At 39.7% G+C, this 109,362-nt stretch overlaps 1 protein-coding gene across 6 annotated transcripts; it reads left to right on the plus strand.

The window, feature by feature from the left end:
* Positions 1-17,696: 17,696 nt before the first annotated feature.
* On the plus strand, positions 17,697-90,774 carry SLC44A1 (solute carrier family 44 member 1). 6 transcript variants are annotated; one of them, XR_009276282.1, is made up of 17 exons: positions 17,697-17,944; positions 33,973-34,062; positions 36,153-36,295; positions 43,759-43,895; positions 57,830-57,923; positions 62,756-62,925; positions 64,736-64,825; positions 66,960-67,087; positions 68,103-68,289; positions 69,509-69,674; positions 73,977-74,133; positions 74,576-74,659; positions 75,726-75,863; positions 77,558-77,794; positions 79,477-79,557; positions 81,760-85,251; positions 88,059-88,507. XR_009276282.1 is itself a non-coding variant. In XM_058828232.1 (17 exons), the coding sequence occupies exons 1-17, from the start codon at positions 17,918-17,920 to the stop codon at positions 90,069-90,071; spliced, it is 2,100 nt and encodes a 699-aa protein (XP_058684215.1). In that variant the 5' UTR covers positions 17,697-17,917; the 3' UTR covers positions 90,072-90,774. The 6 variants fall into 6 exon arrangements, 2 of the variants coding, with proteins under 2 accessions (XP_058684215.1, XP_058684214.1); XR_009276283.1 differs by having other exon boundaries at positions 88,183-88,507; XR_009276284.1 differs by having other exon boundaries at positions 85,184-85,251.
* The last annotated feature ends 18,588 nt before the right edge of the window (positions 90,775-109,362 follow it).

Here is a 109,362-nt window from a genome sequence, read left to right on the forward strand (position 1 = left end):
AAAGTTTCTTAAATCACTGGGTGAAAAAAATAGTTTAGAGAACAGGAGACAAGATGGAGGATTTAGGGTGTTGTCCCTTGTCCTTTCTTCTTTCTTCTTCATGTTCTTCTCCTGGAGGTTTTTGGGTAATAGTTAGTGATTGGATAGAAAATGCCGCAGTGCATCATAGAGGTGATGGGTCATTGGGTCATTAAGAAAAATAATATACGTGTCTATTGTTAATTGGGTAAAAATAGGTATAAAGATAAAAGAACTGCGTAGTTTGGGGCCATTCTGTGTATCAGACACAGAGTGTGCCACAAGGCCTTGTTTGTACCATCAGAAGAAAGAAATGTGCCAAATTGCAAAGATTAACCTTGTAACCAGCCTGGAGAGACCTGTTAAGTTTTGTAAGGATCCTTCAATAAACACGAAAAACAAGATTCTAACGAGCTCGAGAGTTTACTTCGAATCAATAAAGACTGAGATAAGTGGAACTCCCCACGAGGGAGGATCCCAGAAGAATTCAGCCCAAAGAAGGCTGAGAGACTAGAAAAAAGTTGTATCCACAGAGAATTGAGCCCAAAGGAAGCTACAAAAGAAAGAGAAATTACAGCCTGAGGCCACAGTCTAACAGGAGCACCACAAGTGTGCATTTCTGCTCTGCATAGAAACAGTGACACTCTGAGAAGAGCACACCCTGCCCACAGCATCTCCTGCAGAAGGAAATAACAAAAAGACAAGGTGTCTTGGGATTCCTCTTTTTCACACAGTCTGTTCTCAATACCTCTGACCATTCCTGGAATAGGTAAATGTTACATGTATTGTGAAACAGGAGAATTTGGCCAAAAAAATATCTGCAAGTTCTCTACACAAATATCTCCTGACATCGGTGGAGATAGCTTCCAGATAGTTTCCAGAGTGGCTTTGTCCCCACTTAAAAAGCAAAAATAAGGAGAGTTTGTTGTGAATTAACACAATGTATTTCTTCATCAGTCTTGTCTGTTGACAATAATTCAGCCAATTTTTTATGGGTAGCATCTTGTCTGTTATCTGAAAATAATTCATGAGTGTGTCTGTATAAATGGAAGAATTTAGCAAACTTATCCTTAAAAGATTGATTTGCCTTTGAAGTATGACCTTTCTTTCACATTTCTGCAGCCATTACTGCTTGAATATTATTCAGGCTTTTTGAAAGTGTACACATTTGCTTTCAAATGGAACAACTTCCATCCACACCAAATTATGCTTTGAGATAGAAAGACAGAGCTTACTAAAGGAAATGGGTTACAAATTTTAAAGCAAAGAAGTTACTGTTTATTATATTCTAAGGAACTCCTTTTACAGCATTTGTCATACAATGGGAAGCCTTCACAAATACTCAATATTTCTATTTTCAAATTTTGAAAAATTAATTTGCTTCAAATATCATGGCACTTTAAAAATGTTGGTTCTACTTGTCTAGCCTGTAGTTTTAAGTTTCTTTTAAGAAAAAGGTGTTTTCTTTTTCTCCAGTTAGGGTCAGTACTTCTACTTTTAAACCAAAGTTATTTGTCCCAGAAAGTCCTTTCTCAACACCTACAGGGACCATACACTAGTTTGAAGGAGTGTATGTAGTGTGTGCGTGTGTGCTCTCTGTGCGTGCGTGTGTGTGTCCGTATCTGTGTGTGTGTGTGTGTCCATGTGTGTGTGTGCGCTCTGTGCGTGTGTGTGTGTGTCTGTGTGTGTGTGTGTGTGTCTGTGTGTGTCTGTGTGTGTGTGTGTGTCTGTGTGTCTGTGTGTGTGTGTGTCTGTGTGTGTGTGTGTGTGTGTTCAGTCCCAAGAGCAGTAGTCTCCTGTCTTTCCTTGAAACACACATAGTCATAACTTCATCTTTTTCTTCTCTCTGGTAGGATGAAATAAAAACTGTAAGCTGGCTCTGTCTAGCAACAGAAATAACTTAGGCTATGGAGAAAACACAGAATAGTTAAAGATCTGTAGGAGAAAAATTCCAATGGCCACATGCAGTTCTCTTAGCAGAATCTGGGGGAGAATTTAAAGATTTCGCTTTTCCTGACATCCTTGCTTGTTCCTAAACTTCTCCCTAAACATTGTTGTAACAACAATTGGCTAATGTTGAAAACATAAACCTAGGGTCTGACCCTTCTTCTGTTCTTACAGAAAAGGGCAGAGAGAAGAGAAATGCTGTGGTCCATCTTTGAAAAAAGGCAGATCACTGGCTCAAAATACCCACTTCTTGACCTACTTGCACACTTTGGTGTATTCATACAGGGGTATGGAATGCTGCTTTCTCCTGCTTTAATGCCTTGCATGCCTGTATCCTTTCTTTAGGTCTCTGTGTTTACATGCTTTAGCCTGTAGCTCAGCAATGCCAGCACTGCAGATAAGAGACTGCTTGGACAGGAGAAGATCCTCTTCATTACTAACCCTCATGGGAGCTTGCCCATCAAGCACTGCTCACTTAACTAAACACATGCAAAGGCTATCTACATGCTGACTTGCAAAAGCATTGCAAAATACAGGAAAGAGAGGAAAGGCACTGCCATTTTGCTGACTGGACAGAAGACAGAGACATCAGTCCTGTCTGTGAGAGCTACACCAATACACATTGCTACTGAATATTTTCAGTGCAGTAAAACCACATGTACTGAACTGCTCTGCAAGTTCTGTCATTATTTTCAGATAAAATGATGGCAAGTAGCAAGAAGCAGCAGTTCTGACAAAGAGTTCAGTCGTACTGCAATAGGGAACGTCCAAAGAAATTCCCTCCTCAGAGAAGAGAGGCTTGAGTCACCTTTTTCACTGATACTCAAAATGTCCCACAAGGTATCAACACTACTCGTGTATTCTGAGTTTATCTATTTGATAGGATGTTCCAACTAAAAACAACCACTGGGCTCAAAAGCCTGGAGTGAGACCTTAGGTCTTTTGGCTGTTCTTGAAGCATCAGGTTAACAGTACACCAAGCAGACAGTTAACATTACACATGTGCTTGAAGTCCATCATCGTTCAGCCAAGCATTCAAGCACATGGTTGAAATTAACTACCTGTGTAAAGTGTTTTGCTGCATCACAGCCTTCCATCCATCAAGGTCTCAGACCAACAAGACACTACTAAGACAGTTCTGCAGGAATGTATAGTGTGAAAACCTCCTATAATTATTTCATTACTTACTAAAAGTAAAGGTAAAATCACAACTTGTGGAGAGCAAAAAACCCAAAAATTTGCGGTCAATGATTTTTGAGAATGACCACCTCTGAGAAGTCATCAAAAGTTCTGAAACATGGTCTTCAAAACCCATCAAGCAAACAAAGTTGTGTGTCACTCTAAGCTGAAAAGCCTCCTGTCCTGCAAGTACAGACATAATATTGGGATATTAAAACTTTGCCATGAAAAACTATTTTTAATACAGTAGCTAGCAACATTTCTGCTGACACCCAAATGCTGGATACTAAAAATACCTCCTGTCTATTTCAGAGCAGAATTTTGTATGCATAAAGAAATAGCTGCTGTCTTCAAACACAGAACAGGTCTGACTTCTAAGGCTATAGAGTAACAAAAAAAGCAGAGTCCCAAGCCTGTGAGCTTACTCTTTTATACTAAATTAGACACACTGTTACTGCAGCTGTGTGGCAAATCAGGTCTTTGGATGTACAAAATGGAGAGACGACCACGCCACTTCAAATTTTGAACTAGGGTAAACAATATTTTTACCATCTGTGTATATACATTGATCACAACGTTGTAAGGTACCCTTCCATCTTAATGAGAAAAAGATATCATAAAATTTGAATCCTGAAATGAGACTCCGAAGTATTTTCTCATATTAAGCAACAATGTTTAAAAAAGGCATTTTTTCCTCTAGCCAGCAGAAATGGAACAATTGACTACTACTGTATTTCAGTCAAATTCTCTCCAGCAGCTTCCATATATGTGACAGCCAAAAAAAAAACCCTTTTTACTATTTCAAATGTAGAAGGAGATGCTGTTTCTGATTCCTAATGACAGGAACAATCACAGTATAACTTGAAGCACAAAGATTCTTGCCGATCTCAATGGACAAAAAAGCAAACTTACTATCCAACAACAAGGGTCCTTCGTGCCTCCCTGCCTTCCTGCCTTCCTTCCTTCCCTCCCTCCCCCCACTTAAGTGATGGGCTAGGAACATAATACAGGTGCTTTGCCGTGGGTTCCTTGATCAGAACAAGTGGAAGTCTGACTGTAGGGACACAATGCAAGCATCCGTTTATTGAAGCCAAGGAAAGCTGGCGTCCAATGTTTTGAATTTGGGGAAGGACATTTTGAATTTGGGGAAGGACAAAGTCAAGTTTTCATGTGAATTTTCTTAATATATATCAAAGATGATACTTCCATGAATGTTAGGAGCATTTAACTTGAAAAAGACTCTTACGATCATGAAGTTCAACCATAAACCTAACAATGCTAAGTCCACCACTAAACCATATCCCTAAGTGCCCCATTTTAAATGTCCTTTTAATATCTCCAAGGATGGACAAATACTGTCCTGGGAAGTCTGTCCCAATGCTTCACAACCCTTTCTGTGAAGAAAATTTTCCCAATATCAGATCTAAACATCCCCTGGTGCAACCTGATGTGATTTCTTCTCATCATATTCCTTGTTACCTGTGACTGGCTACCAACTGGATTTACCTGCATTCATGGCTTGACCATCCAGTCAGTTTTCAACCCAGAAAAAAGTGCACCTGTCCAAGCCATGAGCAGACAGCTTCTCCAGAAGAATTCAGTGTCAAAAGCTTAACTAACACCAAGTAAAAAACATCCATACTCCCTTCTCCACTAAGTGGGTCACCCTGTTGCAGAGGATGATCAGGTTGGTCAAGCAGCACCTGACTTTCTTAAACCTCTGCTGGCTGGGCCTCATCACCTGCTTGTTCTGTACATGTCACATGATGGCACAGAAGCTGATTGCCATCTCAAGATGAGTGCTGTCACCACTCCATAATCATCCCTGGCACTGAGCTCAGGCTGATAGGCTAGAAGTTCTCTGGATTGTCCTTCCTGCCCTTCTTGTAGATGGGTGTAACACCGTAGCCTCCAATCACCTTGGGACCTCCGAGGTTAGCCAAAAAGGCTGTTAAATGATTGAAAGTGACTCAGTAAGCACTCCCCCCAAAATAAGTGATCTTACTATTAAAGGCTGCAGCCATGAAGGCATTAAATAACTCAGTAATATACTTTCACATGTAAGAAATCCCCTTTCTTCTTGCTATGACAAATTAGAAAAAACTCAGAGAAGAATAGTTACAATACATTTAAGTACAAAGACCCAAAGGTAGCAGAAAGCAAATACAAAATCACTTGAAACACCATAGCAAAACAGTTTCCTTCAGGGCCCTCAATACTCTAAGCTAGGGGGAATACAGCTGATGAAGGTTAAGGTGCATGCAGAACAATTTTCTGTGGGCTCAAGATACTGAGTTGGAATCAGGTTTCATGTCTGAAGACACTGAGATCTGGAAACATGGAGCAGAAGATTATGCATGTGTAATAAAAAAAAAAAAAGGCTGCTAGGTAATACCCAGAACTTTTTGTTGCAGTTGAATTCTCTGCCAGAATCAAAAGATTTTGTTTCAAAGTCTTGAAATCTCACTCACCTTTGTGAACACTTGAAAAGAATTTTCATACCAGCAAGCTCTCCTCAAATGCTAATTTGATGTCTGAATATTTGAAAAAAAAAATAAACAAAAAGGGTAAACAAACCTTCATAGGTCCATATACTGGAATATTATACAGATCCATGTATTGGAATGTTATACTTCCTTGTGGACGAGCAGAAACTTCAGTGAATGGATGAATTGTGCTCCTTCCTGTTTCATTCTGTTTGGAGAATTATGCAAGACACTGTTTCCAAAGTATGTAGGACAAAATATGCCAATTACAGGATTAAAGAAAGTGGCAGGAATGTTTTTTTTTTCTCTATGCTGCATGAAAGCCCTGGTGCAGAGAAGTTATTTACCCTGTCCTTCAGACATTTCAGTATTTCCCAGTCTACCAAGATAGGAAACAGCAGTCTTATTCAATAGTTCTTTTTCTCATCATTTGCTCCTTCAACACACACTATGGTCAAACACAGAAGATAGAGCAACTTGAACATAAATTTATCAAACTAGAAACTAATTTGATCATGATCTGCTTCATATTATGCAGTTTTCTAGGTTTAAAATTTCTCTGTAAAATCAGTCTTGTTAACATATTCCCTGGACATTCTTCATTTATCAGAGAGTGCTTGGAACAAGAAACATTATTTAAATATTCTCTCCTTTTGTGACCTAAAGATTCAAACCAAAGTAAAGCACGTTGACAGAAAGAGGTTACAATTTAAAAAGTTCACCAAACCTGAATTTTCCAAATGTTTTAGCTTAGCTCAAAAAATATATTCCTTATGATCCCCTTGTGATGTAGTGTGAGCTTTGATTTCCAATAGCGTTAACCAAAACCCCTACGTGACATGCCTCAGAGGTAGATTCCAATTGATATAAAGAGCAAATATTATTCAGCATAAAAAAACCTCTGGGATTTAGGCCTAAACTTCCACTGACACTGGCAAATCAAAGCCTGAAAGACTGCATTAACAGGAGAATGTGTCAAATTTTCCCATGTCTTGAATCCAGCAAAAATGCAATTGATCCGCCCATCAGCGGCAGGACAGATCATGTCCCTGAGAGGAAGTCCTGCTTGCTCCTCCACACAGCTCCCCCTACCAGGACTTAGAAACTGATTTACAGGAACAGAACTTAAGTTTGCAAGCATTAAAAAAAAAAAAAAAAAAAAAAAAAAAAATCCTGCATGGTTTGACAACGCAAATTCTGCCACCTACTGACGACAAAAATGAACCTGCAGTTCACGAACAGGCTGAGAAAGGCCTGGCGGGTTGGCACTGCCTTAACTCCACTGGCACTCGTGGTTTACCCAGGCACCCTGCCGGCATGCTCAGAGCATAAGAGGATGAGTGTGTGCAGCGCAGCAGTGAATGAGAAGGATGACCAAGCCAGCATATACAAACCCAATTCACTCATCAGCACACACTGGAACTGCTGCTGCCTCTGGATTTTGTCTTCAGAGAGCTCAATGAGTAGATTCAGCTTGGTTGCACAGAAGCACAGTATGAGAAGAGGGAAAGGCAGCAGACACTGATGTTCTTTCACAGTCCTTTGGCTTACTGGAGATCAATCAGCACTCTCTATCTTTAAAGTGTCAGCCACACAGTGATTCAATGAGATTTTGCAATTTCCTAATCTCAGCTGAACCATACACAAAAAAGACATCATCTGCATCAATGAAAATTATCATCCAGTAAAAATGTATGTACTTGTCTCTCCCCAAAATCTTCTCACCTTATTTTCATTGTCCTGTGTCTTGTGCACAGGTTCTAGGAGGAGACAAAACATTTAGAGTAAAGGTTGCTGTGTCTGATGTTACAAAGGGAAATAGCAAATTGTGTGGTGTTCAGAAATATGATTTCAGAGCAAAATCATATGGGTTAAAACATTAGCTTCTACATATCTGCCCTAGAAGCATTCCCAAGCTAAAAAAGTGTAAAGTATAAACTCATTGCTACCTGCCACAATTCTTAGTGCTCACCTACAGCGAAATTGCTCTTCAAGCTTTTGTAAAGGGGGTGGCAAATGCATAGAAAACTACAGCTGAAATAACAAAGAGACAAAAAGCTATGCTGCTTAGAGGATGTGTTACTATTTAACAAAGTCTGCAATTAATCATAAAAGTCTTAGCAAGGGCGGACTGAAACAAAAGCCAGGCTTGCCACCTCCATCTTCCTTATTCTAATGATTTGAAAACCCTTTGTCCTTGACACAGACAATCAACTTGACAATTTGATTACTTGACTCTGTATCATCAGTACCACAGTTGAAACATTTGTAGTGCCTCTCATGTTGTAAGAGTCACTAGGCCACAATTCAGACCCGGGTATAACTTTCCTGCTCCAGAAGAGGCACACAAACACGTTAACAATAAAAAACAACCATAATCCTAGTGAAATATTGCTAATGATTGATCTAGAAACTCACAGGGAGGAATAAATGCTGCAAGAGATATTCAGTGAGATATAGGAAAGGAAAAAACAAAACTAGCATGAGACAGTATCTTCTCTACTTAGAGTGAGGGTAGCTCATCTGCCTCATCTTTACCAATGTATTACACACACTGTTTGACATCTGCTTAATCACTTCCATGATGACTTATAGATCAAATCTTTCTCACAACAGAACGGATCTGCACTATAAACCAAACACTCTTCCTCCTGCAAGCTCACTAGCTGAGATGGAGATAATCTATTTATCCAAGAAATTTCACAGGAATATACAGTATCCCAAATCCACTACCACAGAAGACTTAGTCTAAAGAAGGGTGAAATGCAGTCAGATCTCCTAATTCTTTCATAAGTCAGCCTAATCCCCTGAAAAAGGTAGATGCACTGATTAGAGACGTGGAAGAAGTCCCCTCTTCTCTGTACCATGCCATCAGTGTTAAGCAGCAGAATGTGTCCTTTGGAGATTTTGTGGAATTGGTGTCTCTGATGAAAGAAAATGTTAGAATAGGAAGACACTTTTTCAGGAAAGTCTCTGTAGTTGACCTGTTTGGCAAATGTGATGGGATAGCAACTGAAAAAGAGGACAGGTCTCTCAATGCTACCTGAAGCTATTTGAGACAATTAGTTTACCATCACTTTTATTGCAATTGAGTTATCTTGTTGTTTTAAGAAATATTTTGACTAAGCAGTTCCTCATTGAAAAATATAATTTTCTTGAAACTGAAACTTCTTAGCAATGCAGAAATCTTTTCCTAAATCTGTCAGAAATTAATTTTGATATCTGAAGGACAATGTCTGATCTATATCAGAGTCTCTCCTTGGTTATTAATCCAAACAGAACTAACTGTTCGAGGAGTGAGGCATTCATTTGAAAAACAAGTGAACAGCAGTGCACTATTTCCAACAGCATTTACATTATCTCAGTAATTAGATGATTAACTAAAAAAGCAAGGAGGTTCCTCTTTTTAGAAGAAAAACCATGAAATAACTTTTTTCCCTGTTGCAGAACAAGCAGCTACTGAAAGTCCTGAGGTTGCGGACTTTGTGGCATGGTACGGTTTATCACTGTTGAGGTTTTGTTATGCAAAGTACAATGTCTAATGTAAATTGTCTGAGAACCTGTGTTTTCTCTATCTACTCATAAATCTTCCTGCCTTTCACTGTATTCCTTCATTTGGTGCTCCTATTTTGCAAGCACAGACTTGCCATACCCTCCAGCTGTCTCAAATGCACAGCATATTTGGAAACAGCAAGGGAGGTGGACTGTAGCCAGGAGCCTTATTATGGCTCCTGTGAGTGAGGACTTCACCAACAAGGAGCTGAGATGCAGAATGGCAAGTCTTAGTCAGGATCAGGGACAGAAACAGTGACCAGGTTGAACAGAGCATCTCCCAAGGGAGAGGAGGGGCAGGCCTTCACCTCTGTGTGGGGACATGCCTCCAGGAAGACAAAGAGTTACCTTGCCCCACCCCAAACCTCTTGTGAAGGACGGCCCAAGAGTTCTGATTGGGTTTGAGTCCCTGGGGGTTTCTCCCTTGCTGTGTTTCTAGTGATCCCTGACCCTGAACTCCACCCTCAAGGATGGAGACCCTCAAGAGTTCTGTCCCTCAAAAACCCCTGCTTGGCTTCTGTTCGGGGCTCTCTGTTCTGGACCTGAGTTTGTTCCCATGCTGAATAAATGGATTCATGAACCGGGAGCCCGTCTCGTTGGTGTTTCATGCTGGTCCCCAGAACCCTGCAGCTTCCTGGACAAGATCCTGAGGTTGCGGACTGCAACACCTCTGGCCTTCTCTACAACAGTTTTTACTGGGGAAGTAGCTGACCTTGGGTTCAGACAGCTAAACTTAACTCAGCCAACTAAACTTCTGGAATGTGGATGTGGGCTGGACCCTACCTACTGATACAAGAAGGGAGAAGATTCCTCATCTATCTCTAAAAAACAAGAGGCTTCCTGGTAATGAGCAATTGCAAGCATCCATGTCAATAGACTTGGTGGATAGATGACCTCTCTAAAATGTACAGTGTTTCCTCAGCACTGCTAAAAACCAGTTTTCCACATTTAAATTTTTTCCTTCTTTCAGCTTAAAAACTGTCTCATGAAACCTTTTGAATTTCAAAGTGACACACTTCTCACTCTTCCACAATCTTTCGTATCAGAAATAGCTACAAAAGTGTCTGCACTTTTGTAGACACTGCATCCTGCCCCAGAATTTTTCCAGTGCCATGAAAATTGATAAAACTGCACTTTTCTACCCAGGGTCTGTCAGGGACTCCGTGATCTAGGCCTAGCTAGCTGCCTTTGTCAGGTTTCTGGAACCTGGTCAGTGAGATAACAGGGGCAGTGACAGGACAAATAACAAAAATCTCTTCAGTCAGTTATTAGCACTCTTTCCACATTACTTCACCTCCTGAGCCTATTACCTGTGTCCCTTCACCCCAACGTCTTAGTTCTGCATCATTAATCACACACTCATTAGTCCTGCAGCAGAAGTTAAACACTGCTGCTTGTCTGCCACAACTGTGAAGACACCACAGCCAAAGAGCTATTTCTCAGTGTCACCTGCTCAAGAGTGATGTACCTTCAAGTGAAACAACATGTTTGGCTTGTCAGACTAATACCTACAAGCAGACTGTTTCTGCTTTTATTAGGAACTTACACCAACTGTCAACAAAAGCATTAATAACAGGAAAAACTGGTGCAGGTGACTAGAGGCTGGAGTTAAAATGTTATCCTGTAGAAGCAAAGAGCAATAAAGAACATTCTGGAATATTGTTGAATAAATATTTTTGGGAAAGGCAGGGAAATAAAATTCCTGCTGACAGATCCTACCTGTTACAGAACAACTTACTTGGTGGACATTATTACAGTATCTAGGGAGATATTTTGTCAAATGTAGAAGATATAGTCAAAATGAAACAAACCTAAAAATAACATTGGCTAATTGTGTTCCTGTAAAATACTTTCTGAGTTTGAATGAACAAACAGAAGCAACTGTATCTTGTTGTAAACTAAGTTCTTCAGGTGAGCCACAGCCTCTAGTTAATCAAAGATTTGCTAATAAAATATTAAGTGCTGACAAGAAAAAAAAATGCTTGAAGAAGTTATTAGAACTTGGTCTTCTCAAGAATACTGTCAGTGAATGTTTTTTCTTTGGTGTTTATACTACAGTGGCTATTGCAGATGGGCAAGAATTCTTTTCCCCCGTCCAATTTTTTTGTGGCCTTAGACCCCAGAACTAGTAGTATGAGACTGCATCGACTAACACATGCCTGATTCAAAGGACATGGGCAGCCTGACAGCTGATACTGCTCAGCAGATGGAACCTACATCCACTGGAGAACGTACACCATTCACAGTACCATCCTGGTCTCCAGGACCAACAAGGATGGAAACCTTCCAACTAGGCCCACAAGGTCACACAAGCTCTGTTACTTGCAATTACTTTCTTAAATAAAGCAATGTGCTTTTTCTTTCTTTTTCAAAAGAAACTCAATATTAACAGGAGCTGATGAATGCGTAGAGCTTCTTAAAGTCCCCATATTTTCTGTAAGCCAGAAAAATTAATATAACACCAGATTTTTCAAACATTATTTTAATCACTTACAGGCTTTCACTAAGGAAAGTACTTGCTATGAATTTAAAGATAAGCATGTCTATATATATGCAGGAAAAGTGCAGGCTGAGATTGTCAATTTCAAATACGTCTCTCAATGCCTGTTTAAACATATATATGTACTTGTTTTTGTAATTGGAGTGGTGGTCATTGTATTAAAATAAATTGCTTTTCAAATTTTTACTACCCTAATTTTAAAGGTAAATATGAGTTACTCAAAGAACAAACAGGCATTGAGGCTGGGACCCTTAGAACCCAGCACAGAAGGAAAAAATACAGTGAAATTAAACATGAAGGCCCTATTACCTTCTTTTGTTAGCTGTCACTGCCAGCTGTATTGTCTGTATATATACTGTCAGCTGCAGTACAGAGCTGAATTACGCAGACTCCCTGACAGCCCCATATCTCTATCCACCTTTCTGGTTTGACTCAGCCTGAAAGTCTCAAAAGACTATTTTCAAGGACTCACACACAGGACATACCTATATTTTGAGCTCTATCAGTGTCTATTCACCTACAAATGAGGTGAATGAATGTCATTCACCTATGTATGAGTGTTTGTGTCCATGGTAAAGCACTCTTTGGTCTTAAGCCTGAACCTGAGTTGAATGCCACTTCTGAGCACACTGCAAATATTCAGCACAACCAATAGTGCACACCTGTGCCAATCTATCAATCATTAGCTGGCAATTACTACAACTAAGCTAAAAAATTCAGCCTCTGGAGAGGGATTTCTACTCCTCTCTCATACAAAATACAATGCAGCCTGAGTATTACAACACTATAGCTGTGTCTCCTTTCTTCTCTCACTCTGAGAAAGAGCTGAACCTTCCCTGATGAGTGATAGCTTGCATAACATTAAAGAGTGCAGAATGGAAGAGTACCTCCTTCTATAGCCCCTCTTTCCATCTTCCCTAAGAAAATAAATGGCATAGTCCCCTTAGCATAGTTTTTTTAAGGCAATGACTCTCCTCCAAGAGATTTACAGCAGCAGCCTTGTAAGAGATTTGTTGCAGGCAGTCCTCCATCTGTAGTCTTACATCCTCACTATGGGAGCCATAACTCTCCTGGATTGAAATGACAGGAGATTGTAATAGCTCATCATGTATTATGATGGTACAGTCTCGACAGGAAGGATTGTACTTGGTTTTGTATGCCTCCTTTGGGTAACACAAAACTTTCTCAAAAGGTTGAAATAAATTCTATGGTTTTGATTGCTACCATGTCATCATTGCATACCCCATCCCCACCTCCATGCACACACAACAGCACCTAGGTATTTAAAAGAATATTTTTTGAAAAGTGGATTTTTTGGGGGCTTGGATATTGATTGGGATATGGAACATTTCAGCTACAAATTGCTAACATGATTCTGGCTCAGGTTGGTAACGATGTAAATGTGTGACAGGTGTTTTGCTTGCATGAAATGGTCTATTCTTACAGTTTTTCGTGCACAGGTGATCTGACATTAGAATGAAGTCCAACATGTACTAAATGAGGAAAAAACCCCATGCTTTGATTTACAAAGAATATCCATTTTACTTTCATTATGGCTTGAATGTACTACCATAGATACAAAGCAGTACCTAAACTATATGTTTAGAAAGCCATTTTCCTAACACACTAAAATTATAATCTCCTAATGAAACCTGAATATATTTGATAGCCTTCTACAGACAGGATCTCCACTGTACACCTCTATCCTCTCACCAGAAAGTTACATCTCTAAGAGTATAATGGACCTAAATTTTGTTTCAGGCCTGGAAAAAGAAAATGCCACCATCCTGATCATTCTAAAAGCCCTATGCACTTTCTCTTTCCTTGGAGTCTCCAGTTTTATATTGAAACATACCTAGTATGACTCATTTCTGGGGCTCCAGTACAAAGTAGGATCACAATAGATTTTCTGACTTTCTCAGAGAGTTTACTGAATTGACCTATTCTTCTGTGGTCAGACATGCAGCAAGAAGAAAATCCTTGCCTTAACTGGTGAAAGCTCAGATTTATTGAGGACTGTGCATCTTTTCTTAGTCAGCAACCAAAAAGTCTGCAAGAATCCTAATATTCTAATTCCAAAGAAGTATGCCTTGAATGTTTTTACTTTGTCTGACAAAAATTCACAACTGAATGGATTTTCAGTATACAAGCTGGAGTTTGTACCATATAGCTTCAGTTTTCTGCTTTTTTACTGGTGGTGTCCTGTGTGATTTGACACAAGCCTCTATGCTTTAGTCCCACAGCACTTAAAAATGTGCAGTGGCATGGTTTAACTTTTCAGAAAGATGATCAGCTTCACATAGGTTCTGAGATATATAAGACCACAGGGGTCTGAATAAGTCAGTGGGCTTTATCCCCTGCTCATAGAGACAGGCTGTCAGCCTATTTGTCATTGCTGCAATTCCTTCTCATTAATATTTTGCTGAAATCAGCAGAATCACCCCTAATCCTACATCAATACATGCATATGAGAACTAAGTCCATTCACTGGGCACATTATGGAGTAAATATCTGCGGTATTGTATTAAAATAAATTTTTAAAATTGTAAAACCAAAACAACCAAAAAAGCCAAAATCAAATAAAAACCACCTCAGAAATATGGAGGTCAAGCACACAGGATGAGATTTTTAAAAATTCAGAGTGGTTGCCAAGCACACATAGATGCAGATTTATTGGTAGGTGGAAGAAGTCAGCAGAATGCTAATAAGCAGAATTTGTCAATTAGAAGAAAGAGGCAAACACACAGACCGCAACAACACCTTGCTGGTTCAATATTCAATTTTTAGTCTCAACAATGCTTTGCTTCCCATTTCATTAATGGCAAGGCCAAGTTTTGACTACCTCTGGGTTGAGCAATTAGTTCAGAACTGAGCCTGTTTAAAGATTCCCTCCCAAAATTCACACTCAAGAACATATCAAAAAGGACAAAATTTTATCTAATACAATTTTAAAGGTATTTCTCTCATTAATGTGGAACAAGATATAAATTATATTGTACTTTGTAAAATCCTTACGTTTTTAAATATGGCTGAGTAAGGTCAACACCCTGCACCTGGTGAGAAATGAAAGGTAAATATTACTATAAAATTAATGCTTTCTTCTCAGAATAGAAGAAGTTTGGACATAACCTACAATTTTCTCAAGCACTAAAGGTATTTCTGTCATTCTAGGGCCTTCTCTCTGTTGTTGTCTCTCTTTCTCAGTATCAGATGGTACTTAAAATATTCTTACCTGTCATTTTGAGTCTAGCAATGAAACAAAAATATAGATAAAGCTCTTGGCCAGGGCAGAAGGCCAGACTCAAATCTGTTATGGAAAAATAGGGTTAACAGTAAATTTGGGCAGTCAGATTTGCTCTTTAGCAGCTTGTGATGTAACCATGACTTACAGCCTATTACATTCAGATTCAGAAGGGTATCCAAAAAGCACAATTTTAAAAGTGCACTTAGACATATGCTTAAAGTTCAACTTCTGCATTACTGAACTAAAATTCAGCAAGTCTCATTTCAGTTCCTTCATGAAATGCTAATCTAAATAAATAAAAAAGCTCATATAATTATGAAGAAGCCAGAATCTTTTAACTTTTCCTCTCCTTTGTGTGACTGAATGAAGTACAGTAAAACTGGTGAGAGTCAGGCAACTACTGCTGTTGCTATTACTGCATCCCTACTGAAAACATAGCTAATCTCCTTAGTCCAGAGGCAAAGATTCAGATGATTATTTCTAACACTTGTATCTGTTCAAATAATTTCTACAGATGTCACGTATCTGCACCAAATCCCAGTAACCTATGCTTCAGCTGGTATATCTTTACAAGCTTTTTCATAAAGGCCCACCTCGCCAATTAAGGAGTGGCATTTTTTTATCACTATAAAGTCACTATTGCCTCTTTGCAGCTGCACAAAGATTTTCATTATTGGCTGGAATGTTTGTGGGTTTTTTAAGAGTCCACAAATTTGGGAGGCAGACACTATGTTTTAATGCATTACTCTCTTCTGATAATCATGCTGAACATGTTTAGTCTACATGCAAAAAGGTAGGAAACAGAATTTAATTTTCATGACAACATTTTGGTGTATCAAATGAAACTATTGAAGCAAAAGTACTAAATGAATAGACTATTCAAAAAAATCGAATTTGGTTTGTTTTAAGAGACTGACTAAATAACATCTATGGCACAGACCTAATGCTTTTGGTGCCCAAGCAAACAGAAAAAAGAAACACTGGGACAAAAGTCAATTTTATAAATGGCAAAATGGAGGAACAGAGATTCTGATGGCTGCAAAGTAACATAAGAGTTGGCTACAAATTTCTTGTTATCAATTACTGTGTCAATCACAAAACAATTTTTTCCTAGAGATTGTTCCTGCAAAACAGCTCTTTGATGGCCACAACTTTCAACAGCACAGAAGTATTTGCATAGAATGAGGTGGAACAATGAAAATAATAGCAATATATATGTAAATGGTGAAACACTATTTTAAACAGATACTATAAAATGTGAAAATCATAATGTTACTAATGAGTCACCAACCTTGGAGGATATGTGGCACTAAGGGACGTGTTTTTGCAGCGGACTTTGCAGTGCTGGGTTATGGTTAGACTCAATGATCTTAGAGGTCTTTTCCAACTGAAATGATTCCATGATTCTACTTGCCATTAAACTGACAAGAACTAAAAAAACCCCAGTGTGATTCACAACTCACCCACGTCAGTTTCTGGGTTTTTTTGGAAGCCTAACAAAACTCCTTCTCTAGTCACAAGGTCTCTTTTGCCTCATTCTGCCTGTCAAAGGATCATTTTATATTTAAGTCATTGCAATGCTATTTCTTATCATGGATATTCTACTATATTGATAGAATAGGAGATAACTCTGATACTGACTTAAGATTAAAAAAAATAAATAAATAAATTATGCAGAGTATTCCTTCATATATTTAGTTTGTGCTCAAACACAACTGCTGGGCCAGTAAACATACCTTAAAAGAGACTGAGGTTAGCCAATGTAGAAAGAGCTTCAACAAGGCCAAGTACCAGGTCCTGCACTTGGATCACAATAACCCCAGGCAGTGCTACAAGCTAGGGGAAAAGTGGCTGAAAGCTGCATGGTGGAAGAGGGCCCAGGGACATGAACAGAGCCTGAACATGATCCAGCAGCATGCCCAGGTGGACAAGAAGACTAATGGCATCCTGGCCTGTATCAGCAACAGTGTGGCCAGCAGGACCATGGATTGTCCCTTTATACTCGGCACTGGTGAGGCCACACGTCAAGCTGTGTCCAGCTCTGGCACTGCAGAAAAAGGACACTGAGGTGCTGCAGCGCATCCAGAAGAGGGCAGTGGAGATGGTGAAGGGTCTGTAACATAAGTCTTATGAGGAGTGGCTGAAGGAAGCTGGGGTTGTTTAACGTGGAGAAAAAGAGGCTCAGGGGTGACCTTATCACTGTCTACAACTGCTTGAAAGGAGGCTGCACCCCGGTGGGGGTCGGCCTCTTTTCCCAGTTAACAAGTACTGGCCTCAGGCTGCACCAAGGGATACTACGGAACATTCTTCCACCGTAAGGCTGGTCAAGCATTGGAACAGACTGCCCAGGAAAGTGGATGAGTCACCATGCCTGGAAGCGTCAAAAGAAGTGTAGAAATGCTCCTTGATTCTACTACAAATTCTTGGCTGCAAATGTGTATGTACTACGAGGTCATATGAGCGTCTCTTTTCTTCCTCTCAGCGGGCGGGCTCTCAGACTCTTGGGAAGCCCCGCTGAGAAGAGCTTGGTTTCCACACGCAGCTGCCCCCGTCCCGGCGTGCACGTTGCCGTCGGGCGACTGGTGAGCGAAGGATGAGATCTGAGCTCGACCACCACCGCAGTCACGGCACCACCGCCGCCATTACCGCACCGGAAGCGGCCGCCGCGCGCGCGGGGCGGGGCGAGGGCGGAGCCGCCGGCAGGACAGGTACCCCCTGCGCCGCAGTGCACTGGCCCCGCCCCCAGGCCCGCCCCCCGCCGGCCCCGCCCCTTCCCGAGTGGCCTCGGGGGAGGAGGATGAGGGGGCGCCGCGACGGCGTTTGTGGTGCTGCCGCTCTCAACTGACCGGGCCCCGCGCTCTCCGCCGCTTAGCCGGCGTTTCCCTCCGTGCCTCTCTTCGTGCGCCCCGCACCGCGCCGCCGCCCGGGGCGGGGGAGTCGCGGAGAGTGGATGCCTAGCGGGCACCGCCGGGGCAGAGACCCGCGGACGCCATGGGCTGCTGCAGCTCCGCTTCGCAGGTGAGTGGCCCGTGTCCCCCTCCTTTTTCCGACCTCGCTGTCCTCCGCTGCAGGGACCTGTCACACCCGCGCCGCGGCTGTGGCCCCCCTGGCCCCGGGTCTGTCCCTGTCGCTGTCCTGTGGCTGCGCAGCCGCTTGTCCCCTCCACAGCCGCGCTCTCTGGCGGCCGTGCATCTCCTTGTGCCCCTCGCAGCACAGCTTCCACCAGTCTAAGCACCGCTTTGCTGCCTCCCTCCACGGAGCCCCGCTTTCCCGTGGCAGTACATCCCCCTCGCTACACCTGTAGCGCCGTTCTCCCGTTGCTGCGCACTCTCCTGCGTCCCAGTCTGTAAGCACACTCTGTCATGGCTGGGAACCCATTGCTTTCCCTCCCCACTTCACACTCCTCCACCAACAGCTCTGGCCTCCCATGACTGAGACCACCTTGCTTTCCCCTCCCGTAGCCTTGCTGTTTCGTGGCTGGATACAACACCCTTACATCCCCTCGCCCCAAGCCTTCATGCACATGAGCTGTGCACCTTTTTGCTCCCTCTGTAGCTGTGCTTTTTCCCGCTCGTGGTTGTGCATCCCCGTGTTCACCAACATCACTCCCCTCCACCCCCCCAGAAGCCTTGCTCCTTACCATCTACGCACTTCCACCCTCTGCATACTGTTCTGTGTGCTGTTTTTCCTGTGGATCATCTTCACCTTGCCCCTTGTTCCCCAGCTGTGCTTTTGCTTTGCAATCTGTAGCATACCCTGCTCCACTTCCCTGCTATGGCTGCAGCTGCAGACGTCCAGTTCTCACCTGCCATCCTTCTAGTGCCTTGCCACTGTCCTGTGATTCCCACCTCCCCCCCGCCATGCCTCAGTACATCTCCCCAGATAGCTCTGCATGCCCTGCCCTTCCTGCAGCATGTTCTTTGGGGTCCCTACTGCCCCACCCGACAGAGAGAAGCTATTCCGTGGGAGGAAAGTCATCAGGCCCAGGGCATCCCTGAAGTCCACTGTCTCTGGAAAGAGAGACAGTCTTAATCCCAGCCTCCTTCTTCACTCTATGTCCAAGGGTTCAGGTGCCTCCCTATATCCATTTCCCTGTATGTGATTGGTTCCGTGCAGATCTCTTGTTTCCGAGGTCGGTTTTTCTTTCTTCCCCCTCCCCCTTCGCTCTGCTTTGCCCTTACTGACTCCTTTTTTTCCCCCAGAGTGGTGCTGCCAGGCAAGGCACAATCGGGAGCTCCACCCAACGCTCCAGTTTGCGGCTCTGCTTCCCATTTTAACTTTGCCTTTGAACAACACGGCCAAAGCTGTGCTGGTTTTTTGCATGGCTCTTTTCTGAAGGCTGTAGTATGAACGATCACGACTGATGCCTTGGCTGTGCTTTGCTCGCTTGTAAATGTTAGTTTCCTTTGGCTGTATCACTTGCAGTGGCTGAATCCAGCTTCCAGCAGACTGCTTATGTGGGAAAGTCCGTCTCTGCTGTCCCAGATGACTCATCACAGAGATGAGTTTTTGTAGCTCATCCGTTCAGGCAGACTTTTTTTTTTTATGTAAGAGCTCTGTCCTTCCAATGCAGAACACTGCGGAGAACTGTCCAGTTGCAATAGGAAACATCCTTTCAGTATAGCAAATATGCTGCAAGGAGGAAGGCAAACAGCTTTGTGGTGCACAAACAAATGGTTTGAATTACGAGAGTGAGATATATGCTAAATGTTAGGGGTGAATTTTGAATTTGTTCAGTCACTGCAGTAGACTGCCAAAGCATATTCTGAAGTCTGTATTGTCTGAGGTTTGCTAAAAAAAAAAACCCAACCCATGTTAGATAAACATCTGTCAGGAGTGGCTTAAGGAAAGCTGATACAGACTTGGAGCACTGAGTGAAGTTGATGTTTTGAAGTAATGTTTTGAAGTATTTTCCAACCTTATTTCTGTGATTTCTGAGAAATTGCTTTTCTCAAGTGTTTTATAGGCCCTTTCTAGCTCTTCTAGAGCTAGAAAATTTGAATTGCAGTTCACGGTTCTTTTCTTAAAGGAAAACGCAGACTTACTTGTGGATAATGTTAGCGAATGAGTTGGTTTGCATATCTGGCATATGCATATCTGGGTTTCAGCTGACTGATTTTGGATTTTAGTGCAATTTGTGTTCTGCTGCCAGGTTATATGACATTAATAGTATTCTGCTAAACTTTTCATTTGCTTTCCTTATGCGTGGCAAGATACGGTACAACAACTGACCTTTGTACGCCATATGACTGAAGTTTAAGAATGGCCGTATATGTAATTTCCTAACCGTAAGTAATGGTGTGTCTGCTCAGGAAACCCAAATCAAAGGCTAGTTGCTGAATATTTTATCAGCAGTTTTGTCTGGTATATGGATTACAAAAACCTTACTGCATACTATGTAGCACTACAATAGGTTCTAATGTCTGTCCTATCATCCCTTTTATCATTAAAAATAAATGTATTCCTCATCTACCATGGTCTTTGTATTTCCCTCTCTCATGTTTCCTGGGCAGGGGTCCATCAGAAATTCCTTCACGTTTCCTCACCTACATTTTGCTTCTCCCTTTCTAGCTTCATATTGGTCTTTGACATAATCTCTTCTCTTATCATGAAAATCCTCATTCCTTCTGACTTTGTTTTTCAAGTAGATTTCTCATTAAGTTTATTTTTCAGCTCTCTAGCCTATTTGATCTTCATCTGCTAATCCCTGTTTCTGTTTCTGACAGAAATGATTACTTCTGTTTTGATTCTGCTAGCCATCTTATCTGATTACTGCATCTCCAAGTCCCTTTCTCATGACTGCCACCTTCTCCTCTTACTTCTGATAATGCATCTACCTGTGACTGATTGTTGAACTGGATTGATTTCTTTGTAGTTTTATTCATAGCTTTTGTTTCACACTCAGTTATTCATTTTTCCCCCTAGCTATGTTTCCCAGTTCCTTTGCTTTGTAGACGATCTAAAGGCCTTTATCTTAGGCCTTTTTCTGTGCCTCTTTCCCAGCAGAATCTAAAGGTTTCCAGAGAAGAACTGATTAGAATTTACATGTTTACTTTTATTCAGCAGTATTGATTGCTGCTTACAGAGATGAATTCTTTTGTTTCTTTTCTGATTTTTCTGCCTTTTTAATTACTCAAAGCCTCATTCATTCAGTTTTTCTCTTTTAATTTCAAACTTCAGGTTTTTACCTCCTGCTGCCATCTTATTCGCTTCCTAATTTTATTCTGATTTGCTATTCTCCATCCTTAAAAATAACAGCACTCTAATCTGTTTCTCTTCTTTTTCCAAATTTCTGAGCAGAGGAATGTATATTTTTTGTCACACATTCTTTCCTCTTTCTTCATACTGAATTAATTCCAGTCCAGATTCTGTGTTGTGCTGAAATTGTCTTCAGTTAATATATCTGCACGCTTCTTGTGCCCAAGTTGCAAGGATTCCATGTCTTACCCTCCTTGGTCTCGGTTGCTTTCAACAGCATATGTAATCCTCTGCTACATGGTGTCTTATTCTCCCTGACATGTCTGTAGTACCACAGAATTTTCTGAGGTGGAATGAACCCACGAGAATCATTGAATCCAATTCTTAAGTGCATGGTCCATATGGGGATAGTACTGTTGTTTTTTAATTACTCACTGCCTTCTACTTGCTGATTATTGTTTATTTGCCACTAGTTCTGTCTGTGGTTATACTTCCAGCCTTTCTCCCCCTTTTGTTAACTTCCTATTTTACCAGAGTTTTCAGCTTTATTTGTTAAGAGTCATGTTAAATTAAACTTAATGCAACCATACCAGACTTTCTTCCAGATGAGCTAATTCTTCCTGTTGCTCCACTGCTGTTTTGCCTGCTGAGGTGATTAGAACCAGAGTACTTCTTTTCCAGTTTCTTTCTTATTTTCATTTTGGTTTTCCATGTTTGCACAAAGTTCTTTCACTTCCCCTGGTGTAGCATTTTCTGTGATATCCACTGTTTCTTTATCATCACAACTAGAATTCTTATTTACTTCTTGTTCCTTTTCAGTGTTACCTGTTCTTTCTCCTTGGTGTTACAAGAGTGTTTTCATATTTTTTTGTCTTTAGAATTGCTTGTGTGATTCTGTACTTATTTAGGATCACTAAGCTGTCATTTTTTAGTGCTTGCTGTCTCTTTACTTATCACCAGCTTGAACCTTGAGTGAGTAGAGAAAAGCTTTTGCAATGTCAACTACATCTTAGCAGTTGTCTTAAAGCAGTCTTGTTTACTTATTTTTAGTTATCATGAACAGATCTTCCTAACATTTCTTTGAATTGTAGTTCAGCCAAATGTGCTGTCCTATATGAGATGAAAACCTGTAAAGGAAGGGACAAATACTGAGGTGGGATTTCTGTCTTCTGTCTGGTACTGCTGTTACTTGTCAGTACCTTCCTGTTGCTTCAGCCCACTGTCCTCTCTTGGCCATATCTTTAGCATGAAATGGGTGTTTTCACAAGAAGGGTGCTTCTGTCTGGATACATCTTTTTTGTCATGGATCTGCTGTGCAACAAAGCTGAAGTTTCGTCTTACTTTTTATGGAGGTAACTCTAGTTTCAGTTTATGGGGTTTTTTAATATGTTTGTGTTGTTTTGGAAATTATCTTCTCTACCTAAATGTAGGGATCTTTTGAGCAAATGGTACAGAAGTTTTGAGTTGTTAAAATAATTGCATTTCTTTCAAGTCTTTCATTTTACTGAGGAAGAAAAATGGAGTTGAGTACTGGTATTCTCTTCCCTTGCTTTTCATTCTTCTCCTTTTCCAGTGATATTTTTTATTATGTTACACCATCAATCTGTTTTAAAACTGGATCTTCAGGAAGTAACTGTTGGAGTTCATCGCTCCTATGTTGCCACAACTGTTACGCTGTGCTGTAAATCTGTTTGTTTGAACTAATCTGTATAGGGTTTTTGTTAGTTTGTTTTTAAGCAAGAAAACTTACTTTGCAGTATAACTCAAATTGCTCCATTGATCTAGTTTATACCACAGTTCTGTGAAGATTGCATTGTTACATCTGAGGGGACAAATTCATAGATAGTGAATGAGGTGTGGGGCAAGATAGAACTTAAACTGCTTTCTCATGGAACAGTTGTAATACATAACCTGTTCTCCCTTACTTATACAATGGAAGTAGCTGATAGTAGTTAAAAGGTGTTTGCTTTGGTAGCATGTTATAGGAAACAAGGCAATTTATTGAAGTCTTAGTGTTTGTGTTGCAATTGGGAAATACTGTGTGTGTTTGTTTTAAATTTACAGCTTTTTACATTAGTGACTTAATCTATGGTATGTGTGAGAGAAGCTTGAAATATTGGAAACTGGAGACATGACTGGGAAGAACAAAGCGCATGTTATTCTTGGTGGTTTTAGTGGTGGCCTTGGTTTTTGAAAGACTGTAAGAACTTTCCGTTATAAGAGGAGATGAAGACAGATCATCCTTTAGCTTTCCCTTGAGCATCTGCTGTCGAAACAACACTGAATAAGTCTGAAGTTTCTAACTTTTGGAAAAAAATGAGTAGCTGTGATGGAATATATCTTCCTGCCATTATGGGCAATACAGATTACTAATTGTACATCAGCTGTATATCTTCAGTAGTCAGAGGTTACTGCAGTCAAATGAGTTTAAGGAGTATCAAAACATGCCAGTTTCATTTTAGACATGGGTACTGTCGTGTAAGAAGACCAAACAAATAATGGTGTTGATGAAGGGAAATCGAATGAGCCGTGAATTCTCCTTCTAGGAGATAGGAAGCTTGATTTCCCTTTCAATATTTTTACAATAGATGAGGCTTCTGTTCTAGCCTTTGATATGTGTGTATATCTATATCTATCTATCTGTCTATCTATATGTATAAGTACACACACAGATCTATCTATCTCTCTATCTATCTATCTGATACATAGTATGAAGGATGAATTTTATAAGCATCCAAGAACATGGTAATGATAAGGCATCTCATGGAACTGCTTCTGTATTTCTGGTCTGTAAGCTCTGTTAGGTTCCTGTGAAGCATGAGATGTCCTTTTATAAATGCTGTCACAAGCAGCTGCACAACCTGTGCAAATAATTCCTTTTGATCTTAACACAGAAATATTTCAGCTATGTAGATACTTGTGAGTACTCTATAAAATTCATTGAGATTTTCCTACTGAGGACTAGTGGATCTGGGGCTCAGACTACCCTTCTTCAGTTGTATCACTTAAAATTTGTAGGTAGCAAGTTATTTCCTTTACTTTGTCAGGTAATTAAAACATCAACACTTTAAGAGCTTCAGGAAGTGATAGTTTGTACTGGGAACCAGCATGGCACATAGCATCCTTACAAAATTATTTTTTGATAAAGTGAGAACAGTTTTTGAGAAGACTGGTTATCTTGTCACCATTGTTAATAGTGAATGCTAAATCCAAAGCTTATGTTATTGTAATCTATTTGGCATCAAGATTGCTGCCAGCCATCGGAGTTTTACGTTAATAATTGCAAGAATTTGTTAAGTATCAACCAACTGGTGGATTTTATTTGTCATTATGAAGAAATGAGAATGTTAAGTAGTAAAGTTGTCAACCGTCTTTATGCTGCTTACTCTGAAGGCAAGCTTTGGCTGTAACTGTGCATGCCTTTTCTGTATTTGGGCTGACTATAATTTTTGTTCCTATGAACTTAGCTCAGTGGTTTCTTTTGTGAAAAGTAGAACTTGCAAACCAATTTAACAGAAACTGTGTCTTTGATATTTGTATCTTTCCCCCTTTGAAGCGTCTTTTGGAAAATCATGTACATTTTATGCTTACCTTCTAAAAAATGGTTATGCAGTGTTGTCAGGTTATTTCCATCTGTTGACTAAACTGATTGCTAATTTTTATCTTTGTTTTATGAAACTGAGAAGCTTGGTTATAATTTTTAGAGAAAGAGTTTGTGTTGGTGAATATCGAATAACATTCTTTTAGGTCATTCAATCACTTTGACGTTTCCCAGACTTAAGCAGTAAATAAATGTCATTGCATTCATTGGCCCTTCTTTTTTGTTGTTGGTGGTGGTTTAGTGGTTTTTTTTGTTTGGTTTTTTTTGGTTTTTTTTCCTGTGTTTGTTTTATTTGTTTTGTTTTTTTTTATTTTTTTTGTTTTGTTTTGTTCTTTTAAATCTTCTAGGTAAGTAATTACCTAATGTGGAATAGAAATGTATAATTGTATGACAACAGCCTCAAGAGGGTTTGTATGTACGTTTAAGAAGAGAGTGTCAACTTTATTTTGAAGTTCAGCTATACAGTCCAAAAATTTAGTTTTCTCTACTTTAATATGATTTCAACACCCAGTATGCAATGTACTATAAGAATATAAGATGATTGCTGGTATATTAGAAAGCTGATTCCATATTGCATTTTTACGTGCTAGTTTCTAGCAGCTGCTATTTTTATCAGTAGTGTTGCTAGACTATGGTGGAGAGCATGATGAGCAGAACATGGTGACTTGTATCTGATAATACATATTAATACCTGCTCTTTATTAATATAGTTAGACAGCTGTCTACAGCAGAAATGAGCACTGGCCTGTTTTTTTGTTTGGTTTTGTTTTAAATTGAAACCAGTCTTGCTGCTCTCTAGATATATTATTTGACTGAGGAAGAGACTTCTGAATGCTGTATATAGAACTACAGAAACAAAACAGGAAACCCATTTTAGTACTTAGTTCAAGGTCATGATAACCATGTCCTGTGAATGCTTTGTAAGACTTCCCATAGTTTGCAGTGTAATACTGCAAAACTATTGCCCAGTTATAAGGAAGTATGCTTATGTAATAAGCTAAGGGCTTGACATTTTATTTCCTTTTCCATTCTCCTCCCACTTTTTCTTACATAATTCAGATAGAGCTTTCTTAGTATTAGTTCCTGTTAATCTAATACAGTTTCAGTGTCCTCAAGTGCTGCCCTCTTATTGTAATCCTGAATGTTTTTCTTTCTTGTCACCAGAATTTTGAACCTGTAAGTCAGGAGTTTGTATTTAAGCAGCAGTGCTTTTCACTGTGGGAAACAAATTTAAATATAGGACACATTTTGAAGGAATGCATATCAAACTGCTGTGAATGTCCCTGTAAAGTGGCAACACTGTTAGTTCCCACAGCAGTGCTGTGCAGGCCCTGAATTCCTAATGAGCTGTGATGTCTTTGGTCTTGGAAATTACATTAAGACAATGACAAGAACAGGGGCAGCATCTTCTATGGAATGTGTCCTCCACATCTCATGTGGACACCAGTAACTGGGGAGTTCTAGTATTTCTGGTAGGTCTTTTGAATGCATCTCAATGTCCTGTGATAAAGCTAACATTTGAAAGTAAAGTGTGTTTTTAATTCTATGTTTTACTAGTCTTGAATTAGAAAATATTTTGTTATTTGGGATTTCAATCTGTAGAAGTGGTAAAATTTGAAATTCTGTGAAACAGGTTGATCAACAAGTAGAAAATTCAAATGTAGTTCAGTAACTTGGTATGTGCAAAAGTCTTCAGAGTCTTGATTTTTTGGTTTTGTGGTTTTTTTTTGGGGGGGTGTTATATGTTTTTTGGGGGGGTTGTGGTTTGTTTTGTTGCTTTGGGTTTTTATTATTGTTTTGGTTTTGTTTGCATGACGGTTTATTAATTATTAAGAACCATGAAAGTACCAAAATTGCACTGAAATGGATATTTTAACCCCTGAAAAATATTACTGTGATACTTGTAAAGTATCCTTATTTATTACTCATTTGAAATAAACACTAAATAATGAATAATGAAGGAAGAAACAATAAATATTTTTGAGACTTAAAAACAGGGCTTTTGTCTGCAGATGGCCTGATTTCTAAACTACAAAGCTACAGCAGGTGTGTTGATCATGTCATCTTTATTTAATCAGCTGTGTTATGTTTCAAGATAAATATTTAAGTTGTTGATTGAGGTAGAGGTATGTAATCAAGGAGTTTTGAAGCAGTGTTTAATATGAGTTGACTGTAAAGATGAATGGAAGATGATCTACAACACAACATATGCTACGTTCAAGAGTGAAGTCCCCATGTATGAGTTTTCAGGGTAAGCATCCTTATATTACACCACTAGTAATACCATGATACCTTATGTGAATTGGTAATATTCTTAATATCTGAAGTGAAGTGAAGTATAAGTTCATTAGCTTGTGGTGGATAAAGCAGTATTGCACCATCAGAAAACTTTTCCTAGTATTATTTCTGAGTTTCATACTTATAACAGACCAGTGCATCTTTTCAGTGGACAGGGCATTGGAGAACAAGCAGTGAAATGTGAAGTCAGTAGGAAAATAAGGATATGGTGCCTGTATGTAAAATACTGTTATATGGCTCTAGGTCTGAAATGTGACTAGTGTCTGCTTTGTTATAATCTGAAAAATACACTGTTTTGTAATGAGATTGAAGCAGAAATTCCACAAAATGAACATTAGACTCCACTGTGAGCTGCATGCCCTCTTATGCAGTCTCTTTTGAAATAGCCCCTAGGTGTTTTGGCTTCTTTCTGGAGATGTCTGGGACATGCTGCACCCATCCAGCAAAGCTCTTTTGTCCTGTAAGTGGGAAACATTGCTTCAGTTTTCTAAGTCTGTGGCAACTCAAGCTTCTGCCTCCCATGAGAATGCAACCATTAGCAAGCTCTTTGATGTTGGAGAAATACTACTCCTCCCCAGAGGTAGATCCAGGCCAAGCCTACACTTAGAATTATTTTAGTGTGTTTATGGAGGTATTTTAATTGACACAGTGTAGTTCATTCTTCCAGGGAACTGGTATAATTAGTAAAGTTTGCACTTGCTGCTGTGTGTTCCTGCTCTAGTAGTAATGGAGGTGTACCAATAATATGCTGTACAATGATCAAGTTTTATTGTGAACCTGAGAGGTTGTCTGAACTCATGATAGAGTGCTTTAAGCTATTTAGTGCTTTGTCTGGACACCATATAGGTCATGGACAGGAAGTCTGTAGGTAATGGTGAACATTTTAACTCAATCAGCTGTGTACAGTGTTCTGAGACTTCTTGGTGGAGTAAGCTAAGAGTTTTCTGTGAAAATGTAACATGGCTGGTAATGTCACAAGCTGAAAATAGGTTTCCTTCTTTAAGACTTTGTTCTGCATACTTACACAGTGGATTTGCCACATGGAAGTTTTATAGAGAGAACTAGTTTACTTGAGTTTTACTTTTGCTATCAGAAGTGTACTTGTGTGGAGTATTGAGTGTGTATGCTTGGCATCAGGACTTGTCTCCTCTTTGGGCTCTAGGACTGAAGTCTGTTCAGAGGTGGAGGAAGTTTGATTAGGAAACTAGTATGCAGCTGCTGCTAGTTCTTCTTTTAAACAGCTGTATAGTTTAGAAAAGCCTACCATGTCTTGGACAGAAAAATGCCATATGTGTTAAACCTGGAGAATTACTCTCTTGCATTGGAAATAGTTTGGTAAACTAGTAAATTATGGCTCATCAAGGTCAACGTGTGATTAGTACTGTTCTTTAGCTTGTAAAGATGTAAAATGGGTAAAATTCCATCTCCTTAAATGGCTGTTGGGAAACACTGATAAATGTTTCAAGAACTGTCATTTTGGTCTGTGTCAGTATGTTTCAATAGCATTTGAAGGTGCTGGATTAAACTTGGCTTCTGAACTGGATGGCTTCCTGGTCATCACCTCTTAAACCTGGCTTGCCCATTTCCCAAGGAGCCATGCTCTTCCATGCCATTTGGTGGTATGCACAGTATTGCAAATGGACTCTCCAATTTTGGAGGGTTCAACTTGCATTGTAGGTGTAAAATTTATGTGTTCTATACTCACAGTGTTAGCGGAATAAACCAAATGCTGTTTATGTGATCAGTTGAATCTCTGGCACTTTATCAGAATCAGTCTGCCTTCTAGGAAACGTAGATGTTTCAGGACTCCAGTGGTTTCCATAAAAGATGCCAATCAGAATGAGAATCCCTTTTTGCCTCTAAAAGCCATTTATTAATGCTGTGTGCACACTGTGGCTGTCTTCTATGAAGATAGTTAGCTACACAATAATTTCTGAATTCTAGTTTAAATAAAGAGCAGTAATGTCTATTTACTCTTCTGTATTGAATTACAGTTGTATGTATTCTGAGTCAGGATGTTATATCAAGGTGATGAAACGAGAGAATTTAAAGATGTAGTTAGATCAATATGGTTCCTGGGATAGGGTTTTGTAACAAATTATCTTAATGTTAATGCATTTAACTAATATGAATGAAGTTGTGACTTTATTCTTACAACCTTTGTGGCCATGTGCAAATTAGAGTAGTCCTGTACTCTCCAGCAGCTAACTAGCGGAAATGGAGCCTAGAGTCTAACCTCTAGGCTCTGACCTGCAACTCTTTTTCATCCATTGGTTGTAACTCATGCCATTTATTCACTGGGTTGTCCTTAATTCAGCCCACCTGCCTCACTAGCACCTGAGTTCTCTTCCACTTGAAATGTGTCATCTGACCACCACAAGACTTTTTCTTTCTGCTTCCTGTACCATCATGATGTTGCAACATCATCAGTTGATGGCAGATTCCATCTTTATCCTTACATTATTCACATCTTTGGTACTTGCCCACAGCTCAATTTTCTGTATATGTAGTGCTGCAGATGTTCTTGAATAGCTTCTTGCTTCAGTCTCATCATTCCCAAATTTTACATTGCATGAGATATGTTGTGTTCAAACTAAATTCTCTATAGTTCCCTGAATCTGTAGTCTCCCTTTGAAATGCTTTGTTTTTTTATCTTTTTATGCTCTTAAATGGCTTTCCCTCTGGTAATGGCACAAGAGTGCTTGTATGGCAGCATCCAGTACTGCTATTACAGTTAACAGTGAAAGTGGTCTTGGCTATGCTTATGTGCAGGAATTCTTGCAATTCCTGTGCAGAAGTATATTGCAGTATGCAGAGGAGACCTACTCTTTGTGTTGCAAAGGTATATTTTGGAAGTGATAGCAAGAAAGAAATATGGAAGAGGGATTTCTATTTTTGTTTTGGAGTGATTGAAGAAAATAACCTCTATTTTGTATTTATATGCAAGTACTTTTAGTCTTGAGAATGTGTAGCTCTGAATTCAACTAGGAAAAAACAGTAGTTAGTGTCCTGACATTCTTCCCACTTCCTTTTCTACAAGAGAATTCTTAATTGTAGACATCCAGTCTTCTAGGTGTGTAGTACTAAAACATGACTGTAAAACTGCAGCACCCAAGAGTTTTGATCTGATTGTGCAAAATGGACAGATGTAAACTTCTTAACACACTCATTTGGGTTCTTGAGTAAATAACTCATAAAATCAGCACAGAAAAGCTGTTATGAGCAGAAAATGTTCCCAGCCTGCAAATTTGTCTTGGAGAGAAAGACTGGTTTGCCAGCCTTCCACTTCTGAATGAGTGTTCCAGATTATCCGTGATTTCATGACAGTACATGCTTTGTTAATGGCAAGAATATCCTTAGAGAACATTGTGTAAATTATGAAATTTTTATTTCATAATTGAAATAAAATAATTCCCTCTGTTTCAAGGGAAAACTTGAAATTAATCTAGTAATTTCCAGTTGCTTTTTTCTTTCTTTAGCTTTCTTGCATAAGCAAATACTGCAGGCTCCTAATCTATCTGGAAGAGTAGAAGTGCTGATTTAGGATTTCAGGCAAAGCATGTTTTCTAAAATGTTATGGTGATTTCAATCACAATGGAGACAAGCATAGTTTACAGATTGCAGAACAAACAACATTTGTTAGACCTTATGTTGACCATGGATTAACAATTTATGTTGCCAAAGCATGAAAATTGCAGTCTGAGTAAATGCCTAAGGGTGTAGAATAGACAGGGAGCAATCGCTGGAGAAAGAGACACTGATATCAAAGACAAGGACAAAAGACTATGAAGTGGTGGAAAGGGATTCATTGGGAATCCGGAATACAAGGAAGCAACTGGGAATAAAATAGTAGGCAGAAAATGGTAGCTAGCTTGGGTTTTATTGGGGTCTGAGACAATAAAGATTGGACAGGCTGCAGAAGAGGGGTGCTGTTTTATAAAAATATATATATATATATAAAATTTCTTACCTCATTACCATGCTAGATGGTTAAATTATAAGTTAGTAAGTATCTACTACTTAATGAGTTTCATCCAAGGATACTTTGTTTAGAATAACTTCCTGGTTTGGTGGGGTTTTTTGGTGTTCTTGTTGGCATGTGGGTTTTTTGTTTTGTTTTGTTTGGGTTTTTTGTTTGCTTTTCACAGAGTAAGAACCACAGACAGAGAATTAGTTTATCTGTGTAACTTTCCAACAATGTTCCATGTTATGGCATTTCAAGTTTCTTTTTGACATAAAAATTGCAGTCCACTTAGTAAGTAAAATGGATTACTTATGGTAACTGTGACTAGTCAGACAACCAAAATCCTTGCCAGAGCTATTCTAGAGGCTTTTAAAAATCCTATTAAAAGATTTTGGATGCAGATGGTAGAAAGGATAAAAAAACCCCAACAAAACAAACAAAGCACACCCTGCAGTACATTTTGCTGCTCCCTCTTTTGCCAAGGGCAGTTTGCTCTTAAGACAGCAGCTGTAGCTGAATTTTTTCTCTGCTGTTTGTAAATAAAAGTAAATTTCTAAATAATCTAGAGTTCTTGGAGTGAATTTAGGAATAGGAAGCATGAAGCCTTACATAATTTATGCAGTTATGATTACACTAATTATAACAACACGAATGTCATAATCTTGTTGTAAATGTTAAGTTCAAAGAGTGTGCTAGTTTTAAGTGTGAACTGCCAGTATCAGAAAATTCAGTTTTGTTGAATGTGCATTGTAGAGTGCATAATGTGACCTTTTAGCACCTCTAACTACTGATTATTAAGTAAAATCTAAAGTTTGACTTCCAGAACCTACAATGAATTTGCAGCTTGAATTAAAACAGTGCTTATCACATCTGTAAAACTACATTTATCACACCTGTAAATGGAACTTCCTTAGTAAACATTGCAAAATTAGCATGGAATTCTCTAATGCCAAGTTGGACTACTTAGAAAACCACGTTTTTGTGATGCATGCAAGATTTAATTTGTTTATCCAGTTTTTAGTTTTATTTGTTTATCCAATTTCTAATGGGAGTATTTGAAAAAGTTGTTTTGTGCTTGTGAACAAAAAAAAAGCCACCCCACGTTTAACGCCAATGAATGTGTTTGTCTTGGTTTAGGGCAAATTTAGGAGAAAACCTCCAGTGGGGCTTCCCCCCGGGAAGCAAACTCACGTGGCTCTTTTCCCCCACCCCCCAACCGGTTCGGGAAGAGATTTCTCTGAGAGAAGTGGAAAAAACCTGTTTATTTCACAGGTACAGCACTACCCAGCACAAAAATGAATGATATCAAGTTACAAAACCTCTCGCCCTTCAGAAAAGATGACAAACTTCAGAGAGTCTCTTTCCTGTGGGTGTTCGCTCTGTTATCAGTCTCTCTGGCGCTGGAAAATGCCGCTGCCCAGGCTGGGCTCCCGGTAGTCCACGGGTGCAAGCTCCCGGTGCTCCCCCGAGTCCCCGGTCCAGAGCAGGTTCGATTCGTTTCAGAAAAAGGGAAAGAAAACAGTCCAGGAAGACCTCTCTGCTCCGGCTAGCTGGAAAACCAAGGCGATCTGTGTCTTGTCTGTCTGTGCTGTAGTCAAAACTCCGGATGCGGGGGGAGCAAGTACAGTCTCTGATAACAGACTCGGTGCTTCTTTTCCACTCACTTTTAGTCTCAGATGGAATTTTAAGAATATAAAACCTGTCTCTGGGTTAGGTGGACGAATGGGGATACAATTTAACATCATAATCAACACAGGACAGTCATGAACACCGAAAAAAATCACCTTGCTAATATCATGCTATTGTTTTTTTGGGGTTTTTTATTGAAAATATGCAAAATACATACTGGTGGTAGAAGATGTTGACATTTCATCCAACCATTCTGTTTTAATTCAGCAGTGACATTTGCTACCTGTTTGGAAAAATCTTGAAGATTCCTCAGAGTATTAAGAGAAAAAAATAAATTTAAAATTTGAATAGGTTATCCTCTTTACTCTCTCTCTAGAGAGAAGAGTTGTGTATGTAGTCTCCTTACATCAACGTCCTTTTCTTCCTGAATGAAAGATTAAAACAGTGTCTGCAGTTTATGGGTCTCAGTCAATATATCTGAAGATTCAGTATTTGGGAGCTTGTTGAAAGAACTTCTCTTTGTAACTGTGTATTTTTAAAAGTAGCTGTAATCAGTATTTTTGTTACAACAAATTCTGATTAGGTGGTTAGTTTTATATTAGAACTAGTGCTTATTCTTTTCCCTTTTCCTGGAACCTTTTTGCCTGACTGTTTATAAGACTCTAATTATCTTAGCAATGTATGTATACTTGAGAATTTTTACCTCATGAAGGGGAAACTATCTAAATTGCTTACAACTGCCTCAATCATTGAGTGTTCTAACCTTTAATTATACAATTTACCTTTCTGGCGCCATAACAATACAGATGAAGGATTTCTTCACTGAAGTGTTAATCTCAGCTGCCTTATGGCAGGTAGAAAACTGTTCCTTAAACAGCAGTTTATTGCCTCCTTTCTACATACATAGCTCTTGTTCAGCCTGCCAATTGTATTTGAAAACTTAGGGGTTTTTGAAAAGTTTAATATTTATCCTTCCTGGAAATCAGATTACTGAAAGGTAGCTGTGAAAGACTGCAATAGGAGATATTGTCAATTTCATGCCATTCATTTCTGTTTTCTGGTAATAAAAAGACAAGTGAAAACAACCTGTTTTGTGGATAAATATTTGTAAATTTCTGGATAAATCAGCTATTTTTTGGTAAACAACTATTTGATGGTCTAGCTCCTGTGGAGGCACTTCTTTTGAAATCTTACATGAGCCTTACTCTAAAAGTCTTTCAACCAAGGTTCTTCAGCTATCTTGGCATTTGAAGATGGCTCTTGCTGTATGTAGATTACCTGTATTATAATTTTCTACCTTTTTCTATTATGGACAGACCAAGTGTTTTTAACCTTGTGTCTCTCTTCTCACACAAGAGTTCCAAGCGAGAGTGGAAGCCTCTGGAAGACCACAGCTGCACAGATGTACCATGGCTGCTCTTATTCATTGTCTTCTGCATAGGAATGGTGAGTAAAACTCAGCAGATTTTGTAAATGTTACAGTTGAAGAGTTTGCATTCATAAAGAAGGAGTTTTAAAACCTATCAGTAGCTTAATCACCAGCAAAGATCGGGATATATTTGCATGGGAACTATCAGCTATAGAACAGAAATGGGTAGTGTGTACATACTTTGGTAGGCCTTTGGTAGGGATCCATAACTTATTGTTGGTGTCAGGTCTTTCTCTAGCTTCTCTTCCCCTGAAACTGCAGTCTCAGTGGTAAGTGATTTTTTCAGCATGGCAAATTATCAGTTGACTCATGTACTTTATGGGACTCTGCATGTCCCAGAATGGTAGCTGAAAGTCTGGTAAACAATTCTGTGAATCACAGTAAAGTTTTTTTGTGAGAAAAAAAGATTCTGACTATCAAGGAGCTAACTGGGTTTTTGTTTATTTAATTTATTTATTTTTATTGTATACTTAGTAGTAACAGCTATTGTTAACAACTATATTACTAATGATAAGATCTTTTTTCAAAGTTTGAACAGTTCTGTCCTCTGTGATGAACCCATCACCCTTTTCAAATTAGCCTCACATCACTCTATACTTTCTATTAAAAGACCAAACCTCTGAAAGCTGCAGATTAATGAAAATGAGAAGTACACTTCTTTCCATCTGATTTTGTTTCATGATCCTGTGTTTGCTACTCTTCTTAAACAGAGAGTGTCCATTGCTGCCTTGTATGGCTGTACTGCAAGCAGGTCCTTAGGGGGAGTAAGTGCTCTCAGCCTTCTTTTCTGCACTTCCTCAGTCTAGTTTTTGGAATAATTCCATTGAAAAGTTTATTCTGCTTTCCCCAGAGTATTTTTCAATGGTTGGGCTTCAAATGTAAAAATCATAATGATTATTTAAATTCATATGTATTACAGTATCACTATAATGTGAATATCTTAAAATTGCAAAAAGCACAGCGCTTCCTGAGGCAAGTAGCTGTCTTTTGCGTTTGTTTTTTTTTCTGGTTTGTTGATGTTCCCTGATTATTTGATTATTTACATGTTCTTCCAATAATAAATTAGTTTTCTGTGCATGAATGTCCCAAATTTTCCTGTCTAAGCAATGTAATACACAGAGAAATCATCCGACTAGGTCACGCAGTTACCGTTCTAGGAGACTTCACTTGCAGGGTGCACCACCCACATTTTCACTGTTCCATGCCAACGTCATTACCTGTTATCATCATTTCATCTGATCCTGACACTGCCATCTGTTGCTCCATACACTTGTCTCAGCTGTTTATTCTGCTTCCACTTCTCAAATCTTAGCCTGTCTCACATGTAAAATCAGTTCCTTGGTGGTAGTGGAGTGAGCTGATGGTTCATTTCTCCCTGAAAGTGGTTTGCTAATGAAGCTTTTGGGTCAGTGTCTTGTTTGCACAATCATTACCTTAATCTTGGTTTTGCTTGTAAACTACCTCTGGAAGTTCACAGCAAGACTTGCCTACTAAGGGCGTTTTCCATATTACTTGGTCTGAACCATCTTGCTTTGCATCTGTTTCTTTCCTGCATTTAAAACCAGCATTTGAAACCACAGTGGCCTTGACCTGGTCACTTGCTTTAAGAGGATTTCCTTAAAAGAAACTTGTGTTAGATAGGCCTCTTAATTCTAGCTCATCTTTGAAAGTACTTAATTTAAAGGAAAGAAAAAAAAATCTGAAAGCAAGAAAATCTGGATTGGGAGAAATTGTCTAAGATGCATAGCGATCCTTGAAAACTCCATCTCTTTGCTTGTAGCTCTCCTTCACTGCCTGCTGTTGCCCACTTACTGACTTCTCCCTTCTGCTTCATGCCCACTTGCTGACAATATGACTTTCAAATAGACCACATACAGGAGTCTTAACTATGCTTGTATAATATCCAGTGTTACATATCTGAATCGTCTCTTAGCTTGCATTCAGTTTTATTACTGCACAGCAGTTCTCTGTGATAATCCTTGTCTTTCCTTTTCCAGTCTGAAAGAATTTCTAGACAACCTCTGCTTAGAAATAAGTTAATAAAACTGACTTTTCCCAGATGTGAAACAGAGTATCGTTAAACTGTGGGATTTTTTTATTCCTCCAGGGGTTTATCTGTGGCTTTTCAATAGCTACAGGAGCAGCTGCAAGACTGCTTTCGGGATATGACAGTTACGGAAATATTTGTGGACAGAAAAATGTCAAAGTGGAGGGAATAGTCAACAGTGGTCTGGACCTCACACACAAGAAGTAAGTATGTGACACATTTTTTGCATTCTGTAAATCAGGAAAGGCAAAAACTTTCTTTCTTTGGGAGTGGTTTTAAATAAAATGGGAAAAGGGACATGCTAACTCATGTACTTGTCCTTTGACACTTTTCTCACTTGGAGGACAGCAATCTTTTGTAACAACCACCAACATTAGACTATATGTTGGCAGATATGCAGTATGAATACTGCTCAGACATTGAGGAATTACTTTTTCTGTGTATCGATTTTACGTAGGACATTGTACTAGGCCACTGAAAAGTCTTGTTTGTTAGATTTTTAGGTGTGACAAGTATTCTCAGATTTGGGAGCAGGCTTTGATACCAATGTTTGCTTTTGATGTTGTATGCTCAGTTTCTGCCACTAGGAGTAGGGGGAGATGAGATGTATCTGGTGCATTAGAGTAAGACTTTAAAATTTAAACTATAGACAGAATGTACATATGTGACTTGTGGAGAAAATGCACAAAACTTTAGAAGTGCACAAAGCTTTGATTAAGCAGTGTCCTGTTAAAACAAAGTTCAGGTACTTCCTATCTGTTGTACAGGAAGACATCACAGTAATAGTAGCAGTACTGGAACTGTGGGAAGAGCTCTGGACTGACAGGTTGAATACCTGTGAATGTCTGTTGAGGTCTGTCTTGTCAGTCAGACAAGCTCAGAGTCCTGTACAGCTTGGGTGACTTCAGAAAGTAAACTGTTTAGTGTAGTACAGTAATATTAACTGACAAAAAACCCTGGCTTTTTCACCATCAATTACTTCAAGGAGCTGAAAAGTTACTGATTTCTGAGTATGACAGCCTTTTGCTTCACATATTCAGACTAACAGAAAATTGGTGATTTTTATAAGTTATTTTGGAAGCATGCTTTCCTGAGATCAGCTAATTTTGAGCTGTTATTCCAAAGACTTATAAATACCCATTTAAGATTTATTGTGTAGATAAATAATTGGTGGTAACCAGTAAGATTTGAGGTAAGTAAAATGTCTGTAACTTTTTACAGTTACCTTTTGTCAGAAAAATAATTTCTTAATCTAATACCATCTTTCAAGAGGGTTGAAAGGCTTAAAGCTTATGCAGCATAATTTTCTTATATTTTTACATAAACACTTTAGTACTTTTTAAACCCATGAATTTAAAGTACAAAATTGTGATTCTAGTGTTCTGAGAAAAAATGCAAATTTAAAAATCATAATTTTAAGTTTACCTTTAGAAAGAAATGGTGTCTGAGATCATGTGAAGGTAGAGAAATTCAGACACCTTATTGAAATGTAATAATTAATGTTGTAATAGTCTTCTATGTGTGACATAAGTCAGAGCATCATGTGGGGAAACGTCTACCACTAGGTAAATTCCTCTTGTAAATGCAAGCTCAAAAGACAGCAGATAGACTGTTTTCAATACAGCTAATTGAGAGAGCCTGTAGTTTGTCAAGAAGTCTTAAAGAGGTTCAAAAGATTTATGCTTTTCTAACAAAGATGTCATGGCTTGACGCATGATCTAAGCAAATTAATAGATACACACATATGAGTTATAATAATTTCTATTTGGTTAAGAGAAAATCCTCTGTTAAGGCAAATTATTCTTTAACTGTTCACATAAAGTGCCTTGTATAGTCCAGGGTATCCAGTTTAGGAAAGGATTGGTTCTTATATAAGTGAGTGATCCTTCCTTCTCTCACACTTCATAGTTTCTTCTGAAAAATTGCCAAGCAAATTTAAAAAGCTATCTGCTTTGCATCTGTCTCTAGCAGATGGAGTTCCTACAGTGTCTGAGGTGGGGTTCATGGGAGTATTTAATGCTATTTTTATAGGAGCATTTTGCAGACAGACTGTAAAAATAAACTCTTCTTCATGTCTGTACATTACAGTTTGTGTAGAGAAAGAAAAGACTTCTAAGCTCCACAAATGGGGCTTTGAAAACATGAAGTTATTCTCATTTCATTTTGCTTGCAGGGTAAATCCAAGGGCTGAAAAGCTAAATCATCTGTAAAAATAACATTTTCTTCCTTGTATGTGACAGCAACCCATAGGCACTGTCAGGTGGAAGTGAAATTGATGTTGTCTATGTGGATATGGAAATCTGGGTGGTAGGGGTGAAAAGCAGAGTTCTCACAGGCATATGATTTGCTCTCTGTGTACATCAGATACGCTGAAACCAGTAAGATGAAATATTGGGAAGGAGGATTTTACAACCTGGTCTCATGAACAAAGAGTGGATCAGACATCCTTTTATTTTTACAAAGTAACCACAAACCACTTTAATAGTCTGTTTTCCAGAGTCAGACATAGGATTATACTCTAGATCTGGCAGTGATTTCTAATTAAATCTATCTCCTTCAAGTAAGCTTCTTGCTTTACAAATTCTGGTAGTTATAAGGGGTTAAAAATGACCTTTTATTTGCAAATAAAGGATAATCACAGCAGCCAGGTGAAATGCTAGTTCAGGCTGGTTTTCCATCACCAATAAGTTGTTATTTGGACAGAATTCAGTTTTGTGCTGTCTACTCAAATACTAGATGATGCTATGCAGAGTAGTTAGGGTGGCATTCTGCCTGAGTGCATGCCTTTGACCCCAGGAAATGTTTGAAGTTTAGGTAATGGGAAGACCCAAGGATGGTTTGCAGCATGTACACAGAGAATTTGATTGAGTGAAACTGTATATGCCCTACTGTTGAAGAAATTTTTGAGACTAGACTCTCATCTCCATTAGATGGTCCAGATCAGTTATGGTATCTGGTAGCTCTGTTGATGTGCCTTGAAAAAAGAGAACCTGAACAAAGAAATACCTGGGGAATTATTTCTCTTGCAGTGTAAATTCCCTATCTCTTGCATGACAGCCTGGACCAAGAGCACTATTAGGGCCTGGGGTGGTCTTGCTTTTCATTGGTTTTTTGTTGTGTTACCAAGTGGTTGCAATGTGGTCATCTTCATACCATCTTAGGCTGGTTTTTGTGGGGGTTTCGCTTGGTTCTATAGTCCATGTTGCAATGTGGTCATTTCAGGTCCTGTAAAATGCCATATAGGCTGTACACTCTAGCTGTTAATTTTTAGATAATATTTAAAATGCTAGTTTTGTCTAGGTATTATTAATTATTAATTATTACTAGCTCTTGATTTCATCTTATTGCTCTACAGCTGCCTGAAAGGATGGGGAAATCAGTCTCCTCTCCCAGGTAACAAGTGACAGTTTAAGAGAAGAGGGTCTCAGACTGTGCAAGGGGACATTTAGTTTGGACATTATGACAATTCTTTTTTTGCCAAAAAGGTTATCAAGCCCAGGGAAGTGGTGGAATCATCATTCCTGGAGGTATTTAAAAAATATGTAGATTTGGTGCTTAGGGACATGGTTTAGCGGTGGTCTTGGCAGTGCATTTACAGTTAGAGTAGATGATGTGAAGGGTCTTTTTCTGATGATTCTGTCATTCTAATTCTGCCTTCTTCTGGTTTAAAGCCATTCCCCCTTGTCCTTTAACTATTTATTTGCCAGTGAAAAGTCACTTTGTCTTTTACAGAAGCCCCTTATAAGTACTGGAAAGCTGCCAAAAGATATTTCCACAGCTTTCTCTTCTCCAGGATGAACAGCCCCAGCTCTCTTAGCACATCTTCATATGCTCCAGCCCTCTCATCGTTTTCATGGGTCTCCTCTGCACTTGTAATGGGTTCATGTCTTTCCTGTTCTGGGCATCCCAGAGCTGGTTGCACTATAACAGCTGGGGGATCCCCCTCAGGGTGGAGTAAAACTTCATTTGTTAGTTATGCTTCTTTTTATGAAGCCTTAGATACAGTTGGCTTTCTGGGCTGCAGGTGTACATTGCCAGGTTATGTCCAATTTTTCATGCACCAGTACCTCCTTCTCTACAGGGCTGATACTGCATAAAAATGCATAAATGTGCATATGCTGTAAATCTACTATATTGATTTTCAAATAGCAAACATATTTTCATTTGCAGTGTTGAAGCATCTCTAACAATATGATTACTTTGTTTACATCAGTCTTTGTATTGCTGATATAAGTTCTTTATTAGAAAATTAGTCTATTGCTGATTGTAAATAACTGAAATTACAGCACAAAGCATGTAATGACATTATTCTAGAGAGAAACAAATTCTGTCCTATGGTGACACAGTATGACATTTTCTGCAATAAAATCACTTATTTTCTACACGTACGCTTTATAAACAAAAATAAATTAACTTCTGTTATTCTGGTTCCTAGAATTTTAGTTCTTGTTTTAGCTGCGATGAAGAATAATGTTAATTATCTTGTATCTTCCAAGGCCACAGATTGAAGCCACAGATTTGATAGCCTGGAGTTTTCTGTGCAACTCCCTTATTGCTGTCAGAACTGTCTCTGTACCATACAATGCAGTGTTTGAATTACATGTGCTGTTTAAGCCTATGCCCACACTTCTGTCAAAACTGTGTATGATGCTGTAATTGCATTGTATTTGTAAACTTCCAGATTTGAGTTAGAATTGCAGCATGTATTTTAGAAAATATTCTGGTGATTAAAATGATAGTTTGACCCTTGAATTGAAATCACTGTAAAAGTTGGATGAGTTCTAGCTTGCTAATGGTGACATTCCAGATTTGGTTTCCTTAGGGAAATTCAGAGGGCACTCCCATCCAGGAGCTGGAGTCCAGTCCTACAGCTCCCAGAACCCAGGGTCTCTGTCTAGGCTGAGAGATGTGGATGGACAGTACCATATGGGACATTGACATAGCTGGTTACACAGACTGACAGTGACAAGGTGCTGCCTTCAACAGTGGTACTCATGAGCACAGCCAATCATGTTCCCTTGTCCTCACAGGCTGACAGTGGCAGAAGGTCACTTGTGTAGGAACACGCATGACACTTCACAGGTTCACAAGCTCACACACATTTGCGGATTCTCCAAGAGCCAGCACAGCGCCTTATCCACCTTATGAGTTCCCCCTACTCAGAAACTGATCTAGTTTGGTGCTAAGTGTCAAACACTCATGCATTCATTCCACAAGCACCCACAGAAACCCTCAGTTTCCCCCCAGTAACACCACAGACCCTCTGCTGACACAAAACTTCTCACCTAGACCTCCCTTCTCGTTGTCTGATATGGCTTGGAGTTTGCTAGTGAGTTATACCAGGAGCTGGACACAGTGATCCTTGTGGGTCCCTTCCAACTTAGTATTTTCTATGATTCTATAATTGGCATAGATCTGTTCTGGAGAAGGCACAGGTGTTCATCCCCATCAGTAGCCAGCACTACAAGGGCTGTGACCACCTATGCTGAGTCTATCAACTCTGGCTGCTTTTTTTTGTGGGCACAAATTGTTCCCACCCCAGCAGCTCATTGCCAAGATCCCTCCCTGCCAATGGCACTGAGACCCCACCCACTTTGGTTGCTGACACCACAGTCCTGTGGCACCAAACCCCCTGGTCTGATTCCAGTTGCTGACACCAAATTCTTCACACCCCTGTCAGTCCCCGCAGTAGCTGGTGCTTAATCCCTGCAGCACTTGCAGCATCCATGCACATGGGATAGAGATTAGATTTACGCGGAGAGTTAAAACCTTTAGTAATAGGACAAGATAGACTGCAGTAATCAGGTGCTGAGGTCAAATAATGTACTGACCAACATCAGCTTGCATGTAACTGTTACTTTTACATCCCTGTCTGCTACCTTGTCCCATGCATGTTGCCTCTGCTGACAGGGTCCCACTGACCCCTACTACATTCTGCACTCAGGAGTTTGCATCTCTATCAATTGCAAAGTCCCTGTGCAATTTTTTGATAGTCCATCAATTACTGTCATTGACTGGGCTTGTTTCTGATTATTGTTTTTATTAAGTGGACAAGTTTTATGTCTGAGTGTCTCTCTCCTTTATCTCAATATGGCAAGGTCCTTAACCAGATAGTCTTAATGAAAAATAACCATTTTCATAATCCACATATCCTTACCAATTAGTGAGATTGGCCAGGTTTGTTCCTATCCTAGCCTCCCTTGCCGTATCAGTCAGGTTTGACTCTGTAGGTTCTTTTTGTAGCTCCTTTGACCAAATACCCTCAAAGAAGTAGACACTGTCCTGCCATGTACACTTACTGTATGGGATAACAACTGGAGGAAACTTCAATTAATACAGCTTTTGTATGTCTTGGTACCAATTCAAGAGTATTTTCTTTGAAAAAAGGGAAAACTGTGGCTTATTGCTTGCATGCAGTAACTTTTACTGTGTCTGCATGACAGAATTTTCGTGTTTACACTTGTTCGTCAGATTTCAGTGGTCTTTCTATAAAGTCCCAAGGTGTGGAGTGTGTAATAAGTAGAGGGGAAATAGGGGTGGGTGATTTCACTGAGAACTTGAAGAGGAAAGGAATATTATGAGAATGGAAGTAACCTATTACCGTGTTACAGTTGATTTAAATAATATGGGTTTTGATGGACTTTCAAGGAAGACTGTACTCTGCAAGAATAGTCATCATTCTTGTACATTGACACTGGGTAATAGAACAGTAGACAGCAATTAGCGTATAGACTGAAGGTGTTCAGAGAGGACCTAAATGCTTTTTGGGAGTGAAAGGGATTTTACTGGTTACAGAATGAATTCCCATTGTGAGGACTGCAAAAATAGAAATAGCATTTTATATGGCAGATTTCTGGATTTTCATATGATGATGTTAGGTAATATGAAGAGAATATTTCAATGCTTAGTACATCATTAGAACTGTAGGCATTTAAGAATTGTTCAACTTCCAAAGAGAAAAGCATCTCCATTATACCATCAGTGGAAATTCTGTAGGGTTACTGCTTGTCATAAATATAGCCAGGAGATGTTAGTTAAGAATCTATAATATGTACTTCATATATTAGATTTTCAAATGGCATTCATTGCGAAAAGTTAGCAAGTTGAATCTCTTTAAAATACTGCCCTTAAACATTAGATAATTTTATGTGAAATATCTGAAGGAACTTTTATTTCTAAGTAAATACTAAAGTAATTGGTTCAGACATGGCATGGAAAATCAATCTATACTAAAAAGCTGTTCTTAATTACTGGTACTATGTGTATTCAATAATATAGCTGTGGACCTTTTCTTTTTTGCAGAATAAGAATGACTTTATTTGGTTTGTTGGGTTTTTTGTAAAAAAATTGGAATTTTCTAAGTCAAGTTTAAAGTTGGAGTAAAGGTTTGTGAATGTTTGGACTCATATCTGTGAAGAGGCTACTGTTTTTATGAGTAGCACCATTTTAATGGACTTGAATCAGGTAGAGTTAAATACCCATATGTTTGTTGTGCATATGTTGGGTACAAAAATTCTTTTGATCCACACATTTACAATAATATCAAATTTCATGTGTTTCTGGGTAAACTGAATCACTCAGTCTTGATTGAATCCCATAGTCTGAAATTTCATTCAGTGTAATTGTTAATTAAAATAAAAGTAATTTACCATTTTTCTTTCCATAGATATGTATTCTTCTTGGATCCATGCAACATTGATCTAGTACATCAGAAGATTAAGTCCATTGCCTTGTGTGTATCAGCTTGCCCAAGGAAAGAACTGAAAACTCTGGCTGATATACAGAAATTTGCAGAAACTAATGGTATGAAAAAAAATAGCTTTATTTTTGTTCACATTTTCACGGGATCTGAAAAAAACATATGCATTAACTGAGTTAAAAATGAAGTATATATTAAGAAATATTAATAGAATTAATGTGCTCTTTTCATTCAGTTAAAACATTACTGTATCTTACAGTATGATAGTATTCCATTGTGCCTTGGGCAGTTTGGAAAGCTTGTTTTTAAAACAGGAGTACAAAGCGTAACAGGCATTTGAGGGGATGTCTGACTGTGTGAAGTATTTTCAGCTCCCAGGGAAATATTCTGACATTGCTGCTTAACAGTAGTGCTGTTGAAATATTCTCATGTACAGGAGGTTAGTGAGAGCCGTGCTACTGTTTAATGGCACTTGTAGCACAGAGTATGGCTGTGTATGTGAAAATATTCCATCTTTTAGTCAGTACTGTAGCGCAGTTCTTTTTTGGTTTTGTTTTGTTTTCTTATGCTTTTCTTTAAAAAAAGAAGTGTAAAGGAAACTAATTGCATTGACAAAGGAAGTATTATACCTTGTCATCCTTAAGAGCAGTACTTCTTCTCTGTAGTAGTAATACTGGCATTACTAGTTCAGTTCCTATTTTAGCAGTCAGTGGACTGAAATGCATGAGAAGTAACCAGCCTTGTGACATACAAAATAAAGATCTAAAATTAATTTGAGGAAATTTCAGGATTTTTTAGCTATTCAAGTGGGAACATCTTTGTAATGTGTGGGAACATTCCTAAAGTTATCTTTTAAAATGATGCAGTAATAGTTCTTTGCAAGGTACTTGACTAAAAATGAGTCAATCTGGATGACCCAGTTCAAAGCAGTGGAATTGATTACTTTTCATAAAAGAAACTGAAATGTTTACTTCCGTACTAGCACAGGTTATATGAGTACACTTGTTTGAAAGCATAGCAAGTTGAAGTACCCCTGGGGCACTGTTAATGCCCTTGGTCTCTCACCACACTGTATCTGCATGCCTGGCTATCTGATATTTGAATTGGGAAGCTGAACTCCTGGGAGGCATCACAGCTTTCACAGAGTTGCACAAACAGCTTCCTCATGTGATCTGTGCACTGTTGTCAATTACAAGTGAAAATAGTCAATATCTATAGTTACATTCTTAAATTCTTCTCTGAGCATGCTGTGTTTTTCTTAACTAATGCAGGCCAGGCCTTTGTTAGTTTGAAGTGAAGGTTATCTGTGGTGGACTTTTAGTACATCTTGAAGCAATGGAATTCAGCCATGTCTTTATCACCAACATTGTTTCTATAAGTAAAATCTCTTAAGAATTCTGCCTGATATATGTTCAGTATAACTATCTTTTAAAGTACAACAGAAACCACTCTTCCCAACACATGCTATGCTATGTCTTGTCCTCATGATTCTTTGTTCTTTTCCTGAGAGCTTTAGATTTTAAAACCTCAAGATAATATTTTCTTAAGTTAATATGACAGGCAATTTTTTCAGTTTCCAGAAGCTTGGTCAAAAGTATGAAAACTGACGGTGGAGCAGAACAAAATCACTAATCATTTCAATTCCTAATTTTCATCATATATTTGGCTTATCAAAGACAGGTATTACACTAAACTGAGCTTTCCTTTTATATATGAAGTCTGTGCATGACTGAAATCACACCATTCAGAGAAATATTGTCATCCTCATGGTTATATGTCTGTTTAAATTTTCACCAACCTATGGAAGTTCCAGGAAATTATGTTTTGCAACAGATGAACAGCTTGTTGATTATGTTAACAGTTGCATATAGATAGTAAAAGTTCAAGTGTGACTCAGCCTTCTAGCAGAGCAAGAATAGTGAATTAGTACCAAAACCATAATGTTCAATAAGCAGAATAATTTTTCTGAGATCCACTTTGTAACTATGATAGTGGATTTAAATTAATTAATACTAGGATTAGGTTTGGCAGTCTGTTTTAAGTGGCCATCAACTCCACTGTAAAAATAATAATAGTAATAATGAAATCTGAGGACCTTGAACATGACTGCAAAGAGCTTAATTTCAATTTCTGTGTTTGTGATAATGTATAATTAGAAAATAGAGTTCATCTTTCAGGTTCTGAAGAAGGACGGCAAGTTGTGTTTGGTTTTGTGATAATTGGTACTGAATTTTCTCAGGCTCACAACTTCTAGCATTCAAAAAGAAAACCATTTCATAATGTTTTAAATTTATAGGTAAAGAATGCAGTTCATTCTTAATTTTACACTGTTGAGCCTGTCTGAAAGCTTTTACCCGTCCTGCATCCTGAAAATAGCAATTGTCTGGAGACAGACTGTGTAGGATGTTGCATGTGCTTTTGTAGAGTTGGCTGTTTTCACTTGTCTCATATGCTATCCCTGAAATCACCTTACTTGTCCATGCACCTTGGAAGTCTTAAAGGAATTACTGCTTAAGAACCCTTTCTCAACCCAAAGAAATCACCTGTTGTGCCTCAGTTGCCCATCAAGAGGTGGTGCGGTAAGTTCAAATAAATGTGTTATTGAATCTAAACATCTTTATCAAGAACTGTAACATGTAAAACATACTAAAACATCTTTGTATTGACTAGTGATTTTATCAATACTACATATGAATTTGCAGCTAGCTTAGCATTTATGGTATTTTTACTAAATAATGAGGCATGCACTTGGTTGCCTTAACACAAAAGGACAGAACTGCCAATCCCAAAGATTTAGAACACTTATGGCAGAGGCAATGTTTGTTGTGCAGTTCTGCAAGTGAGATTATAAATAAGTGTTTAGAACAGGGAAAATGCTTTCTTGAGGCACGAAGACCATTTTAGGTCTCTAGCATCCTTTTAGCTTTCTGACTCAGTAATGATACCCTTGCTCTTCTGCTGTAATTTGGAAAAGGAGATGATTTTATGAGTAACTCAGCACCATTTCAGGGCAGTAGCTTCACTCCCACCCTTACTTCACTTGACTTCTCACAGTCAGGTCCTGCATTTGCAGTACCTTCCCATCATGCAAGAGAAGAAGCCCATCCCTTGTAATTTTATTTAAAATCCCTGATTTTAAGAAAACAAGAAAGCATGTATCTTTAATCTCTTCACTGTAATTGATACCCAGAAAACTGGAACCAGCTGGGACCTTTTAAAAGAGGAAGAAGAAGGGAAACAGAAAGCTGAGTCCTTGACCACTCAGATTGTTGACCTGTACAGAAATGTAATCTGTAAAGTATAGAAATATTTCAGAGCAACTCCTAGAAGTGACACAGGAAGGTGCAGTGTTACCTGAAAAATGTTGCAATACTGTTCTTAAACAGCCATGCTAGTACTTGAGTTTGTAGAGCTGTCAGTTGGACAGAACTGAGAATGTTATATTTTGTGAACTGACTGCTGTTGCTCTCCCCAGGACTTTCTCACCAGTAGAACAACTCAGGCACAGAGTACTTGTGATTCAATGTTTTTGTTGGTCTTGGCCCTTAAGAAGTTACGTATTTTGAGTAGTGTGACTGAAAGCTGTTTTTCCAAGTAACCAAATTGATGCTTCAAAACTTAAATATCTGTGAAATATTGCAGTGATGTTTTCAAGGACTTGCTAAAGCATTTTGATATATCCTTGAAGATATAATTAATCTATGGCTGTACCAAATGAATAATGAAATGTCTTTATTAAAGAAAAACACTAGACATGTGGCTATAATTTCTGTTGTGTTTAATTCAGTGTTAACTATATTGTCTACTCAGTGTGGGAACTACTATTCCTATTCATTGTTTAAATAACTGGATGCATATTTAAGAACCTAAAATGAAATTTTTATTTTGCAGCAGCTCCATAGGCATCTCTGTTGTCAATATTCTGTAGCTAGACCAAGCTAGTTGTGGTCTGGGTGGGCAGAGAGCCAGAGGGAATGCTTCATTAAGTTTGCTATAGAGACTGATCTGAAAGAGATCAATAAAGGAAATCAGTCTGCTAAGTCAGAGCAGATGATATCTCTGAGCTATGAGAAGGAACCACATGGGAAACAAGAAGGATTTTTCTTTTGTCTGAAGATAATGACATCTTCATGTGCAGTAAAGTACATCTTTGCAGTTCCTGTTGGCACTTGCTTTAGAAATAGCTGTTATGTGGGTTACTGTGAGCTTCTGACATTTTTTATCTGCTCTTGTTCCCCCACCTTTGTTTTCAGCAAAAGTATGTTGTTTAAAACTTAATATTTTGCTCATTATTTTCTTTAAGTATGATATACTGTGTTAGTTGCAGATACCTTAAGCTTAAAGCAGTTCTGCACCCACAGGTCTTTGGAAACCTGGGTATATTAATTTTGGGTGTCATTTTTTTTATTGACTAGAGTAGAATTACGTTATGAGCAGTTTTGAGATAGAGTCATCTACTGGTACTCTATCTTGTTACCAGAACTGTCCATCAGGTTTGTGTTGTATTGGAAACGTATCCTCTAGTTAGAATGAAATTGTTTCCTCAACAGAAAGTGACAGCATGTGGAGTCCTCCTATAATGCTGTGCCGTGTTATTGATTACATTAATAAACCATTTGGAAAGGGGAAGAAACAGTGAGGTTATAAATCTTGTTGTGACGACTGAATTATTTAGAAATGTATGGAAAAAAAAAACATGCTATCAATTGCAGTGGAATTAAATGTCAAACCAAACAGCAGTGTCCCCAGAATGAAGAGTCAGGAACCTATTGTTATGCATATAGTGTTTTAATTTAAAGCGGTTATCGATACTTGGGGAAGAGACTGTGAAACTACTGAGCACCACAAGAGGATTAGATTGGAGGCACAGCATTGTCAAAGTGTAATGTTTATGAATCATGAAGAGGGACTGCATTTTGTGTAAACTCCTGCTATGTTGACATCATAAAGGCTGTGTTCTGGTCCTTTCTTTACAATTTTTTTTTTGTACTCATACACAAACACGCATACGTATATTCTCAACATGTATTCACATACTGCATGTATATACATATTGAAAAGGAAAACAAGGATTATCATAATAAAAGGACCAGTGATTTCCTCTGCCTGTAAAAGAGAACTGCTAGTAAGACTAGGTCATTAAAAGCAGGAATATTTTAGAGGAGGTTGAAAAATTATTATTCCTTCATCTCATAACCTGAGTAATGTGAAACTAGAGATCAAAAATTAAATCACTAAGCATCAAAGAGACAGATTTTCTTGCACACACTAGTTATGGCTAATTTACAAAGCTTATTGATTATTGTGAGGATATTTTAAAAACAAAAAAATTAACTCTTAGAATAATTCTTAGAATAGAAAATCCAAACTGTTTGGCCATTTAGTTAGCACTGAAGAATATCCTTAAGTTCTTAGTTGTGCATGGCTAAAGATAGACTAGGAGAAGCATCTGCTACTTGACTAGATAGATTCTTAATTTGATTCCAGAGTAGCTGGTTTTATTTAGCACTGGAAGAAATACAAGTGGAGGAATAGGTAAATTAATATTATTTAACTCTCTCTACTGGCAATAAGAATAGGAGAAAGGGAAGAGTATTGTCTTGTTTTTTAATTGCAACTCAAAATACATATATGTACGTATACATAAATTCTGAATCTAGGATTTTCTTTTTTCTATACTCTTAGTTGTAACAGCATGTTGTAATATCTATCACAGTAGTTCTCTTTGTGGTCTTCAATTCTAGAGACTTTTGAAGATCTAACTAGTGGGGCTTTGTGATGGACCTTTCTTGGAATATTATTGTAGGCATTGGAGGATGCTTACTTTTACTACAGTGATTTATTATAATTTATTTATAATTATAAATATATGTATAATAAATAATTACATATTAATATATAAAATATATCATTATAATTTATTGTAATTTATTTTTAAGACCACCTGTAATTTCTCCTGCCATTTGATGCTCAGTCTTGAGTGGTATGTCTCTCTGCAACAACTAGAAGTAAAGATACTTACATTTATTATTACTATAAATAATAATATGTAAGATATAAACCTTACTTATCTTCCTTTAAAACACACAGTGTGCTTCTGGAATGCAGCAGTGGGTAGATGTAGAGAATGTTCTTTCTTTTCTGACAACAATTCTGTCACGTTAATCTGAGAAGTCCTGACTGCAAAGTGATTTGTCCTATGCCTTTTTGCTCATCTCAAGGAATCACTATTTTGCTAGGGCCCAGAAATCAAATTTCAGTGTGAAGGTTCAGCTCTACCCTTATTTGGTCTTCTGGCTTTATTCCTGCTCAATTTGCAGAAGGCATAGCTGCAATGTTTAGCTATGTTTGTGCAATCCTCTGGTGCTTCCACTTTATCTGATACTTAGAGCACATTAAAATCTCTGGCTAAGAAATGGAGTTCTCAGTCTTTCAGCTCTGATGCTAATAGATGCATAACTAAATGCTACTTCATTCCTAAATGAAGCATCAAATGTGTCTGCTCTTGGAATGTTTTTGTTGTTCTAAAATAGCTAGATAGGAAATTTGTACAATCCTTAACTTTTGTGCTTAGTGCTTGTGTTCTGAGTAGAATTACTTCTTATAGTTGTAGATGGGCTATAATTGCTATTGTCAGGCCCAGCAGTCAAGAATATAGAAAGTCTGGTCAACATGATGTGGTTTGTTTCATTGTGATCTGAACCTTTTTCCATTTGACAGGAGTCCATGAAGAGAGGATCATATTATTACTTGCCATAGTCATGTTTTTTCTGGGGTCATGCAGCATTATTCTCTTCACTGACAGAGCTCAGCAACGGATAGTAAGGATAGAGTAACTACCATCTTCTGTGGAAGTAGTATTTGGCATCCTACCAATTCTGTGGGTTTTCGTTCTGGAGTTTGCAGCAGCCAGATACATGAGACAGTGTTTTAAGCTGCCACTTTTCTGTGCTTTGTTGCTAGTCCATGATATGCTAAGGCAATATCCAGTTATGGGAAGTGTACCAAATTGTCGGATTGTATGAAGCTTTGAATGGGTAGTATGGTTGAGATTAACAGTTTAGAGCTGATAGAGTTTGGCAAATAGATTACAGGCAAGTTCTGGGGTGAGAAATGTAGAAAAGTGTTAAAAATTTTATTCTTGTGAGAGTCTGGGAGCCTTGTCCTTCCTGAACTCCACCTCTGTCAGTATCAATATCATACTCTAGCTTTTATTGCATGAGTTGGTTGATTGAGCATAACCAGCTGTGAGTCATGTATTCACAATGTTAACTGAGTTCTCATTAGTGAACTTAGTAATAAAACACCCAGAACTCCAGAGGAAGTAAGACTGGGCTGAAAGTCCAGAGCTGAGGAGTTGTGATTTTAACAGTCTCATTCCTGCTAACATTTTTGCACATTTCTGTGTCTGAGTTTTATTTCAGTCTCAGAAAACTTAATTAACTTGTTTACTTGTTACTGTAAAAAAGACAGTGAAATAAGATACTAAATTTTTGAACTATAAGCTCTGCTTCATCATATGGCTTTTTCAAAGTCAGTTATCAGTTGCTATAGAGTATGCTGAGTTGGGGAGACCCACAAGGGTCCACAAAGTTAACCTTCTGGCCCTGCACAGTACACCCCAAGAATCACACTATGTACATGATGGTATTGCCAAAACACTTTGAACTCTGTCAGGCTGATACTGTGACTGCTTCCCTGGGAAGCCTGTTCCTGTGCCAGACGACTCTCTGGGTGAAGAACCTTTTCCTGATATCCAGCCTAAACATCCTCTGACACAACTTCAGGCCATTCCCTCAGGTCTTGTCACTGGTCACTGCAGAGAAGAGATCTGTGTCGGCCCTTCCTTTTCCCCTCACAAGGATGTTGCACACAGTCTCCCGTCAGTCTTCTCTAGGCTGAACTGACTAAATGACCTCAGCCATTCCTCACACAGCTTCTCAAGTCCCTTCATATTCTTAGTTAGCCTCCTTTGGCCACTTTCCAAGAGCTTAATATCTTTTTCGTTTTGTAGTACCCAGAACTCCCCCAGCACTCAACGTGAGGACGTCCCAGTGCAGGGCAGAGCAGGACAAACCCCTCCCTTGCCTGGCTGGTGATGCTGTGCCTGATGCACCCCCCGGACAGGATTGGCCCTCCTGGCTGCCAGAGCACTGCTGACTCATGTTCAACTTGCCCTTGAAAGTGACCCCCAGGTCTCTTTCCTCAGCACTGTTCTCCAGGGTCTTATACCCCAGTCTGTCCATTAATCCAGGGTTTCCCTGTCCCAGGTGCAGAATCCAATACTCATCTTTCTTAAACTTCATATGCTTGGTAATTTCCCAGCCCTGTCATTTGTTGACTCCTCTCTGCAAGGCCTCTGCCTTTGAGGGACTGAATGGCTCCTCCCAATTTTTGAATCACCAACAAATTTACTTTGGGCCTTTCAGTCTTGTGTCCAAGTTGTTAAGATATCGAAGAGCACAGGGCTAAGGATGGAGCCATTTGGAACCTCACTAGTGACAGGTTACACCAAGCCTGATGTCACTGCATTTACTATAACCCTTTGTGCCTGACCCATGAGCCAGTTGCTCACCCATCATGTGTTAATCCAGCTGTGGGCTGGACATTTTCTCATGGAGGATCCCGTGAGAGACACCATCAAAAACTTTACTGAAATCCAGAAAGATCACATCAATTGGCTTCCCTTGATCTACCAGGTGGGTTACCCTGTCCTAGAAGGTAGTCATGTTGGACATGCAGGACTTTACTCTCAAGAAGTTGAGCTGGCTGTGACAATGTCTATGGTGTCCTTTGGGTGTTTTTCAGAACTCCCAGAATAATCTTCTTCATAATTTTACCAGGCACTGAAGTGAGAGTGACAAGCCTGTAGTTTCCAAGATCATCCTTCTTGAACATTGAGACAACCTCAGCTAGCTTCCAGTCAGCTGGGAACTCCCCAGATACCCAAGACTGTTCAAAAATAATTGCAAGAGGCCTCACATCACCCAGCTCTTTGAGTATTCTTGGATGAATCCCATCGTGAAGCCACATAGATACATGAGGATCTAGCTGGAATAGCAAATGCTGCACAAATTCAGAGTCGGGTGGGAGTTTATCATAGCCATGGTCCTTCAGCTCTGGGCACTGGGACCTTCTAAGTCCATCACCAGTGTGAAAGACACAGGCAAAGAAATCATTAAACATGTCACATGTGTCATGTCACAAGTGCACAGTACATGCACAATGTCAGACTCAGAATGGAAGTTCATATAAATTACAAAAACTGTGGTTTGTGGTCTCTCAGGCTGCACGTTGCCACGTGTATGTGAGAATGCGGTAAGTGGAGCTGCTTGGAGCTCTTTGTAACTTAACATACTCCTAAACTCCCAAGATGACTGTGCTGCTCCTGGTACCGAAACTATTCCTGCTGACTCTGTATACTTTTGCATTTTTCTGCTTAAATCCTGGACACTGAATATGAGTCCATGTTTCTAGACCTGAAAGTCCTTGTTTTATATGCTGTTAATAAGTGTTGATAGATGGGTAGACACTGCTGAGCTCCCAGAATGGAATCCAAAACCTCTAGTATGCTTTCCAATACTATAAGTCAGGGACTATAAATGTCCTTTGTATCCTCTGTGGACTGCTCCTCTTATTGAATGATTTAGGGAAACTTACCATTTCTCAAACTGTAAACTCTTGATAGTAATGCTGCTTTAGCAGGGGTTTGTTTGTTGGTTTATAGCAAAACAAATTCAGGAAGTAAAGCTGTACTGGAACTCTGGTCTCTAAAGTATTTTTACCTAGGCACCTTTATTAGTTTGGACCTTCCTGTTTACTGTACTAATGTGGATAACAGGGCATTATGTCTTCTGTGCACAGTGTCTTCTGAGCACGCAAGACCTTCAATAACTTGCCTTCTTTGAATCTTTGAAGTAAAAATCCTGGCTTTCTACAGCATTTTAAAATATAAACTTAGGATAAATCCAGCTATTTTCTGTGACTGCCAGAGATAATGGCTGTTTAGCTCCTTACTAATCCAAACCTCAACAAAACAGAAAGGAGACTTAGAAAAGAAGTCTCTACAGCTAGGTTGGAAGTTTCTCTTTTGAGGTACTCGGCTCCAGTTATGTCTTCAATATATTCTAATGGCTGGAGCAATTCTATTCATTGAGAGAAACCATGGAACAGAAACCGTGGTCTGTCTCCATTGCGCCACTTTGTGTGTGAAACCACCAAATACAGAATTGTGGGACTGCAGTGTCCACACATGCTACTGTGTGCTCACTAATAGCCCAAACACTGATGCTCTGCATAATTTAGAAGCATTTTTCTTTGTTACAACACGTTGAGATCTGAAATCCAGTCCTTGTAGGACAGTTTGATGTAATTGCCTTAGGGTTTCTCCAGGAGAAATACGTGCATTGCTGTAGGAAGCAAAGGGTGTATTATTCCAGTGGTCTTTTAGTTTGTTCTCTGTATCCTGTTCATTCTGGTTTTGAAGCATTTATGAGTGATAATAATTTAGGAGTAAAAGTAGTGTCTTTGGTAAACGAATTATCTCAGTGAGGACTCAAATGTTTCCTTCAGCTTTTTCAGGCCTTACCACCTTGAACAGCAACAAAAAGATCAGCTGTGCTAGTCTCTAGTAACCCAGAGTAACTAATAGAGAGTGGAAGGTTTGATAATGCAGTTCATTCTTCTCTCTCACCTTAAGAAAGGAAAACTTCTGTTTAGTGATAAACACTAAATAGAATTAATACTATTTTTTGGTAATGAATCAGTTTTAAGTTTAATGTAAAGTGACATTATTCAAGCACACATTTAAATTCTAAAGCTCTCCTACACAGTATTAGAGAAGTTAGAAGGTTTTCAAAATATAAATAAATAAATATTTATGGAAATAGAGTTTCTGCCTAATTATTTGGGATGAAAGGACAAATAATATAATGTGCATTATTTCAGCTATGAGACTGATGGTTTCTTTAAATACAGGGTAGTTAATACCCTTTGTTTGACAAGCTCCATGTAAATAGTTTTCTGCTTGGCTGTGAGTAAAGTGTGCCCTGAGGTAGGCAAATGAAGGGAAAAGATCCATAGTAGCCCAAAATCAGTTCCCAGGGAAGACATGGTAGTGGCAACCTGAGCTGTCAGGCATGGCAGAAGGACATATACTGTTGGCTTCCAGAGGGACCTGTAAAGGTCTCCAGTTTGCTCTACAGCTAGGAGTGTATTGGGCTACCCTACAGGTCTTACTTCAATGGTTTGTGACCTGTATGCACATCAGGTTCTGGCATTTGATTTTGCTTCATTTACATTTCTGATCCAAACAGGTCTTCAGATGCACATTTATACAAGAGTTTCCTTTCCTCTCCATAGTAAAATCTACCCTTTTTCTCTCCTACCTGAACTGCTAGAAGTCAAAAGGGAGCATTGGCATCCACATACCAGTTCTGTCCCTTTGACTTGTTTAAATGTGGGGGCCTTTGCATTAGATACTTAAACTGTAGCTCACACTGGTCACTTGGCAGAATGGCCAAGCTGGATCCAAACACTGTGTACCATGAATCTATATACACTTGTCAACATTACATATATCCGACTTTTTCCAATAGAGCTCCTTGTTCTCACTGTAGAATCATAACCAGAGAGTAATTTAGGCTGGAAAACATCCTTAAGATCATAAAGTCCACCACAAAACCATTTACCTAAGCTCCACATCTCCACATCTTTTTAAGTACCTCCAGGGATGGGGGCTCAGCTACTTCCCTCGGCAGCAGGTTCCAATGCTTGACAACCCCTATGGTGAAGAAATTACTCTTAATACCCAATCTAAACTTTCCCTTGCACAGCTTGATGCCATTTCCTCTTGCCCTGTGTCTTGTTACTTTGGAAAAGAGGCCAACCCCTACCTGGCTACAGCCTCCTTCCAGGTAGTTGTAGAGAGTGGTAAGGTCACCCCCAAGCCTCCTTTTCTCCAGGCTAAACAACGCTAGATCCCTCAGTCACTCCTCATAAGACTTGTGTTCCAAGACCCTTCGTTAGCTCCACTGCCCTTCTCTGGACATACTCAGCCCCTCAGTGCCTTTCTTGTAGTGAGACATCCGGAACTGGACACAGCACTCAAGGTGTGGCTTCACCAGTACCCAGTACAGGGGGATGATCCCTGCCCTGCTCCTGCTGGCCACACTATTGCTGATACAGACCAGGATGCAATTGGCCTTCTTGGCCACCTGGGCACAGCTGGCTCATGTTCAACTGGCTGTCAACCATCTTTATAACTTATCTTTTCACATGTGTTCAAAGTAAAATAAGCAAAAATATCTGCAATCTTCTTTTTCCTTCTGTTTTTAAGATAAACCTGTAACACTCTCTACTGCTGGCCCTCCAACATGCAGAGCTGTTAGTAAATGAACGTGATCCAGAAGTTTTCATATCCACAAGAACAGATCCAAAACTTTTGCAGCAATATAGTGCCTTTTGTCCAAAAAGGACAAATTATTTTGGATACTTCATTTACAACTAAGATCTAAGGAATGTTGTTTTGCCTGATAATCTATTTTTCTCATACCATGTTTTCCATTTCCATAACAGATTAAGCAAGCAGAGGCATAAGAATTTGTATTAACAGTATAATTGAAAATGCATTTCAGATGTTTCACTTCATATATTCTCTTTGTAGGAAATCTAACTTTCTTCAGTAGTGCATTTAGTGGTTTGGACTGGCTTCCAAAAAACTATTTTGCAGAAGTGGTACTTAAATAGTGTTCCAGAGACTGCATTAGATAGAGAGCAGCTGAGGCAGCTAAGTAGGCTCTCTGCTCTTTCAGTCCATGAATAGATGAGGTCTCTTCATAGGGGTAGAAATGTAGCAATGATAGATAAAATTTCTGCAAATAATATTCTACAAATTCTACAAGTAATAGTTCTGTTTGGTGTAATGCAGGCCAAGATAAAGCTGTTTGTCAAAATTCTTGGTTTATTTTGGGTACTAGTGTATGTGTATTATCCACATATGGATTGCAGAACTCTCTTCTACAAACTGTTCCTGAAGAGGAGATTTTAATAATGGAAAGAATTGAATATTTATATTGATGATCAAGATTCAGATAAGTCCTTATTAAGATAAGTCCTTAGTGTGTTGCATAGGGGAAAAGGACATAAAAGCTAAGTATTAAAAGCCCTTGCACTTGGAAGTAAGCAATCTATTAGGAAACAAGCTTGGAAGGAAATTCATCTTTGGATAGGCAGCTTATATCATTGGAGGCTTCCTTACCTCTGCAATTTGTGACAGGGCTTCAATCTGATTTGGAAGTTGCTGATTTCCCAGAAGCATTGGGTCAGATGTTCAGTGTCTCCATTACAGATAAATTGAAAGAAATCCCTCCTAGGTAAGGCACTTCCATTAGGCAAGTGTCGGGTACAAAGGAAAACTTAATTTATGTTTGAATTTTGTTACAGGCAACTTGATCTTCACTGTACTGTACAAATTTGTTTACGGAGAAGCTTTTTAGAAGCTTTGGAATATGTAATGCAGAGCTTCTGTTTTTTCTCAGCCAACTTTCTAACTTTACCAGTTTGGGTTCTTTGTTCCTCTCCCTGAAATCTGTAGACCAGTTGTATTTTGAATATACATGCACAAAAAAACCCCTGCAAACCCACAAATATTTTCTTTATGTCATGAATGTTGTGTTATGCAATGCTCATGCATTAAAAATTAGGAAAAACATGGAATAGCAGGAGATGGGGGACTTCACAGTATTTTATGTTCTTCCTATTTACACCACATTGTGGATTAGTCTTTTCCACTCAGATACCCAAACTTTGGAAAACCTAAAGCTAGATGGAGAGTGTCATTGTATGCTACTGATGACCATGTTAGACTTGATTCACGACTTTACATGAGGAACTGTAGCAAAGCCTTGTGGTAATGACATGAGAAGATGCAGAATCACTACCTGTATCAGTTTTAATGCTATTTGCAAAAAATACAAATGTTTGATTTTTATATATTTTCCATACCAATCATTTATTTTTTTTTTTTACTTTTCAACAGGATCCACTCTGTGTAGCTATGAACTACAGCCATCAGAATATACTACAGACCCAAGGGCTGCCAAGTTATGTCCTAAATATCCTGTTCCAGAGAGGTAATATGATCATATGTCTGATTTGGGGTGGAGGGAGCAGAGATCTGTTTTGATCATGACAGTTCTGTAGAAAATACCAACACATGTTTACTCTTACGAGGTAGATGTTTTAGTGTATTATTACATATATTTCTAAAATTCTGGTTTATAAAAGGTAGTGAAAATAACAGTCAAAGAAAAACCCACATTATCCATGTATGTGTTCCTGAAACTATTGAGCTGATATCTTCAAAGTCTCTTGTCTCATGTGACTGACACTGTTCTAAGTATCAGCTGTTCTACTGCCTTTCACCCTATCTATAGCTGCCTAGCAGCAATGCAGATCTGAGACAATCATGGAACATTTTTAATTTTTGGGAGGAAAAATTATGTAGGGATGCACAGTTCTCTGCAGCATTCACTTCTTACACCTTACCTCAGCCACTAAGAAGCAATTTGCTTCATTTTTTACTCTTTCAGTCTGTAAATGACTAATATAAGGATCGAGTTAAGTACCAAAAAGAGGGCTATATTTTATTAACAGATCACTTTGAGATTTATTGTTTTAAATGTTACATTAGACTGCTGTTTGTGCAATAGGATTGGAAAGCTCATAGTTTCGTAAACTCTACTGGCTATGCTGCCTGGACCTCTGGAGATGAACATGGCTGAGAAAAGAAGTGTTAGCTGTTCTACACAGCCTTCTGTCAGTAATTGAACTAGCTCGAGAAGAACCACGTTGTGTTTTCTCAAAATTTAGCTTCTCAAATATACTCAGTAATGAGTGGCAACTGCAGAGTCTTTTCTTATGCATAGTTTTCTGTTACGTTTTTTGTAAATGTCATATTTGTCTGTTCTACAAGCTCTGATTTTAAGTCTTATACACATGGTAGCCTCTCTGCTGAATCTTTTTTTTTATATTATAGTGATAATTAGTGGCAGCTGGAATATTAACTTTTTTTTTTACTTTTCCCCATAGAGATTAGTATTCCATGCAGCTAGCCAGCTGTTACAGCAGTAATACAAAAACAAATGAAACCTTCAGTGCCAGCTTGTGTACTGAAAAGGCTTGTTAGTCCTAGTTTTTGCCAGAATTATATTGACTTCTCATTGTGTGTTCCCATGTCATTCAGTCTCAATGAATATAGCTTAGTAAGAAAACAGAAGAATAGAACAGTGTGTCAGAGGTCTAATGATGCTATGTAAATTCCTCGTAAAAACTACCTCATGTTATTTTAAATAAGCTATTGTATAGGTGGAATATTTCCCCTTTTTGATATGGTATTACTAAAATGTACGATATGTTTGAACATTTTTGAGATTGAATAGTCTGAACTTAATGCCCTAAGGCAAAAAAGGCCAACACTGTATCTATAAACCACTGCTTTTCAGGTTATTATAGTTAAATTATTTCAGTAAGTGTAATTTGAAGAAGAAATCAAATCCTGTTGAGACAACCAAATAAAAACACAACAGCTTGTAGACTGAGGCATTCAGGAAAAACTTACCTAAAAGTCACATTTGATCTGTCGTGATTTAACCCCATTCAGCAACCCAGACCCCCACAGTCAGTCGCTCACTTCCCCACCAGCAGGATTGGGGTGAGAACTGGAAGGGTAAAAAGTAGAAAGCTTGTGGGTTACTATAAAGATAGTTTTATAGGGGAAGGAAAGCTGCACACATAAGCAAAGCAAAACAAGGAATTAATTCATCACTTCCCATGAAGGCATGTGTTCAGCCATCTGCAGGAGAGCAGGGCCCCATCACGTACAACAGGTACTTGGGAAGACAAACACCATCACTTAAAACGTTCCTTCCTCTTCTTTCCCCCTTTTTATATCCTGCACATGATGCCGTGTGGTCTGGAATATCCCTTTGGTCAGTTGGGGTCACCTGTCCTGGCTGTGTCTCCTCCCAACCCCCCATGCACCCCCAATGCCCTTGCCAGCATGGCCGTATGCCATATTTCCTGCTTTCCAAAGCAGGAAAGGCCTTGGCTCTGTGTAAGCCCTGCTCAACCGTAACAAAAACTTCTGTGTATTATCAGTCCTGTGTTCAAAACAAATGCAAAACAAGCTCCATACCAGCTACTGTGAAGAAAATTAACCCTACCTCAGCTGAAACCAGTACAATCTGTCAAGGGTTATGAACCCTCTGATTCGCATTAGTTCCATGGTATGGAGGTAGCATATGGTGTGAAAATTGTCCCTTGATGTTTTCTGTTTGATGACCAGGCTTCTTCACAGCCTTCAGCTGAAGCTGTCAGTGGCCTCCTACTATCCATCTCCAAGGTATTAAGTCCAACTTTGACAGGGCAGTACAGTCTAGCAGTGCAGTTAGCAATATGTGTTTCTTCCACACCCAGCCTATATCAGCCTCTGTAGAACATGACTGCATGTTTAGAGGACCCTGGAAGAAAACCCGTCCAGTCCGCTGCAGTATTTATCTATAAACCAGCTGTGCTGAGCTGTGCCAAGGGACTGCCCTGTAGTAAAGAGCAGCTAGCAGTGGCATTTTGATCAGACTCCCCCTCCTCTTACACAGGTTGCCATACTACTCCTGTACATACACAGGGGTAGTGGTGAGAGGAAAAAACTCTTTGAAATCTAGTACCTGAGTAATCAGGTCTTCTAACTTCATTTGAATAGTGCTTTGAAAGTACAGCTTCTGACACCATCATCAGTTGGCTTGCAGTTTATTTGTTCTTGTTTATGATTAAGCATCATGCTTGCTATTCTTAGAAATTTGTAACTCTTTTACAGTAGGTTATATACCAAGATATAATCAAGAGTTCATATAAAATAGCAGAGGTCATGGAGCATAGATGTCTTATTTTGGTTTTTATTAGGACACTTTACCTCACCTACTCATTCAGTCAGAACCACTGGAGCAGAACCAGATCTCAAAAGTGGATTCTCAGGAGTCCCATTTACTCAAGAAAACTTGTAGGAACCAATATTTTTTTTTTTTAATTAATTAAAACAAACTTAGCAAATAATTACTGCACATGAAAATAGGTAATTTAAAATAGGTAGTGAAATTACTTTAGGTTAAGGAATATTAGATGACTGATATAAACTGATTCAAAAAGCGTGCTTTCTTCCATTGGGATGTGTTTTGGAAGAACACTTTAATCCCATTAGTGCCCTTTTCAAAGTGAATATTTTTGTATTTGTATGCAGGAATAACATTCTTTTGCCTACTTCCACCTCAAAATCTGGGCTTTGTTACTGGTAGCAACAACTTAAAAATGCTGTAGGCTTTCTGTAAAGTTGTAGCAGTTAACAATTAAATAAACCTTTCACATTTCAGTCTTTTGCAGTAATATGGCATATAATGAGCAGCAGTATCCCAAAATAGGTTATGTTTTAAGAGGCTAAGAGGATACATGGGCCACCTTTTAAGTAAGGTACACATCATTATGGGTTTAATTTGTTTTTTAACAACTGTGACTAATGTACAATTACTTGGCTGTGCTTAACTGCTGTATTCATTACTACCCAAAAGTACACCATCAATGTGAGCATCTCCAAATGCATTTACCTACTCAGCACAATAATCCTAGAACCATAAAATTGGCAATCATCAGTGACTTTAAACAAAAACCCAGGATCTACTAATTACCTAGAAATGGCAGGTGATCATAATTTCTCACAATTTCTTTACAAAATAGTTACACATTAATGGTTTTCAGCATGTCATCCTTTTTCCCCAGAAAAACAGTGGATGGGAAATATGTGCCTAAGGCAGCTGGTTTATTCACTGTGTGTTTAAAGTGGTGGTTAGAATTTTAGAAAGACATGGCCTTAAAGACATAGTTATTGAGGGCAGAAAATTGTTGATTTATAGGTCATTGCCAAAATAGGGAAACTGCAGAAGATTACATTCGTTGCTGCTACAGTCTACTGAAATCTTTTAAGTTAGGAAGATTGGGCAGGTGAAACAATAGAAAAGATTTTTTTTTCATTGTATCCAATTACAGGAAGGAACATGTAATTCATGTCTGAAATGTAATTGGGAATTGATTAAATGATGTAATAGGCCGCTTCTGAGATCTGACATAGTTTATGAGCAAGATAGACTGCTACTAAATGGGAGACTTTTAGAAAACAAAATTACCCACTTCTAAAGCAAAGTTTTTGTTCTCTTGTATCTTTCTCTGACAGACTTGACAGCAAGTTTTTCTGAGCTAAGTTTAGTGCATAGTTTCAGTAGTTTTTTGTGAGAGTGTTTCCAAAATGGTTCAAAGCAATAGAGGCATCCTGGCATGTTTTGCTTTAGTTTAACAAAGGTAATGAGTATAAACACTGTGATTCTAATATTCAATACAAGAACAAGCTTAGTATGGGGAAAGACTAGGAATAAATACTTTGGTTTTGCTTGGCAGCAGTTGTGAATGCTGATGTCCTTTAGCACAAAATATGTACTCTCAAGAAGAGTATTGTTATTCTGCAATTTCTTTTGCTGCAAATACGGAGCAGTATTCCATTCTAAACTGAGTGAAAGGCATTGTTTCAGCTGCTGGTTCACCACCTGACACTTGAAAGAAAGACATTTAAATGGAAATAGGAACATACACTTTCTGCACCGTGTCATTTAGGGGTGGGAGGATAATAATATCCTGTTGGAATGTACACTCCAGCCTCACAGGGTTATTTGTAAGAACTGCATCATTTTCCATTATGATCATCCTCATTTCAGCAGCACTTGTGCATTCAACACATGGTTTCTGGTTATGGTGTTATAAGGGTGGAATGATTGCATCTATTCACCTTTCATTTGTGTGTTGATGTGGCATTTATATTAAGTAGGAGTAATTTTTTTTTCTGATTTTTTTTTTCTTGTGTCACCAGTGCACCTATTCCATTCTTCCATCGCTGTGCTCCTGTGAACATTTCCTGCTATGCCAAGTTTGCAGAGGCCCTGATCACCTTTGTCAGTGACAGTAGTGTCTTACACAGGCTGATTAGTGGAGTTATGACCAGCAAAGAGATTATAATGGGACTTTGCTTGTTATCACTAGGTAATTGTTTTTCTCATTACTAGCTATTTCTTAGTGTACTCCATTAGGAGATTGTTAACACACTCTAACCACAGTATGAGCAAAAAGCATGTATAATAGTAACAATCCCTTAGAAAATTATTCAGAATGCTTTTTAAAAATTTTATTTGAGAGCTGAGTAACTTATTCATAGGTAATATACATATGCATTCCTGGTTTTGTTTCTCTTATACTGATTATGAAATAGAGGATGCATGGCTGTTAATTAGCCAACATTAGTTTTGATATAGTTAAGGGAGCATCCACTTTTTCTTAATTTTTATTATAGTATGCCCCTTTCCCATTTGTAGCAGTCATCTTCGACCAACTTGAATCCAAATCAGCCCTTTCCAAATAAAAAGGACAGGTTGAGAAATGCACAATAGCACACCCCTGTTGGATGTAGGGGTTTTCATTTGTTTCATTTAACAAACTTGCACAAAGATGAGAATTTTAATAGTGAAAAGAAGGAAATCAGGTTTCCATTTCTTGCATGGTATGTTACCTGCTTCTTCCCTTTCCTTCAAAATTAAAAGTTTCAGGTCTTTGAAAATCTCAGCCTTTGAGAGCTGGAAATTCTCAACAATACAGAGGTGCTGAATTGTTTCTATAGCGGTGAGATGCCTCTAGCCTATAGAGTGACACTTAGCACTAGACTGAAGAGCTGTTGTAACAAAGTCATGTTGTTTGAGGTGGAATGTTGCCCACCGACATAAATTGCTTTCCTAATGAGTCTATTTTACTCATACAAGGTATAAAATCTGAAATCCTAAAATGGGAGGATTGAGATATTAGCTATGCATATGAGCAGTGTATTGTTTACAAAGTAACACTGTAAAGTTGTATCAGATATAGGGGTCCTTTGTTTTCAGTTTGCTTTTGTGGTTAAAAAAAGGGGCAGGGGAAGGAAGGGAAAAAGAAAGGAAAAAAGAAGAGGATGGTAAATACCATTAACCCTCCCCATAAACACACACAAAACCACTGTGTATGTTTTCAACTGTAACTGGAAAGCTGTTTATTTTTACATCTTGACAGCTTCAGTATTTGTTAATAATGGTAGAAAACCATTTGGAATCGGAAAGCTAGTGGCTGATTCACAGTGCTGCTGTTCAGCTAGAGCTGAAAAAAGTAGTAAAGAATTTACATACAGTTAATTTAAAAAATAGTTTTCATAATTTCATAGTTAAACAGAAAACCATTAGTTTTCATAGTTAAAATAGTGGGTTAGACTATGATTCAAGAAGTTCTAGTGGCTTGCATGTAACTGCTGAACACAAATGTGTATGTGTTAAAATATGAGTATGCACTTGTATGCACCACTCACTTGGCCTTAGCTGTCTGTATAGTTTTTTACTTATGACTGGCATGACATTTTGGAATACACAGATATCATATTAACTGCTCTTGTTTGACATGTGCATTTGAGTGCAGACTCTGCTCTGGTCCTCAGGAGGTGTGCTCATGTTACCAGACTCAATATACTGTCATGTCTTGCTGTCTGTTTGGTCATTGTCCAAGTACATGTCTGTCTGTATGCACGCATAATGTCTTGTGTTTAATATATCATGTAAATGTATTTATGCTCTCTTTGTTTTAATCAATATTATCAAAGCAGAAGTTGTAGAGGTGCCTGATTTTCCTAAATATCTATTCAGTGAGTCTGTAAGTCTCAAAAACAAATGTCTAAAAATTCTGTTGGAAGGCAATTATCTTAGTACAGTGGGAACATTAGGAATGCTGTATCTACTTTTGAAGTAATTAGTCTGCTTATATTGTTTGTCTTCTTTTGCAGTGTTGTCCATGATTTTGATGGTTATAATAAGGTACATTTCAAGAGTCCTTGTCTGGATTTTAACAATTCTTGTCATTCTGGGATCACTTGGTAAGTCTTGTTTGTCTCCCAATTTGAGTGCCCAGTTCTAATCCTTGTGCTCTATGTCGTCAGCCCAGCTACATCACACACAGACCTTGGATCATGCATTTCCCCGCAGCCTTTTTTTTTTTGAGTCCCTTTCAAGATGCACATCAAAAATGTCACCTTAGTAATTGCAGATCTCTCTCAGAGAGTACATTGCTCCTTGAATATTTGCACGCCCTGCTTGGCAAGCAGTCTTCATGTCTGTGTAGCTCACTAGAGCCCACAACTGTTACTGCAGCAGATTCCTCACAGCACAACACTTAGCACAACCCTAAATGTTGCCTACTTCTTAACCTGCCTTCCAAACAGGTCAGCAAGGCAGCTAAGCCTGGGTGTGTCTGACGGCACTCCCACATCGCAGCTGGTGCATGAAGAAATCAAAGGGCAGCTATTGTTTATGCAGCTGAATATATTTACAGCTCTGACATGTTCATCAGCCATCAATTCTTTGAGTAGCTCTTTAAGATGTGTTCTTGAAGAGAGGAAGTAAAGGTGTTTGTCTAGCAATATTTAATAAAATCCTTGTATTTCCATATGACCCAGGAAGACCTGCATGACCTAGATCATGTGTGAAATGCAACCAGCCATGCTGTCTTGGGAACGACCAAAGGTTGTCTCTTCCAAAGTGATGTAGTTTATGGGAAAACAGTCTTATTTTATCATACTAGCTTTTAAATTCATAAAACTAAAGTTTTCTACACTTACTACTGACTAGCTAAGCCAAAATTTCTGGGCAGATGACAGTAGGGAAGGAAAAAAATAGAATAATCATATTAGGAAGCACTAGTGATTTAATTCTTGCAATTCATGACTGCAATGGATGGATAAAATCAGGAGACTATATATTTTTCAGGATCACTTTGGTTTTCTGATTAATGGCCTCACAATCTATGACCAGGGAAAGGAAAAATACAGAAATAGAATATTTTTCATTTATATTCTCTTTAGAAGCTGAGCAACCATGTTGAGTGAAAGAGATGAATGCCTTATCTTACTGGCATCTATTACTATGTTCTATGTTCTAAAAAGTTTCATTCATTACATGGCTTGAATAAAAAACTGTCCTTTATGACATTCCTGCTTGTTCTGTCTTGACTGTTTGTTTAGGAGATGTCAAAAGAGATTCTTCATTTTAGGCCTGAACGTGGTATGTTCAGCAAAAACATGTGATCACAGAATCACAGCATGGGTAAGGTTGGAAGGGACCACCTGATGGAGGTTCATCTGGTCCAACCTCCCTGCTAAGCTTATGCATTTGATTCAGAAATACCAGCAGAACAGAGAAGTACACTTAAAAGAGAAAAGAAATTTATCAGAGAGGAGAGGTTATCTCCCTGAGGGGCTGGAGACCTTTGTTAAGACAAAATTCTACCTTGGAAAAGCAGCTAGAGTAGGAGAATGTTTTTCTGGCCATAAGGCTAGGATTAACATGACAGAGGTGAGAAGATAGTACATTGTCTTTACCTCCTGTGCCTTTTATGAGTGCTTTCTCCAGTGTCCAAGATATTGTCTGAAGCAAGTTTAGCTACATATTGTGAAGGTGCTGTTTCCAGCAACAGGCTGATGCTTGTTGTTTGCATTAGTGTTCCCAGGAATGGCAGACTCCTTGTTTCATTGTTCTTGTTACTTCACATCCTAATCCAAGGTCCATCTCTGTTGCCCCTCCTAAATTCTTACTCCCTGCATTGTTGTACACACGTATATATTCATATGTACAGTCTACAACAGAACTATTTATTCTTCCTTTTGTTCTTTTATTACTTGACTAGTGGGAGCTGTGCTAGTCATTGTCAGGGCTCCCCATGAAGTAGTCCTTCAATGCAGTTTACCCTAAAACACAGAGTCAAGGTTCTTCAAGTCTCTTAAGTGGTCATAGTATGGTGAGACTGTGAAAAAGAGTATGTTCACTTGAGAAGAGGGCAACAGAGGAGAACTAGATACTTCTCCCTCCTCTCAAGTTCCTGTTGGGTTGAGCATCAGTGCTCTTGAGTATTCAGTACCAGACTAGATTTAAAAGGGAAGAACATCTTTATTTCTCTGGGACAAGACAGAAGATGGATCATTCATTTATCCTTTTTGTTTTCTCACTAAAACATAGGTGGTACAGGAGTCCTGTGGTGGCTCTATGCTAAACAACGAATATCTGCTGGTGCTCTTGAGACCCAGATAGCCAAAGACAATCTTCAGGCTCTCTTGATCTATGCCATTGCAGCTACAGTCTTCACGGTATGCTTTGATAATGATTGTATAATTTTCTTGTTTTTTCTGTTGGTGTCTATTTTTTTATTCAGGTGAAAGCATTGTATTGCACACATTCTGGGAGAGTTTATTTCTGCCACAATTTCTGTTGAAGTGATTTTCTTTCATTATGTTATTTTTTAAACTTTCAGGAATTGTTCTCTAACACCTGATTATGAGCCAGGGGAGACTTTCTAGGAACTGTTCTCTAATATCTGATTTTGAGTCAGGAGAGACTTTCTAACCCTGCAGCTACTTTTATCTACTGTAAGATATCCACAGGGACTTCCCAGAATAGGTATGATATTGGACTGCCAATCCAAAGAGATTTTTCTTAGGTTCTCAGTTCAGAGGTACTTAGTAATTTCAATGTATTTAAAAGTCCTTAACCTACTTTTGAAAGAAGTTATACTCAAATCATTGTGAACTGAAATACTAACAACAGTTGAACCAGTTATCTTCTTTGGGCCTTGCTGTTCATTTCAGAGTCACTGAATTTACTACCAAAAACTGACAATTTTTGACTAACTTTGCAGGAATTGTAGACTTCCTCTTCTGTTCTTGTTGCTTCACATCCTAATCCAAAAGTTCCTCTCCATTCCCTCTCCTAGATTCTTACTCTCTAGTTATTATGCACATATATACATACATCTTATAAAACCACCACACCACGGTCAGATAAAAATTTTAAATTACCTTTTTTAAAGGTAATTAAAGGTTAAAACTTGCTGATTTCACTGCTTTGTAAAACATAATTGATCTTATCTCATAAGCTTAAAGCTGATGATGATTCCAAATACATAATTATGAGAATGAAATTCCCCAAAAGTATAACTTGGAAAGTAATTTATTACCAGAAGAAGCTGATAGAGGTTTTACATTTTGATCTTGTGATCTTAAAGTATGTGTTAACTTAGTGTGTTTGAATATCCTAGCTGTGCAAAATAATACCTTGATTCTGTTTCAGCACTCTAAAATGTGATTTGGAAACTTCCCCCTCTAGGTTATCTTGTTCTTGATCATGTTAGTTATGCGCAAAAGAGTAGCTCTCACCATTGCCTTGTTCCATGTGGCTGGCAAGGTCTTCATACACCTGCCGCTGTTAGTCTTCCAGCCATTTTGGACTTTCTTTGTGCTTATCCTCTTCTGGACATACTGGATCACAGTCCTGCTTTTTCTTGGTACTACAGGTAAGCAGTCACTTACTTTAAATAAATTTCACTTCATTTTTGTATGATTTCAAGCAGTTGACTAAAAAGCCTCTGAGAATCTCAAAGGAAAAAGCCCACTTGTTGTGCTTCTATTTCTGTCTGCTTCACTGACTTCAGAACATTGTTTAAAGAAGGTTATTGTACATTTAAGCCTTCATTCCCAGCATGGTACTTTATGCATTAGGCTGGCTTTTTGATTTGATACAAGTTGGCTTGCTGCAAACCTTGAGACTCTATTAATAAAACTGCTCTAGCATTTTTTCAAATAATTCCCTCTAATTTTACACACACAAGTTAAAGACAGCATAATCTTGGAGTCACCAGGTATTGTAGATGGTACTCACGCAGGTGAGTACACAGTAAGGGAAGGGCCGTTGCACACAATTAATGTCTCCCACAGTGTAAATACTGTGATTTTAGTTTTCAGTGGTTTGTAACTTATGTGCCCAGTATCATTCCTGAATCATGAGGGAGATTTTTCTGCTGTTTGTACACTGTGTTCTGAAAGCAGCCATGTACTCCTAATTCCTGCTTGCTCTTCAGTATATAGAAGGTAAAAGCTTTGTTTGTATTCAGGGTCTGACAAGAGCTTCTAGAATTAATCAGTCCTATAGGTCTAAAGGTCTAAATCTTAGTTACTTCAGCTAAAAAATCCCACAGCAGATGCTTTTTAAAAAGTCTGCTATTTTGCAGTACATTGTAGGCAACAGAGATTGTCATTCATTATTAAATGTCTTAAAATTTTGAAATGTGTTGTTTGCTACTGATCCAAAAGTAGCAGTGTTTCAAGTCACAAAGCTATTTTGCAGTAATACAAGATAAATATTTTTCATATCCTGAGCTCTTAGTAAGTGTTGGAGGCAATAGAATTCATGTGTTCTTGTTCTCATTACTGTTGGAATTTCTGGTTTTCATTGTTTGCTGTGCTATGCACAGAAAATGGTCACCACTTAAAGTCTCAGCCCTGTGCTTCACTTTCTGAGTCAGACCACTGCACAGGCACTAAATTTGTAGCAGAATGTAGTCTGATATTAAGCTAATCTTTCTTACGAGCAGTCTTCCTAAACATGGCATTTAAAACTATGAGTAGAAACTAGAGGGCTTTCTGCTGTAACTGGTTATGAACTGCTACCATATGATTCCTTCATTATGAGTTGATGTAAGCATCATTTTCTTTTCTACTCTCATTTATTTCTAGGTAGTCCTGTCCCAAATGAAGAAGGATTTGTTGAATTTCGGATGGCAGGTCCTTTGAAATACATGTGGTGGTACCATGTAGTGGGACTCATCTGGATCAGCGAGTTCATCCTAGCCTGTCAGCAGATGACAGTAGCAGGAGCTGTTGTGACATACTATTTTACAAGGTAAGGATAACTAACATAGCTCTATCATGAGCAGCCTCTTTGACTTAGCAGAAGTAATGAGCAGCAGGGTTTCTGGAGGGAACATTTGTGTCCATTGTGAAAGCAGGTGAACAGTTAAATTGCCTTGACTCTTACTAAATCATGCGAAGTTCTGAACTGTCTGTTTTGCCATTCATAGACGGTGTTCTTGACATATAAGACTTTAAGTCTTACTTGCCTTGTAACCTGTGCACATTCTACAGACATGGGTGGTAGTGTACAAAGCAGGATGCGCCTAGAAGGTCATCTGTTTTGCTAATAAGTAATGCTGGTAAGATCTGTAGAGGCTAAAAAAATAATGAAAGCAATTTATTAGTATTTTAATTGCAAAACAGTGCCCTTTAAATTATTTACGGTGCTTCACTTACCTTCATTTACCTACATTCATTTATCTTTCTTTCACAGGATTACTTAAGATCTTATTAGATTCACATTTACTTATAGATTCTGACAAGATCATATACAAATAATAATTAATGTAAAATTTTAAAGCTCTGTATTTCATTGCTGTATTTGTGAACTAAATTCTGTATCAGTATTTTTTAATAATATATGCAGATATTTTTCAAGTGCATGATTCAGATCACAAATGTTTAATTGGTTTGTCTTTTTAATTGAGGCTGTTATCTGAACTACATTTGACTCCTTTTCTGCCCTACTCTTAAAACAACAGCAAAAGCAAGGAGTCAGTTTATTGTGCTGTCAGAAATTTTGTTATTTTATTAATTATGAAGTTCTCCAGTATACCAATTAAATACATCTATGAAGTTATTACAAGATGTTACAGGGATGTAATCTTGTGAATAACTCAACTAGATTGAGTATGGAATGAGGAAAGAGAACAACTCTGCATTGAAATAGATTGCTTAGCAACGTGTATGCTTCATCTGTAAGTTTATGTATTTCCTGTTACCTGAGGGTAAATGATTTTTATTTTATCCATGCCCTGTAATTCTATAACAGCAATTTTATTTTAAGTTAGTAAATACTCATTTCTCTCTACTGTTACCTTTTTTTACATTTTAAGGTACAATCATAATTTGAAAAGTGACTTACAAAAATGGAAAATGCATTAATTTGCACTTAGCCATTATTTTGCATATGAGCAGCTTTCCGAGTCAAATGAGGTGAGGTTATCCATGGAGAAATGTTTTATACGTGTTCACTGCTCATTCACCTTAGCCAGATGGATTCCTTTCAACTCGGGCAATAACAGGCCTCAAAGTGTTTTCATACAGACTTTGCCCTGAAAATGAGGAAGTGTTTGGGTTGCCTCGGCATAAGATTCAAGCAATTTAGTGATTGTGCCTAGCAGGGAGTAAAATTTGTCTTCCCAAAAGCTAATTGGAAGAAAATACAGGGTAAACCTATTTTAATCATTAACATCTCATGATTACATGATGCAGATATTCGTTTCATGGAATGAGGAATCTACTTTTGGTTTCTTTTCTGAATGACATTCTCATCTCTTCCAAGCCGGGGAGATCCTTTATTTTTTGAATGTTAGCACATGTTTCTTAATATGCTATTATTATTATGCTATCATGCTATTATTTCTAATAAAGAAGAAGAGCTGTGCTTTGAATGTTTAATTAGTGTTATTCTTTGAGAGAGATGTGTGAGTTTCTTGGTAGAAAAGAAAAATAGCTTGAAACTGTGAACATGAGTATTTATCTGATAAATAAAAATACTATAGTTACATTGCATTAAATAACTTGTTTTAAGGCTCAACCCTTGGTACCTTGAGGATATAATAGCTAAATCAGAAGTGCAAAAAATCTGAGCAAAGACTTTACCTGATCAAATAGTAACATTCTCTCCAAAGTCTACACAAAGATCTCCAAAAGAACAAGAGAGGGGAAGACAAGTTTTCAGTATGACTAAAAAAGTATTAGCACAGTTTTTTTACTGTTTTGGAAGATTCTGAATTGCACACCATCCAATGCAACCTTATGGGAATTTCCAGTTGTGAACAGTGGTAATGCAGCCAACTGCTAGTAAGACTACCTCTCACCAATGAGTGTTTTTTGATTACTCAGAGAATCACCAGCCAAGGTACTGGCAAAAGCCAGTTAATGTAGAAGTTAAAGTGGGACAGAGTTCATTGACAAGATTCACTCTACTACTTAGTGGATGATTAAAGCCCACTTTAAAAAGGAAAAGTAGGACTAAAATCAATTAATCTAAAATAAAACCTGAAGTTATTTATGTGGAAGCTGGGGATAGGAAAAGGTTAAGGATGAGAAAGGATAAGGGTAAAAAGGAATGAAGGAGACTCTCTCATTGAATCACAAGAGTAAGAGTGGGCCCCCATGCCACTCTTAGCCCCAGACTTGGCCAACAGTTTAGGCCTAAAGATTAAAACAGCACTTAATATCACTTAATAGCAGAATTTAACGAACTTAACAAAAGTCTATGGAATTTACTATGAGCACAACAATAACTCAGTTACTTAAACCTGACTTACCAGTGTAGCATTCATAGTACATTTACTGAAGCACATTCACACTCATATATGTAGATACAAGGTATAGACCCATAAAAACTTCTCTCAAGTTCAGTGAAATGCTCAGGTCGGATGCCTCTGCACCTTCTCAACAGGTGAAGGCTGAGGCTTGAGGAGTGGGGTGTCAGCCCAGGTTCTGTTAGCAGCATTTGACGTTGGCCCTCTGAGTATCACAGACTTGAGTGTTCAGTGGCTCAGAGAGGTCCCACTCAGAGGGAGATGCTGGTCATAGCCCACTGTGGTCCAGGAGTTTAAGGGGTTGCAAGAGAATTGGCTTTAGTCATAGTAATTTTCCATCCTGTCCACAGTTCAGGTCTGTAACGTGATTTGAAAGTTCAGTAATAGAAACGTTGTTCTCCCTGTTGATGTTTGGGCACAAAAAATAAGTTTATGAGGCTATTTATTTTAAAACAGGAGCTTGTTAGACAGGACAAGTTCTTGGGTGCAGACCATGTTTCTGATAAGTTCAAGAAGCTGAGCCCAGGTGTTCTTTGTCAAGACAAGGGTCTACGAAGCATTTCTGTAATCATAATGCAGCCCAAGGCGAGAGGGGGCAAAGGGAATGCACCACCACACTACTCATATGTGTTATGAATCGATTTAAACACAGAAGAGCAAAGACAATTAAGTTTCTGTGAATAAAACGGATCAACCCCAGAAAGGTTCGAAATATACTCCAAAACTTGATTAAAACCAGAGGTTAGATGTTGGTGCCAAAAAAAAGTTGATACATTTTCTTTGATAGTAAAACAGGCAAAGGGAAATAAAAAGAAATATGTAGAAAAAGAGCAGAGAGAGGAACAGGGAGAGGGACAGGGGTTAGGTAGAAACATACCATCCTTCCAAGGATCCCAATGACATCTCGTGACTTCCCTCCATCTGGTCTTCTTGGTGGTGAGGGTTCCCCGCCCCTCCAAAAATTATAGAATCCAATGGATTAATGTACATTTAGGCCAGGTGGGAATGCCTAGAGAGGGCAAATTTAACACTGGCCCTTGCAGCACTGTGGTTCTGTAGCATCATGTTGCAGTGCTTGGGATCTGGGGGCCCCTTGTAGGTGGAACTTTTGATGGGCCTTGACATCCCCTCTGCTGTCATTCACATCGATGTCCTGTAGTTGCAGCTTTGCCAGGTGAAGAAATGACTACAGCCAGGCAGATCTGCACAGTGAAATATTGGCATTTACTTGCCTCTCACTAGAGGCCTTTTTCACCACACACCCAAAACTTCTCCCTCCCACCCTGTCCTTTGAGTGAGGGTCTATTCGAGCCTGGCAGCTGATAGCCCTGGGGCTGTGGGCTCCACCCCAAAAGTGGGAGGCTTAACACTCCTGTAAATGTATTCTTTTCCCCCAGCCCAGAATTGAGTCACTTTATCTTAGTCTCCATCAACTTGCAGTCCAGAGCCTCAGTCAGGAGGCTCGTTGAGGGTGTGGTAGTCTTCCATGCAGCTTTTGTTATAAAGTTTTGCTGTAATAGGCAAAGTCCTTTCATAAAAATTCTTAAGCCATAAACATTTCAGTGCCTGACAGTATGACATACCCATTCCTTATCCTAATCCTGTATTAGGGGGAAATCTGTGAGTTGCACTCACAGACTCCACTCCACTCTGTGACAGAGTGAGCAATATATCCTGAAAGGTATTAATAGGACAATATATTCCTTTTGCACATTGTTTTACTGAGAATTTGTAGCGGTTCTAGATGGCATCACATAAATACTGATCGTTCTACTAAATTTTTTTTCTCTTTTCAACAGGGAAAAAAGAAATCTGCCATTTACTCCCATTCTGGCATCTGTTAATCGCCTTGTTTGTTACCACCTAGGAACTGTAGCAAAGGGGTCTTTTATTATCACACTAGTGAAGATACCCCGAATGATTCTTATGTATATTCACACACAACTCAAAGGAAAGGTAAGAGAACAAGATTCCATTTTCTTACCAAAACCCAAGGCTTGATATGCTTACCTGTTTATTTAGTCAATGTGGAAGGTTGGAAGTCTTGTTTTGGGATAGATCAGGGGTAAGAAGAAATTCTTCACTATGAGGGTGGGGAGGCACTAGAACAGGTTAGCCCGAGAAGTTGTGGATATCCCATCCCTGGAAGTGTTCTGGGTCATGTTGGATGAGGTTTAGTGCAACCTGGTGTAGTAAAAGGTGTCCCTGCCTGTGATGTTGGGAGTTCCTTCCAACCCAAACCATCCTATTGTTCTATGAATATTTAGACTTACAGGACCATGGGACTGATACAGATTGCTTAAGTTAGCAGGCTGAGTATCAGTTACTGAAACACAAGGAAACATTGTTTCCATAAAAAGTCTTTATCCATGTTTTCCCTCATTCTGTGCTTTTCTAGGAAAATGCTTGTGCTCGCTGTATGCTTAAAGCCTGCATTTGCTGCCTTTGGTGTCTAGAAAAGTGCCTGACATATTTAAACCAGGTAAGATTTTCCATATTTAAGTTTTATGTAAGGGCTGATATTAGTATATATATTCCCAGAGTGCAATCTGATGCTAACACATAATGTATTGTACTTTGGAATTGAACTTGAATGACAATACTTCAGTCTTCTTTAATGAAATGACACTGCAAAATCACTACATTGGCCTTTGGAAGATAAACAAGAACTAAAAAATATTCGTCTTTGTGAGCAAGGTTTCTCAAGTTTATAACAATGTATTTAGTGGTTAGAGACCTTCCCCTTTATGTCTATTCAGTTGAACCATCTGAGTTTCAAAATATTTTTGCTATGAAAAGAGAATTAGGCTTATATGAAACATATAAGCTTATAAGCTTATATGTTTAATATTTAAGATTCTCACAGTGTAAAAATGATACAAAACATCAAATTATCATCATCTACAAATGGAAAAAAGAGATGCAAAGTACAACACACTAGGTGGTCCTTGTAAAAGACCCCTTGTAAAATCAGGCTTATGGGCCATAAATATCACATAAATAAATATATTGTACATAATATCTCTTTCACTGTTGTTCATTTTTTTGTTTGTGGAAATGTAGGAAAAAAAAAATCATAAGAAAGCATTTTAAACGTCCCAGTGTAATCCTTGAAAACTGTCCTCACTAACCTTGAATCCAGTCCAGTTAAGTACTTAGAAATTATCTTGGTTGACTTGTATAACACTCAGATTATTTTGTATTTCCAGATTTTTTTTTGGAACTGTTTAATTTCTGTAGCTATGCTACTGTTCACCTCCTCCTGCAGAGAAATTGCAAATTCTGTTTAATGAGTTTTTTTGAACAAACTTGTTAATGCATAAATTATGAGCAAGAGAGGAGAAGAATAGTAATTCTTTATTTCATATAATCTTCTGTCAGCTGGTTCATATTGCTTGATTCAACAACTCTCAAGGGAGTTTTTGTTCATTAAAATCATATGATGAATGTGTCTTACTCAGAAACTGTATCTTCCCCCTCACCTTCGCCATCATCCATCTGAAATACCTGATCATTCTATGAATAAATCTTCAATCTCCTTTTCTCAGAATGCATATACAGCCACAGCTATCAACAGCACCAATTTCTGCACCTCAGCAAAGGATGCCTTTGTTATCCTAGTGGAAAATGCTTTGCGAGTGGCTGCCATAAACACAGTTGGGGATTTTATGCTGTTTCTAGGAAAGGTATGTCTGCTGCGTACAGCTGTTACAGACCTATGTAGAAGCAATCTTTCTTTAGCATTGGTTTGAACTCCAAAGTGCCTTAAAAATCCTGTTTCTTAGTGTGCACTTTATTGCATCTAGTTGCATCATATCAGGAAGGGACCATCCAGGACAGGGAGGATAAACAGATGATCCACTTAAATTTACTAAAAGTGACTAGAGAGGAATAGCTGAAGTTTATGATACCTAGTACATTATTTTTTTAGGGAGTCAAGAGTAAAGTGATTAGAAAGTCTAAGGTTTTGCTTTTGTGGTTAAGACACAGAATTGTAAGGAAATTAAGCTTTTCCTTTAAATTCTGTTTAGTATGGGCTTTTTAGGTTTATCTTGAAAATTGGACATATTTTTGATCACCTTTTATGACAAAGTCATACTGGAAGAGTACAGAAGCCTGCTATGAGGAACTGCCAGCTCAAGCAACTTAGTTCTACTCTGAGAATTAAAAGGAGACTTGAATAATTTCTGTGATCAGTCGACTTTTTGGGTTTCCAGGTAATGGAGATACACTGTATGGAAATGTAATCCAGTGAATTACTTCTATCCTTTGAAATGCCATAATTTACTGAAACAGTTAATACCAGTCTACTTAAATCATTTGTGCCTAAGTATCTGGGCACTGGTTGGACTGATCTTGATTCGTTATTGCATTCCTCCACTTTTGTTAAATCAGAGTACAGCGGGCTGAACTTTGAATCCAGTAACTGAGTAAGATCTGAGAAGGAATAAACTTAAAAGGGAGATGGAGGTGCTTGGGAGAGCCTGAAATTAAATAACAAATTTCTACCGAGGAATCTGAAAAGTGTTAGGAAACACCCCCCCGAAAAGTGTCTCAGGTTATTAGAAAAATGTTTAGGTGACAGAAATGTTCAAATGAACGGTGCATATAAAAATTAGTATCAGCTAAAATAGTGCTACACTATCGGTATCTCCTTTAGCAGTTCACCATGGTGTTTTCATAAAAGCTGACCTATTTTATGTTTGTGTTTAGTTGCAGTTCATAATAATACGCTCACAAATGTTAAAAAGTTAAATGACAGCACCAATTTAGTCTTTCTAGTTTTGCCAAAACCAGACTGGTACCCAATGGAATTTGTTAGGGCCTTACTCATAGTGTAGTTCTGTAGAGACTCTTACATGAAATGCCTTATGTGAATTCTGATCTACTTTATTCTGTATGGAGAGGAAACAGATATTAAACAAGATTGGGAGTTGTTTCTGCTAGCAAAATGAAAAAGGTACCATTCTCCTAATACCTCCCTTCACTCCAGATAAAAAAAAATCCAACTGCACATTAGTTAATGCGTTGCATCTGGTTGTGGAGCTTATGTAATGGTCAGGATAAAATTCTTTTTTACAGGAACGTTGTATAACACTAGAATGATGACAGCAGTATATAAATGTAATTTTCTCTGAAAAATACTCTTTGGCTGAAGGATGTGTAACAATTGACTTGAACCTGCTGAAAAATGAATTAAATGTCATTTATCTTCTGGGATGTGGGGAATCCAGGAGGTAAAGATCTTTTTACCTACCATCTATAACCTCTAGTTCTAAGCCTGGCAGACCAAAAAGCATATTGCCTTAAAACAAACAAACCAACCAAAAAAAATTACAAGGCTTCTGCCATTAGAGTTGTCTACCATTTTCTTCTTCAGGTCCTGATTGTCTGCAGCACAGGTTTGGCTGGCATTATGTTGCTGAATTACCAACGAGATTACACCATCTGGGTGCTGCCACTCATCATTGTCTGCCTCTTTGCATTCCTGGTTGCTCACTGCTTCCTTTCCATTTATGAAATGGTTGTTGATGTCCTTTTCTTATGTTTTGCCATCGATACAAAATACAATGATGGGAGCCCTGGCAGGGAATTCTACATGGATAAAGTTCTCATGGTAAGTTTGCCCTTACTCTCAGTCTAAGGATCTGGTTCCATTAAATAGGTATTTTGACAATGGAATCAATGCACTAGCTGGGTACAATATTTTGGTTGGCTTTTCTTTTTGCCTTGCCATCTTGTTTGTGGCTAGATAAGGAAACAGTGTCATCTGATAAGCATCAAATAAGTAATGATGCTTCCTTCCCATGGTATTGGCTTCTATTTGCTAGCTGTTAGATGAGCAGTGATCTTGCAGAATCATACTCTTGGATATCACGTCTTGTAAATGACACAGTGCAGAATAGAAAGAAATAAAACAAGAGGAGAAAACTTGGGTTTTGGACTTTTTCCAAGAAGGACCTCTCTTTGGATATGAGAGAGAAAAAATATCCAAGTATTCTACCTCATGCATAGATAGTGACCACATAGTTTTCATATAGACATCAGAATTTGACTCTGTCACACATAGAAATACCAGGCTTTATTTCTGTCCTGGAGCCTACATGCTTTGTCAAGGCATTTTGTAAGACAAATTTATTTTGTCCATTTTTATTCCACGTTATTCTCTGTTCACTGTAACTAGAAACCAAGATATAAAAATTCTGCTTCTCAAGTCCCTCACTTTGTTGTTGTGTAGGAAATTTCTTGTGACAGTGTTTTTAAGTGGCAGGTGTAGAATGTATCTTTGTAAAATGTACCCTCATATATAGGCTAGAGGAAGATTCTCATAACTCCTTGGCATATTTTATTTTATTATTATTGTGGGAAAACCATGCCAAAAATTGAGTGCTACATTTTTTGTAAACCCCTATGGAAACAAGAGTATATAATAAATAAATGAGCCTCAGATTAGTTGGTTTTTAACACAGTAAGAGTAAAATGCAGAGCAAGTTCTTTCAGAAGAAAGCACTGATAAACTGTAAAAGCATTGTGGATTTCTTTAGTCATATCAAATAGCCAATATCACAAAACCCCAGAAGCTAAAGTTTACTGATATTTTCTGCAGAGTTCTTACCTTTAAGAGAAAAAAAAAATTGCTTAAAATTTTATAACACATTTTCTAATCTTCATGAAAAGGAGATTGTGATTTGGTGAAAAATATAAGAGGTTGAATTGAAGACAGGGAAATCAGCCAAACCTTCCAAGTAATTATCTTAAAAGTCCTTTTGTTTAATGGAGTTCTAACATTATGCACAGGATACAAGGCAATAAATGGGATTCTGGTTTTTGTTGCTGTGGGTTTTTGATTTTTTTTATTATGGGGGATTTTTCAGGGGGTTTGGGGGGTTTGTTGGTTTGTTTGGTGGGTTTTTTGTGGGTTTTTTTTTGCTTTTTTTGGTTTTTTTGTGGTGGGCATTGTTTGTTTGGTTTTGCTTGTTTATTTGGGGTTTTTGCCTTTTTTTGGTTTTAAAAATCAGCCTTTTACCTTCTTTCCCCATAAAGGAGAGCATTGCATGGTAAATGTGAAAGTTGTAAGAGCACACAAGGCAAACATCTGTCTGGCTTCCAGAATTAAGTGAGGGAGACCTTTGTGATTATTTGGCAGGCTTTTTTGATACCATGTGGTCAAGTCTAAGCAATAGCAAGATGCAAATTGCCTAGATATTTTGAGTAGTTACATCTTAAAATTCTGTCTTGAGATTTTATGTTTGGAATCTGCTCTATGGAAGCACTTGTCATTTCATTACTGTTTTTCAGGAGTTTGTGGAGAATAGTAGGAAATCTATGAAAGAAGCTGGCCGGGGAGGTGGAGCTGAGGGCAGAGAGCTAAAACCAATGGTAGGTGCAGATGAGGAGGTGGAGATCCTCCAAGAGTTTCACTTTTACTTCTTCTCCCTCTTTGTCTTTACTGACTGCACTTCTTCAGGAGAAGTTTTTGTTCTCTGTATCACTCAAGATGTTCTGCTTTTTCTGTTTGTGAGCTTGCCTATCACCTGGATGGCAGAGTTTTTGTCACAGCTGAGACCATCTCCTGTAAAAGTAAGATGAAAGGAACTGTCTCATATGAAACAAATGCAGTATCATTTCATTAGGATTAGTGATGCATGCCATGTGGTATATGCAGACAGCCCCAATTGCTGAATAGTCTAAAAATAAGATGGCTCTGAGATTCATTGGGCTCTTCTCAGCCCTGAGATGAACAATTTTTGCTCATCTTACATTCACTGCAAAAGCCTGAAATAAAGAACTGCGTGCATCCATTGTTTCAAAGACCAGGTATTCAAAGCCCTCACCAAATTATCTTACACAGTGTCAAGGAATTAGATACAGTGATTCCTTTCAACCTGCTCAAATGACATTTCTCCCAGTTGTTTGTTTTATTGCCAACTACTTATGTTGCTTGTCTCTTGTGTGCTCTTTCCATTTCACACTGTCAGATGCACAGACAGTGAACAATACATCATTTATGCTTCTGCAGCCTGTTTTACTTATGGTGTGCCTGTTAGGAAGGCATTGCATGTCTGAGTAGCCTGGAATAAGAACACTATACATGGTACAGATAACAGATAGGAGGATAAGTTTGGAAGGTGGAGAACAGAGAGCGTATAACGGAGAGCCAGGCTGGGCAAGGTATGATTTGTCATTGTACATTATGACTTTGTAAAATAGAATATTCTTCCATCATTGCTCTATTAGAGTGTTTGGGGCCTTACTCATTTCCGTATGATCATATTTTAACCAAATGGAATCTAAATAAGTGTATGCTCACAGAAGAATTTCTTTTTTCAACAATGTATGTGAAGCCATGTTGCATGAGCATTTTTTGACTAAGCTGGAATGGGTTCCTGCAATAGACTGGATAGATGCGTAGCTTTGCGTGTCTTGCTATTTCATTATGGCATACCAGTTTCTAGATTTGCTTATGCCTAAATGCTGCTGTGTTTATACATACAAAAAAACTAATTCTATGCTCATTTTACTGTTTTCCTCTGGGAGTAATTCTAGCTGGTCACGCAAACACTAATGTTGGGATTTTCAAAGTGACCTAGTTGCTATAAATACAAATGTGCTATGAAAATGATTGAGAATTGTGTGTGCAAAATCTCTAGTTATATGCACAAAAAATCAGTTCAAAATTTTATATTAAACTCTGTTTCAAATAATTGGCTTACCTTAAGTGATTTTCCACTTGTGCTGTTGTCAGAGCTGGCACAGACTGCTACTTACACTTTTGTACTTGACTGTCTAAAGCTTGGATGCTAAAAAACTTTATTCACCTCCACCCCTTGTAAAAGACAAAACCAAATACTTGCAAACCAAGGGTGGTCTTCTTAGAGGAAATATTTTCTAGGCTCTTAGCCTGGTACTGGCTGAAAGTCCTCATAGGATGGCTGGAGAAAATGCTGAGCACTTGAGGCACAGAGTGGAAGTCACCTGCTGAATTACTCCCAATTCTGCTGCTCATGTGATTGTCTTGTTTGGAACTGTTTGGGGCTTGTGGTTTTCCATTTTTGGGAATTCAGCTCCAGCTGATTTGATTTTGAAATACTAGGATCTCACTTCCTTTGACAATGGGAGACAGCAGTTAAATTTGTGATACCTTTCCCCAAAGTACTGATAGAGGGCCTCAGTTTTATCTAGAATAGGATCATTCATAAGTCCATTAAGTAACAGTAGTGCCCATAGCCCCAAAATTGCATGTCTGAAGATTAGATCAGTATTACTTTTTTCTCTTCTTTTAAAAACAGACTATTTACTGGTTTCCTTCAGTTTCCTGAAGGAAATAAGAAATAAGATATTTTTTAGATATGACAATTATTTCTTAAAGTGAAATGCTGTAAGTGCAGTTGTATTTAAAGTAGATACTAGTAGCAGAGATGAGGAAACACTTTAGGAAATTCTGTTCTTGTATCAGGGCACAACAAAAAGCCCCACCTTTTCATGCTTCTTTCTTTATGACTTCCAGTGACCCCTTTGACTCAGTTTCTCCTTGTCCTTTGGCATCTGTCTAAGACTGTACTGTATGACTTTGTTTTCTAGGCCTCTGGAGCAAGTTCATCTTGAAACTAGCCAGCCATATTGGAACCCATTGACATTCCAAAACAGTATATATATACATATATACATACATACATATATATATATATATATTTAAATAAACAGCCAAAATCAGAGAAAAGGAACAGGGATTTAAAACTTTTTTTAACAATTATTTTTGTGAAACATGTGCTCTTTTCATACGGGTGGCTTTTACAAGCAGTTTTATCATGTTCCATTTCTTAAATTATTTGTTGTGGTCATGGAAATGTTGATTCTTATCTGCTTGGTATTTTAAAATCTGGAGGAAGTATCATTGTAAAGATAATCTGAAATCATGACTGGGTTTAGAGACAGATTTCCCATGACACTGCTAATCTGCTGAGAGTTTTACTTGTTTAATTTCTTTTAAACTTGTATTAAATTCAGGACAGTGACATACATGTACAGAAAACCTTAAAAATCAAGAAAAGTCTCAAATTTATTTTTTCAAGAGGTGGTTTTAGCAAAAATTCATTCAGTTCAAATGTGTTTGTAAGCAGTTACTTTACTTTACAGCCCTGGCAGGGCACAGTTTTGTTTACCAGTATCAGATATCACAATAACCAACTCCTCAGGTATTTAGGTGTTTGGGAGCCCTTGCATCTCCTGTTAAACAGAACCTACAAAATGGGGACAGATAATTTTTATATGCAATTAACTTCCTGCCTACCCTACTTTTACCCCTCATACCCATTGCCCTCTATCCTTCCCTTGAGTTCAGTAGCCTCCTTCACACTTCAGCAGTGTTCCTTTGAAGGGTATGGATTCTCCATACAGGCAAGTGAAATAACAGATTGTTAAAGCTCAGTCTTAGCCATACTCATGATTAATTCATGACTAGATTCAGAGATGCTGAGGATGGGAAGAGAAATGAATTGTACTGCTGTACATAAAAAAGTACTGTATGCTTCATTTCATCTAATGAGAGAGCTCTGGGAGGTATAAGAGATCATTCCTTGCCTGTTGTTTGATTCATATCTGTACATACTGTAGTGGGTGGCTAAAGCCAGAAAGGGCAGAGAAACATTCCTTTGGAAGTGTAGCTGCCAGAATAGTTATCTGAAGTTATTAAATAATGACAAGAGAACATGCTTTTTTATTATTATTAGATACATAAATATCTTTGCAGTCTGGAAGCTCACCAGATATGAATGCTAATATTCAATTATTCAGCACAGTGAAATGGTAAATGCTTAACTGTATTTGCTAAGAATTAATGATCTGTCTATGCTATATATTCCTTTTGTTAACATTTTTTTAAGAAAACTATTTTTGTTATTGTAAAGTTAATATTTCAGAGCAGAATTTTTAAACTTATTGCACTAAATACAAGCTGTCTACAAATAATGATGCCTCAATGGTTCAATCACTCCACTTCAGAAAATCTCTTGAAAGAGTAAGAGCCTTTCTACAGAAGCTTTATGATGGAGTACAGAGGTATGTCTAGGTAAAGACATGCACAACGCATGTAATCAAGGTTTAGTAAGCAGTTTAACTGTGCTTCCTTTCAGACTATCAGATTTTTTAATTGCTGCTGAAGGTTTAAAAAATTATGTAGTATCATTTAGCTAACTAGTGCTCTTATCTTTTTGGCAATAGTAAAACGTTTCACTTTTGCTTCCAGAAGTCATTTGATAATTTAAATTTGTTACTTTTTTTTTTTTTTCTGTAAGCCAGTTAAAACAAATTCGTATTACAGATCCCAAACTATCTGAAAGGTGGAAAAATCAAGATTCATTTAGAAAGGATAGCTTTTAGGGATGCAAAGAGAATTGAATTATCCAGTCCTGGAAGCACTTACTCATTTAAGTGAACCATATCTGTAACTCTGCTAGCACTAGGAGGACTGTCTAAATATGGAAATTGTAACATACACATCTGTGTAAGTGCTGACTGGACTTGAGACTCAGCCTGGGGATTCAAACTGGAACATAGGTGAACCGGAACATCTCAGTGCAAGTTAGAGGTCAGACTTGCCCAGAAGAAACACTGGAGCAGCCTTACTTTTGTGAAGAGACATTCCTGCAGTACCAGTGTCTAAGATAGCAGTGGTACTCAACACTGGTATTTGTGTAGATCAGAGGGGTTTAGCAACACAAATTTTAAAACTGGCTTAGATGAATCCTAGAAACTTCAAGGCTAAAAGACTTCTCAAGTACCCAGCTGCTTCCAGAGAATCTAGTTTTCATCTTGTTTGGAGGTTATTGGAAATGCTTAATCAAAGAAGCCTTGTATTCTGCTCATTTTGATAAAAAATTTCTGCCATGACTGGTTCCACAAGTTTGTGTTCTTCGCTCACTGGAAGTCCTGAGTGGGAACTGTTCTCTGTAATTGCAACTAGGACTGCAGTTGGTAACAAATTTTGTATTTTTGTATGACTTGACTGTGCACCATTTTTATAGCAGTTTATCCTGTCTTAAAAATAAATTTGTTTATTTACATGGTGTTTAAAAGATACAGGCAACACTTTTCTATGGGTAGTTGTAATGTTTAAGCGACAAATCTATATCATTACAAAGTTCTTAATAAAAACATGTGCATCATTCTTGAGTGTATATCCAGCATGCAGAGCTTTTCAGTCCTGCCAAAAAAGGCATTCTATCCACACACAGGTTTTCCAGTGGCCCTTTAAAGCTTTGAAATGACCTTTGAAGTTCATTTGCAACCAAGCTACCCTCTTCCAGCTCTGTCTTGTGCACAGAGATAAGCAGAAGCCAGAATTCTGAAAAGACAACTTTTCAGGACAAATTTAGACTGCTTTCCTTTCTTAGTGGGGATAGTGGAGTGGGAGAACATTTTGGCATGTAAATCCCATACATAATTTTTGGCAGTAGGGGTGCTGGGGTCTGCCAGCTGTGATGGATTAAATACTTTTTTTGACTGTTGGTTATTAAAGCCAGTGTATGGTCTGCTTTGTGGGAAGCAGTCTAGACTAAGTAGAGAGAGATGCTGCACTGAGAATAACAATGCAGGAGGAGCAGACAAGACAGCTAAAACAGAGAAATCATCTCCTCAGAATGTCCACTGAATTGAGTAGTGCTCAAAGACTGGAGATTTAGGCTGATTTAGAAACAATCATTGGGATTACTGCATCCCAGCATTTGTTTTCTGCATCATAGCCTCTGACCAGCTAGGTTTGAAACAGAAAAAAGCATAGCATTCCTACCATTCCTTAAATTGTTAAATATTTTTCCACATTACTTTTTCTGTTTGGAAGTTGAAGAGCACCATGTCATCTTTCCTGCTTCTTCCAGCCCTGGAGAATGATTGTTTTTGTTGTTCTTTTGGGTCTCATTTCATACTACTCTCTGAGTAAAGGAGTGGCAAGTGGCAGTGTCTGCTCCCCTTTGTCCCTTATCTCACCATGTTCCCTTTTACCTTCCAGAGGCAATGATTCAGGATATCACCAGGACTGAATGAGAGGGAGAGTAGGCACTAAGCTAAAGTTCTGAGGTAGGATTTTTGTTTAGTTTTGTTTTTTGGTTTTGTTTTGGGTTTTTTGGTTTTGGTTTTGGTTTTTTTTTTTGGTCTCGTAGTACTCCATCCCTGTGGTTAGAAGTGGAACCAATCACTTCTAGAATTTCACTGCTGCTCCACAGCTGGACTTAACACATAGGGATGGCAAGCTTAGATTTGCATGTTCAGCTTTCCACTAGCTCCCAGCTGCCAGAACCAGGACATGCTTCTAAATGTGGCCTTAGATTGGCATAGTAAATGAAGGACTTTCTGCACTGGTAAAGTGTGTCCTAGAAAGGAGAACTCACCGTGGAATATGCAGTTAAATGTTGTGGTGGGTTGACCACGCTGTCACATACACTGCTGCTCTGTTGATTGCTCAGTCCCTGCAGCAGGATGGGAGAGTTTAGTGAAAGGACAAAAGCATTGATACAAGTGCAGTTCATTAAGCAAACAAGGGGAAAAAAAATATAACAAAGGCAATCATTTACCAGCAGACCAATGCCCAGCCAATCTCCAAGCAGCAGCTGCTTCAGAACCACACCCACTCCAGTTTAATTGCTAAGTGTTAAATTATATGGTGTGGAATATTTCTTCAGTCTGTTCAGGTCAGCTGTCCTGGCTGTGTGCCCCTCTCATATTTTTGCCCAACCCCAAACAACTGCTGGGGGTCCTACAGTAGAAAATAGAGAGGGCCTTGACCCTATGTGAGCACTGCTCAGCAGCAGGTAAAGCTTTGTGTTAGCAACACTGTTTTGGTTGCAGATCTTAAACACAGCGCCTTGCAGGTTATGCTGAAAAGAAAATTAACTCTATCCAGCCTAACCCAGTACACAGGTCCACTTACCCAATAATTAATCCAAGACTTGCTCCCTGCATTTCTGTACAGCATCTTCTCAGGGTGGTTACTTCTTTCTGAAAGGGCTTTTTTAGCAGCAGGCAATTAGCCTGCTCCACAGTGCTCCCTTTCATGGAGGGAGCAGGGGATGTTAGCTCTTACTCTTTCAGCACATAATGGGGATATAAAGCAAAAATGAGCCCTTTCTGTATCAGTGTTCTGGCAATTGAGCAGCCAGTGCTGGAGACAATATATTTAATGTGCCCTCAGGGCATGCACTTTAGTTGTTTGCTCTGAGTGGTTATGATGTATTCTATGAATGTATGTTATAGAGTCAGAATAAAATGCATGTAGCAGACATATACTCATCTTACCATCTAGTGAGCATTTAGTTCAGAGTGCATATTACATGCTATATTGAATATGGCACTGTTGTTTTAAGAAACAGTCTTAAGATTTATAAGTAGATACCTAACAGCATTCCTGTTTTTTTAAATCTTGGCTTGGTCTGTACAGACACTGTTTACTAAATCTAAATATCACTAGCCTATTGTTTCTTGAACAGCTTGAACTGTTATGAACACAGAAATTCTATTTCATCTTTGTGAAAAAAAACAATAAAAGAATCCTTGTGTTTCCCAACACAAAACCCAACAGGCTTATTTGAAGCATTTCTTGCACTCAGCTTCTTTGTTGGGATGATGGAAGTTTACTCTAAATATTTAATTTTCAAATGCTCTTCCAACTATTTCATCTATGCTGTTATTTCCATGTAACAAGATTATGGAGACTAGTAAATCTGCATGTCTTGTGTTCCATAGCAAATACTGTTCACAAGGTATTTTTTTTCTGTTACATTTAAAGAGCTGAGAGAAGAGATGAAACTCATCTCTTATGATGTGGGTCATGTATAAAAGACAAAATTTCTGGTCTGAGATGGAGCTGTGATGGGTCTTGCAATCTGATACAATCAAGCCAAAGCTCCTCAGAGACCAGGATTATAAAAATATTTCTAAGGAGAATTGGTAGCATGAATTGATCTCAAAATACCTATTTGGAGGCTAAGCTATCTGGCATTCTTTTGGCAGCCATCTGTTAAAATGGAACTAGCAGAAAACCAGCAAACTCCCATCAGATTCTACTCCCTGTCTCACTGAGGTTAAGGTGTCATATTTGAATGTGATGAGCAGAATTTGGTGTTAGAAGTGTTTGGTACTTTACTACAGAAACGTGAGACTCCCATTAGAATCAAAGTTCCAAGAATTCAGAGTAAAAGTATCTGCTGACTTTAACAGAATTAACCTGATCTTGGTAATGTTAAAGTCAGCTATGGCCTCTCTAAGTATGTGATTTGTAAGTAGATACCTAATAGCATTCCTGTTTTATGCTGGCAGCATGGGTGGCTACCATTCCTTAAGTGTGCCATCTCTCCTCTCTGGAGTGAGTGGAAATAGGGGCAGCTTATTTAAAAAAGGCTTGGTAAAGTTAGGAAGCTGACTATTTATGAAACCCAGCAGAAGTTGTGCTGACTGGAGTTCCTGCTATAATGATGTTTTTTAACTCTCAAATACCATGTGTCCTCCATGTTAGTATTAGTTGGGTCCCTCCCTGCTGTTCAGACTGAAATGGGAGAATATCTCTTTTGAAAAACAGTACCACAGACAATTTCATAGTGTCTCCTAGGGGAGTGAGGTAAGAGAAAACAGAAAGGTGGTTTTGTTTCTAACGTAGGCCAGAAAGCAGCTGCCAGAAGTTAGGTGGAGCCATGGAGAGCAGATAGAAAATATTCTGCAGGATCTTCATAGTACTTAAAAAAATTCACATTCTAATTCAGACATCTCTCAGCAACATCTCCTGTGTCCCACCTGAATTTTACTCTGGAGCTCTTCAGACCAGAATGAAGGTGGAATACTATACCTATAGAAAATAATTATTTCTATATAATTAATTGTGTTGCTGATTACAGAAACTACCCTAAGGAAAATCTTCTGAACAGATTTTAAAGGCTTGACAGTACTTGCATTGTCATAGTCCATCAAAGCTTCATCTGGAAATGAATTTTTCATCCATCCTACTCATACTTCTAACAGGGCAATCAAACCCTTGGACTGGCTTAGTGATTGACATTGAATCAAGATCAACTAACAAGTGCTCCTTTTTCCAGTGGAATGCCACCTCCTTTGAGAATGGGAAAAGTAAATGTGACACTGTTTATTGTTGTCTTGAAAACTTAAACTATTTTATACTGCAAGCTGTGAATGCAGGAAGAGAAAATAAATTAACAGTGCTGATCTAATCTTAGATTTTCTGTGTAAACTGACATTGTGCCAGGATACTGATGCAAAACTGTATTTTAGTCTAAGAAATGTATAGATTTTTTAATGTATCAAAATAAAGTTTTCCTTTTAAGTAAGAAAGAAATTCCTGTATATTCCATGTGGTGTGTGTAAGCCATACTCTTATTAGCAATACAATCTCATGTTCCTGAAAAGCAAGCCAAATTTTTGCTGAAGTTTTACTTTACTTTTATGCCTGCTCTTTAGCTGAGTAGCTCTAGTAACACCAGACATACTGTCATGGTTCCAAGAAAAGCATTCTGATGCTAATGTTTTCTGAGATGAGCATGTGAATGAGGTTTGGTGGAGCAAAGGCAGAATGTTTTTGCTTTCTTCTCACTGATACTTAGTGATCCTCTCTCTCACTGATCCTCTCACATCTGCTCCTCAGCTTTTCTCCAGAGTGTTGGAAACTGTCCCTTTAAGGTTGACAGTTTCACCCATCACCACATTCCTCAGCCTCTCTGATAGGCTACAGGGTTTGCTGAAGGTCAGTCACATACAGAAGCAGTTGGAAAGTTCCTCACTGTGAAAGAGGAGGTTGTGGTCACACATGCAGAAGAGTCCTTGCTAATACCCAGGAAGCAGGACTCAGGATTTCTAAGGCTACCTGGAGCATACTGGCTTATAAAATGCTTTGCCTTACCAAGACAACTGTGGGGCAATGAACAGTAGGGAAGCATGAAGGAGATCTTGTTATGCATTATGAGTCATGCAAGCTGCATATCCCAGCACAGCACCTGTTGTGGCACCCTTTCCTTGTTCTTCAAGGACCTGTACACACTCCCCACTCTGCATAGCTGTTGTAACAGCTTGAATGTCTAAACATGGATGGTGAGTAGAAGCAATAACAGAAACACATACAGTCACAAAGATTTCTTCCCCTCTTTATCCCATAGGTGCAGCGTATTTCTGCTTTTGGTGACATTTTTTATACACTAATACACTAAAGCACTAATAAGCCAAGCTGAACCCTGTCTTCTGCTTCTGTTGTTCTTTACTGCAAACTACTTCAGCACTATATTTGCATAGGATGGTTTACTTTATCTAGAAACTACTGCTGCTTCTGAAACGGAGACTGATGCTGTTGTGGCTAATCAGTCAATACCACTGGAGGAAAAGGACTGGACAGCCCATCAGGCAGGACCTCTGCACACAGGCAGGACCCAAAGTGTTCTGTTGCATGTCGGTGTTCTGCAGTTCCACTGAAGGTATGTCCCCTTGGCTTGGAGTGTCTATTTCATGGTTTATTAACAGTGAAGCTGCATGGCTATATGGGCTTAGTTGCACAGAGCAAAAGAGGCTCCAGAGATTCCTTCATCAGTAGAAGTGTTATGGACAGGAGGCGTGAAACACAGCTTCTATAAACCCTGTCTAGTTTCCACTGTATTTTGCTTGAGTCAGAACTGCAGAACAGGAGCTCTTCAGCTTTCTTTACCCTCTCAAGCAGTGAGGGACTGAAGCACTGTCTGCAGAGGTCAGTGCTCTGAAATAAGAGTTTCATGACTTCCAGGTGGGCTGCAGAAAGCTAGTGAGAGAAGCATATGCAGGGAGAGCAGAATGGGACATGGAAGGAAAATTTCTGGTTACTGTGGTGGAATGTGGAAGAAAACCCTGTTCTCCTGCTTTTAGCAGGGACCTGAAGACAGAGGACTGGAGCTGCAAAAGCAGGATTTTTCCTTCAATCACACAGCATTTCCCACTGCCAAGACATTCTTCATGCAGTGGGCATGTACCTCTGACCACTCAGACTTGGGACTCAGCCTCTGGCAAAGGCACTTGCCTTTATCTGATCCCTGCTCCCTGAAAAGCCCTGCTGTCCCACTGGAGATGAAGTCTCCAGTGCTAGCAACAGAGCACATCTCCTTGGCCACTGAAGAAGCTCTCCGGCCACATGTAGAGGATGGGACACTGTATGTAGCATTTAGTATGCAGCAAACTGCCTCCTTGTCTAAGCCAAGGAGCCCAGATCTGTGCTGCTGGAGTTTGGCATGGCTCCTTCCCTCCACTGTGGGTCACCAACCCAGTTTCAGTCACTGGTATTTAGATGTTTAGTGAAGATTAGCTAGTGCCCAGGGAGCAATTATTTATAATTTCTAATTACTGTTTAAATTATGAATGTCTGAAATGGATGGAGCTTGCACTGTTGTACACAGAAGACCTAAAAAGTCTGTTTTTCTGAGACCTATTGCCATAATCTTCATCTAGTGCTCATTCTTATTTACTTTAGATACACTAAAAATAAAGTGGAAGAAAATCCAGCACCAGAGCAGATTTTCTGAGACCCTTACCAGAGCAGTCAAAGCTAGAAATAAAGCCTGGGACAGAAGCTATTGAATTGTTGTATCTCACTACCTCAGCTGACAATAATCAAGTGGGAGACAAATGGGTGATCAGGTATTTTCACAGTGCAGTGTCTGAAGAAGAAATCACAGACCTGAACCCTGTGCCCTAGGGGGGGGGAAAAAAAAGGTCTTCCACAGTCCCAGAAATAGTGATGTCTCCCATTTTTAATTACTTTTCTGATAGCTCTTACTTGTATTCTAGTTTTAAGTATTAAGTCCTGAATACAAACCTTAGACAAAAAAATTTGCTAGGCATCGGCAATGCCAGATGGAGCAGAATGGTCTGGCCACTTCACCTGATTGCAGGACCTGTCGTGTCCCCCCGGCTTTGCTTCTAGGTAAAAGAGGGATGGCTCAAAGATTTGGACACTTTGCTTCACCAAAGACCACCTCTGTCACCTGGGACTTCTCACTTTCTGTCTCTTGTGACTTCCTTTCCTCAAAGATGGGGATGCCATGAAGGCTGAGTATGTCAAAGATCAGTCAGTACTCAGATACCACAGGAACATGGATGGATGGATGGATGGATGGATGGATGGATGGATGGATGGATGGATGGATGGATGGATGGATGGATGGATGGATGGATGGATGGATGGATGAAATAGGGGCAGGTAAGGTTATGTGTAAAACTGGGATCTAAAAATGCTTCTGCAGCTGCAAGAGGCAATGAATTGGGTGGAATTTGCATCCTGTGCAAGAGAAATTACACAGACATAAGCACCTCAGACTCATTCCTCTTCTGATAGTAAAAGTATCTGAAAACTCAGCCCTCATCTAGAAAATCCCGTCCAGTCCTTTAGTGGGTCTTGGTAGTTCACTGTGCCTGCTTTCTGCAAAAAGAAAAATCTGCTTGTTGGAAGGCATCCTGCGTCTCTTTCAAATCCCTCAAAATGGCACTTTTCCTAGCAACAGCAACAAACCTAACTTTAGTACCTAGTGTTGAACATTGCTAAATTAAGTAAAGGGATTTCAAAGCATGAGTTTGCAGCCTGTTCTGAAGAGTTAGGTAGGAGGTCTGCAGAGGAGTTCTTGTAGGCACAGAAGCCCTACTGCCTCCAGGCAAGGAGCATCACAGCTTGCTTTTGAAAGCTGTGGTGTTGTGTCTGTGCATTATGGGACAACACAAGGACAAGAAAACCTCAGAATGGTCTGTATTGCGTTGCAGCAGGAGACCAGCCTGCCAGAAGAACATGTGAGGTTCATGCTGTTTATGATGAAGATGAAGCTTGACAGCTTTATAAAAATGTAATTTGCTCCTCCCCAAAAAAACCAGCATAAGCACTTGCAGGTCTGGATTTCCCAGAAGATGAACAGCTTGAAAAGCTATTAAGCTTCTTATAGAAATAATAAGGAGTCAAAGCTTGAATGAAGAGTGTAGGAGAACTATACACAAGTATAAATTTTTGTTCATTTCACTGTGTTCAGGGGCAGGGCCCCCCACCTTTCTATAATCACCATCTTATTTTTAGAATAGCACATAACAAGGCAAGTAAAAAGCACACACTGACGTTTTGAGCCATGGGGGCAAACAAACTCTTGTTTTTGAAATAAGCTCAGCATTTTTATACGTGACCACAAACTGGGGCTGGGCTCCAGAAGGGTTCCAGCCATGACATGGTGAAGGAACTGGGGAGAAGGAGGGAATGGACTGATGACCTGCCAAGCCAGAGGCATGGCATCAATTGGTGTAAGTCCCAGCAATGGCAAAACCTTGTTTGTTGTCCAGGCTGCTGTGGAGCAGCCTTGTATTTGCACCTTGTAGCTCTGTCCATCCCCACTGAGGTCCTGCAGATACTTTCCAGCTAACCTTTCTGGAAGGATCAGGCTAGAAAAGCAGTAAGTAGGGAAAAGACAATAGAAAAGTTAATATGGAAGGGCAGTAAGTAGTAAATGAGGTGCCAGAACTCAGAGACCCTCCTCAGAAGTGGGCTGCTGGAAAGCTCCGAGGGGATCCAAGAGCATTATCTGTGCTGTGCTTACTGGAGTGTTGGCAGTGGAGTGTTTCTTTATGCTAGAATTAAGCATTTACATGGAGGTGTTCTGAAAAGTTGTATGAAGACAAATGAGCCTTTGCCATCTGAGCATCGTTGGATTTGCAGCAGAAGGAGCTTTTGGAGAGACCTTCTCTTGAGTGTCTTTACTTTTGTAAGGGGGGAAAACTGTCCTTGCTGCCTGTTCTGGTATTAAAAGGTCTGGTAAGAAATGATGCAGTGCTGCAGGCCAGGACATAGAGAACATTGGTGTGATAGTAGTAATGCATCAGGCACAGGGTACTGAGTATGTCACATATATCCAGATATACCTATGGTGTGCTTGTGCAGGTGAAAGCTATTAAAAATGATTAGCATTTCACACTGAAGTAGTCTACTCTTAGGAAAAAAAAGAGCAGCTGCTCCTGAGTCAAAGGGTTAATTTTTCGTTATATCACAAAACCCAGACAAATACAAAATTTTTGTTTTCACTCTTCCAGATGAGTCCTGCCAACTCGTTCAGCCTAAGGGCACAGCTTAGTACAAGGCATAGGCAGCATCATAAGCCTAAACAGCAATGGCTTCATCTGCTATTCTGTTCCTTCCTTTGCAGTCACAATAATGAAATCCAGGGGGAATTAAAAGTATCCTGGCTGCAGAGCCCATCAGCCAACCATTGTAATGTGTCTGTGAAATACAGAACCACAGACTAGCAAGCACAATTAGCTAATAAGATCCATGCTCCATCATAACCCCATTTTAAACAGGCTGCTGATAGAGTAATTTTGACCAAAATAGCATCACAGGAAATGCATATTCACTGAAGCTCATTGTGCCTTTTATTAAGCAACACTACAAAGAAGCCAGCAAGTGATTTTCACTGAGGGCTGTCAGCAGGAGCAATTTTCCTGCTCAGACCCGTGTTGATGAGAAAATTTTCCATGTCCCCTTCCCCCAAGCAGAGCCAGAAGGGCATGGTTACACATGCCAGCTGTGAAGGTTTTAGGCTGCCCACAGCTTCTGTCACAGACCTCATCTGGGAGAAACACCACGGCTGTTCAACAGCACACTGGCTCTGCCATATCCTCCATAAATAACTCAGTTCAGCTCAACTCAATTCAGTGTGTGTTGAGCCATATCTATTCCTGTGGGGCACTGGGCCCTTATGCATAAAGATCAGGAAACCAAACGGGCCATGCTCAACAGTTTGAGTGAGCTGCTAGAAAATGGACCTACCCTACTACAGAGGTAGATTGGGCTGCTGGATCTCACCAGCAGCTCAGAACTCATTATGGAATGTAATTTAATGCCCTTTAATGCCCTGACAATGTACAACTGAAACAAGAGTTTCATGCCTTCCAGGTGAAAGAAAAACCAAGCACCTAAAGGTGGGCTGCAGAAGGCTAATGAGAGAAGCATATGCATGGAGAGCAGAATGGGACATGGGACCATGCATGCATGGATGGGACAGCATGCATGGATGCACTGCACTCTCTGGGTTTAGAAGCTCCCCAGCAATGGTGCTCTCTCTCACAGTCTCAACTGGAGACTAAGTGCAGCTCTTCGGAAGGAAAATGCAGCATTTTTTCTCCTCTAGTTTTTCCTGTAAAAACAAACTGCTCTCATTTATATCTAATCTAGGTTTTTAACAAACCAGCAAAGGGCAGTTCATCTCTTTAGAGACCACAACATGAAATCTTTCACCACAAAAACAATCCCACTGCAATGAAGTCTCCAGTCTTCAAAGGGACCTATTGGGCCAGCTCCAGCTCTGAAAACCACTGTTCTAAGATGAGATGTGGTGCTGCAGCTGGGTGGTGTGGTTTCCAGTGACCCTTCCTAAGACCTGTTCACTCAGGTCCCCTCTGCCTTCTGAGCCTGTCCCAAGGGTGGGCTTACAATGAGCCGGAATTGCTGTGAGATTTGCCAGCTTCTTGTGTGCGTAAAGGACTATTGCCAGCTTGATGACCTTCTGACAGATGTCAACCCTGTATGCCCCTCCTCCCTCCTCCTCCAAGGCAGGGTTGACTTGTGTCCGCATTTTTCCCCCCACAGCCTGTGGTGCACACACCTCGCATGATTTCTGTACTGGATGCAGCCAGCCTATGAGTGCTGCCAGAAGTGTGAACAGATGAGAAGCTCACCTCCCGACTGGCCCAGCCCAGAGTCAGGAGATGGTGCACAAAGCATTGGCATTGACAGTACCTGACCTCCCCCAGCTCCTGTCCTTACTTTCTCCTGCTGGCTTATCAGACTGCAACCCGAGGTGATGCACCAGAGGTTATTGCTCTCCAGGAGGTAGCAGAAAATTAGCGTTTGGGGCAAAGGTGATCTGCTGCCTCAAAGTTTCAGTTACAGTAAGTGTGGGACAGGATTAGAACACCCTTTCATGCTCCCCAGCTTCTTGTGCTTAAGGAAAGTTATGGCTCATCAAGGCCAGAAAGTGCTGTGGGTTTTTTTTTTTCCCCCTGCTGTGAATCTTCTTTTGTTGCGCAGCCAGAATTCACTGTGAGATCTGAGAAGTTAAAGGGTCAGATCCTTCATCCATTACTGCTCCCTGAAGTGGTCACACAAATACATGCAACATTGCCTTCATGGAAGTGCAGAAATGTGACTTTCAGCCCTTTTATAACTCTCTTTTTTCCCTTGACGATCACATCCCTGAATCACTTTTTTTACCTCACCTCAATTACTGCAGTCCTATTTCTTCTATTCTTTGAAAAGACAGTTGATCTTCATGCCACACACTAAGCTCATGCTGTGTTTCTGCTGTCCACATGTTTAGCCGTTTCCCTTCTACCTGTTTACCTTACACTTCTTCTCTTTGCTCACCCAAATGTTGCCCAGCTGTGTCTCCATTTAGTTTTCTGTTGTTCTCTGTGATATTCCAAAACCAAGTCCTTGGCTCCAGCCTCAAGTTCCATGTATAATCTACACCACTACCCCACCTAGACCTTGTTTCCATGATACTTCTCTCCTCTTCCAGCTCTCCAGAACATGAGGTGTCCCACAGTCATGGTTGTGCTCTGACTCTTGCTTTTGCCATCTGGGAAAAAGCTCCCCATCGCTCTCTGTCTCTCTCTCTCTCTGTCTGTCTCTCTCTCTCTCTGTCTGTCTCTCTCTCTCTCTCTGTCTCTCTCTCTCACTCTCTCTCTCTTTCTCTCTCTCTCTCTCTCTCTCTCTCTCTCTCTCTGTCCTTTTTCAAGCTAGACATAAAATTTGAGTGTCTCACAGTTTAAACATCCACAAGGACAGAGAATAGAAACTGTGTGAATTCTGCAGCTCTGGCTTGCCCCCGTAACTTCAGTGAAGGTAGGCAAATGGACAACAGCTTCCAATCTCTGTCCTGCCTTTTACAGGATCAGTCAGTGGCCATATAGTTCTGCTGCTACTTTAAACTTTGATCCCCTTGCTTTGTCCCTAATGCTAGCAACAAGACAAAGATGTGTTCCAAAGATGCATGTGCATCCTACAGTTCATCTATCTGTGTTGGTAAAACAAGGGTTTGACTCCAATATAAAACATTATGGTGGAATTTCAACTGCGCTTGGCTGTGCCCCCCACTTACTGATATGCACAATCAAGTATTTTTAACCGTGTCTCCCTAAAATGATTTGAACAGAGACCCGAAGGACTTACGCATGCTGTGTTTTAGTTCATTCTTCAAGAAGCATTTAAGTGGAATTGCTAGTTGCAGGGTCCCTTGTTGGAGCAGGCAACAAACCCATGAAAGCAATCTGTCTACCTTTTGCTCAGAGATAGAATAGATAGTTAGATTCAGATCTAAAAAACATAGAAAAACTTTGCTTTAGAATCTGTTTTGTCTTGGTCCACTTAAAATTGAAACACTATTATTTATTTGACATGCTCACTTTGAGAAGACATGAGGAAATTGGGCACTTCACACTGGCTCCAGTAACATGGAGGACTTCACTGCACTTTTCAAATTAAAACCAAGGGTGCCCTAAAGTGACTAATGCTTTCAGTACATGACATTTTTAAATTAAAATTTCCTTCCATTAGTGACATTAGCAGAGCATAGTGCCTCATGTTGTTACCCGCTTGTCCTCCAAGAGGCCACAGCTGGCAGATGGCACACCCCCACGACCCTGGTCACACAGACCAACATCCATGTAGGCTCTTCTAATGGCAGGTGTGCCCCTGCAGCCACTTCATGGTGTCATCTTCTACACAGACCCTCAGCATCCTCAGGTGGGTGATGACTGTGGAGCTCAGGGCCAGAGAGGTGCCTGCAGGAGCAGATGCTGAGGGACGCTGTGGCACAGTCAGGACAGGAAGTGCAGTAATCAGTGCTGCTGGTACCCAGGTCCGGGCTACTTGTGGGGATGTGGCAGAAGCCCTAAGACAATGCAGGTCTCAGAAAAAACAGAAAAAATGCTTGGAAATTTGCCACCTCCATCACTCTGCCTTCTCTGTGCTCTTCAAATCTTTTGCACAGTACTTCAAATGTTCCCAACAACTTTAGTAAAACTCTACTTGCCTGAGCAAAACTGCAACTACTTCAAAAGAAGACATGCCCCAGAAGGTTTCAGTAAAAAATGCTATTAATTATAAATGCTTGTCAGTGATCAGAAAGCCACCCATTTGACCAGCTGGCCAGCAAAGTACAGGCTTTTCAAGCCAGGCATGTCCAAATTTCATAGCAGTAGTCACCTGTTCCTGTGAAGGAAGGTGTACACAGTGTGCAGATTCTTTCTTGAGCACTGACAGTCTGGTTTGCATTGTGGGTCTCTGGCAACAGCTATACCTCTAGAGGAGTAAGTTGTGGAGTTTCTTCACTCATCAGGGTTGCCACCATGGGCAGGGGAAGTCTCCAGCTAGTTGCAGGATGGTTCATTCTCCCCCAGAAAGCAGGCAGATGCCGTGGGAAAGTCAAACAGGACTGGCTGCATCTCCTTCTTTCCTAGAGATTGCTGATGATGTTCCAGTCATGGCTGGCTGTCCTAGAGAGGAGGGTGTGAGGCTGTCACCAGCTGCTCCTCAGGCTTTCATACCACCCACATCTCCCAAAAGGAGAGTCAGGATTGCTGTTGAAAGGAATAAGATGAATGCATCTTCACAAATAGACTGTGTGAATCTACTTGTTGACAGGGCCGGGGACTTTTAGATAAGGAAGTAAAAGAAGAAAGTCTCAGTTTCAGAAAACATTACCAATTGACATGGACTGCTGTCCAGCCAATGTTGTGCTAAATTCCTGAACTGAGACAAGAAGATTTAATAAAATATGAATATAATTTAATATACAAAAAGGGGTTACGTATTAAGAGGGACATACAGCAGGCGAATCTGGAAGTCTGTAAGTAGTACAGTACTACTTGGAAGGACCTCAGGCAATGGGAGAAGAAAGAGGGTGATGCAGCCAGGAAATTAGGAAAAAAAAGGACGCTGCATCCTCCAACAATTTGAAAGGCCCTATGAGCAAATGCTCCATGGACCCTCCCTTTGTTCATGAATAAAGTTACAGGAGTCTCCTGTCTCCTCTCTGGACATTAACCCTGCCACAGGCTCCTGCTCAGGAGTATGTGCCCAGGCTATGGTCTCTGCATGCACAAGAGTGCCCTTGGCCAAGTTTTCAGATGCCAGCACCCCTGTTCAGTGTTAACTTGGGGGTAAAAATGGCAGCTCATGGACTATGTTTGGTGCTACAAACCTTGGTGCTGTCGATCCTTCTAGGCACTGATCACAGGCAGGTAACCCACCGCTCTTCCCCAAACAGGCAGACTGACGAAGACACAGTGCCATCAGCTGGGCATTTGCAGCCACCTGCCCAGAGTCCGGGCCGCTTTCCTTCCAAAAGGCAGGGGTTTCATAAAACCACACCTTTTGGTGACTGCGAACTTTTTGTGGCAGGCAACAGTGTGTGCAGAGTGTATGCCTGTCATAGATGAGGAGGGCAAGCCAGTCTGCAGTGCAGAAGTGGGATTAGAAGTTGTTGGGTCCATTAAGACGACAGCTGCTAATCCTTGCTAAGAAACAGCTTTAGTGTGCCTTTTGCTTCTCCATTCTGCACCTTGCTATCCACCAGCACGTACTTGGTACATGAAGGCAGGCATGGCAGCAGCAGTGTGCCATTGGGGCAAAAGCTTTTGCCTGGAATTTGATTTGGGAACCTTTTATAATGCAAGGGGAGGCATAGGTGGCAAGCTGGTGACAAGTATTCCTTAAGCTTTAACAGCTGGGGAACTGCAACTGACTGTACAGTTTAGCAAAGTGCATACAGCCCTGGAAACCTCATTAATTATTCTCCTTCTTTTCCACACTGTAACTGGTCTTTCCACTGGAGTATGCCAGCACATCACTCCCTGGAGGTGAGAGGTCCTATTTTCTCCTCCCCACTTACCTCCAGCCCCGCCCCCCCCCCCCCCCCCCCCCCGAACAGGCAGAAGCAGAGCCTTTTTGCAAGTGTGCTTGCTTTTATGCCACGTGAAAAACCTCCCTTTTTCTGCTCTTTCTTTTGCTGCTGCTTCTGACCCTCCCCAGTTTATCTCCTCACTCTGCCTGTCTTCTTTCTGGTCCTGGCTGGCTGCAGGGCTTCTCAAAATCTGGTTTTAAATATGAAGTGACTTTTGGACTGTGTGGCTCTGGCCAAGCCTTCATAGGCAGTGGCTGAGAAAATGCACTTATTCACGGCTTTTTTACGTGGTCAGAGCTTATTCCAATAGACACTTAGACATGAGAGAAGCAACTTCAGAAAATGACAAAATGATGTGGTTCGAAGAACTCGGCCTTCACCTTCATAGAGGGATGGCTCCTGAGCAATATACCTTTTTTCCACATAATGGATCTTCTATTTCTTTCCAGCAGCACTCATTAACTCCCTTGACTCTGTTTTATTTGAGTCGTGTATAGGAGTTTATCCTATCTGTATCAATATATCCTAGGTTCTGAAGAATTCCCTGTCAGAGACGGGGAAGGAGCAAGAGGTGTATGGGTGGGGCACAGTAGCTAAGCGAAATTATAGTCCAGATCCTAATTATCTGGGTCCTTTTGAAATTTACCCAACAGAAACAGTATCAGGGGAACAAAATTCACAGCGTGGCAGCGTCCCAAAGATGACACAAGCCTGGTGATGCGCTTTAATACCAGCACCATGCTCAAACTTGCTGTAACACCATAAAGCTGCACTCCAGCCTAGTGGCTGTTTTTTGGCTGTATCTGTGTCACACTCCGTCATTATGAAATTACAGTTTCCTTTCAACACAGCGGTGTTGGATTTATTTTTTAAATTTTATTTTAATTTTTGTACTTCTTTTTAGAACTTGGATTAATGAGCTCTGTGATTACGCAAAGTAAACACGTACACACAACACTTAGACACGGAATGCCTGGGGTTGGAAGGGACCTCAAAGAACCCACGGCAGGACAGCACAGCCTCACACGTGATTGCAGCTGGTGTAATTCCACATGACACCCAGGCTGTGTCCACCTCTCCGCTGGGGGACACCCCGAACTCGAACCAGCGGCCCCAAGCAGCCCCTTCGGCTGGCGGCCCCGATTGCACATTCCCAGCGGGCATTCCCGGCGCATCCCGCGTCCCCCTCCGGGCGGACCTGCCCTCCTGTCGCAGAACGGGGAGTGTATCAAGACTGCCTTTAGTCAGGATGTGCTTCGGTACAAGATCTTTGAATACTTTCAAGGCTAATCAGCAAGAAAGCAGACCTAATCAGTGGAACTGGGAGCGACTAGCATCGCCTAGTTCAGGACATCCGGGAACGAACGAGGTTTGTGGATGTAGTAAATCAGAATGTTGATGTATATCTGTTGTATACATTGATAACTTGGCAATACACTTGAGGTCTGTGTATCCTATAGCTGAACTACGTGCATTATAGTGCTTAAAATCACACGTGTATAGCAAAAGAGCCCTGACCAGGTGAAGACCCTCCCCCTGAGCATGCGTAGAAGTTATCTGGGGTATATAATGTAAGGAGATTTCCGAACTAATCTTGATAGCGGAGCTGTACTTGGGAAGTCACTGGCTCCGACCGAACTTGTGCGTGTAAATAATGTAGAGAAAAGTCCAGCCGGGCGCACTCCATCTCTGGAATACCATCAGGCTTGCGCGGCTCTGGAATAAGCAACCAATGTCTCTCTTGAGTGTGTAATTACTGGCTTGTGGAGAGGAATCCGATTTTGTGGAGAGCGCTCCCACGGCTGGGCAATGAAAAGGGGAAGTGCATTCTCAGATTTTAGAAGCTAGCACAGGCAAAACCACAAACTCACACCTTCCCATCTGCTCCAGATCACGATTGTCGTGTTTCCCCAGCTTGCTGTGAAAAGCACGGTTATTGAAAGCTTCGGGCATTTTCTTTTTTCCTGTTGAAATGGTAGGAAGATAGAGATACATATTCATAACAATTGGCTTGTTTTGCTTCTGCTCTAGGTAGGTGACTATGTTAAACTGCGACCTTGGGAATTTTGGCTGCTATCCTGCTTGTCCCCCTCATGCCTTCCTCGAGCACAGCACTCATCTAAGAAGGATGTTTTTCAAGGGCTCGATTCAGATCGGTGGATTCCACTCTATTGCAACCGTGACTTAAACCAGAAGTTACCAATGCCAGCCACAAGATTAGTCTGGTTCTTAGCTTTACAGTCAAGTTATGGAAAACCCACCCATAGGGGACAAGCGGTGAGAGGACAACGCATGTTGGATGTCCTAGCCAGTGCGAGGTTTTTCCCTCCAAATTTACTGCTGAAAGTTTCCCCCAAAAGAAAAATGGGGTGCTTGTAATAATCTCCTCCAGAAGCCCCCAATATCACACCATAGCTTTCTGCTTAAAAAGGAGATGTTCTGCTGTCCCTGTCAATGGCACTACTGGGTGCAGTGTTCTTGGGACCCCAGGGACATGATCAATAACTTATCTTAATCCATGAGTTTTACTAGGTTTTTTTCCCCTGATTCTCCTTGTCCTCCCACCAGGGTGGTGGGAGGGTGGAGTAACAGAGCATCTGTGCGGTGCTCAGCTGCTGGCTGGTTGAACAATGATGCCTTGTTATTTTGTGTTCTCGGTATGGAAGCCCATCCTTGTAAACATGCAGATGAAACAACTGTTGGCAAAGAAAAATTGCAAAAAACCTCTCTCTGGGTTTAATATTCCCCTATTGCTAGACAGGACCAAAGGGACAATTTGCTTGGCCCTCCAAATGCAAAATGTCATTGTGCCCATCTCCCTAATCCTGGGGGGCTGTAGAGAGGAAAAACCCTGGCTTTAAAACCAAACAGGCAAAAAGCTGGTGCAGAGACTGGCCTGAAATATCTCCAGTGAGGTAGACAAGAAGCATTGTGAATGGCAAATGTGGGCTGTCACCTCACAAAATTTTAATGGACAGACCATTTTGGCTGACTTACAGGGCACCTGTCACTCTCTTGCAGTCAGACTTTAAACTGACAAATAATGCAGTTTTAAAATAAAATAAATGTTTGAAATAATGGTTTTAAATTATTTTAAAATCCAGAGACAAGAACCGGTGACAGGACAGCTGCCCATCCTACACAGACATGATCCCCAGGCTAATGCAAAGGTTGTTGTTAACCACCTAATTACCGAGGGAAGACAGTAGAGGTGATCTTTTTGAATTTCAGCAAAGCTTTTGATACTGTCTCTGTCAGGACCCTTCTGGAGAAAATATCCAGCACTCAGCTGGATAAACACTTCATGTGATGGGTGAGCAGCTGGCTCATGAGTCAGGCACAAAGGGTTACAGTGGATGGAGTGACATCAGACTGGTGTGACCTGTCAATTGTGGGGTTCCACGGAGCCATATCCACAGCCTTGTGCTCAACATCATCATTAATGACCTGGACATTTGAAGAGATATTGAATAAGTTTATTAGTGATACTAAAATGGAAGGAGCCACTGACTCCCTGGAGGGCAGAGAAGTCCTGCAGAGAGACCTTGACAAATCAGAAGTCTGGGCAATCATCAGCTGTGTGAAGTTTAACAAGGGAAAGTTCCAGATTTTGCACCTGGAATGAGCAACCCTGGATGTGTTTGTATACTGGGAAATGAGCCGCTGGAGAGCAGTGCTGTGGAAAGGGACCAGAGACCTTGTTGCAGACAAGTTGGACATGAATGAGCAGTGGCAGCCAGGAGGGCCAGCTGTGCTGGGTGCATCAGGCACAATATCACTAGGATCACATGGGAGGGGATTGTCCAGCTCTGCTCTGCTCTGCACTGGGGCAGCTTCACCTCGAGTGCTGGGGGCAATTTTGGGTTACACAATATGAAAAAAGATATAAAGCTGTTGAATAAAGTCCAAAAGAGACCTATGAACTCGATGAAGGGTCTAGAGGAAAAGCCCTTCAAGACCAGCTGAGGTTACTTGCTTATATCAGTCAAGAGAAGAGGACACAGCAGAATACAACTTTCTCGTGAGGAGAAGAAGAGGAGCAGGCACTGATCTCATCTCTGTGGTGACCAATGACAGGACCTGAGGGAATGGCCTGAATTTGTGTCAGGGGAGGTTTAGGTTGGATACCAGGAAAAGGCCAACCACCGGAGGGTGGTTGGGCACTGGAACAGGTTCCCCAGGGAAGTGGTCACAGCACCACCCTGACGGAGCTCACTAAGTGTTTGGACAATGCTCTCGACACATGGTGTGATTCTTGGGGTGTCTTATGCAGGCCCAGGAGTTGGTCTCAATCATTGTGGTCCCCTTCCAACTTAGGATATCCTAGGATCCTTTTAGAACTTTGAGAGTCATAAATGTCCCATATACGTAATCTAACCTTGCCTTCTGTCAGTGTAAAGCCATTCCTCTGTGTTCTTTTCCTACATGCCCATGTAAAAATTTCCTCTCCACCTTTCTTGTAGGTACCCTTTAGGTACTGGAAAGCTGCTCTAAGGTCTCCCTGGAGCTTTCTCTTCTCTATGCTAAAGAACCTCAGTTCTCTAATTCTTTGTTCATAGGAGACATATTTCATCCCTCTCATCAGTTTTGTGGCACTCCTCTGGACTTGTTGTGGAAGAAGTCTGTGCCAATGAGTGTGATGCTTGCTGGTGGCACTGGGTTTGTGGGGTTTTTTTGTTCAGATGATGGAGAGGTAGCTGGTAAGTGCAGCAATACCCTGGTTAGCCAATGTAGCTTCTATTGAGGATGGGTTCAGACCCCTTGTTCTCTGAGAGGTCAGTTGAGGTGCCAGGGACCACTGCTCTACAATATGGAATTTTGACTTTAGGTGGGAAAGAAATTTTCAAAAGCAGAAATGTGTCTTATTTAAAGTATTTGCAAAGTACGGCTTCTCCTTAGAGTGCATCTTCAGATGTGATGTACTTCACAGTGGAAGTTATCAGTGACAAGCCTTTTCACTGCCTTTAAAATAATCTGAACAAGCCTATCTCCTTCCAAAGACTCAAGGGCAGCACATGTTCCAAGAGTTGATGGCATTTGTTCTTTTATTTCTGTCTCACTTCCAGTTGTTTCCTGGCAGTCTAGTGGCATCTCTCCTGAGCAGTGCAGCTGACCAGACATCCCTCCTAATGGAGTAACATAACAAAACCTCAGTCTGGGTATAACTGTATATTTTGGAGATGGAGAACTTAATGGTATCAACCAACAGCTCTGCATGTTCAATTAATGCAAAAGATAAAGACTTATGTAGGTTAAGTACTTTCAGTGGATGTATATAAGTATATGCATACCTTTTTCATCCAAAAGGATTCACCAAGAATTTGTTCAATTTAAAATTGTTATTTTTGGTTTTAGAGTTTTACATTCGACTTCCTATTGCATTGTGCAGGCAAGTAAGATAGGCAGTGATGGCACAAGGACTGTAGCTGTTGCAGTGGATCTATAAATTCAGGTTCTGGTTAACATACAACCTGGTCCTGGTCCTCACATGGATATTTCTTAGAATTAGGCTATATAGTGGTCATAATCCAAAACCTTTCTTTTGGGAGTTATCTTGCTCAACTCACTTTTTGACTAAAATCTGAATCTCTTCAAAACAGACATGAAAAAAACCCACAACTTAAAAAAAAAAAATCTATCCTGTGGGAAGAGTAAAATGACATGTCATCTTGTGACTGGCTCATCACAAACACTGTCTACTGCTCACATAATAAAGAACTACATAAATACATGTATTTCATGTTTATGTATAAATACATATAGGAGGTAAAGCGTGTAACCAGACATAGCAATCAACGTTAATCCTTGCAATAAAAACCCGAGAAACATACTCTTATGCACACAATAGAGCTGTACAACTCATAAGAAGTTGAATCCGTAAACTCCCTGTCATCTGTCTGCATACCCTGCCAGGCAAGCCAAGGCTAAACCTTGAAAACTCGAGGATCAATTAAAACAAAAATAACCGCCCTACCGATGGACAGCAGTCCCCATACAAAACTGTTGAATTCTACACTGCCTTTCTTTTCCCGTGCCCGACGAGAAGAGATGCCCGTGCAGGGCGCTGGGGCCCGGCCGCCGCCGCCCGCCCGAGGCTGGCCGTGGGGACAGCGGTGTCCCCGCAGCGCGCTCCGGCACAGGCCAGGCTGCCCTCTGCTGTTTCCCGGCAGGATATCCCGGCTGCCGCGGGGCTGCGAGACAGCGGTGCCGACAGCCGAGCGCTGCCCGCACAGCCCTCGCTCCTCAGGAGGGCTCCATGGCTGGGGGGCCACAGCATCCCAGGCTCCCTAAAATAGTACACGAGGAAGCGGTGACCAAGCGTGCTGACCCACCCACCCCCGCCCGGGTAGCACAGACCCACCCGTAACAGCGAAATCCTTTAAAGACACACAGCAGGCTGAAACCGGTTGTGCCCGCGCTTGCCTGTGCAGACCGCAGGGCTGTTCTCTTCCCCTTCTCCTGACTCATTTCAGCTACTTTCAGTTAAAAAATCTCTGGTATATCTCCAAGAAAAAGCAATTCACATAGTTTTAAGAGAAATGGTGGAAGAAGGTTGCTCTTCTTCACCTGAGGACAGGTGGAGACGTCAGGGAAGACTTTGTTGACCCTTCATACTTGATTAATTCATATTTATTTTGCTTCATTTGAGTGGAGCTTGTTGTGACTTATTTCTAATATATTTTCAGAAAGGTAGCCCTGGCCTGCCAACACGGACAGGAATTACACAGGCTGTGGTTCCAAGTGTTCGTTTACTGTTGTTGTAGTAAACAGCTGGACACATTGTAATGCTTAACAAATCCCCTTTTTGCTCTGTGTGTGTTGTTGGTATGAAAGCAGAGCTTGCCCGCTGGGAGTTTGGACGAGCACCCCTGGTGCAGGCAGCTCGGTGTGCCCCGGATGGTAGGATGCCAGCCGGGAATGGGAGAGGACTTCGTCTAACGAAGGGCACGGGCGCTGCGGGGTGTGGATGAGGGGGAAATTATCCCGAGACCCTGCAGGAGCCAGTGGGCACAAAGAGACCCCGGACTTCGCACCGGCACTGGAATGCGCGCAATAGCTCCAGCCATCCTCTAGTCGCTGCAGCACTAAAACGCTCCAAAAGACGAGAGGTCTGGGAATGTGCAGTGGAAAACCTGCGGGCGAGCCGATGGGAGGAGCTGGTCTGACCGGGGGAGTGTGAGGTGTGGAGGGAGCCAAGCGGGACACCCATCGGGTCACTGGATGCGAAGTGGCTGGGGTCCCAGCTGCGACAGTCGCCGTTTCACCAGGGATCTTCCAAACACGGAGGAGCCAAAGTGTGCGTGCTGAAATTTCCTGAGTAGAGCCGGTATCAGTCCTAAGGGTAGATCCGACCCCCTCCATTCCGTTTCGGGCAGCATGTTTTTTTAGATTTGGTGGCGCTCCTGCGGGTGTGTGTGTGTGGCTGCAGTCCCTCGGAAGGCGAGGGAACAACAAGAGGGAAGTGGTTTTTTCCGGTGCCTCGGCGCTGTGCCAGGAGCCGCCGCCCCGCGGTGCGGGAGGATCGGCCGCTCCTCACCTGGGGCTTGGCGGAGCGATGCCACCACGGGAACCGCCGATCACACCGATTCCCTTTCCTGCGGCAAGGAGTGCCAGGCGATTCCCGTCTCCCAGGGTTCATCGGTGCGTCCGAAAGACAGCGCCGGGGGCTAACAGAAAGGAGATTATTACCGTACATTCTATCAGTACTAATTAATTAATATTCGCACGTGTGTAAATTCCTTTGAAAGTAGGTAAAATAAATACAAAAAATCAAAATAAAACTTCAAAATAAGAAATAAAAAATCCCCACCGAAGACAAAATGTAAAAAAACCCCAAAACAAAAAAAAACCCAAGAAACTAAACTCCCCTCCTCGGGGTTGGGGGTGATTGGTGGAAATTCGTCTTGAGAAAAAATACATCCTAATCAAAAGAGACATGCAAAAATTAGAAATTCCCATGCAAAAGTGGATATAAGATAAAATCGGTCTTGGAAGGTTTCTACTGGAGCACATGTACGCTCTTTCTAATCTGACTTGCAACCATGGTTAATTTGGTTTGTGAAAAACAGGCACACTGAAAGGCATTCTTCTTAACCTCTGACTTGGCTCTAGAAGAAATGCAGAAGCCCAGCGACACTGACACAAAGAACTGGCATTCCCTGTGGCTCCAAGACAGTATTTTTCACTTGATTTTGGCTTACTAAATTTCTTGTTTGCAGAAAGACATTAGGAAAATGTTTCTAAGAATATGCAGGGAATTATTTAATTTTTGCATTGCTTCCTCTCTGTTGTGTTGAGGGGTTCTTGTATTTGTTTTGGGTCTTTTGGTTTTTAGTTGTTCGGGTTTTTCCCCTAAAGTTGTATTTCTGCAGAGAAAAGCCTGACTTTATTCAAGTAATGTCAAGGAATCATTAAAATGGAAAATCTCAGGACCTGTATTCATAATAAATTTTAAATAATTAATAGCTTTTTACTAAACTTTTAATATTAAGTAGTTACCAAGAAAAATTCATGCTAGCTATTCAATTTGAAATAGTCTTGCCTGGTAATCGTTTGCCACCTGGCAGCTATTCATTGTCTGTGTGAAATGACTGGGTTGTCTAAGCGTGCTTGGTATCATAAGTGTTGCCAAATGAGAGTATGAACTGGCAAACTTAAAAGCCGACTGAGCTCAGGAGCCAAAACCTAAATGATCTGGAATTGGGGAAATGGGAGTAGCAGTGAGAAGAGGAAATCGGGCACGTTACAGATCAAGAGAGAAAACTGCTAAACCATGGCCTGTTTCAGCATGAGAATAAAGTGTTTTTTCATTTGTTGAAGTATGTTGAAAACTATGTTGAAAACTTTGTAAAAGTAGAAACAATGCCTAAGAACATTCTGTTTGGAACTTTTCCCTTAAGGTAAGCCACACTTTAAATGAGATTATTTTATATCCACTTCTTCTCTCAGACACTGACTATTGTGTACAGTACAACTTTCTCATGAATTGGCACCTGAAAAACTGCTGTGCAGCAATTGCTTGCACAATAAGCATTATTTTGCATTTATCACTGATATGAATTATTTTTGTCTAGGCCACTTGGATCTTAAGTTAGCCAAATATTTTACTCCTTTAGATCATAATACTGATTCTGCTTTTAAACTGCATAAATTATTAGATTAATAATGTCCTAGGCATTAATAAAATACAAGACATTCAGTTGGAAAGATAATCAAGATACTCATAAGCACTGCATATAGGCTACAGTTCAATGTTTGTTAATTATATGATGTAATAATTACAGTATTTTATGTAATGCTAAGTATCAGATTTTTTTATGGAAAATAAACATTCAATGTCAAAATACAGTCATAGCATTTAGTGGTCATTATTTTCCACAACTTACACCAGAATTAACACAGATAAACTGTTTACAAAAATTCATCAATTCTGGCAGAGAATTTCTTCCTTTGTTTATCAGTTGCTATACTGCTGAAATAGAGTTCTCATGAAAACTGGACTGAAATGACTGTAAGTGCCAGCTTTTTCTGAACACCTAGGCCCTCTTAAAAGGTGCTATAAAATCTTGCAGGAAGAAGCAGATCAGAGACTATAACATTAGGACACCTGCTGGATGTACTTTCCTTCACTGCACATACCTGATTGCATTTAAAAATTATACAACTCTGCACTTAAGTGAGGGAAAACTGATCTGCTGTATATTCTACTGTGTATTTTCTTGAATTCACATGATATTTTTTCCAAATGGATAAAATATGTATTGTATTAACCTAGTTCTTGCCCCATTTTGAGCCCATTTTGCTAAGGTGTTTGGTTAGCTATTTCCCAAGGACGAGACTTACTTTCTCTTGGTTTTCAGTCTGTGCTGTCACTACTAGTGCTAATACTGCCATTACTGTCATAATGCATTGAAATACCACTAATAGTAATAATAATAGTAATAGTAATAGTAATAATAGTAGTAGTAGTAGTAGTAGTAGTAGTAGTAGTAGTAGTTATAAATTATTAATACTACCTTCACCTAGAGTACATTGACATCTCCCATCTTTCAAGGTTTCTGAATTTGGAGTGAGATTTTAAAAGTGCAATATTTTTAATGTAATCCATATAAATTTACTAATCTCCAGAATCAGTGAGTCTAAGTCCCTGTTCCTTGCAGGCCTGTCTAAACCATATGACTAAGAGCATAATGCAGATGCTTTTCTAATTATTTGTTGCAAATTAATTAAACTAAAGCAACGT

The sequence above is a fragment of the Poecile atricapillus genome, chromosome Z (genome assembly GCF_030490865.1).
Source record: "Poecile atricapillus isolate bPoeAtr1 chromosome Z, bPoeAtr1.hap1, whole genome shotgun sequence".
Taxonomy (NCBI): Eukaryota; Metazoa; Chordata; class Aves; order Passeriformes; family Paridae; genus Poecile; species Poecile atricapillus.

Bases quoted from the DNA above. Each gene is read 5' to 3' on its own strand.
- SLC44A1 (XM_058828231.1), top strand. From the start codon at position 17,918: ATGGGCTGCTGCAGCTCCGCTTCGCAG. The intron at 62,926-64,735 runs GTAATTGTTTTT...CTTCTTTTGCAG, and splicing joins ACTTTGCTTGTTATCACTAG to TGTTGTCCATGATTTTGATG. The intron at 68,290-69,508 runs GTAAGCAGTCAC...ATTTATTTCTAG, and splicing joins GCTTTTTCTTGGTACTACAG to GTAGTCCTGTCCCAAATGAA.